The sequence below is a fragment of the Coenobita brevimanus genome, chromosome 68 (genome assembly GCF_032717465.1).
Source record: "Coenobita brevimanus isolate Jiangsu-jjx chromosome 68, ASM3271746v2, whole genome shotgun sequence".
NCBI lineage: Eukaryota > Metazoa > Arthropoda > Malacostraca > Decapoda > Coenobitidae > Coenobita > Coenobita brevimanus.
In genome coordinates, this window is record NC_137021.1 from 13,199,695 (window position 1) to 13,343,873 (window position 144,179).

Sequence of the window (144,179 nt, forward strand, 5' to 3'; positions counted from 1 at the left end):
TGTAGCATGGAAATATATGACAAATTTGTTGATACGGCGATGATGATGATGATAAGATTAGTTAAATATTATAGGCATGCATATACATATCGGGAATGGATAAACATACTGCATTGATACTGAAATTTAGGATGCTGACGATGATGATTTACTGGTATAAGACATGCATAAACATAGGCTATCATTAATTAAAAAAAAATAGAGAGAGAGAGAGAGAGAGAGAGAGAGAGAGAGAGAGAGAGAGAGAGAGAGGGCAAACCGAAGAAGAAAGACGACGACCATGATGACTGAACAAGATACTGTAAACAGATTTGTTGATTTATACAAGCATGCATAAACATAGCTGATGATACTAACGATGATTTGGTGATAAACTAGACATGCATTAATACAGATGATGAATATGATGATAATGTTTGCAGATTTATACAAGCACACATAAACATGAATGATGATAAGGACGATGATTTGCTGATATATGAAACACGCATTAACTGATGATGATGATGATGATGATGATACCTGTGCATATGCCTACACAAGTCATAGTGCATCGATATACTGCACATTACCTAAGAATAAATTATGCTTTCAGTACTTGATAAACGATAGTAATTTTACGATGGAAATGACGATGAACAACTAATACTTAACATGAAGATGATTTATGGATTTTGTACACACACACACACACACACACACACACACACACACACACACACACATTAAAAAATAATTGACAAACACTATTATAATTAAAATGTATGATGTACTTGGAGAGGAAGCCATGGTTAGTGATGATGATGACTGTGACTGAATTTTTTTTTATTCATTAGGCGTGCATAAAAACACATGATTGAGATAATGATGATTTAGTAATTTATTAGCCGTGCAGAAAAATTTGTGAAGATAATGATGTTGATGATTTGCAGATTTATTAGACGCGAAAACGTTTATAACGATGGTGGGAAAAAAATAATGATTTACAGATACATCAGGCGTGTATGAAGAATCGACTATGGAATGCGGTATTCAAGCATATGATAATGATGATTATGATGATGATGATGAACACTACTGATGATTCCACAGATACAATATTAAACTAAACACCATATATATATATATATATATATATATATATATATATATATATATATATATATATATATATATATATATATATATAAAACATAGTGGTACTATGTTAACAAATCTGACGCTGATGTTATATTGATTGACTATAATTTATGACATTTATGAACACATAACTACCGAACAACTAAGTGCTAAAAATGTTACGACGAAATAAATTAGAATTAATTTTAGGAGTGCTTTATCAGACTCAGATTATCAAGACAAAAACAAACTATAGTGATAATGGTGTTAGTAATGGTGGTGAAAACGATTATGTACATGACGATGATGATAATGGTGATGGTGATGAGGCAATGTAGGATTGGATGATGGATGGATGTAGTGATGATGATGGTGATGATGATGATGATGATGATGACGACGATGATGATGGAGGTAATACTAATCATAATCATTATAATTTTGGTCCAAAAGGATTCCATCCAAGCGAATAATTCCTAATACCAACAGAACGAAAAACAATACATTTTGCCATACCACCGAAGCACATGATTCCCATTACAGAAGGGTGAAAAAAATAAAGAGCATCGCCACACACTGTAAATAATGTACTGTACACAACGTTTGGCCATTATACACAAAGACGCCAATTATGAGTATTATACACTCGACATAATCTCCCTAATGAGTTTTCCATCCCATTAAAAAACAAAGCGTGGGACTGCGTAATGGCTGTAGGAAGCTGCACTCATTACCGAACATATCCTGCACCCCAGCCTAACCAACCCTAACCTAGTCTAGCCTAAACAATCCAATTAAACCCAACCCCATCCTACCCTACCCTAACCAAACTTAACCTAAACCTAACTAACCCAACCCAACTCAACCCATCCTCATCCTAACCTAACAACCTAGACCAAACCTTATCCAACCCAACTCAACTCAATCCAACATATGATAACTCAGACTAACCTAACCCCACTCAACTCAACCCAGTCCAACTTAACCTCTAAAACAAACCTAATCCATCTCAAGCCAAGCCAACCAACATAACCTATTCTAAAATAACGTGATCTTTCCTTGCATCTCAGTCATCCTAATACAACCCAAAATTACCCAACCGAACCCAGCAGAACCCAGATCAGCTCAACCAAATCAGAGTCAACGAACCTGACAACCGATTCTAATAATAAAAAACAGTTACCTAACCTTACCTGACCTAAGCTAACCAATTCCAGAGAGGATGAACAAGACATGCGAAAGTGAGACACGCCCTGACCCTGACAAAACAGGGTCGGAGGTTATAAGGGGAAAATTAAGTCATTAGAGAGAGAGAGAGAGAGAGAGAGAGAGAGATTTATGTTTTAACCATAGGGTAAGTAGGTGTTATACATGCGTCATCAAACTGCACATGGCTCCCAATGTAAGATAATGTTAATAATAAATGTAATGGTAAAGCTATAACGAACAGGTAAAAAGTAACATCATCACAAAATGTAACACCATTTGGAGAGGCAAAACAAAATGTCATATCCAAATGGCTGAAATGAAGAACGCGGCACAACCTACACGAATTCCTTGAAAAATAAAAGCTGCATTTACCATTAAGTTCAGTGCATGTGAATTTTTATACTAAAGCAAGTCATTCGCCACTGAACATTAACATCGCTTATGAGAACGTTACTGAAAGGCGGTGCAGACAGTGGTTATTTTTAAGTAAAATGGAGAAACCAGACCCTAAAAATGCTCAAGAGGCTTTTCCCGTCCAGATGTCCGGCCACAATCCGCCTGAAAGACTGGACGTTCAAAACAGAGAGAGAGAGAGAGAAAAAAAAAAAAGCAGAAAACAATTGTAAAGTGGATCTGGTGTGTACATAATGGTCAAGATCAGGAAAACTATGAAGAAGCCAAATGCCAAAATATGCTCGCAAACACCCAACCTTCCCATGCATACTACTGCCCTCGCGCGCATAAGCGCTCGCGCAGAGTATTGTAATAAAAAATAAACAAACAGAAAAGCAGACTGATGTGCGTGTGCGTGTATTTAAACAAGAACATATTAGAGAGAAGTGCAATTTAATCCATCCATCATCCAATCCTGTTGCCCCATGAGGTGCGGAGGAGCCCGGGGATAGGCAAGTCGGTCCTGACATTTAAGATGACAGTGTCCAGCCTCACTCATCCCTGAGTGGCATTACGCGAGCAATAAACTCCAACCATCCCTTGGATATAAACCTACACAGGCTCAATCCGATTGCAGCGCCTTAATTACCCACTAAACCTCCAGGTGCCAAAATTTGGTTACATGGTTACCACCCAGCATAGTAAATGGTTTCCTGGTGTACATGAAACCATTCTGGCTTGTCACTCAGTGTAGAGTCACCCATACGCAGAAGGAAGTGGAAAGAATGAAGGAAAGATAGACAGAAAAGGAAGGAAGGATGATAGGAAAGGGCAGACACCCAAAGCAGCACTACATCGAGTGAGTGGATGGTAAGCGCCCCCACCAACCTCATTTATATTGTAGAGAAAGCAAGAAGTTAGCAAAAATACAATGATGAAATTAAATACCAATATACTAACAAAACATCTCCCCCCTTCTCTCTCTCTCTCTCTCTCTCTCTCTCTCTCTCTCTCTCTCTCTCTCTCTCTCTCTCTCTCTCTCACACACACACACACACACACACACACATTCCAGTCGTGTTTATGTAGCGAACCCCGTCATGTGCAGGTGAACAAAGCCAGCACTGCGGTGTGTGTGTGTGTGTGTGTGTGTGTGTGTGTGTGTGTGTGTGTGTGTGTGTGTGTGTGTGTGTGTGTGTGTGTGTGTGTGTGTGTGTGTGTGTGTGTGTGTGTGTGTGTGTGTGTGTGTGTGTGTGTGTGTGTGTGTGTGTGTGTGTGTGTGTGTGTGTGTGTGTGTGTGTGTGTGTGTGTGTGTGTGTGTGTGTGTGTGTGTGTGTGTGTGTGTGTGTGTGTGTGTGTGTGTGTGTGTGTGTGTGTGTGTGTGTGTGTGTGTGTGCGCGCGCGCGCGTTCCTCCACATATTCACTTAGCGAAGAGAAGTGCTTGTGTAGCGGCCTCACCCACTAGCCATTGTACAGCAGCTCACTCCAAAGGCTCATACTTTAGTCCTTAGTATTTTCTCTCCTCCATCTCTCATGTCCTCCTGGTCATCGTTATTACTTGATTTAGCGTATATACCATCGCCTCTGCATCAATGTAGGATATGGAGTTCGTGCATCATCATCTGTTTTCATACCAGTGAGTCAGTACCCCCCCCCCTCTCTCTCTCTCTCTCTCTCTCTCCTCTGATTTTGTACCAAGTTATCGCTCCCTTTCTGGTCACTATCCCTCTTTAACTCCTGCCTCCAGGCCATCTCCTTTGAAGTGATTATGCAGTACCTTTTCTCCAAACTCTTTTCGTTCTTTCTCTGTCTGGTTTTCTCAGGTAAAAGTTAACTGGCATTCTAAGTTTTTCAAGTACGCTGTCTGTAAGCTTTAAAGCACTCTCCCCATGTCCTTAGGCCTTTCATCTGCATTGTGTTCAGGCGTCTTGAAGTAACGGGTCTTGGCTTCTGCTCTGTTTTCCTCTAGGGAAGAGAGAAATTTTGAAGACTTTGGAAATTTCATTCTACTTCACAACTTCATGAACCTCAGTGCCACCGAAGTTTTCATGCATTTATATACTTCATACTCAGCATCTTCATCTATATTCTTTGCCTCTGCATCCTCTCTGTTCATACTTATAGCTCTTCCTCTTCGAATTCTCCTCTCCCATGTCACCCTGTACCCTCTTGCATTTCACATCCACTTCTCTTGCCCTTCTCGTCCCTCTCTCATACCTCTTCTCATGAATTTCTCACCTACTTCGCAATTTTTCTTCACCTTTTTTTTTCTACATAGCCTTCGCATTCGTCCCCTTCCTCCTTCAGTATTCCCCTCTCTCCCCTGGCTCCCCTCTAGTTCCTTGCATTCTCCGTTTCACATATTTTCCTCTCTCTCTCTCTCTCTAACACACACACACACACACACACACACACACACACACACACACACATACACTTTCCCCTTGCCCTGTCCCTCCTCCAGCTCTCCCCTCTCAAAACTTCCCCTCTACCTCCGCTCTCATTCTCCTATCACCGTCCACTCTCTTTTTTCCTCTCCTTCCAGTTCATTTTCACCTTCTTCTCTACCTCCTATTGCCTTCCTCTCACTCTCATCTTTCTTTCTCCTTCTCTTCCCCTTCCGTTAAATTTCATCATAGCCTCACCTCACTCACCTTCCCCCTCTCCATCCTCCTCCTCCTCCTCTTCCTCCTCCCCCTCCCCCTCCTTCTCCTCCGCCCCTCACACCTGCCACAACCAAAGTGCACGAACAAGTGGGCAACAAGTGAACACAAACAGAAACAACTGAGGCGGAGTGACACCAAACCCACCACTCTGGAAATAAAAATGAACACAGCGGGTCGGCTGGCTCGAACATGGGCGTATTTTGGCGACCATGGTTATCAGGAATTGGTTGGAGGGTCGTCAGTGGGGGTTTTGGTTTTAAAATGGCTGCCCCAGTGTTTGTTCCGGTTTACTGTACGTGTAGTGGTATTTTGGGCGACCATGTTGTGAGGAAATGGTTGGGTGGTATTGGGTTTTGGTTGCACAGCGCCTTCATGTATGTTTACCTTAATTTCCGTTACCGTATATTCACTGGTATTTTTAGCGATCAAGTTATTAGGAACTGGTTGGATGGTTGGTGGTTTTGAGGCTTGGTTTTAAAGTGGCTCAGTGAATGATTGTTGCTGTGGCTGCGTATGGGGTTGTTTTCTGGTAATTTTGTGCATGTTATTCTGTTTGCCGGATAGCCTATCAGGATTTGGTTGGGAGATGATTGGAGTTTTGTGTTTTAAAGTGACTTCCCGAAAGGCTGCCTTGGTTTCCCTTATGTTTATTGGTATTGTTTTCGTTATCAGGATTTGGTTGGTTGATGATTTTTTTTTTCTTGCTACGTTCTTAATATTTACAGAGTTTTATTTAGTCGAGCTAGAATGGTTTCATACAGTCTTCATTAACTCCTTCAGTACGAAACGCAATTCTAGAGTCGAATATAATCGTACACAGGTAACATTAATATAAGAGACGTTATCGGAGTAGACTGATTAACATGGTTTCGCAAATGCTTGACTTAGTTGCTGATGCTGTTTATATGCACCGACGTTGGAGAGGGACGCCTTCATGCGGTGGCACCGATGTACCCGGGTGGCTCAACTGCTCTGTTATAGAAACGTCCCTCAACTTCCTCCCGATTCCCCGAAAAGAGGAGGTGGACTGCAGAAGGGCTACTTTAGCCTGCAGTCCACCGGGTTCACGCCTAGATGCGCCCAGGGCCACAACGACAACATCTGCACCGATATGTTAAAACTTTTCCATTACAACGACCCCTTATTATTTTATCCTTGTTATTTCCGGGTGATTTTATTCAGCTCAAGATGGAACGGATGAGTATGATGCAGCTTTCATTAGCCCCTTCACTACTACGGTGCTCTCCTAAAATGAACTATATAGTCTGGTGGTGGCATGAATAAAAGGGGAAAGGCGTCCTCTGGCGGAAAGGATAGGTGTAATGCTGACGACGAGATTATAAGGAATCGTTTGCTTGGTAGAATGGGGTTTGGTTCTCTCCCCTTGTATCTGGGTGACATCCACGTTTTAGTATACTCCTGCTACCAGACGATTTTATTCAGCTTTGAGAGGATTTTCGCACTGAGAGTATAATCAGGCTATATCTAACCCTTCAGTGCAGAAAGCCTGAGTTGAGTAAAACTGTCAGGAGATGGCAAGAGCAAAATAAGAAAAGATTCAATGGGTTCCAGTAGTGTCGTGTTTGTCTTGGTGTTTATTGGTGAAATGGCTGATAATATTGATTTCTATATCGATACTGGTTATGGATATGTTTATCTGGATTATTTTATGTTTTCTTGTATCTATAACTAAAATTTGGCTATCGCAACATGCTTACTTGTGATGTCCCTGTTTGATGAAGGGTAGTATGATTTTTATTTTTATTTTTTCTTTTTTTTTTTGGCATCAAATATCTCACACTCACACACGCACAAACTCTCTCTCTCTCTCTCTCTCTCTCTCTCTCTCTCTCTCTCTCACAATCACACGTACCCAGTAGACGATCTGGTGTCGGCTCTACTGGGTGGGCACTCTTCCCGGTAAGCTATTAAGGGGCAATGGAGGAGCCATACGATCCCCATGGTGCCACTCTGCCTCTCTCACACTGCCAAACCTGCAAGTGCCACGAGAGAGAGAGAGAGAGAGAGAGAGAGAGAGAGAGAGAGAGAGAGAGAGAGAGAGAGAGAATTTCATCCAACCGTACTGACTTACAATGTATACACAACATACACACAAAACATACATTACCTAAGACTTCTAATTTTTTGGCGTATCTTACTGAAATAATTATATTCAAAATAAAATAATCTCACGGTGGTCAGAATAAATAAAATAGGTATACCAGAAAGAGATCCAAAACTCCACATATCGCGCAGGAGGGAGGCGATGATGTGTTAAGTGATCAATATAGCTGATGATATCGAGAAGAGATTAATCTGTTACCATCTAAGTACTTATGATAAAAATATTGGCTGGGAAACGTAACAAACACGCCATGCAATATCTCCTCATGAAGCAGGTTTTATCAGTGTGGGGTGGAATCCTTGGTAGTTTTGCTGAAGGTATCGCCTTTGATGTCAGAATGTTTCAAGCGATGTGTGCACCGATTATGGAACGAATATAATTACCACGTCTGAGTGGGACAATGACGCTCATATGACAGCCTCTAAATGTTAAGCAAAATATCCAAACTTTGTAAATCATGATGACGAAACGAATAAAAAGCGTCTCTGGAAACTGAAAATTAAGGCGTAAATAAGACAGCAGCAAATCAGAGCGAGTTGCTAAATATTAATATGCTGTAAAGCAGAGAACTGGAATTAAGTGCCCTTTAAATTGGAGTACCAAATAAATGACCTGTATTTAATGGCTACACATAAAAGACGTTTAAAACAGGGGGAGAAAACGTTATATATATATATAATGTGTGTGTGTGTGTGTGTGTGTGTGTGTGTGTGTGTGTGTGTGTGTGTGTGTGTGTGTGTGTGTGTGTGTGTGTGTGTGTGTGTGTGTGTGTGTGTGTGTGTGTGTGTGTGTGTGTGTGTGTGTGTGTGTGTGTATAAAAGTATTCGTCGCTAACAGTGGCAAGAGATGTCTTAAAGTAACAGGGGAAAAATGTATCGATAAAAAATGTAAAAATAAACACAACGTCTTTGCACATTTCCCTTGGTCTTCCGCAGCTGTTCTTTCTTTACGCTCCTGTATTGTTGTATCACCGTAAGAGAGAGAGAGAGAGAGAGAGAGAGAGAGAGAGAGAGAGGATGTGTACGTATGTGTGTATCCAAGCTTTAACTGCGTATGTGAACAATGTGTGACGTGTGCGTGTCCGCGTTTTTGTACTGTATGTGCGAATATGGTACGCGATTTTAGCTTATATTTGCATGTATATATATTGTGTGTGTGTGTGTGTGTGTGTGTGTGTGTGTGTGTGTGTGTGTGTACGATTATGTGTTTGCATGGAATATTTGTATCATGTGGCTGTGTACACTTGTGTGCCGATTTCCATGTGCGTATATTTTCGCAATGTGTGTGTGTGTGTGTGTGTGTGTGTGTGTGTGTGTGTGTGTGTGTGTGTGTGTGTGTGTGTGTGTGTGTGTGTGTGTGTTCATGAGAGTCCGACCATTCTCCCACAGGGCGATATATGTGCTTCGGAATTCCTTCACCTCTCTCCCTTCCTCACTCCATCTTCCTTCTTCTCCTTCTCTTTGACTCCTTCGCTCTCTCTCTCTCTCTCTCTCTCTCTCTCTCTCTCTCTCTCTCTCTCTCTCTCTCTCTCTCTCCTATTACTTTGTCCACGGTATGTCTCCTTATCTCTCTCATTCCATCTTTCTTTCCCTCCCTAATTCTCTCCCCCTCTTTTTCTTTCATTTCCACTACCCTTTTCTTATTTTTCATTCCCTTAAATGCTACCTCCTTGCTCATACCTTCTCCCCCTTCCATCTCTCCACCTCCTTCCTTCTCCCTACCCCTCCCCTGTTACACCTCCTTCTCTCGTATCAACCCACTTCCTCCCCCTCCCCTTCCTCCACCTCCTTCTCCCCTTCTCTCAGATTTCCTCCCACTACCCCATTCCTTCCTTCTTTCTTTCCTTCTCACTCCCTCTCTCCATCACCTCTCCTCTTTCGTTTCCTAGTCTTCCTCTCCGCCTCTTTTCCACTTCCCTCCCATTCATTACCTCCGATCACTCTTCTCTCCTACACTCTCCATCAACTTTCTCCCCTCCCCTTTTTCTTACCATTCCCACCCTCCATCTTCCCCCAGTCCTCGCACTCCCTCTCTCCACCTCCTTCCCCCATTCCCTCCATCCCAGTAGTTCCCTCTCTTCCTTTTTTTCTTCTTTCCCCTTCTTTCATTTACGTTTTCCTCTACCTCCCGCCTGTCCTCCTCCTCTTCCCTCCTCTATTCTTCCCTCCTTGTCTCCACCCCCCCCTCCCTTAAATCATCCCTTGCTGCTTCCTGTACTCGACCCAACCAACCAAACTTCTCCCTTAAGATGTCTCCCTCTCCTCCTCTTCCTCCTCTTCCTGCTCCTTCTCAGTTCTTATTTATCCTTCCTTCTCTTCATATTCTTTTTATTTTTTCTACCTCTCCTCTTCCTCATCCTCCTCCTCCTCCTACTTCTTCTCTTCCTCTTTCTGCCCCGTCTCCTACTTCTCACCTTCCTCCTCCTCCTGCTCTTTCCCATTGTCCTGCTTCTGCTCTTCCCCTTGTTTATCTTCCTCTCTCTACTTTTGCTCTCACTTCTCCCCTTCCCCCTTCTGTGCCTTCTCGTCCTCCTTTCCCTCTTCCTCCACTTTCTCCTCCTCTTCCTCCTCTTCTTCCTCTTTCTTCTCTTCCTCTTCTTCCTCCTTCTCTTCCTCCTCCTCCTTTGTTCTTTCTACCTTCTTTCCCCGCGTTCATCATTTTGCTTCATTTTTATTCAGATTCTTTTTCACACACTCCTATTTACAGTGACTCTATTGTTTGATGATTCTCGCATCTTGCCTTACTGTACTTTTAATTCTTTCCTCATTCTGACATCTATGCCTGTGTGTGTGTGTGTGTGTGTGTGTGTGTGTGTGTGTGTGTGTGTGTGTGTTTTAGCCTCACGCTCCTGATAATAATGACGAAAGCGCTGCTATATAATGGGTACGAATGTATTTCTGTTGCATTACTTTCCATATATTGCACCAATGCTTTTGTTCTTTCTGGTCCTGTTGGCTCAGTACGTTTCAATGTACTCGTAATTTCCCTCTCGCTCCTTCTTAATATGTTTATCATCATCATCATCATCATCATCATCATCACCACTACCACCACCACCACCATCACCACCATCATAATCATCATCATCATCACCATCATCATCATCATCATCATCAACTTCGTCTTTGCTAAGTTCACACTGGGTGACGGGGGTGCAGGGAAGATTTTAGGGACCAGTACTTAAATATTTCGGGATATGAAGCAGAGGAGCAAGGAATTCCCACCCGCAAATCACCCTCTTTTGGGCTGTAAGAGGTACCGTACAAGGCTGCTTACAATACAATGTCTGGATATCAGGTTGGTGGATCCCTACGTCTATGTAGGAAATTTCAAGCCCTAACCCCCGCTCTTTTCACGCTATGGAGGAGAAACACTAATAATACAATTTTTCACTTGCCCTTAAAAAGAAATCATGAATGTTTAGGTACATGGGGAAAGTATGCATATTTTCATGGAGCCTGTCACATATACCCTAACAGCGAAAAATTGGAAAAAGAACTACTATCATGACGGTCCTCTGGTTCACAGTAGTAGGTCACTCTGTAGTCCCTCACTCAATCGTCATTATGTCGCAGGAAACAGGAGATGCGGGAAAAATGCTATTCTCTTTTGCCTTGTGCCTCGACAGAGAGTTAAAAAAGACAGTCGACATATCAGATAATGCCTGTGTGCTACGTTCAGGATTAACAGTTCCTTTGTATCATCCAAACTCCACAGGTCCCAAACGAAACACTGCAGCCGACCATCAAGGGCACGGAGGGTCGGGGTCTCGTTTCAAGGGTTCGAAGTCTCATTCGCTCCGGAACTATTCGTTTTTGTTGTACGGGGTGTTTAAAAAAGTCTCTGTGCAACTGGGGAGAGGGGTGGGAAGTATGTGTTGGGTGTGGCTGTGTGAGGTGTTTAAGAGTGAGTGTGTGTGTGTGTGTGTGTGTGTGTGTGTGTGTGTGTGTGTGTGTGTGTGTGTGTGTGTGTGTGTGTGTGTGTGTGTGTGTGTGTGTGTGTGTGTGTGTGTGTGTGTGTGTGTGTGTGTGTGTTGCTAGGTGAGATGTATGGTGGTGTGACGTGTATAAGATGTGGCTGTGTGACTAACGTAAGGTGAGGCAGTATGTACAAGCGTAACACTGAGAAGTGACAACCTGAAGTGTATGAAGTGTATGAGAGGTGTGACTGACAAAGCGAGATGTTTGGCAGTGTGAGCCGTGGCAGTGAGAAATAGGAGTGAGTGTGTATAGGGGAGGGGGGAGGGGTTCGTGGCTCCTACTGCCTAGTTATCCCCTAAGACCTACACAGTATCATTAATAGCTTCGTTTTCTAGAAATCAATGAAGCGAAGACTCACTGCTAGAAAAAGACAAACAACACTTCCAACATAACAAGAAACTAGCTGAGGCGATACCAGTTAGAATTTATAACAGCCAGGATGAATATTTCGTCTCAAATCCATGTACAACAGCTGTGGGGTATATATCAGTGTGGTATTTTCCATTTCCCACCCTTTTGCCATCCCTCCTAATTATTTCACACTTTTTTTTTTTTTTTATGCAGAAGGTCACGTGAGAAATTTCAGCTCTTGCAGGTCATGAGAGAATCAACTTATTTGCTGTGCTGTCCAATGTGTAATCTTGTGTATCTTTTCCCTGGCTTTAAAATTGTATGGTCTCTCTCTCTCTCTCTCTCCTTCTCTCTCTCTCCCGCATTTTTGTTTTCTCTCCCCTACCATCTTCTTTTGTTTTCATTCATTCCTTCACGCAGCGCCATAAATCTCTCTCTCTCTCTCTCTCTCTCTCTCTCTCTCTCTCTCTCTCTCTCTCTCTCTCGGCGCCAGAGACTCGTTGGGGTTTAAAATTGCATTCTCCCTTTTTTCCTGCCTCTCCTGCACCGAGTAAATGTTTTCCTCCCGACTCATGTTCTCTGTCCCTCTCTTTGCCCACCTCTGTTCTTTGTCTCGATTTTTTACTGTACACGCCTGCCTCTCTCTCTCTCTCTCTCTCTCTCTCTCTCTCTCTGGGGGGCGCGGTAGCACAGTGGTAGCGCGCTGGACTTGTGATCGGGGGATTGCAAGTTCGAGCCTCGCCCGGGCTGCCGTGCCGGGAGGGGTAGCTCCCTCCTGTAACCCTAGCGGGGCTATATAGTCCAATACAGGGCTTAGCTCGGGGGAACTCCATTTCTCTCTCTCTCTCTCTCTCCAGCCTGTATTTCATTCTATTTCTCCGACTGTGTTCTCTCTAAACCTCACCTCACCCCTCCCTCCTTTATTCATCTGTTTGTCTATTCCATCTTATTCACTGTCTACTCCTTCTCTCTCATTCTTTCTCTCTGACAATCTTATTCATTCGGATTTTTTTTTTTTTTAATTTTAAGTAGTTTCTCCCTCACTACATTCCTCTCTCTCTCTCTCTCTCTCTCTCTCTCTCTCTCCTTTCCACCTTCACCTCTTGCCTCTCTCCTACCCTCGCTCCCTCACCCTCTCCACCTCTCTCCTAGTTTCTTACAGTCCTCTTCTTTTCCCAGTAGTGTTATTGTTTCTCGCCACAGCGGTTGATGCAGCTGGTGTGGTGAGTAGGATGGTGATGATGATGATGATGGTGATCGTGATAATATTGTCAGCAGTGGTGAGGATGAAAAGGTAATACTGATGATGAGTTTGGTGGTGATGATAACTGATGATTGTGATGAGGTTTGTGAAGGTGATAACAGACGATGGAGATGATGTCTGGTGAAGAGGATGAGAATGGGTGAGAAAGATGATGAGACTGGTGAAGATGATCAGAACGAATGAAAATGATGATGGGTCTGGCGAATATGATGTGAGTTAGAAGACAATATTGATAACTTTGACACAAATGGTCAGTGAATGCTACAATTTGAGTGGCAAGGCATAACCGTATTAAGTCAAACATATACGAGTAATGATGGTAATTCGTGCCAGAAAGAAAATTGAACGTATCTGAGAGAGGAATAAACTAATTTACCATGTCCAATTCTGACTAGGTGTATCAAGGGCACTTTAAATGGTAGGCGAAGGGAACGCTAACACTCTACAACAGACGTTCCCAAATAGAAGGGGGGGGAGGGAAATTTTGGACACAGTACGGGGGACATAAACAGATAAGGCCAAAATGGTCTAAGTGGCCTTTCTGATGTGTTGCTGCTTATTGATTTGATACATTATATGATCACGTGCTTTCTGCATTTTACTTATGAGTGTAAGGTCAAAATTTTGGTCATCTGATATACAACATGCTTCAATGAATTACAGAATCTCAAATATGCACAAAACTTAGTACAATCTCCATAACAGCTAGATTTCGTGCCGTTACACGAAAAAGTACCGTTAAATGGAGACGAATATAAAATCTATAATTACTTAAACTCTCAATGGTGTGTGTGTGTGTGGGGGGGGGGGACAGTTCACCCCTTGGGAGTTAGGGGGCCGGGATCATTAAAGATTTTCTGGCGATAGTTGGGAATGACAAGAAAAAGTTGGGAATCTCTGCTCTAAAAAAATATAAACATAAGTACAGTTTAAGACTAGAGTGATGCGTGGCCACTTTCTAGGAAGACTCTCTAAGAATCCTCCTCTTTTTTTCTCTCTCTCTTGCTAGGTTCTGGACGCTATCTGCCCAACTGTCATTTAAAACTGGGATAAGATGACGATGGATTTCAGTCTCTTAAATAAATATATCTAACACATACGGTCCATCCTGTTATAATATGAGTAAGGTGATAAATGTGTATTATTTATTGTGGTGGGACAAATGTGTGAACCTGGCTTTGATCGACGGGTGAGTGAAAGCTTGCGTATAAGTGTGTGTGTGTGTGTGTGTGTGTGTGTGTGTGTGTGTGTGTGTGTGTGTGTGTGTGTGTGTGTGTGTGTGTGTGTGTGTGTGTGTGTGTGTGTGTGTGTGTGTGTGTGTGTGTGTGTGTGTGTGTGTGTGTGTGTGTGTGTGTGTGTGTGTGTGTAAACAGTTCTGTGTTCTTTGTGTGCATGTGAATACGGCTGAGCTTGTCTCGGTGCCCAAGACAGTGCACTGCTGAGTGTGGGATCAGCTGATGCATGGCTGGTGGGTACACACTAGCATACGTATTTTTTTTTTTTTATGCGAGGAAGAAGGAACCAAAGGCCATGAGCCTGCAGTAACAGTTCCCTCCAAGAGAAAAACAAAATACAATAGAGAGCCAAATTCAAGATCTGATCATTTTGAGATGCCTGGACACACTGCGTTTGAAAGACTGGAGATCATAGGCAGCAGGAAATACAGACAGAGGGAGACAGTTCCACAGTTGACCTGTTGCATAAATGAAAGACTGGGAGTAACGGTTAACTCTTGCATTAGAGAGTTGGACAGAAAAGGGATGAGAGTTTGCTGCCAGACGGGTGCTACGCGCCCGTCGTAGAGGTGGAGGAATGTAAGCAGACAGTTCAGAGGAGCAGTGACCATTAAAGTAGCGATAGAAAAGAGATAGAGATGCAACAGTGCGGCGAAGAGACAGAGGTTGAAGGGAGTCAGTAAGAGGAGGAGAGTTAATGAGACGAAAAGCCTTTGACTCCACCCAATTGAGAAGAGCTGTATGTGGGGAGCCTCCCCACACATGAGAGTTGTACTCCACACAGGGGCGGATAAAACCCCTGTATAGAGTCAACAATTGTGCAGGGGTAAAGAAAGTGCGGAGTCGGCTTAGCACACCCAATCGCTTGGAAGCAGATTTTACAAGAGATGTAATATGATCTTTGTGCGTGATTCTTAAGCTCTTTTGTGTCATTGGTTGTCTGAGAGTTGTATACCATATGTGACGACGACGACGATGATGATGATGATGATGATGATAAAAGACTGGAATGGGAAAGCGAATACAGGGAGGGGAAAGAAGATAAAGAAAATGCTGGGTGTAGACTGAGTAATGACGGTGGTGAGGAGGTGAGTAATGAGGTGAGAGGGTTAGCATGACCCAGCCGCTACTCTCCCAGGTGTGTGTGTGAGAGAGGGAGAGTACTCACGCACCTCACAAGCACACACACACACGCACACATAACGCACCATCTTACACTAAGCTGCAAACACGCAAGTACACATAAAGCGGAATGATTCTCTCTCTCTCTCTCTCTCTCTCTCTTCCGTCTCCGCTCGTTCCCGTCTCAGTTCATTCCTGAAGGGGGACCACAATTATTTTACCTTCTCAGTGAACAACACCCCCAAGAGTGAATATAATGAAAATAGAAAAGGTGTACTGACAGTGTTTATATGTACGTCTGACACGGTTGCTGGTTTCGAATTCCAAACTCAAGACACATACAGATCGGGCGATGAAAACACTGCCACTGACCCGCCATGGCTCCAGTCGAAAGCTACGTTACCATAAATATCTCATACTTGGCTCTTTGTCCTGTGAAAAATGGCCGTGACACAATGACCTTCAGGTATTCCAGCCTTACTCAATAACGACCCTTTGTACAGTCAAGGCCAAATTCGCCTCCTATTCCACTGAGTCTACAGTACTTCACACTAAGGACATTTTCGTCACTTTCCTACCTGACGCTTCACGTTACAGATAATCACCTGTATATATGCAGAGAAACATATACCAAACACCTTTCAGCTTAGGAATACCAGTCAGCAGAAGAAACTTGAGGTAGAGAAGATGACTTACTGAGCCAAGTTTTGTTCTATACTGCAGTACCACACACCACTCAGCCTCGTCTCGGCAATTAGTTCCTTGTCTTTCTTTTCCTTTTGTTCCAGCTTTCGTGTTTATTCCAGTCAGTGTGAGAAAATATCATTACTTTTATCGACTTTGCTACGTATGTTTTTGTTTCATTTCTGGGTTGTCGTATGTGATGTAGCTCTCTTCCTTGTTTTGTTCTATTTGCTGTTTTACGAAGTTACTCGTATTATACTTAAACTTTAGTTTTGTTAGTATCACAGCAACACACATAGTTAACTGTTTGTGTTACGACTGTTATTGATGTTACTGTTATTACTACACCGAGTCAACACCCTAACTGAAAAAAAAAGTCAAGACGAAAAAAGAAAAGAATGGAATAAAAATCAAAGTTAATTTTAGACAGTTCGAAAAGCAGAAACATAGACTGTCATGGAAAAAGGATTTAACTCGGGATTTATCAGTAACAGAGTCGTAGTAACCTAAGTAGTGATTATTCCTCACAATATTTTAAGTGCTTTGATAGATATCGGTACTTCAATTATGTGCCTTTTTTAGTGTATAATTTTTTAGCCAATCTGTCGCTGTATCTTTAGTCATCTACTACTTCCATCGATCTATCAGCCTGTCTGTCTTCTATCCAGGAATTATCTGTTTACCAATCTCTATCTATCTACCTGCCCGTTTCAACTTACCTAAATATCTATCTAACCATGTTTGTTTACGTTTCATCTATCTACCTACGGTATATAATCAATTATCTACCTGTTTATCTCTCTATCTATCTCTTCATCCATTAGTCCGTCTCTCGATAATATACCAACACTACCTCTCTCCCTTCCTTTAACTCCTCCCCCTCACTTCCTTACCTCCCAAGACCGTGTACAGAGAGATTGATCGTTCTTGCCCATTCTTCTTCCCAGCCGATCCATCTCTATCCACCTGCCCATCATCCCTGTCGACGCACGGTTCGCTAATCAATCAAAGGCTGCTTACATCCAACCTTCCTCAACTTCCACTTATCTCCAGCATCCACCTATCTCCAGCATCCACCTGTCTCCAGCATCCACCTGTCTCCAGCATCCACCTAACTACAGCATCCATCTATCTCCAGCACCCACCTATCTCCAGCATCCACCTGTCTTCAGCATCCACCCATCTCCAGCATCCATCTGTCTCCAGCATCCACCTGTCTCCAGCACCCACCTGTTTCCAGCATTCACCTGTTTCCAGCATCCACTTGTCTCCAGCATCCACCTACCTTCTCCCACCCACTGTTTCAACATCCACCCATCTACATCCAGTCGTTTTAAACATCAGAATATTTGGACATCTACTTATCTCTCACTTCCACTCATTTTCAACATCCACACATCATTTAACTCCACGTCTACATTCACCTTTTTTTTTTTTTTTTTCCCCCCCCAGTAAAGGAGCATCATTATCAGCAGCTCGGCGAGTCAGTAAAATCCTGATCATTTTCACATATTGTCCGATACGTATCCAGGAATTTTTAACTTTTTTTGCGTTCACCCTTTTTTCATGTCCACTCCTTTTCAATATCCATCCACCGTCCACATTCATCTATTATCAACATCCACTCACCATTAACATCGACACATTTTCTATATTTACTCCTTTTCAGCATCCACCCATTTTCATCATCGATATATTTTCCACTTCATTCTATATTCCTTAACCACACACCTTCTACATCCACTTATTTACAACATCCATCCCTCTTCATCAGCCACATACAGTATTATCCACTTTAATCTATATTCCACATCCACTCACTTATTTACATCATCCATCAATCTTCACAAACCATATATTTCCACTTCAATGTATAGTCCACATCCACATTATTTTTTACATTCTCTCATTTTCATTATACACCCAGCCTGTCTAAGTGAATTTCCGTAGAGCAGTTCATTTTATTACGGCATGAGTAGAAGACGCTATTGATAATTTTTGCAGACACCATTAAAAGGGACGGGGTTAGGAACAGACTACCTTAACCTCTCCATGGCCGAATTTCTCTCCCTAATCTGTATAAAATCGTCTGAAGGTAGCAAGATTAAAACATGTTCTTACTTCAACGACACGATTTTATTCAGCTTAAGGAGGGCATCTCGCAGTGATGAGGTTAATTTATCAACAACTTCCCCTGATTTAATAAACTCAATACTAACTTTCCCAAAATGCAATCCAGCCCGAGCTAACTTTTCCCATCATTTCCCTGAGGACAGAATAACTAAATCTAATGCTAACTAACACAATTCAGTCTCCACATAACTTCCTAAATTCTGTTTACGTCTATTAATCTCCTTTTCAGTCTCGTCTCGTCCCTCCGTTATCACATTTGTTTTGTTTCTTAGGACAGGGCTCTTGCTAACTGCCGATGGTTGCGAGCCATTTGGCTCCTAAGGTTTCAGATTTACGAGCCAAATAAATTTTTAGTAGCCAACCTAACTATGAACCGAAATATTTTACGAGCAATAAATATATTTATTTATTTATTTATTTACACATTCTGTTTTTAAACATTCACAGTGGCGACAAGGAAAGACATAATAATCGATCGTTTGTTCATTTAAGTGAGATTTACTTATTTTGTAGTTTACTGGGTTTTGAAGTGGATGTATTTTCTCCTCGCCAAAAGGCGACTTGCATGTAAAATTTATTCGCCGGAAGGAAAAAATACTCGCATTTGCGAGCTGTGGCTCGCCAAACAAGAGCCATGTAGGATTATATAAAAATTTTTTCCATTATTCAGTTTTGACTTCTTTCATGACTAAATTGCTGATTCTGTGTGTGTGTGTGTGTGTGTGTGTGTGTGTGTGTGTGTGTGTGTGTGTGTGTGTGTGTGTGTGTGTGTGTGTGTGTGTAGTTTAGCAAATATTACCCCATTACTTAAATATGAAAAAAGGATGAAGCAGAAAATCACAAACCAATTAGTTTTGCAAGAGCTACTGAGGAAACTTGATTCATTTATATGGGATAAAATGATAGTACATTTAAGCTGTTCGAAAAATATCACTGACACACAAAAAGGATTATGGGACTTTTTTTTACTAAGTTTTTAGGGTCGAGTAGCAATAATTTCTATACATTTGATAGTAAGGCAGTCGAAACTTAAATCTTCAAAAGTGCCTCAGAGAGAGAGAAAGAGAGAGAGAGAGAGAGAGCAACCCGCGTATCACGGCATGAATGTATACCTGGAGCCACTGCCAGATAAGTGACAGGAGGCAGCGAGTCGTAGTTGTCATATCATCACAGGGGATCACAGTCATTAGTGGGGTATCTCAGGGATCAGTGTTGGCATCGGTTGTTTCTGTGATTTATTCTACTGACATAAACGGAGAAGTAAATAAACTTCACATGCAAAGTAATTTCATATCCATTATCGCAGATTATCAAAATATGTGAATCGATATCACACTAAATGACTGGGTAACTTTATACACCAGGATGTAGACAAAAGGCTACTGATGGTCAAGTAAATGCCTTGTACGTGAAGAATTTCTTTAAAACATTATTCGAATACGCTGTAATGATGCAAAAAATTGTTTATTTTATATTGCAGTCAGAAAAACTGAAGATGATTCAGAGAAGCGCAATTAAATTGTTCTCATTTTCTCCCACCAATACATTAAGAAAAAAAGATAAGTTTAGCTTAAACTAAAATAAATAAGGAGACAACAGTCTTCAACTTATCTAATGCAGAAAAAAAAAAAAACTCGAACTCATGTTGCCCCAAAAGTGCATGGACATAAATTAAGGACTGGCTTTTAAAAATAGAAAAAGAAACGAACTAGAGGATGGAAGCCTTCGTAAGTAGCCCCTTCCAAGGAACGTTGAACAAAACATTCGTTCAGTTTAAGGTGCCTCGACATAAACATATTTGCTTTCATAATACTGGGATTTGTAGGCTGAGCCAAAGTCAGACCGCAAACAATGTTTCAGTATTAACCAACTGTGTACACGAATAATTCAGCCAACAAAGAGTATTTTTAGACCAGAGCTCTCGAAGCCACAGCGGGCGTCATGTTTTGCCCGACATGTGTGTGTGTGTGTGTGTGTGTGTGTGTGTGTGTGTGTGTGTGTGTGTGTGTGTGTGTGTGAGAGAGAGAGAGAGAGAGAGAGAGAGAGAGAGAGAGAGAGAGAGAGAGAGAGAGAGAGAGAGAGAGAGAGAGAACCATTAACTCACCGTTAACCGATTTTAACAAAATTACGTGGAAGGAAAAAGGGAGAGCCACGGGGTTGCCTTATAGTTTTCAAGAACAAATGGTCAAACGTCAAGGTCATAGGACATGGTAAAATTTCGATCAAAGCGTTCGTATGTGAACAAAATAATTAAAACAGATTTAATCTTATTTGGACTAAATTGGGCGGAAATGTTGCGAGGCTGGGATTCAATTTGGTGGATAATCAATCAAAGGTCAAGGTCAAAGGTCAAGGCTACAGGAAAAGGTCACAGGACTAGGTCATCTAATACAGTTCTGATCTTATTTGAACCTTACTTGGTAGAAGGGTTGAGGGTCAGACAAAAATGGAGAATTTCGATTTTGAGGGGAATAGGTTCAAGGGCAAGGTCCAAGGGAATGGTTTAATGTTTGGCTCATAGACCACCTGGTGGGTGAGGGTACTGCACTCCTGACTGCTCCTTCTTGCAGTAAATATGTTATAGCAAAGCAGTGGAACAGGACCTCGCATGGTGTCACAAGCAGTACAGTAACAGATAAAATTAGGAAATAAGCTAATTCGTTATCTGTCCATCACGGGCATATTGCATTAATTTACCTTTTCAGTATAAGGACAGTCATGCGAGTGGCAGGAACCATTACATGTGCTTCTGACTGTAACTTATCCTTACATTAGTTTCTGAAAATAACAGTGCTTCTTTTGATCACCTCACGTTATCAGGTTGGCGGGCAGCGTATCCTTTTCTTCCGGCACACTTAGTCATTCAGTCATATTGGAAGTGTCAGAGCGAGTTCAGCGAGAAATGACTCTGCAGTTCAGCTAATCAAGCCATAAAATCATCAGAAAAGCAGTGTTTTGATATTAAGCCAACCTATAACCTAAAGTTAATACTTTATCGTGCTTTGGGGGGTATGAAGAAGATGCAATGCTGCATTCTTTTCTCGAGACACTGGATCCGACGTTGCCAACATAACTGGACGACCAAGTGTACCAAGAATAAAATTTTTGCCGAGGGCCATAGTCGTAGTAATGACTCCCAGAGGTAAGAATATATACTTTTACTGCACATACATACATGAGCAGCAGATTCACATTATTTTTATACAGTACGTAACACAGAATTTCACTCCCGGCACTACTTTCTTCTACTACTATTAAATTTCCCTCTGGCATTTTTGGTTTGCAAAATCACGTTTCTCACTGTCATTTTGCTTACTAGTGAATTAGTCCGTCTTAAACCTCTATGATCTGGGAAGGTTTTTTTTTTTTTTTTTTTCCGATATTAACGTTTTCTGAAAGTTACTGGCAGTGCTACATGCATCTGGTATTTTCTCATTTAATTTCTCTGTCTGTCTGTCTGTCTCTCTCTCTCAGTAAAAGTAGTGAAATCCAATATCATCATTCTCTCTCTCTCTCTCTCTCTCTCTCTCTCTCTCTCTCTCTCTCTCTCCCTCTCAGTAAAAGTAGTGAAATCCATCATACTGTCAGCCCAGCATTCTCACACACTACTGCTCAATTTATACAGAGTAGGCCTGGGAATTTCAAACTTGGGATCAGTGCACATGTAAGGAGTGACGTGTTGATGGATTGAGCAGCAGGGGTAGAGAGAGGGAGATGCTGAGAGAGAAAATAGAGTGGGGAGAAATGGTAAGGTCACACTGAGTTAAATTTTGATCTCATTCGTATTCTTCATCATTATTTTTATCGTCATTGATAAGGCCGTCATCGTCATAATCATACTCTGCAACAAATTATCATCATCATTATATTCTCCATCATCATCATCATCATCAGTATATTCTCCATCATCCTCATCATCATATTCTCCATCATCATCATCATCCATCATCCTCATCATCATATCCTCCATCATTATCATCATTTTAAGTGTGTGATGAAAGCCCTTTAAAAATCGACTATATTTACGGCACCTCTTTAAAAAGTCTCCCAGTGCTGAAAGAAATCGTCTGGCAGTAGCAAGATCGCAGTAATAGACGCATTATCGAGTACATTGTAAGGTTAGTGCTGACTGTTTCAAATACGCTCACTAAGAGATTTCCCCCGACCTAAATATATTAATCAGAAGGTAAAATATTAATAATAATAATAATAATAATAAAAATAATAATAATAATAATCGTGCTAAAGGTGTTGTAAATACCGAAATAAACTATAAAAGGACGGGCATGTACCTACCAAAATCTGACTCATAACCACCAGACAACAACAAAACCATTTCATTATACGCGCTTACGGTAGGGAATGTGTTGGATTCGAACTGACCCTCTAGTCTGTTCGTTGTGTGGTTATCAGTTGCAGAGAGTTACAAAACCAAAAAATAATAAATACATAAATCAATAAAAATAAATGTAATTACATACAAGATGTAAACTTAAGTATATGTCACGCATTTCCTGGCAAGTTTTGTTTCTCTTGTTACACCCTCACTCGCTATGTGAAAGAGGGGTATCGTTTTGGTCGGCGTGTATCTGTCCTTGTGTGTGTGTGTGTGTGTGTGTGTGTGTGTGTGTGTGTGTGTGTGTGTGTGTGTGTGTGTGTGTGTGTGAACAAAATTACTCAATCAGTTCTGATCCTACTTTAACTAACTTGGTGGAAGGACTGAAGGTCAGCCTAGATGAGTTACTGTTTTTTATGTTAACATATGAAAGGTCATGGTCACAAGTCTAGGTCAAATTATGGCCCTGGGAAGTCAACTTAAAGTTTCAACAAATTCGAACCAAACTTTGTGCAAGGGTCGAGGGTAAGGCAATAATGGAGTCAATTTTGTGTACAATCAGCCACAACTCAAGATAAAAGGGCAAGGTCAAAGTTCGACCCTTGTGTCTGTGTGTGAACAAAATAACTGAAACAATTTTGATCTGATTTGGACCAGACGTGGTGAAAGCGTTAAAGGTCGGCCACAGATTTAAACCGTAATTTTTGAAAACAACTGTTCAAAAGTCAAGGTAACATGACAAGGTCAGCATTTTTTTTTTTTTCGATTTAGATTAAACTACGCGAAGCGATTCAGGAAGAGTGGGAATAAAGAAATTCCATTTCAAAAACTTTGTGGGCAGGTTCAAGTTAAAGCACAGATGAAGGGGAGACGGATTACGAAAAAATTCTCCAATAGTCAAGAGCACAGGACAGGGTAATAATTTCAATCGATTTGGATCAAACCTGAAGGAAGGGCTGCAAGTCAGCTAATTATGAATATAACTGATTTTGAGAACAATAGGTCAAATATCGACGTCACAGGACGAACTCAAATTAAATATACTTGATCCAAACCAAAGATGGTGGAAATGTTAAAGGCCAGACAGTATTTTGAGGGCAACTGGTCAAAGGTCAAGGTAACAGGGAAGAGTCAAATGTTCAACTTCTAGACCAACTGGTGGCGCGGACACTGTACTCTCGAAGTGCTCCTTCTTTTTGTATTTCTTGTTACTACCAGACGATTTAATTAAGCTTAGGGGTAATCTGTAGTTCAGTTCTAAAAGTATCTCCTCGGCTGATTAAAATCGTCTTAGGACAGCACGAATAAAACAAATGTTACCATGTTGAGGCGATTTACTGCTGGGTTTCTTTCAGCAGGGTGTTTATGGCTGGCGTTGGTTGGAATGCAATGCAGATAAGTTTCTCATTCTCGGCCACAAGGCTCATCGAGACTTGTGTCAGTCGTACTGCTGTCGTGGGTTAACATTAGAAGTTCAGTCGTCTAACGTCAAAGGAAATACGACACGGAGTCTACATTCAAAGTCAAAGGGTTGTGTTTGTGTTGTTATAACCCCGGGCTCATCTGCACGTGACCCCAGTGGACTGCAGGCTTTAATTGCCCTTCTCATGCAGTCCACCTTCCTCCGTTAAGGGATAGAGAGGGAGCTGAGGGACGTTTGTATGACCGGTCAGTGAAGTCATTCGTTGTGTGCTATTCTGATGCCACCACGTGAAGGCGTCCCTCTGCAGCACCTACCTTACGAGTAATACCTTCAGTGCGATAACTTTCTTTTTTATTTTATTCCTGTTACCTGAAGATTAATTTATGTATCTTTTGAAAGACATTTGAAACTGATGGACCAATATAACCTTCATAACTTTCACTTGTGGCCACTCTTCAAAAAAATCTTCTGGAAATAGCAAGAATACAGTATAAAAGACGTCCCAGGGTTGAGGGGAATAATGAAGGCTACAACTAACCACTCCATGTCTAAAAATCTCTCCAAATCTGAATAAAGTAAGCTATCGACAGCAAGAATAAAATATAAAAGCTGTCCTCGAAGTCAAAGGAATAAGGAAGGAAAGATGGTAGAGAGTGAGGCTGTACGAAGGAAGAGTTTCTCTCAATATGAGTAAAAATAGGTGGGAAGCAAGATTAGAATGCAAAGACGTCCTGGTAATGAATGGTTATATTAAGGAGGGAGTGATGGAAGGTGAGGTGGTGGGAGAATTTGGTGGAACTGTGGTGTCTTCTCACCCTATACTTGTCTTGAGTAGTATTAGTTGTGGCAGTAGATTCATGAGGAAGGTGAACCCAGTGGACTACAGATCGAGGCTGCCCCTCTCTTGCAGTCCACCATCCTTCTTTCGGGGGGCAAGGGAGGGGCAAGGAGGGAGCTTTGGGGCGTACAGTATATATAAATAGGCAGCAAAACTCCCCAACTATATCAGTGCCACCACATGAAGGCATTCCACTCCAGCACCCTCCCCTCCTCCCAGTACAAGATAATAATGCAAATGTCCTGCATACCCTAATCTCTATCTCACTCCAACCACGCCGCTCCTGTCAAACGTAAACAAACACGACGCCAACTTTGTTGACGACACAGTACAAACCCACAAGGAGTTTTATCGCTGTTTTGGAAAGCTACTTGGGTACGAATGTATGTGTGTGTGTGTGTGTGTGTGTGTGTGTGTGTGTGTGTGTGTGTGTGTGTGTGTGTGTTAGCAATTTTACTCAAAAAGTTATGAACAGATTTTGATGAAATTTTGTGGATGGGTGGGCCATCGGCCAAGGAAGAAATGATTAAACTTTGGGGCGGATCCAGATCCGGAGTATCCCGCGCAATATATCAAAAAGCTCTCAATGAATTTCAATGAAATTTTGTGGAAAGGTGGGCCATGGAACAAGAAAGAATTAAATTTGGGGGCGGATCAAGATCCGGACTCTATATCCACGGATTCGGATCCGGATCTTTCTTAATGGCAATGGCATTGGCGGTGGTATGCGCTCTCTGATGCTTTCTAGTTGTTATTATTACTACTATTATTATTATTATTATTATTATTATTATTATATTATTCTCCCAATTCAATACTGATTATTTTAACAATTCCTACAGTTTCAAGGCCATAGTACAGGAACCACTAACCGCGCCTGTACTTCCATTATCACAAAGGTTATATATAAAAATACTAAGTCAAAATGTATTATCAGAGTATTTCTTGGTCGGCATACAAAGCAGTCCAATAAAATATACTTGCGAGATCGTAAAAAAATGCGAGCACCATAAAATACGTGATGGAGTATGCATGCCTGCCTGCCTGCCTGCCTGCCTCTGTGTGTGTGTGTGTGTGTGTGTGTGTGTGTGTGTGTGTGTGTGTGTTATTGTCTGTTTAAGTGCATGTACGCGTAGGAAAGTTTATTCAGGGGTGATATTCTGGTCCTGTGTGTGTGTGTGTGTGTGTGTGTGTGTGTGTGTGTGTGTGTGTGTGTGTTATTGTCTGTTTAAGTGCATGTACGCGTAGGAAAGTTTATTCAGGGGTGATATTCTGGTCCTGTGTTTGGCAGTGTGTGTGTGTGTGTGTGTGTGTGTGTGTGTGTGTGTGTGTGTGTGTGTGTGTGTGTGTGTGTGTGTGTGTGTGCGCAAGCGCTGGTAATGACTAAGTGAGGGGAAGGGATAAGGAAAGGGACTATTCTCTCTCTCTCTCTCTCTCTCTCTGTTTTTATATATATATATATATATATATATATATATATATATATATATATATATCCCATTGGAACCCAGTGTCCAGAGTACTGGACAGAACTGAGATTTTTCAGGTCTTCACAAAGTAGGGAACCCCCGGGTAGGGACCTATGAGCTTCGCGACTGAGCCGATAGGCAGAGGGCGGTACGCTTAGTGCCCTCCCAGTGCAATGCCTCGCCCAGCAACCCTGGGATCGAATGGGATATATATATATATATATATATATATATATATATATATATATATATATATATATATATATATATAAAATATGGCGGTAGCCCTAGATTTTTGTGAAAGTAAACCTGGTGGACTGCAAGTTGAAGGTGACCTTCATTTGCAGTCCACCATCACCTTTTCGAGGTGCCTTTTCTGCCCCTCGACAGTTGTTGACCTTAGACACAGGCTTTATTCATCCCTATGTAGTGAAAAACTCTCACATGTGGGGAGGTTCCCCACATACAGCCCTTCTTAACAAGATGGAGTCAAGGGCTTTTCGTTTCATTAACTCTCCTCCTCTTACTGGCTCCCTTCAACTTCTGTCTTTTCGCCGCACTGTTGCATCTTTATCTCTTTTCTATCGCTACTTCAATGGTCACTGCTCGTCTGAACTGTCTGCCTGCATCTCTCCACCACTACGGCGGACGCGTAGCACCCGTCTTGCAACAAACTCTCATCCTTTTACTGTCCACTCTCTAATGCAAAGTTAACCTTTACTCCCAGTCCTTCATGTATGCAACAGGTAAATTCTGGAATTGTCTCCCTCTGTCTGTATTTCTTAATGCCTATGATCTCCAGTCTTTCAAAAGCTGTGTGCCCAGGAATCTCGAAATAAACGGATCTTGAATTTGTCTTTGTAATCTTGTTTTTGTTTTCTCTTGGAGGAATCAATTTTGCGGGCTCGTGGCCTCTGGTTCCTTCTTTCTTGCATTAATATATCTATTTATCTATCTATCTATCTATCTATATCTATTTATCTACCTAATCTATCTATTTATCTATCTATTTATCTATCTATCTATCTATCTATCTATATATATATATATATATATATACAACAGCATGAAGAAGACTAGAGTTACCTAACGATTCAAGCTGACGTTCTTATGGAAAATAATTTTAGTACTAGATGCATATCACAGGTGATTAACAATTAATTTTCGAACAAAAAAGGGGTTGAATGTAACATACAATTTAGAAATACTTTCCGATATCAAAGAAAGTCGCCTCAACGGCCCGGACAGCGTGTCTACCGCCGATCCCGCCGACTGGACACGACGTCAGTACATCAAACTCAAATGTACACTATTTTAAAACCATAAATAGCAATGAAGACTTAACTAGAAAGACGGTAAAATCTACCTTGGGTCTTTGCCCCCTAAACCACTCAATGATTATAACGTACCACACAGCGTGCAAACTGAAATGTGCAAAAAGGAAAACTTGCGCTAAAACAATATTGTGTGTTAGGAGCGTTCGGTAATCATCACATGACCATGGAATGATGAGGGTAGATGCGATCATAAAGCAAATCTTTTAATATATCAGACAGGAGATATCCACTACAATAAGATACAGATTAGCAAAACAACGCTCAGCTATTAAAACACTTCATACTCCAGAAAAAAATGAGATAAATAGTACGAAGTACAACAATGGAACCCTCTATGTACGGAAACTTTTTAAAAACAAACATCCGAAATAAGCTCATTATATAACTACATAGGCTAATCTATTATAAGTAACAGAGGATCCCGTCAACACTCCATTCCTGTAGGAACTCTGGAAATACCGCGTGACTGTCGTTTTATCTATCTATCTATCTATCTATCTAACGAGAGAGAGTTTTTTCAAATTATTTTTATTAATAAAAACCTTTCGTTGACAGTCCCTATTCTACACTTCTCTCAGCGATAGTTTTCCGTCATTAGTACTTGTGTCATCTCTCTTCAGTTCCCACTCAGGCTATTCATGTTCATCGTCCTTGCCCAAGCTATTCCTTCCTTCCCATATTGCGAGAAAATGCTTAATGATGCAGAAATTACCGTCCACAACTCCACACCTGGGAACTACGGTGAATCTGGCAGACACCGTAAACCGCCTACCTTCCACAAACACTCCATCATGCATCACGGAGCTGTGGTGTGGGGGGACAAGATTATATGCTCGTGGGGTGGGGAGGTTTTCTAAAGCTTCTTACGAATTTAATACTACATATTGTAAGTAAACTATCTGTTTTAGATTACACGTGTTCATACTAACAATGTCCATGTTACAAAAGCAGAAATAGAAATAATAAGACAGGACATGAACATGAAATATGTGGAATATATTAGTAAGGAAGTGGCGACAGGAAGTTTACCTTACTAGGATACAGCCCCAACTTACACACACACACACACACACACACACACACACACACACACACACACACACACACACACACATACACACACACAAAAGTTGGCGCTTAAACATAATGCACAATGAACTGCTAATGGCTGCTGCATTCATACTCTGAAGAGGGAACTGGCCCACTAACTAGACGAAGGAAAGTTCGTCTGCACCAATACCAGATAACATAAAAAAACAGGCCAGAATTATACCCGCACACAGTAACACTGTTTATCGAGTTAACCGAGAAGAAACTGGGCCAAAACTGATGTATATTTTCTTTACATTATAACTCCTTACAAGGATAAAACTAGTTGATTCAGTAAGAGAGTGAAGGCGTTGATGAGTCGACGAATTCTGATGATACCAGAAGTATGTAATCATGAGAGAACTTGTACCATTCTGTATCAGTGCTGACCTCACTTTTTAATGTGGGATGCAGGCTGCTTACATCTAAAAATTACTCATACTGGTGTTAAATAAATGATCATCAAAAATTAGGGATTTGCCTCCACTCTTGCGCTTCCAGCTTTAATAAATCGGCAACAACACATACAACTAACATAACCCAGCACCTTGCCCCGTGTCAAAAAGGTGTCATTACCATTTCTCAGTCCAGCCGTGCGGATCAGTGTTAACTAGGTCTAGGTGGAGCGGACTGCACAGAAACTGAGTTATACCTAAGCAAGCAAACTGCCTTCACTGCGCCTCGTCCTGTGGGTGTCAACAAACAACGACCACGCTGTTCCTACAAGTTGAGGCGCTGAGGTGGGTCGGGGTGGGGAGAGGGGGAGCTGTGTGCGAGGGAGGGACCGTACGTTGACTCCTTTCTAACTTTATCTTCAGCACACTGACCCTTTCCTCGGAGTGACTCGATGGCTGGGTCGGTTTGGCACTGGCTTTACGTTCAAGAATGGGTTCGAGCGCCAATGTCTGCCACGAGTGACGGAGGTATACGTTTACAAGGTAACACCCGTCTGTAACAATGAAGAAACTAAACCTACAACCTACCACAATCTATTACCACTACCTTCTGTTTCACCGTCTATGTTTTCAGTAACTAACCTACATCCTACCAGTCTACTACCATTACCTTCTGTTTCACCGTCTGTGCCTTTTATCTGTCCTACCCTATTCATTCCTCCTCAGTGACTCCCTCTTTTCCCTCGCCTCTGCTTACAACACACACATGCTAAAGCAGGCAGGGTCGAGGCTTGCTGAGATTAATTCATTGCAACCTGGTGAATATTTGATGATATGCTTACTATTCATAACCTTAATTAACCAAGTGGGTAAAGCGAGCTGTGTGGGATTTAATCAGTCTTTCCCGAGAAGCGAGAGGCTGGTGAAGAGTGATCACAGAAATATCACAAAAAATTAACACCACGCGAGTTTTCATCATAAACAGGCGGTAACAGTTTTTATTTGAACTCCTGAGTAGGTCTTTGGGATATCGTGTAAACCGGCAGAAGGGCTGAAGAAAATGAATGAATACATAATTTACCCTTGACCTTGGGGAGTTAATATTAATGTTTAGGTTTAAATACTCTATCGCACACCAGGGAAATATGAGAATATCAATCGCTGATTGGCACTCACGGTAATATGACTCTTAGCTGAATAACATCATCAACCACTGGGTGAAATAAAAAAACCAGAGTTATCACGACACTGAGAGGATTAATGGTGAAAGTACTGACAATTCTGGGTACCTTATAACTCGTACTTGGCTGAATAAAATTGTCTGACGACAGTTGAAACAAGAAGGTTGATTTCCAATTCCGTAAACACGGTGGAGAGTGGGAAGCATCACCGACCTCACAGGTGGAACTCACCGCCTGAAAGCTGTGCTCCTAAACACAATAATGTCCTCGTCAGACTGAGATCAAGCGGGCATATTCATATATGGCACGGCAAAGTAAAAGAATAACAACACCCAATTTCACTGCGTCATATTCCCGTTTTAGCATTTTTCACTGTCACCTGTATCATGTCGGGAACTGAAAAACTGACTATCCAGTACGTGTCGTAGTGAAACGGAGTGATCTTTTCCCAACTTTTACTCCGACCCACACGATCAGACAGTTTGCTTCAGAACACATCCGATATCTGCCTCGGTGTGACAAGGCTCTAAGGCGGTAACAGTGCGTCATTGGCCATATCGCCTTTACTGACCACTTACTGTGAAAATGAGAACATGGAGAGGGAGTAATGAGGATACATGACCAGCCGTACAGGAACGCGAGGGAACAGGGAAGGGTAAAGTGAGGAAATACCCTAATACAGAATGAAGTTTACCATGATATGAAGTTGGCTCATTCTACCATTCTTATTCACAATTTACCAGTATATGCAAGTAAAATGACATCTGATATTCTCAAGTCCCACCTCAGATTTCTTGCGTACAATCTATTCCTGTAATAATAGGTAAAACATATCGGTACACGCAAATTCTTGGTCAATTTTATTGCATTTTAGGACACTGCAAGGGAACGCAAGGATGAGAGGTGTAGAAAAATTAAAGGAGCGGATGCAAATAAACAGCAGAATGAAGATATTTATGAACGGAAAAAAAATAAGACGCAGAAGAGCCAGGAAGGGTGGGAGAAAGAAAGGGAAAGAGCGTGTTAGAAGGAAAGAGGCAAAGAGATCCATTGGACAGTTAAGGGTGCGGACGAAAATGAACAGAACGAAGATATTTACGAAAGGAATTAAGAAATAAGAAACACAAGAGCCAGGAAAGGGAGAAGAATAAAAGGGAAAGAGCATGTAAGAAGGGAGGATTTGGCGGTGAATGCTCAGACCCTCAGTGTAAGTAGCAGTTGGTCTCTTCCTAATCTCCATCCTCACATTTTATTCCCACCTGATCCTCCTCTTGACATCGACACTACCTGACCTCGCTGACTCCTCCTATCCCTCCCTCACCACCTCATCCTCTCCTCCCTTTCCTCTCCACCTCATCCTCTCTTCTTCCTTCCTCTCCATCTCCTTCCATTCCTTTTCTCCCTTGCCTCTTTTGTGTTTTACTTTTGACATTTATCTTTTCTTCATGGTTACTGTATTTGTTTTATGAATTAGCCGAAAAGATAAACTTGCAGGCTACAGGTATGTACTGTATGATGCCACATCGATCTACCTTAAAGCATAACCACTGCCTACCTTCCTCTCTTCCTACCCCTCATCTCCTTCTCAACTCCCTCTCCTTCCCTCTTTCTCCTCCCATTTCTCTCTTCCCCTATCTCTTCCCTCTTCCTTCTCCTCCCCTTCCTTTCTGCCCATTCCTCTCCACCGTCCCGTCTCTTCCTCGTCCTTTCCTGCCCTTCCTCTTTTTCCCTTCTCCTCCCCTTGTTTACTTACCTTGTCCTCGTATTCTTTCACTCTCGTAGTTGTTCCCTTTCTAGTCCTCAGTCTCTCTCTGGCCTTCATTCGCCTGCCCCCCCCCCCTCTCTCTCTCTCTCTCCTGTACATTGCTACTTTATTTTTTGGCAATTTATTTCAACTGTCTTGTTTTTTCCATCGCTTTTTCTCCGTTCGTTCTCTTATATTGCTTTTTTCTCATATTCTCTCACTTACTTTGTACCAAGTTCCACCTTCCTCCTTCCTTACCTGCCTTGTACCCCCTTATTTTTCCATCCCTTTATTTACGCACTTCTCCCTATCCCCTCTTCGTTTCTTCCCTCTCTCTTCTCTCCTCCATTATTTGTCTTCTACCCATTCTTTCTTCCTTCCTTCCTTCCTTCCCCTTTACTCTCTCTCCCCTTTCCTCCCCCCTCCCTTTGCTCGCTCCTCCATTCCCTCGCTTCCTTCTAGTCAGTCGCCCTTCCCTTCTATTTTCAGTGCACTTCTCTTCCCTCGTTCACCTTTACTCATTTCTACGTCCCTCCAAATTCCTCCGCTCCCTCATTTCTCCCTCCCTCCAAATTCCTCCCCTCCCTCATTTCTCCCTCCCTCCAAATTCCTCCCCTCCCTCCCTCTCCTGTATTTACTTTCCCATCCCTCCCTCCTTTCTATTCATTCAGCAGTCTGTCTATCCCCTCATCCTTTCTCTCCTGTCATCTCTACTCACATTCCCATCGCCCTCCGGCGCCGTTATCCCTCCTCCTCCTCAACAACCCTTACACGTCTGTTCCCCTTGGCCTCCCCTCCTCACCTTTCCACCTGATTTACCTCTTTGTTGTCCCCTCTCATAACCTTCATCTTCACCTTGATTCTCTTCACTTCCCGGTTCACCCTAACTTGCTCTAACCTAAAGGATCCTAAACAGTCCAAGCTAATTTATACCTAACCTAAATTGACTCAACCAAACCTAACCAAGCCTAGCCTCGCCTAATCTAACCTAACTTAACATAGTCCTTCTTAGCACTTCTAACAGTGTACCCCTAACTTAACATCGTCCTTCTTAGCAATTCTAACAGTGTACCTCTGCCTTACCTATTTTCCTTCTCCAATGATTCTGTCCTTGCTCTCCATCCCAAAATTTCCTGCACCCTATCGGATGACCCCACAGGGACAGTTGCATACCTGTGATAGGCGGGTCTACTGAGCTTGGCAGTTAGGAAGCTTACTAATACCTCTTCCTTACCGGTTTATTTTTTTTATTCTGCTCTGTTACTATACTCGTATTCTTGGGTGTTATTCATGCAATCTTTGTCGGGATTAAAATGATGGAGGAAGCAAAAAAGGAGGCTAGTAGTAGGTAGTTATAAATCGTTTAGGAATATGTGCTAGAAAACCTCTTTACCGGACGAAAATACGGCGCAAAGGCTAAGCAACAACCTTACGTCACCTTACCTGATCTGTACCCACCCACCTCCAAGATCTAGTTTCAAAGACATATCTGACATCAACTACCTTAGCTCCATTTTGCATTCTTTTCTAACCTAATCTACAGTACTTTTTAGAACTTTCCTCCCTCGCCAAATGTAACCTAATCTATTCTATCCTGTCAATAACTTCAGTGCTCTTAATCTGATCCCTTGTCGTTCCCATTCCCAACCCAACTTTACTAATCTAACCCAAGTTATAATCGGTTTTTGTTTTTTCTCAGACACAACGTAATCCTATTTCGAATATATTAAAAGTTGGTAAATTGCTTCTTTCTTTATGTAACTCACATCACTTTCTACAGCGTAATTTCGTTTCCTGACACAACTTCTATGATTTAGTGGACCCTTATAATCGACCAGAGTACTATCTCCTTTATTCCTATCCTGTCACAACCATCGTATTTCCTTACATAATGCCATCGCTCTCTTTATACTGCAACTACATGAAAAAGTTCAGTCCTCAATTTTTGTCATTATCACTCACTCCTTCCAAAATCAATTTCTAAAACCAGACTTATACATAAACATGTTTTTCGGTAACCTACCCTGATCTCATACCCTCACAGGCTTTACCATAATTCACCACACCATCATCACCGCCATCATCATCATCATTACCATCACCACCACCACCACCACCACCATCAAACACTCCCCTCCATTCACCCATCCCTTCTTAAAGTATCTCCCCAAACCTTTCTAAGACACCTTTTCTGTCCCTCTCAGTTTTTGTTTTGACGATACATATATATTTTGCTGCAGGACAGGTTGTTCTCCCCTGAGTGAGAGTACAAATCGGGAAGAGGTGTTTTTATTATTTATCTGTTTTCTTATTCATCAGACTCCGGGGAAAGGCACGCCATCCAGTCCTCTATCAAACGAAAAATCTCATGCAGCACGGGACATTACAATCAGTATGGAATTTTTTTAATGGCATATATAGGTATACTTATACGAGAGAACTGAAAGTACTATTATCATCACGCATAAACTTAAAATAATATCTTCCACGGATACAACGGCATTCGAATCTGCGCTTTTAGAGTGACCTAATCAGTGCTATGACCGCTTGACTACGTTACGGAATTGCTGTTTCCGTTTGTTACAGTCTGTATATGCCAATGATACGAACATACAAGGTGTTGAAATAAGCTAAAACACAGAAAGGACACACCACCAGCACCCACTTCAATATCCTCACGTCTGACATCGAATCAGGGTTATGGGCATCGCAGAACAGGTAGCGAACACGATACCCGTCAATCACCACAACTCTCCTCCACAAAATCCGTCCCCAAACTCTAGCCCCTTCCAGATCATAAACCCCACCTCATCCTTGAACCCATCCCCAAACCCTTCATCTCTTCCCCAGACCCTAAGTCCTCCCCAAACCCTAACCTCTCTTCTAACTGGAATTTCTCCCCAAACTGGAATTCCTTCCCAAACTCTAAACTTCTCAAATCCTAACTCCTTACACCCGAGCCTCTCCACATACCTTAAACCACCCTTACCTCTCCCAAAACCCTGACCTCTCCGCGAACTCCTTACATACTTGCCCCCACCTCCTCCATCCCTGCCAAAGTTAATACCACGCCCCTTATCCCTGAACGAGAGGTGGAGGCGCCGGGCTTAGTGACACCTCAAGTTTACTGCTCGTTAACAGCGCTGTAACACCCGCAGATTCGCTCACCAGAAAGGATTGGTCGGGGAAAAGAAGATTGGCAAAAAGCACAGAAGAAATAAATGCACACCACGACTCGCATGCAGTAAATCCTGTAATAAGGGGCATAAATACTTCTTGAGAGGACCGGGTTCGATTCCACAGTCGACCGCGGGACCTTTGACAGCGTTTCCTTTGCCCCGGTCTACTCGTACCTGGAAGTATTATAGGGATCTGGATGTACACTCGACAGTTGTGCCTCGTGGTCCGGTGGAATGTTTGGGTGCGTTCGTTCTCAGTCACATAAATAATCAAGTTCTTGTGGTTGTCCCTTACCCACAAAGTACTACTCGCGCCTGCTGAATTATGCCCCGATACTTGTTCCTTCCTCACCACCAATTTCTTCCTCTGTCCCCCTTCTTCCTTCCGATGTGGTAATAAAGTCCAATAGCATTTTGGTACTTTTCTTATCAGCCATACTTGTTAAAAGAACGACCCCTTCCCTCTCCGTCGGCTCAACCTTTTCGCTGCAATGTATGATCTTTGTATTTATTCTATCACCATACGATTCTATTCAGCTCAGGAAGACAAACATCATCGAGAAAGATAACGCCTACAATCCATTGTGTGTGTGTGTGTGTGTGTGTGTGTGTGTGTGTGTGTGTGTGTGTGTGTGTATTTTAACTGACACTAGCACCATAAGATACCAATAAACTTAGGAAGGATATTCAGTAACGTAAGGGTTATCGAGGACTATATTTGATCTCTCCAGTTCGAAAATCCTCTTCTTGGGTGAAAAAAAATAATGATCAGACGAGAGCAAGAATAATATTAAAAAAAAAAAACACGTCATCATATTCAAGCAGTTAATCATGACACCAGCAAACGTTTCTCTTCTGCTTTAGGGTTGTATCGATTAGTGAAAACAGTCTTCCCGTATATTATCACGGTCTCTCTCTCTCTCTCTCTCTCTCTCTCTCTCTCTCTCTCTCTCTCTCTCTCTCTCATTCCAGCTAACACCAGGCCACTTTATTTCGCTAAGAGTCACTCACAGGGAATTTAACACTGTCACTGTAAACCCTCTCATGATCGGGTAAATTCTGGTATAATATTCCATATAACTCCAGACGATTTTTATCAGTGGAGAGTGAGACAAAGTACCTCGATATCTGTTAAGTTTACATCTAACTTCTCCAGTTCGACAAGTCTCTCCTATGCTGAGTGAAATCGTCTGATGATAAAAGAAAACGAAATGCAGAGGATGGCACTGCAATGTACTGAATGAGTTATATGATCCCTTAAACTCGATTATCTTGTATTTTTCACTTTATTCTTGCTTGCCAGTTAAAATTCTTCAGCTTAAGGGAGGTTTTCCGTAGTGATGGGGTTATGAAAGCTATAACAAACACATCCAGATAAAAAGACTTATTATAATGTGAATAAAATCGTCTGGGGATAGCATGAACAACATACAAAAGACGCCACTGGACTGACAAGGTTAAAGACTGTCCACCTAAACACTCGGATGGCAAATTATAAAGTTGTCATTTAGCTTTACGAAAGACTTTATTCAGCTCAAGAGAACTCGCCTCAGTTGATGGGTTAACGAAAGACCAACAAGGAACTGAGGTGGAGCATCAGCGAAAGAGGGAAGTGCAGAATTTCAACTATCATAAGCACTTCAGTTCGATTACATAATTTTATTCTTGCAACTTCCGGCCGATTGTAAGAGCTCTCGTGCTGAATGGATTAATGACCTAGATCTACCCCCCCCCTCTCCCCTTTCCAAACTTCTCTCCTAAGCTTAATAAGATCGCCTGGTGGTACCACGAGTAACAGTACGTCATCGGAATGAAGGTGTTAACTCCAGTACGATTTTTTTCCTGTTGCCGCCAGACGATTTTGCATTATTTTTAGTGCTGACGAATAATTATAAGGGAGTTGGAAATTACCTCCATTATCCTCTCACTGCAAGAGGTCCTCCTAAGCTGAATAAAATCTAATGGCAGCAAGCTAAAATAAGACGTCATCTCAGTACTACTACTACTAATAATAATAACAATAATAACAATAATAATAATAATAATAATAATAATAATATGGGAATGACGTATTGCCATGTAATACAAAGTCCCCTACCGGATGATAACCATGCATATTATGTAGTGTGTACACAATGTGGCTCTAATGCCAATACGTATGTACTGTGTATACAACATGGGTATGTAGAGACCGGGAGTAGATGGCTGGTTGTTGTGCGCGACACACCGTCATGGTATGGGGAACAACTGTGTGAAGTTATATCAAAATACGTCCATGCACGAGGAAGTTACTGAGCGGACACGAAATTGTGGACGGACATACTGACGGAACCGCGCAAACCAATAGTCCCCGACCGGTTTAACCGGCAAGGGACTAATTATAATACGTAGTAATAACAACAATAATAATGAGAGGAAGAACAAGAAAAAGAAGAACAGTCCAGCAGCGACATCCAGTATATCAGAAAATATGTGAATCGGAGTGGAAAAAAAAAAGGGAAAAAACAAAGAAACATATTGAATAACGTAGCGGTGCAGCTTTACTGACGCGGAATCAAATCAAACGTGCGTACCCAAACCAGCGAAAAATGATGCATATGTGAGAGAGGGTAAGAGTGCGGGTAAAAGTCGGAAAAGGAGAGTGTGTGTGAGTGAGTGAGTAGTGAGTGAGTGAGTGAAAGAATGTATGTGACTGAGTGACTAACCCTTGAACCCTCGAAAGAAAAAGAAAGAAAGGAGAAACGAAAGCTCATTAAGTGAATGACGTTAAAAAGCTTCTCCTACAACATGCTAAAATTCATGGCAAGCTCAGTATGCAAAAATCCCTCTAATCCCCATAATCATAAGTAACACACAATCAAAACAAAATATTCACAGAAGTCTCGGTGTTCCAGTTTACGGACTACGATAATGCTGGCTCGAGTTTCTAAAGATTTAATTTCCTGGTATTTTTCTCTGCGTAACCCTTTATACTAAAAATTTCATCTCATCCCTTTAGGCTATCGATGTTTTAGCTTTAGTATGTCAACTTTATCCTGTGTATCTGTTGCTTGACACCCAATCCCCGAGTTGATCCCGGATGGCCGTCACAATATTGCCTCCAAGCTCTTCTACCTCCACTTCTTTCCCCTACCTCCTGGCACTCCAAGCCGCCTGCTCTCATATACTCTTCTATCTTATCCTTTCAAATTTAGTACTGGCCTCCCTCTCTCTCTCTCTCTCTCTCTCTCTCTCTCTCTCTCGCTTAGATCAATTTAATGAATGGTCGATAAAATGGTAAATGTTTTTCAGTGTTCACCCTTTCACTATAGTAAGTATTTTATACTTTATTCTTGCTATCTCCAGATGATTTTCTTTAGTTTAAAAAACAGGAGAAAAAAACAGTGGTATGAGGAAGAGGTTAATGTGGAGGAAATGGAAAGAGGAAGAAAATGTGGAAAGCATGCAAAGAGGACAGGACGATTAATGGAAAGATTAGTGGTGGGAGTAAGAAATATACACAATGGTAAGGGGACGACACTCATGAGGAGAAGAAAGTGGGAAGAGGGAGAAAATGGTAAGAAAAGAGTATGCTAATTGGAAGAAAATGGAAAGAGGAAGATAGACAAAGAGGAGATAAAAAAAAAAAAAGAGAGAAAGAAAAGATGAAAATATAAAGAGTATGGGACTGGTAATAAAATTAATATAAAAAATATATACATAAAAAAAAAGAAAATCTGAAACATACAATGAGGAGAGGGAAAGACAATATCAAGACGGGGAAGCAAGAAAATTGAGAGGAAGAAAAGATAATAGAAGAGAAGAGGAAGTTAAGGAGAAGGAGGTGGAAGAAAATGGCAAGAAGCGGGGTCTATCAAGGAAGAAAAATGGAAAGAGGAAGGAAAAGTAAAACGGGGATATGAGGAGAAAAATATGCGAGAAGAATAAAATGCAAAGAAGGGAAACCACGGGGAATATCGAGGAATAAAGTGGAAAGTCGAAAAAAAAAAAAAAAATGGAGGAAAGGAGGAAACTAATACCGACAAAACCAAAGAGGATGAAAATGTAGAGAAGGAAAATAGGAGATTCTCGTAACAGACTAAATGGGAAAATGAGAAAAACAAGAGGGAAAGAACATGAAAATAGAAGGGAAAGAGTACGAAAGTAAAATAGAAAGAGCAAAAAATATATAAGGGAAAGAGTAAGACAATAAAAGGGAGAATAAGAAATAAATGGGAAGGAGTAGGAAAACAAAGGGGAAAGAATAAGAAAATATTAGGAAAAGAGCAAGAAAATGTAAAGAGAACGAGAAGAGGAGGAGGAGACTACCAGGGGAGGCTTCACTGTAATTAAATGAAGCCCCATGACCCTCACCCTGAGACTTTAAACACCTTAATACATAATGATGACGAGCTCTCTCTCTCTCTCTCTCTCTCTCACACACACACACACACACACACACACACACACACAGCTAATACAATGAAGCCCCTGGACCCTAAACATAAGACTTATAAACAGCTTAATAATAATGACGAGGTAAAGCCACTTCACACACACACACACACACACACACACACACACACACACACACACACACACACATTCAAGAACAAAGAATAAGCACACACATTTGCATGCATATACACTAGGGAATGCTAACGTAAACACACACATACGGAAATGTATAAGAAGGAATACAAGGGAAACTCTCCACGCCCCCATCCATATATACACATACATACAGGAAACTTCTCACACACACACGAGAGAGAGAGAGAGAGAGAGAGAGAGAGAAATGAATTCCCCGAGCTAGGCATCAAAGGCCATATAGCCCCGCTAGGGAACAGGAGGGAGCTACCCCTTCCGGCAACGGTAGCCTCGGGCGAGGCTCGAACTTGCGACCCCTCTGCCACGAGCTCGATGCTCTACCACTGAGCTACCGCGCCCCCAGAGAGAGAGAGAGAGAGAGAGAGAGAGAGAGAGAGAGAGAATACACATATACACATTCCGAGACATACATACTGTACATAAGAAGGATGTCATACAAATACATAAATAAACAGCTGACACCTACACCTACACAGGCTCTATCTCTGCTTTGTTTTCCTCTTCTAAAATGCAGATGACAGATATTACCTTCCTTTCTTTTGCTCTTACAGCTGATCTCGAAAGGACTAACAATGTACCGCTTTTTACTTCACATTTTACTCTTGTGTAGGTATATTTATGTAAGTCAACACATGCAGTTACCCAGTCTTACACACACACACACACACACACACACACACACACACACACACACACGCACGCACGCACGCACGCACACACACACACACACACACACACACACACACACACACACACACACACACACAAACACACACGGAACATACACATACGCGTATAAAGGTGGAGACATACACGAACATTACTAAATACCAGTAGGACACATGAATATACAAATAATAAACACATACATACTTATTCAAGGCACACACATTCCAACAAGCATACAAACTTATACACAAGCATACTCCGGTGCAAACAAACATACATGCACATAAGTAGATTTACACACAAATATCCATACATTCACACTCACACCCCTCATCCACACACGTGTCTCCGCGCACCAGCACATCGTTCCGCACGCACACACACACACACACACACACCGTCATTACAGTAGAGAGCAAGAGCATCAAAGCAGCGAGGACCATTGATCTGTACTGCAAAAAAGCCTAATTCTTGTGCTCATCACAAGGTTTTAGACTGGGGATGATATTTTGGGCGCAAGTTCGATACACATGGAATGAAGTTGTCCCTCTCTCTTTTTTTTCTCCTATTTTGATTCGGCTGTTTTATCCCCACCGTAAAATCCACTTCTACACAAACGCAAAACTACAAAAAGCATGAACGTAAATACACATACAAACACACAACACAAACACGCAAGCACGCTGGCACATACAGCCACAAACATGGACTACGAGATGTACTCAAAATCGCACCTGAAACTTTACACACACACACACACACACACACACACTCACAGCTGGATAAACCTGGATGTGAAGTTACGAGTAGTGGTATAGGCTGCAGGTAAAAATTGCAAAATTGGTATGGTGTGTGTGTGTGTGTGTGTGTGTGTGTGTGTGTGTGTGTGTGTGTGTGTGTGTGTGTGTGTGTGTGTGTGTGTAGAGTGTCTTCCAGTGTTGTGGAGTTTTTACTGGCAAACGAAAAAAAAACCAGGATGAAAATTTATTCACGCTATCTCCTGAAGTTTTACATACTTCGGAAAGACCACACTCACTAAAGAGGTTAATGTAAGCCATATCTAACTCCTCCGGTAGATAAAGATATATAGTACCTAATTGACTAAAATCGCCAGGATATATAAAAAAACGAAATTAAAATGACGTCACTGGAAGAGAGTTAAGGCAAGCAACAAATTTTCACGTGGATCCAATCTTCCCCTGGCACACGACCCTCAACACCTGTCTATCACAACCAGAGGCAACGACGATAACAAACTGAGCTCAACAGTCTGACCAGCCCTAGAACGGCTAAGGAGGCTTTCCAGTACCTCTTACCGAAGGATTGATTAAATCTGCACTTCTATTACATTTTAACCCTCTTATATTCTGAACAACTCTAGTATTCTGTTCCATGTAACGCCAGACGATTTTAATCTGATGAGACTGAATATAAAAGCCTGAAAGTGTTAATATTGTAACCCCCTTTCTTCTTCTTGTTTTCTTCTTTTATTATTATTATTATTTTTCTTTTTAAGGAGACAACTCTGGTATTTAATTTTCGGTAATGCCAGATGATTTTTGTAACTCAAGGGTGTCATAGGGATCCGAGAGAGCTAATATCGACACATTACTTTAGTGCGATACATGGGAATATTGCCGTTGAGAGAGCTAATATCAATACAAATTACATAAGTACAAGAGAATATTACTGTATCATATGTTGAATTAATGTGCTTAAGGACGAGGAACTTGAGAAGCTCCTAAACTCCTTGAATAAGATGTTTTTCTTAACTTCTAGATGGTTTTGTTCAATTTAGGATACATTTCTCACATGGAAGACGTTAATGAAGGTTGTAACTCGAACGTCTCTTCTAAGTTGAAAGCAGTCTACAAACCGCAAAAATGGAATAAACAGACTCCATTGTAATGAAGTGCTTAATATGGCTAACACTGGCTAACTACGGAGCTCTCGTTGTGAAGATATTAATTATGGCTTTATCTACCTTCTCCAGTTCGAAAATCTTTCTAAACATTTAAACAGGCAGTAACAATTATACGAAATGCTTATCAGAAGGTTAATATCCTCCCAGAATCAAAATCAGGGAAGACGTATCGAAATTCCTGCTGTCTCGGACAATAATATCAGTCCTGTATTTAGCTGAATCATTATGAAGCTCGTGTATAATATTCTGAATAAGTTCCTGAACTCTGTTTCAAAAATGAAAGCTCACTGTCCTACTATTTGTGGGTCTGGTAGTTTCGGCCATAAAGTATTTAGCCAGTAACATAACCTAACCTAACTTCAGCAATGACATCTTGGTGAAGGTTGGTTATGTACGCTGTTTAGGCCGTTTGGCGATTCGGCCGTTTGCTAGTTTGGACGTTACGGCCTAAATAACTTAGGGCCGAACGACCAAGACTGTTATTTATCGTGAAAAAGTGTACTGATATTAATGTCAGAACTGTGTATTATGTTGAATTATGCCACGTAACACTGGAAAAAATTTAGCATCAACCTCACTTCTGAAAGTCGTATTACAAGTGGCTTTTCAAGACTTTTGTAACACTTCTTTCTCAGCGATTTATTCAGTACATTTCACCTCAATATACTCTTGTATGTAAGTAATGCCATCCAGGTCAATAATAAAACGAAATAAATAATATGAAGAAGAATGCTGAGTTGACATGAGGATAATGAATCGCTAGAAAAAAATTACAAAGCCCACAATGCGACTTGTAATAAGACATTTAGTTACACAAATCAAAATAACATTACTCAAACACAAGGAGAAAAAAATATCGTCCACGTTCAATGTAACCGAATGCAAGAGTTTTTAGAGCTACTTCTTTTGTCGACTGAGCGAGGAATGTGAAAAAAGAAAATGCTAACGTTGTACAGGGGATGAATGGTGGCAGATTTAGGGCGACACAAGGAGAAATATAAGACAGTACGGATAGGATCAACAGGAGAAGAGAACTGAGTGAGATAGTTTGGGTAGGGGAGGATGGCATTTAGGATGATCTAGGACACTTGAGATGAAAGGATGGTGGAAGATGATGATGATGAAGAGGAAGAGAACTTACAAGCGTAGAGGAAAATGGTTTAGGAAAGGATTGATGGAAGCCAAGTCAAGGTAGATCAATCACATTTTCCTGATGACTGACAGAGAAGGATTGGGTAAGGAAGAAGTAGGCGTCAGAGGAAGGACCAGAAACGTTGAAAATGATGACAGAGTCTATTAACTCGAGTGTGAAAATAACGTCAGAGAGGGGACTATAGTATTACTGAAAATGAAAGTAATATTAAATCGAGTGTGGAAGAAAATAGTCGTCAGAGAGAGGATAACAAAAATTTAAAATGAAGAATAGTATCATTCTCAAGTAAAAAAAAAAAAATAACGGTAGAATAAAGATAAATTGAGATCTTTTTACTAGGATACGATAACAGGGGAATGGGAGGGTAAGGAGGGCTGACGAAAACCAGGGCAAGGTAGTTCAGGTTTATTTTCTACAGACTTGCTGACAACGATCAAGCATGGAAATAATGGATGTATGGGAGAGGAGAAAAAATACTGAATATAGAGAAAACAACAAATAACTCCAGTAAAGAAAGGTATATACACCAGTGGGAAATAAGATCACTTCACTTTTAGTCGCTCGGTTATGTAACCCTTACACAACATTCAGCAAAGTTTATTGGGCTTCTTAGATCGCATAACCTGGTGTCAAAAGTCATCGTTCACTTTGTTATATATCGCAATGTAGTGTATCAATCTGCATGTCCTCACCCGTATATTTCGATAAGATACAGTGAAGTCCTTTGGGTTGGGAAGGATGCTATCGGGTGCTTGGGAGGGTCTAGGATACTGGGAATAGCAAGGTAAGAGAGACTGATGTAAGCCAAGCAAAGGAAGTTCATACTCAAAGGTTAAATAATTCCAGACTTCCAATCCACGGGCGCAGAATAAAAGAGTAGCAATTTAAATATAGATAATGATGAAGCAGAGATGAGGTGATTCACAGATATGGTTAAAGTACTGATCTAAGGAAACAGTCTCTAAAAACGCCTTGTATACCAAAGCCATGCACAAACTCCCACCAGTATAAATATGTGCACCGAAATATGCAAATCAACGACCATATCTAAACTTTTCTTTATATATACCATTCAGTAACATGTAACTGATAAACTGACTTTTTCCCTTCATCTTTACTTGCTCCGACCACTCTAAAAGAATGACATCAGGTTTAACTGAGAGAACAATGGCTATTAAACAGTTTCCAATCCCGTCACAACATATAAACCTAATCTTCACTTATGTACAAAAATGTTACCGAAAAACCTGCCTCTAAAATTACGCTGTCATGCAGGTGACAGTGAGTAAATAAGGCATTTCCAGCTTCCCGTGATATACGCGTTACTGCCAGAGTGCTTTGAATTTTGTATTTTTTAAGCACACTTTTGATGTAATATATTTACTGCCTCCCAACAAGAGCTAAAGGATACATTATATCGTTCACCGATTTCTCGCTTTCGTAACATTTTAATGTATAACTGGGTTCATAGAAGATTCAGATCCACATAGGGGAAATCTTGTTTATTCAGACGGCAAACAGTTTTTTCCAACTTGGATCCTCTTCAAGTGACTGATTATTATACTTCATGAGGGACCAAGTCGATCTGAAACTGTCAAGCATTACAAATAAACAACTTATTTTTGTATGTGCATCCAGTTTTTCCATTAAAACAGTTTTCCGCACTGCGATATCCAGACAATAGTGTTAATACTGTAACACTGGACTTAGTTTTTCTTGGCGTGATAACAAAACACAACCCTGTCACTTCTACTGCTGCAATGTTTATGTGTATCATGTCTGGAGGCGCGGCGGGCGGGTGGTGTTCCCCGGTGTTCACTTATCGCGTCCGTCCTCCTCCCCCTCCTCCTCGAACAGTCGGGGGCAAAAGTTCGCTTACTGTTTACCTTTCCAACTTATCACATCATTTTGCAAGCTAATGTTCCTAGGCTGAGAGAACCTTATTAATTTTCTCTGTTCGTGGTTTATTTTCTTTGCTCTGATTTGTCAGCAAAGAAAGTGACGGACATGCCCTTAGTGTGAAATTGACAGTGCAACAATAGTCGAAATTTTGTCCTTAATCGTGCACTCTCCACCTTCCCCCTTCTCACTCCCCCACCTCTAACTCTACCACCTTTAACCTTTCTACTTTTCACCCCACTACTTTTAACTCCCCTACCTCTAACTCCCCTACATCTATCTCCCCACCTCTAACTCCCCGATCTTTAACCCCCTAATCTCTACCTCTACATCCTACCTCTGATTCCCCTGCTTTTGACTCTACCACCGGTAACTTTTCCACCTGTAACTCTCCCACCTCTCACTCCTCCACATCCAACTCCCCCACCTCTACTCCCTTACTTTAACTCATCCATGTCTAACTTCCTCTCCTGCCACTCACTCCTCACTCTAACTTCCCTGCGTCTCACTCCCCCGCCCCTAACTCACCGGGACTGCTGATCACAACCGGTATATCAGCATGTGTACAAATTTGCCTAATCCACCCCTCGAAGTTGTGCCGTATCGCGATAAGCCCCAATGTCAGGGTGATTGTTTGTGCTTAGATATTCTGACCGGTGACGCGCATAAATATAATCTTCCCTAGGGGTGTACCTCTCTGTGTGTGTGTGTGATGCTATCGGCCACAATCCTTCAAATGAATTATAAAGAAGAGGGCATTTATCCGTCGAGGCGGAGAGAAACACACACATACAAGCATACACACACATATACACACACACACACACACACACAATCGCTTTACAGTCCCAGGGGTAAGCAGGCAATATTCGTCCCAATATCCCCGCGGCTTAGAATCGACAAGTGCGTGTGTGGGTTCTGGGCGTCTATATTGGCAGTGCTGTGGCCGTTCTCAGCAAAGATCTCAACCAAATTTTCACGCTAAACAAATCTCTGTAGCAATAAATTTCGCCTAAAGCAATACAGTTTGGGTTTATTAAAATCGCTCTAAAATTCCACCCACTTTAGTCGTGAAGAGTTTGGCAGCTATAAGAGCAAAAGAAAAATATAAACAAGGACTCGACAGATAAATTCAAGAGGGTCTACAAATACTGGCGCTGGGAAGGTGAATCTGATAGTCTTCTGGGCTTGACGCGACTCCGAGAAAAGAATCAGATTAGGTTGGTGTGATGAACAATACGGGGCTACCAGAGGGGGCGGGACCCGGGAGTCTTCATACAGTTGTTTATTCATATTGTTGTGGTAATTTGTGGCCGGGGATGTGCTTGTCTAGGTCTGGTATAGGCAGCTGGCCGGAGGAGGAGGAGGAAAAGATAAGGCGGAGGGAGAAGAGGAGAAGAAGGGAGGGAACATGAAGAGGATGGGAGTACAAGAGAAGGAGGGCGAGGAAGAGGAGGGGAACTGGTGGTGGATGGAAGAGGGAGAGGACTGATGAGAAGGGAGGAGTAGATACGGCCGAGGAGGAGGAGGAGGGGGAGGAGGAGGAGGATTACACAGGATTACACAGGAAAGCAAACAGCAACAGACCTTATGGTCCTTTCGAGGCTGCTTGTTAGAGAAAACTATGACTACAAGATCTAACTCTACATGTTGAAGGATAAGGATAGGAAAGCAAGAAGGCTCCCCCCACCACCAAACCCTCCAGGAAAAAGTGAGAAAAACCACCATGCAGCATGGAAAAACTGACATGGAAATTTTATAGGAAACATTGGAAAGGAAAAGTCACATTCTATAATACTTTATCTATAAGCTACCCGATTGAGTAACCTGAAAGAGAAAGTAAACAAATAAAATAATAGTTACGGCATGACATTATAAACCAGTTACATTGAGTTAATGGGAAGTCTGTGGACATAACGTGGAAGCTACACACTGCACAGTGTGGATGTTTAGGGGTGGTGCAGCAGCCTTGCCTGGCGCTTTTAAGGTAGGCAGCAGGAGGAGGAGGAGGAGGAGGAGGAGGAGGAGGAGGAGGAGGGGGGAGAAGAGGAGGAGGGAGAAGAAGAGGAGGGGAAGGAGGAGGAGGAGAGAAAGAGAGAGAGAGAGAGAGAGAGAGAGCAAACACGAGGAAGTGAATATATAAGGGAGATGTTGGAGGTGGTCTTGTGAGAGGAAGAAGGGGGGGTGGGGATTAAACAGGTAAGGAAGGACAGAAAGTGAGGGAGGAAGGAGTAGAAAGAAGAGAAAAGGAGGAGAAGGAGGAGGAGGAGGAAATGCGATGGCAGGAAGGTGAACATTTATGGAAAAAAGATGTGCTAGAAAGGAGTTGAAGAGAAACATGAAAAACACACACACACACACACACATAGAGAGAGAGAGAGAGAGAGAGAGTCTGCATACCACAAGTATACCTGGATGAAGTTTTCCTATATTGTTTTTATTTTTTTACTGACTCTCCCTTTAGGCTTCTCTTTGTTAGTTCTACTGTTCTGTATTCATTTCCATTGTGTTTAATCCTTTGTACCCCCTTACTATTTGTGGGATGATGATAATTTTGATGTTCATTGTGATGATGGTAATTATAAACTCTATGTGAAGTAATTTTGACTGTTGTTTGAAATTACTAAAATATATATAATACTTCAAGATATTTAGTTACATAAGATAGGACTAAAGTGGTAAAGGAGGGGCTCCAAGACAAGAAAGGTCACCAAGCTAATCATACGCCCACCACAAAACCTAATGAACGTAGTGACAGGAGGTAACTTAAGACTGATATTGAAGTCCACCTTACCTCCTTGGCCGTGTGCTCTGTGCCTCAAACTAACAGCCTTATTAAACTAAGAATCATATGCACAAACTTTCTTAACAATAAATTTTCTACAAGAAGGCATCTTTATATTTCTATCTTTACAGGCTGTTCTTTGCTGTTGCTGAATCTTGGTCTGTCTGGCCACGCACACCGTCGACCACAGGCAAGCAACTGCTTTCGTGGCGTTGTTTTACTGGTACAGTAGACAATTTGTCGTGGTAAACAGCGCCTCACCTGGGTCGGATCAAAGTCCTTCCCACAGCGAGGTGCAGGGAAATATGAGGAGGTTTGGCACCTGTGTGCACACCACAGCTGCTCCGCCCCACGGTGCACAGAGCCACCACGTACAGGCTTTTGTCTTTACAGGTATAGCTGCCAAACGCATCACAACTAACGCAGAATGAACTACAGTGTGAAAAATCAGAAAAACAAAAATGATTTATGAGAATACTTAGCCTTTATGGCGACTTCATTGTCGTAAAAATGGGTTGCGATCCTTTACTTACACTTCCCACGATTTACGCCCCACATCAGATACACGGAGAAAGAGGCTCCATATTTCCCAACTATGACTGGAATCTCAACTTTTTATATCTTGCTATGGTCAGTCTAATTTATTCAGCTTAGGAGTGAGTGACCATTCGTAGACCAAGGCATAAAAATGAGGAGAGCAGGACCCCCAAACAGACAGAGTAAAACAAAACAAGAACAACTGGACCCAATCACAACAGGGCAACACAAAAGCAGGGGAAACTAGCAACAAGGTATATACTAAATATGGGCCGTACATCTCTCCACTCATTATTCAAGTTTTCAGATGTCTCATCTCCTCCAAACTGGGAAGTAGTACAAAGAAAATCCTCCTATACAATGGTCAAAGAGAGCAGAGCGGTGTCATGGGCATACAAATACTGAATATACACCGTTAGTTTTAATTAATAATTTTTCATTCTTTAGCCAATATGAAGTTTATTTACTCCGAACACGTTTACTGACTCACGAGCACCAAATTAAATAAGTGTGTGTGTGTGTGTGTGTGTGTGTGTGTGTGTGTGTGTGTGTGTGTGTGTGTGTGTGTGTGTGTGTGTGTGTGTGTGTGTGTGTGTGTGTGTGTGTGTGTGTGTGTGTGTGTGTGTGTGTGTGTGTGTGTGTGTGTGTGTGTGTGTGTGTGTGTGTGTGTGTGTGTGTGTGTGTGTGTGTGTGTGTGTGTGTGTGTGTGTGTGTGTGTGTGTGTGTGTGTGTGTGTGTGTGTGTGTGTGTGTGTGTGTGTGTGTGTGTGTGTGTGTGTGTGTGTGTGTGTGTGTGTGTGTGTGTGTGTGTGTGTGTGTGTGTGTGTGTGTGTGTGTGTGTGTGTGTGTGTGTGTGTGTGTGTGTGTGTGTGTGTGTGTGTGTGTGTGTGTGTGTGTGTGTGTTTCCCGTAAAAAAGGTGATTGGTCAAATTGTAGTTAAGTTACTAATCAGAAGTGTAATGATTTCCTTCTTTCATTAAGGCTATATACAGTAGATGCACTGATCAACCCTTTAATACTTCGCTTGTTTTGTGGACCATAATTGTTTGCTGATATCTGATGTGCTGTTTATCATGTTAAGGTTTATTGTTGCTTGAAATCCTGTACGTGTAACTGGATATTGTGGTCAATAAATACTTACTTACTTACTTAGTGTGTGTGTGTGTGTGTGTGTGTGTGTGTGTGTGTGTGTGTAAACTGTCACATCCAAACAACGTAAATGACACTCTAACTAATGACTTGACTTCCTGGTGAATAAAGGACACAGCTCAAGGAAAGAGTCTGATTTTCTGGTACGCAAAGACTTATCGGTATTTCTTTTGGCAACTTAAGGCGCTTCTGTGCATGCGAATATACAGCACATAGCCTAATAATTTATCACCCACAACAAATTTGATGAACAGTAGCCTCAAAGCTGACACATAACTGAGGTTAGATTTTAATTAGCTTTGGACTTGTGAATGGGCATCTGCTCATGCGAGGAATAATCCACCCTTACAGGACAAACTGTCCTACCAAAGTTCAAGCATCAATCAAGTTTGACGCCCTAGTGAACACAGGTTATTTGCTTTCGGGTTGCTGGTTGCAAATATGATGATAGCTGTGGTTGTTCGTGATGGCACAATAATGTTAATCGTAGTGGTGATAATTATGATGATGGCGTCATTGACAGTGATGACGGTGACTGTGGTGATACGAGTATGATGTTAAATTCTGTAAACCTGTTATAATTGCCAAGTCACGCTGGGTACGTTTCCTGGTTTATTTATCAAAAATATACATAGGTACACAAATACTGTACATGTAATATAGATTTCATGCTAAAAATAAAGGCAAGTGTGTGTGTGTGTGTGTGTGTGTGTGAGTGCACGTTTGTAATTCATTGCGGGGAAAGCCCTCGCTTAAAGATACATTTAATCCAAATAGCAGGACCATCATACTTCAAGATATGATCGGCTCTCTTAAAAAAGAAGAGCATATTGGGGAATTAGAGAGATTCCCTGACGTTAAGAGGGGCGTGAGAAGTGATGAAGAGAGAAGGGTTGAGAGAGAGAAAGAAAGAGAGGTCAAGAGAATGGGGCAGTGGGCGGGGTGGTGGACAGGCATGCAGCGTGGTCGTGGGGATCAGGAGGAACATGTGACGTGAGAGATGGAGGCAAAGAGGAGGAGAGAAACACGAAAAAGAAAATGAATCAAGGACGAAAGGTGAAGCGAAAGAATGTAAGAATATAACACAAGAAAGCGAGAGAAAGAGTAGAGAAAGAAAATGAAAATGAAGCAAAGCCGACAGATGAAATGAATGATGAAAGATGTTACAGGAAAACGATATCAAAACTACGGCTCCTCTCTTCCATATAATTTTGTGTCCTCTCCCTTTACTTTTCTTACTTTCTCACTCAGTTATCCTTGTCCGCTTTTCACACAGCAATTAGTTTCTTCACTTTGCATTTATGTTTCTCTGTTTCCTTATTTATTAGCCGTAATATACTTCACATATTCAACAGGTCACCTTTATGTGGACAGAGCATAGAGAAGACTGCCCACGTATTCTCTGCTTCTCGTAAATGTCGACCAAAATGGGCAGGTAAGGGGGGAACTAGAATCCCCCTCTTTGTACTGGTATAGATACATAGCGATCCCACCGTACAGCGCTTAGGTTGCAAGCAGTCTCGTGCCTCATACGGTACAAGAGAAGGAGAGATGGGAGAGATTGTAGTTGGGTTCTTTTATCCTCTGAACTGTATCCCAAGTGAGATCAAAGAACCTGCTTTAGGTCTCCTCAGCCCATGCGCTCGGATGATGATGATGATGATGATGATGATGGTTATTTGAAAATCTAACATCATCATTTCGTCCGTTTTTTCCAATAAATAAAAATCCATTCTTTCATTCTCTTCTGTTCAAGCGTTCTAGTGGTTTATTTCCATTACCTTTCTACATCTCTCACGCGACATTTCCTTCCTCCTTAATTTCTCTGCACACATTCTCATACCACCCAATCTCATTACAACACAGCACTGCATTCCCCGTTCTCATCTCCACACTATACATCCCTGTTCCTTACTTTTCACCTATATAATAAATCCAAATTTTTACAAACGCATCTCCACCAGTACCACAATTTCCACATCTACTCTCAGCACACTAAACCGTCACCCCACTCCTCTTCATCACCCCTTCCTCTAAATCTCCCTGTTCCCTACTTCCCACCCTTCCAATATACTTAATTAAACATACATACCCCCACCAGCAATCACCACTTCCATACCTCCTTACACCATCACTTCACACCATCACACTTCTTTTTCTCACCACCCATAGTCCCTTGCCTCCCGCCCCTACTCATCCTTGCTCTTTCTCTCTCCCCCCTACAAACACCGCTCAATCAGTATCACCATTCCATACTCCCGACTCGCCACATCACCACGTTCTTCTTTTTCTTACCGCCCATCCACCTACGGTATCTCCCTGTTTACAATTTCTAACTTCTAAATCATGACAAATTCTACACACACATCCACATCACACGTACACACCATCTCCACTTCCACACCACCTGATCTCATTACATCATGGCACATCACCGCCCTCTTTTTTTTCTCTCCCCTGCATTATTCCTCGCTGTTCTCTACTTTCCTCCACATTACAGTATATCTAGTTCCCTCCCCACAATAACCAAGGCTATACCGATCTCTTCTAGCATCATCTATTTTATACCTTTATCACCTCACACTACCACATTCCTCTTTTTACCCTCATAATTTCTCTCTCTCTCTTTTCTATTTCTCCTCCCTTGCAACATACATTCTGCGCACATCCACATCACCAGCACCATCTCCTCTATACCTCCATATTTTCTCTATTTTCTAGTTCGCCTCCCTTGCATCATACATTCTGCACATATTTCCTCACCATCAGCACTATCTTTTCCATACCTCCACATCTCATCACACCACACCATCTCTTTCTCACTCCCACACACCGGCGAGAGGCAGCGCTCACCTCTTGTCACCCCGATACAATAACTGCAAGACGTACGGGTTCCACGCAAAGAGGCCCAGAATGAAATACCGTCTGGAAGGAATACTTAAAGGCACGTCTGACGCTAATTGTGGCCCAGGATAGAGCGAGAGGGAGAGAAAGAGGGGGAGGGAGAGTGGGTGGGGATGGGGAAGAGATGGAGAGGGGAAGGGAAGGGGTGGATGTGGAAGGGAGTGGGTGGGTGTATCAGGGCGGCAGATTGTGGAGATAGTGAGGACACGACCCGAGCCCCCTGCCTTTGTTTCACGAAGGTCGGGGTGGGGGATGTGTGAGCAGGTAGGGATTTTAGGAGCTGGGGGGAACAAGGGGATGGGGACGGTACTTGGCTGGGTCGAAGAAGGGGATGGGGGGACAGGCAGGGTACGGGGGGTCTCAGATATTTTATGAAAGAAAGTATAGGTTGGGATGCGTCTTGTTTCACTGTGGAGTGAATAATTCAAATGATTAAATCATACACACATGCTAGAAATGCGTTCACTGTGAACATAGGTTACATCGCGTTCTGTGCGACTTGGACGCTCTTCATATATGAACAGAAATAGATACCGTATTGTGCTGTTCGTGAATGAAGACGATCCGGGTCTGATCAGAACTGCTGGACACACTAAACAAAATTTCCAAATTAGAGTATACTTTCATTCACATCATGGAGCACTAAAGGGTAGAAAGAATAAGGGTAAGTAAGGTGAGGTAGGTAAAAAGCAGTGCAGAGATGAATATGGAGTTCGCATTATGGAAAAACTCGGCAAATCTGAGGAAAGAAATCCCAGATATCCTTGGACACGAGTAAATAAACTTCCAGTATTAAATGAGAAATGTCTCTTCGGCTAATATTATTCGAGGGGCCAACTTCACCGTAAAATTATGAAGAATCTGATAAATATGTGGGTTAATATTTCCATTATCAGAAGGTATGTGAAACTACTGAGATAACCAACGAACCTTTGAATGAAGCAACAAAGAAAGAATTGGATAATAATTGTACTTACATACGCAGACCAGGTACTGCACTACTGCTTACCTGAAACAAAGAAAGCAATATTATACTACACTGCACTCATATTCTCTCTCTCTCTTTCTCTCTCTCTCTCTCTCTCTCTCTCTCTTAGGAAGGGAACACTCGGTTTCAAGAACAGTCACTCTGTGATCTTTCTTCTTAGTGACTGTGCATAGCCAGAGTCTATGCCGATTTTTGCACATTGTTACATAACTCAACAAATTTCAAATGTCATTTTTCCAAAGAGTTTCCAACAACTACCGGGATGTAATTAGCTGGTTTTGGCTCTTGGTTTAGCTTTCATTTCATAAAAGAACATCATCTGTATCTTGGCCAACCCCAATACGGAATTCTTTAACTGGAAACATGGCTTCATTTTTATATAATTACTAGTAGCCCATAGCCTATTCAATGTTATTATAAATATCTGTTTACTTTTTATACTGTGATTTTCATACGCTGTATCGCTACTCCAGTGAGATGTAATCATTATTTGTTAAAATATTAATGACCATCAATACACAGTCATAACTGGGGTGATATTCATGGACTGTGGTGGATCACCTATATGGTGCAGGCCCAGCACTATCTGATGGCCACATAAAATGTACACCTCGCAGGGAATCACGAGAATATAAGAATTTAGCAATAGATATCATGCCAACTCAGTCACTGAAAACTGTGCTGTAAAATAAAGTGGTCAGGTTGGGCAAGATATGAGCACAGCGTAAACGAGTGTGTTTCAAGTGACCAATCCCGGTTAATGCACAGCGAATTCGGCTTCACTCGCAGACAGTTTTAAAATCAAATTATTTATGTCCTTTAACCCGACAGTCTTCAGCACACTGTATAAATTTAAACATTAATGGTTTTGAGTAAGAGGGAGACCGGAATGCTAAAGAAGAGAGTGTGGAATAGTTCAGGTAAGATAAGGTGACAGACAGGAGAGCATATGTGGTGATGGGATTGTTAGGGATATGACTAAGAGAGCAAGGTATGTGGATGATAAAGGGTAGTGTCTTTGGTAAAATGGTCTCTGTGAACAGCCTAAGGGCAGAAGAAAGGATTTTTCTGTAAATGGTGAGGGTAGGGAGGAATAGGGATGGATGGCACAGGATTGTGATTTTGTGGGACAGCTGTTTATATTGAATATATTTGATTATTTTATTTATTTCAGGATGACGATTCTGTAGGAAAGCTGTTTATATTACATTAATTTATTTACTTATTGGTTTATTTATTTATTCGTTCATTTATTTATCCATTTCATCGATTTCTTTATTATCTGATGACCACTCGGGAAAAAGCTGAAGGGGCAAGGCATTCACTTGGAATAAGAATATGAAGACGATGTGGAAAGAAAAGTATGGTGAGATGATCGTTAAAATGGGCAGTAAGGCTAAGAGAACAAGGTGGTAGAAATGAAGACTGAGATGTACGGGAAAGGGCTGGAAATATTAACTCTTTTAGTATCATGTGGTATTATTTAAGTTTATTCTTGTTATCTCTAAGCAATTAAACTCACCTTAGAAATGACCTAAGGAACTGAAGCAGCAAATAAAGACTATATTTAACATCTCCAGACAGTAAAAAAATAAATAAATAAATAAAAGGTGTCATTTAAGTGAAGGAAATAATTAGCTAAATAAAATCAAGTAATGGCCAAAATAAAAGCGTTATGGGTAGAGAGGCAGGAACTGAAGACGGAGGACAGGAGGAGGAGGAAGAGGAGATTGAGAAGATGGAGGGTGAGGAAGGTCAAGGATAAACGAGAGGGTGATGATGATGGGGATGGAGAGGGCAAGAGGACAGCAGGAGGACAAGGCGTGATTGCGTAGGATGAGGTGGGTAACCGGTAGGGTGTAAGGATGATGGAGGGTGAGTCGGGTGTTGATTAGCGAGGATAGGGAACGGGTAGGGAATAGGGTGTGTGAGCAAGACTGAGTAGAGTGGTTACTGAACTCAGGATGAAGAGGCGAAAGACTGAGTGTGAATGGATGTGGACAAGGTGAGAAAAGCGTGTGAGGGGGATCAAGGACGAGTGGGGTCGTAACAGTAAAGAGGAAGAGGTTGGGGGAATAGGTGTAAACAGATGTCATGGGTGAGAAAAAATGACAACAGCACAAGTAAAAGGATGGCAGGATGGAGTGTACCAGCCGTGATTAGAGGAGGTGTACGAGGATAGTGAGTTGAGAATGAGACTGTAAAGGATTGTGATAAATTACATAAAGATTAGATGAGAAACGATAAGAAGAAAACAGGAATGAGTGTGAGGAAGATGGAGGAGGGTGAGTGCGGTGGTGGCCCTGCTGAGGATGGAGAGGCAAGAGGATTGGAGGATACGTGTAAGTAGCTGAGGTCAGGGGTTAGAAAAGGCGATACTGGTACCAAGAAATGGCATGGGAAAGAAAAGGTGTGTGCCAGCCGCGGATGGAAGAGGTGTACGAGGATAGAAAGCTGAGAAGAGAGATGTGAAGGACTGTGACAATACTGACGGAGTAGGTAAGAAAATGAGAGAGGATGAGGAGCGGTAACAGAATGAGGTGTGAGGAAGATCGTTGGTGAGTGTGGTGGTGACTTGAAGGATGGATAGGCAACAGGACAAGATATGACCACGTCAGGCCGAGGGTCAGACAAGGGGATAATTGTACAGTAAGTCCACGCTATACTGTCAGTGGCCAATAGGTTCCTTTTTGTTATTAAGGAAACGATACTTGATTTTTAAAAGTGTCTACTAAACTTTCATTGCTGCTTATGAAATTAGTGTGTCAGTTAACATCAATTTATAGAACCAGTTATATGGACAATGACGAAATATTTGGGAAGACATTCAAAGTTTATTACGAGGACACGCTATACAATGAATACGGATGGGACAAGAAGAAAAATGTGGACGGGACAGGAGGAAAAATGAGGATGGGATAGGAGGAATATTAGTGATAGGATAGAAGGAAGAATGGGGGGGGGGATAAGAGGAAGAATGGGGATGGGACGGGAGGAAGACCGGGGATAGGGTAGAAGATAGAACAAGGATGAAATAGGAGGAGTGCCTGTGATACCAGTTGCTCGAAAAAGTCCAAGATAAATGATGTTGCACTCTTCTTGACTGGGGGATTTCTTCAACACCTTTTCCTTAGTGAAACTTCTTTGCTGATTACACTTTTATTTTCTCTTGCATGTTACCGATGAGGACCATGGGGGATTAAAAAAATTCTCATCATTAGCATACAAGAGAATATGAAAGTGCGGAATGCATAATAAATCGTCAAGGAAATGGTGTTACGAAGTCTCCTACGGCAACGAGAATGAAGCTGAGTCGAGAATGGGGATGCGAAGAACTGTGATACTACCAAGGAAGCATATAAATAAAAATAAAACAATGAGAGAATGAGTAAGGCAATAGATGAACATAAGAGAAAGGATGATGAGAGACGGGAGGAGACAATGAAGGTGATAATAGTGCTTGAATTCTATGTTAAGTGGAAGATAATTTCAAGTTTGAGTGAGGATGTGGTGAAACGAAAATACGAAGGAGGGGGGATAGACCATAATCCTTTCACCTTAACCAGGTATAGATTTTTATTCTTTTCCAACTTATTTTATGTTGCACATTTTCGTGACTAGCATCGTATGCTTGTGTTAATATCTTGTTACAACTCAACACTTAAGATGGAGAGATGGCAATTTTACGCCGTTAGTGTAAAATCAGTATGTGTATATATATATATATATATATATATATATTGTTACGGAACAGAGAAAGATAATGTACACTTTAAGTGAGAATGCTAAAAATCACTACTGTCCCGTAAAGTTCCAGGTTCAAAACAAAAGAGTTAGGTAAAATTACAAGTTAAAGTTTAATGCTCAAACTAACAACAAAACATTCAGGACTCATAAGGATAATGTAATGGCAAATAAACAGGTTAAATGTATGGTTAACTGCAATAGCCTCTATCAACACGAAATTAGCAAGAGTAAATTTATCTAAGTCAGCCCTGATAAAATGAGATACCAGATAATACTCAGTGAATGCCAGATAAATTATTACAGATACAAACTATTATCAAAAATGACTGACAAAGAACCCTACATAAATTACAAACTTCACTAGGCCTACAAATTAAACTTATGCTATACAGTACAAGAACAAAATGCAACAACGGTTATACTCAAATTCCACACAGCTGCTAGATGTTTGGAGATTTCTTGAGCACTCACAATAATAATATCTGTACAGGGGAGGACAGAGATGTGAACAAAATGAGGAGCAGATCTAAGTGGCAATGATGTAGAGACTGAGCTCATTATATAGGGGCCAGCAGAGCATGATACAACTTGTAAGAAGGACGCGCAAATGAAGCCATGGGGACAAAGAGCTGAAAATCCCGCTCTGGATAACAGAGAGAACGACTTACTCTACTATACGGTAGAAGGGGGGAACTGAGGCAGAACACGCTCGTGATCAAACATGCAGCAACTGTGCGTTAAAATTACACAAAGGATGATGAAATCATAGGCTATGTAACACCTCCCCACAAAGAAAAAAGAAATTTACAAAGGAAATTTCTTATTACTCTAAAACAATCTGTATATGGCATTACAGACCATGCAAAGGTCTTCCCTAATGTTACAAAAAATGAGATCTCCCTAGCACGTTCAGTCATAGGTACTTGCCAGTATCCCTTTAACAAATCAGACTTACTTATGTACCTAGCCTTTCCGATCTTGTCTATGCAATCTTCCACACGAGGGAGAGGGTAAGTGTCTGTTTTGGTTATCTGATTAACACGTCTGTAGTCGATGCAAAGCCGCTGTGACCCACGTGGCTTAGGGACCAGAGTGACAGGAGAACTCCACTCTCTCTGACAGGGCTCAATCATCTTGTGGTCCAACAGGTAGCCAAGCTCCTTCTGGATGAGAGGAACTTTCACTGGGTTCACACGGTAAGGAGGCAATTTAATTGGCTTTGCGTCTCCAACCTCGACATCATGCATCAACACAGTAGTTCTTCCTGGAGTGGCACGGAACACTTGCGGGTACTCCTGCAGTAATGCCGAAAACTCCTGCCTTTCCTTGGGAGGTAGATGAGAAAGCTTAGTCTGGAGATCATTCATGATATCAGGATTCTTCCCCAAACTATCACTCAGGCTCATGCTGCATGGGAGAACTTCACTTGTAGACTCGGGTGGAACAGCTACAGTGCAGACTGGATTATTTTCGTCCCGCCTGTGATATAACTTTAGCATGTTGATGTGACATAGTTGCTTGCTCTTTCTACGATCTGGTGTGGCGATGACATAGTTGACATCACTGAGTTTCTTCTCCACGAAATAAGGACCACTAAACTTGGCTTGAAGAGGTTGCCCATGAACTGGTAGCAGAATCAAAACCTGATCTCCTGGCTGAAAGTGGCGTAACCTGGACTTCTTATCATACCAAGTCTTCATCTTCTCCTGAGCAGCTCCTAAATTCTCTCTCGCCAGCTGTAAAGCAGTGGACAGCCGTTCTTTGAACTTCATCACATACTCCAGCAGGTTGACGTCATCTTCCTCCGACAGCCAGCATTCCTTGAGTAACTTAAGGGGTCCTCTTACTTCATGGCCAAAAAGTAGTTCAAAAGGTGAGAAGCCCAGTGATTCATTTGGAGATTCTCTTGCAGCAAACACAACGAATGGAAGACCTTTATCCCAGTCTTTCTGATGTTCCAAACAGTATTTCTTGAGCATCGATTTGAGTGTTTGATGATATCTCTCCAACGCTCCTTGGGTCTGGGGATGGTAAGCTGAAGACGTGATCTGGGTGATGCCCAACTCTTTCAGAGACTGCTTGAAAACGTTTGACATGAAAATAAATTACTTCCCGGTCTGACTGTACCTCCTTGGGCAGACCAAACTTTGTGAAGAACCCTAGCATTTCCTTAACCACGTTCTTTGCTGAGATGTTTCTAAGTGGAATGGCTTCAGGATAACGAGTAGCCATATCAATCATGGTCAACACATAAGAAAATCCTGAAGAAGTCTTAGGAAGAGGGCCCACAATATCCACCAACACACGGGTGAAAGGGCCTCAAAAGGAGGAATGGGAACTAGAGGTGCAACCTTTTCGGTCTGATTACACTTCCCCACAACTTGACAGGTGTGACAAGACTTACAATACCAGGAAACATCCCTGAAGATACCTGGCCAGTAGAAGTGTTTCAAAATGCGTGCCACAGTCTTCCTCACTCCAAGGTGTCCTGCCAAACTGGAATCATGAGCCACTCTAATGATATCCTGCCTACAAACACGAGGGATGACAACTTGATGTACAACCTCCCATTCACAGTCGGCTGATGCTGTTGGGGGTCTCCACTTCCTCATAAGTACTCCTGACTTTACATAATAACAAGTAGAAGCACCTGCTGACTCTTCTTCACTGTAAGCAGAGTTAGCTAGACTTTTCAACTCAGGGTCAGCAACCTGCAACTCAACCAACTCTTGACGAGACAAATTATCAACACTACGGGGTACTGCCTCATCTGGTGAGTGGTCCAAATTAGTAAGAAAAGTGTCAGCTAGGATAACATCATCATCATCATTATCCTCTAAATCACCAGTAACTTTAGACTTAGCCCTAGTGACAGCACATGCAGGGAACACATCAGGGACATCACAATCCTGGGCCGCAGCCACTGGCTCACTAGACAACTGAGGAGCTGGACACACTTGACTTCCACCAATATCATTTCCAAGTAAGAAAGTTACACCTGACATTGGGAGTGTCTCAACCAACCCAACCATAACGGAACCATTAACAAAACCAGACTCTAAATTCACTCTGCACAGAGGGACAGAGAAGTAATTATTCCCTACACCTTGTAAGATTACAGTTTCATCAGAGGAATTAACATTAGAGCCTAGAACACTGGTCAGCATAAGGGATTGGCAAGCACCTGTATCACGATATATTTTAACTGATTTCCTGTCATTATTGTCCAGAGGACTGACAAAACCATCAGACAGGAAATTAGCACATGAACTCTTGAGAGTGTCACCCACGTTACTGCTCAAAAGAGGAGCTCCATCATGAGAATTTAAGTTACCCCTCAAAGCAGGTTCAATTAACTCAGTTAAAGAATTCTGGGAACTCTCAAGAGTGGACACTAGACCAATTGACTGAATATTTAAAGACTCCTTTTTGTTCACATCACGCTGTCTCCTGAAACATCTCTCCGTAGTATGACCAAGCTTACTACAATAAGTACATTTACTTTTCTGAAATCTAGAGGTGAAGCTGGTATTTACTTCCTGAGAAACATCATCCTTATTCTCTTTCCTGTTACCTGTACTCTGAGTAGAGGCAACGTACTTACTCTCAGCTTTCCCTTTTTCTTTAGAATATCTCTTGTGAGTGAGAACATATTCATCAGCTAAAACTGCAGCATCAGACAAATTATCTATTCTTTTCTCATCGAGATATAGGCTTACATCTTTATAAATACACCTCTTGAAGTCCTCCAGCAATATCATCTGCTTAAATTTGTCAAAATCAGAATCCACATTCTTAGAATTTAACCACTGCTCTAACAGATCTTCTTTGATTTTTGCATACTCAACATGGGATTGCTTATCTTGCTTGTAAGTTGTCCTAAATTTTACTCTATAGGCTTCAGGAACAAACTCATAGGCCTTAAGAATCAAGCTCTTAACTACATCATAATTATCAGATTGATCCTGAGGCAAAGATGCATAAGTTACTTGAGCTTTACCGGTGAGAACAGTTTGAAGGAGTACTGGCCAATACTTTTTAGGCCAATTAAAACCTGTAGCTACCCTCTCAAACAACTGAAAATAATTTGTTAAATCAGATTCAATAAAAGGAGGGACAAGTTTAACATTTTTAGCCACATCAAAATCATCAGAGCTAGATGATCCAGTTCCACCTTGTTTCATGCGATACTCATGGTCTGCCTGAATCCTGGCAAGTTCAACTTGTGCCTGAGCCTGTATCTGTGCCTCCTGAATCCGAACCTGAGATTCCGCCTCCTTAGCCTGAGACTCAGCCTCCTTAGCACGTGCTTGAAATTCAGCCTCCTTAACACGAGACTCTGCCTCCTTAGCACGAGCCTCCTGCAGGGCTAGCTGTAACTTAGCCATTTCAATCTGCGTTTGCTCATTTGGAGGAGTTACATTAAACAAGCTCTTATTAATCATGCCAACAATTTGATCTTTAGAATGATGAGAGTGAACTGCAATTCCCAATTGTTGAGCAACAAGCTTAAGTTCATTCTTTGTTCTGTTTTCTACATCACACACTGTTTGCACATTTGACAAAAAATCTTTGGCTTCATCAAGTGTAGTAATAGTAGACATCATGAATAAGTAACAGTCACAAAATATTAAGCAATATCCTTATGATAATATCCTGAATATCCTGATAAGAGGTCGCCAAATTTATGTTACGGAACAGAGAAAGATAATGTACACTTTAAGTGAGAATGCTAAAAATCACTACTGTCCCGTAAAGTTCCAGGTTCAAAACAAAAGAGTTAGGTAAAATTACAAGTTAAAGTTTAATGCTCAAACTAACAACAAAACATTCAGGACTCATAAGGATAATGTAATGGCAAATAAACAGGTTAAATGTATGGTTAACTGCAATAGCCTCTATTAACACGAAATTAGCAAGAGTAAATTTATCTAAGTCAGCCCTGATAAAATGAGATACCAGATAATACTCAGTGAATGCCAGATAAATTATTACAGATACAAACTATTATCAAAAATGACTGACAAAGAACCCTACATAAATTACAAACTTCACTAGGCCTACAAATTAAACTTATGCTATACAGTACAAGAACAAAATGCAACAACGGTTATACTCAAATTCCACACAGCTGCTAGATGTTTGGAGATTTCTTGAGCACTCACAATAATAATATCTGTACAGGGGAGGACAGAGATGTGAACAAAATGAGGAGCAGATCTAAGTGGCAATGATGTAGAGACTGAGCTCATTATATAGGGGCCAGCAGAGCATGATACAACTTGTAAGAAGGACGCGCAAATGAAGCCATGGGGACAAAGAGCTGAAAATCCCGCTCTGGATAACAGAGAGAACGACTTACTCTACTATACGGTAGAAGGGGGGAACTGAGGCAGAACACGCTCGTGATCAAACATGCAGCAACTGTGCGTTAAAATTACACAAAGGATGATGAAATCATAGGCTATGTAACAATATATATATATATATATATATATATATATATATATATATATATATATATATATATATATATATATATATATATATATATATGTTTTTTACTTCAGGAGATACCAGTGATACCGTTCACAAAGCCAAGCGATACGGTAGTATGTAAAGCAGAAGTGGAAGAAGAGGTAATACAGTGAATTTGGATATTAGAATAAAAAGAGGAAAAGAGATGAGCAGGAGAAGAGAAGCGGACGAATAAGAGAGGGCCTAGTGTGGAGGTACTGTGGATGACTGAATATCAGAATAAAGAGGAAAAGAGAAGAGACGGAGAAAAGGAGCGGACGAATAAGAGAGGGCCTATTGAGGAGGTACTGTGGATGATAAGAAAATAACCACTTGTAGTCCTGCTACCGTCATATCATCTTATTCAGTTTAGGAAGGACTTCATAGACTGAAAGCAGTAAAAGTTCACTCCATTAACCTATTCAGTACAGTGATGACTTTATAATTCATTCATTCGTATTAACACCTGCGAATTCATGCAGCTTAGAAAGGATCTCCCGAACTGAAAGGATTAAGAAAGCAGTGAGAGAAGTGAGATTACATTAAAGATGGGACAGAAAAGGATATGCAATAAGTCGAAAATGTAATAAGCCGAAATTGAGAAAATACGCGAAAAAGAGAAGATAAAGCTGAAAAAGAGTGAGGAGAAGACACGAGAAAAAGAAACAAATCTAAGTGAAACTGGCCTTAAACTATTAACTATTATCTGTAATCAGTAAATGAGAAGCAGGTAAACAACAGGAAATAATAGGGGTTGGCAAGAGGGGAAATGAAAAATTGGAGAAAATGAAGAAAATGAGGAAGCAATAGTGGAGAAGGAATGACAGGGAGAAAGGTGAGGGAAAGGTGAAGCAAGGACAAGAGAAAGAAGAAAAAGAGAGTTCAGGGGAGAGGGGAGCTGAGAAAGAGATACATGCAAAAGAAAAAATAAAGTGAGGTGGAGAGAGATGTCAGCTAAGACAACGGATAACAGGGAGAAGAGTAAATGGCGGAGGAGAAATTGAAGGGGGGAACTAGAAAAAAAAAAGAGATACTGAAGAAGAGGGGGAGTAGATGACAGAGACGGAGACAGAACTGACTGAAGAGAACGCTGAAGTAGGCCCAAAGGTAGAAGGGAGAAGAGAGAGGTTAAGAGGAAGGGGAAGGGGAAGGGTTTAGAGAGGTAAGAGAGATAGTAAAGAATAGTAGTAGTGAGGCAGGGACAATGGTAGAAGAGAGAACTGAGAGGTAAGAGGAAGGGGAGAGTGGATGAGAAAAAGTATGAGAGAGAGTCTGTGGAGAAAGGGTGGTGAGGAGAGAATGAGGTAGGTAGAATAAGAGAAGATAAAAGCATTCTGATATCACAGTAGCGGGAATTGTGCTAAACACACACACACACACACACACACACACACACACACACACACACATATGGAAAGGTTGTTAATAAAAACAGATACAACAATTTCAGCCAGACCTGGACCTGAAGAGAGTTCAAGTCGGGCCGAAACAGTTTTATCTCCCCAATAACAACTTTTCCAAATGTGGGTATCATCCTTCCAGAAGAAGTAACAAGGATGGGAAAGTTGAAGGGACATGGGAGGTAAGAAAGTTACTAATAAAAAAGAATGGTGGAAGAGGAAAAGGGGAGACTTGCAGCGAGAGGCTCAGTGGATTCGTCAGTCTGGTATAGGCTTCACATTTAAGGGACGTTTCGGGGTGGTGAGTTCGATCGCTACTGATTGCCACTAAGTTTGTGGGGTAGACGTTCACAAGTTATCGCCTGACCGTAGCAATCAAATAACCATACCCGCACCATATCACTGTCTACTAACACCATCATCCGTTCACCGACTGTTCCTCGTATGTCCTTTGTTTCCCCCCTCCTCATGGTTGGGATAACCCCCCTTATTCTATTCCTGCCAGCGCTAGACGATTTTGTTTGGTTGAGTACGATTCATAAGGTCTGAAATTGTTAAATGTGTCATTAAAAGGAGATGAGACTTGGTCAAGAAGGTACAGTGATTGAAACAGGAAAAAAAAAAAAGTGATACAGTTGTATGGCGTACTGGCGTAGGCAACATGATGTCGTGGGCTATATATATATATATATATATATATATATATATATATATATATATATATATAGTTGTTGTTTTTTTTTACTGTAGCACCTCTTTCTTAGCGATTTATATTGCTTATTATACCCTTATTTTATAATGTACGTTATTTATGTTGTCTCAGTATCGAAAAAGTTTGTATCAATAACACACAGGGGAATATTGAAGTGAAACATGCAAATCGCTGAAGAAGCCACTCCAAAGCCACTCTGAATAGGGCCATGAATCCATTTTGTTCCGCCCTACCCCTACAGTAGGGTGAAGATAAGTGGAGTTGAGGCGTGGTAGTTGGTCGAGGAGGAGGTCGAAAGGAGAGGAGAAGACGGTGAAAGTAGGTGGGGGAGAGGCAAGAGAAGGAAAGGAGGGAGGGAGATGGGAGGGAACTGAGGAGGGAGCAGCCTTTGGTTCCTTCTTCCTCGCATTAAAAAAAAAAAAATGTGGAAAGAGAGGATAAGGTAATGGAGAAAGGAAGGGGGGTGAGGGTGGAATGAGGGAGAGCATAAGAGAGAGGAGGAGAGGAAGGGAGAAAAGAGGTAGGAGAGTGGAAAGAGGTGGGAGGGAGAGAGGGAGGGTAGAGGAGAGGGTCGAGAGAAAGGAGGATGGGGGGGGGAAGGGTCGAGAGAGAAGGATAATCATTATGTCTGATACCGACAGAGCTGAGCAGAATGAGAAAGCAATTGCAGGAAGACGGCGAAAAGCCAGTGATGTCGATAGATCACTAAAAGAGGATTATGATGCAGAATGCTGACATTATGGCAAGCAATAATGTGGAGATTATAACGAGAAAGAATTAAATTATAAAAAATAGCAAGCACACTGAGCGAAATGAGAAGACGGGATGATGAAGTCAAGTGAACTGATAGGATGAAAGATAATGGAGAGAACAGAGAATGGAATAGAGGAAAGGTCAAAGGAGAGTGGGAGGGATTGAAGAGTGGGAGAGAGGGAGGCAGGGGGAGTGGGAGGGATGGGGGAGTGCGGGTGGGATGAGGAACGGGAGAGAGTGGGAGGGATGAGGGTGCACGGGAGAGATGGGGAATTGTAGGAGAGATGGTTAATGTGGTGGGATAGGAGTGTATGGGCGGGACAGGTGTGAGTGGGAATTGGGTAATATGGGTGGGATAAGGGTGTGTGGGCGGAATGGGGGAGTGTGGGGAGGGATAAGGGAGTGTGAGAGGACAGGGAAGTGTGGGTGGGGGAGTGTTGGAGGTGGAGGGACAGGGGAGAGCTAAAGGGATGGCAGCGTGTGGGTGGTGGGGATGGGATGGGAGGTGGGGGCTTTGAGGCACGAAGATGAAAGCATGTAAGGTATTTATATTGATGGACGAAGGGGGAGGGACGAAATGACGAGAATTAAGAGAGAGAATGGGAGAAATGAGAATTCGAGGGCGAGAAAATGAGAGACGAGAGATGATCAGGGAACAGAAGGCTCATGACGGAAGCTGGTGGATATCATCTCAGGTGATTAATCTCCAAGTATAATGACACAGCGCTGGAGTGTGACGCCTTGCACGATGTGGCGCCGATGCACTTGGACGGAGGACTTACCCGAGAGCACAAACGTCCCTCAACTTCCCCCCACCCCCCAACTCCCAAATGGAGGACGGCTGACTACAGCATTAGTTCCCTTTGGTCCGCTGGGTTCACGTCCACAGCACAGGGATACAACTAACACTACTAGATCCATGACACGTTTTGGTACCGCCAGACAATTTTATTAATCTACGGGACGACTTCTCGTAGTGCAAGGGTTAATCTACACAAGCATGCAGTAAGGCGATCAGAGGTCAAGTACAAAAGGATGCATGCAAAGTGATGCCCTGATTCTTGAAAGGTAAAGTATCTGGTAACTATTTTAGCATATACTCCTCCTCCTCCTCCTCCTCATCATCATCATAAGCAGTACGGCAGTAGCACCACAACCATCACCATCACCATCACCATCATCCTCATTTTCATTTTTTTTCTTCACATAAAGTGAAGAAAAAAAAATAAACGGTAAAACAGTAAAAAGGGAATAATTGAAGGGAAAAAACAGCACAGCGAGAATAACTTAATGAAAAAAGGGAGATGGTAGGAAAAGATAATCCAGAAACTTTGCATGAGAAACAAAAGTGTCGGGGTGAAGGGAGCAAAAAGCAGCATGACTCTTGGACAGTACTGCTGCCGAGTGTTTTGAAAGGAAAGACTCAAGAGGCTTATATTTCTTTATCTGTTGATCAAAGTGCTAACTATGATTGTTTAAAAGATGCCATTCTCAAAGCATATGAACTCGTGCCAGAGGCATATAGGCTTAAATTTAGATCCATCTTTAAACTGAAAGATTTGTACTATGAATGGGATGCGAAAATTGGGAAAAACTACTACGTTATCAAAAAGATTACAGAAATGGACGACATTTCTGTTCTCTCAATATTCAAGCCTTGGCAATACTGTAACACACAAAGACACTGCCATAAACATGAAATAAGCGGTATCACTGAAATAATTATGACAGACAACTGAAATATGCCAAACAAGAAGACACACTAAAACACATTCTGGCACTCGTGGGCACACAGAACATACACAGAGTCACACCTAAAACACACACACACACACACACACACACACACACACACACAGCTATCCCCCAACCCCCATCCCCTACACACACGCGGACGCACACACAAACATGGGCAAAACCCCCTCACACATACACACCAAACCCTCCACACTAACTCACGTACAACCCAGCATATATCCCCAGGAAGATATTAGTCTCATCTGGCACCTCCATTTACTGCTCCAACCTTATCTCTCCCTCTCCCCCGCTCCCTATCTTTGCCGCTGAACTATGTATGTCCTGGCAAGAGATTGGCACAGGAGTCATACCCTTGCAGATACGCTGATATAAAGAGTCTTCTTGAAAAATCTTAGGAGGAAGTGAGGTCATTAGCCCCTTCCTGGTCTCTATGGCGGTTCTGCTTCCGAAATCTTCCCGATGTGTCTCCCTCAAGTGCTAGTAATGTACGCGGCATAAGAGGCTTTGCAACATCTCTTTCTTACCGATTTATTTTCCACACTACACCTCAGTATATTCTTGTGCGGTGCTGGAGAGGGACGCCTTCATGTGGTAGCATCTATTTAACCAGGCGGCTCAAATGCCTGGTTATACTAACGTGTCTCAATCACCTTCCTATCAACCAAAAGGAGGAGAATGGACTGCACAAGGGCATCTTAAGTCTGCAGTTCACTGGGTTCAAGTTTCAGATGAGCTTGGGGCCACAAAATAACAATAATCTTCTTGTATGTTACTGAATCAAACTACGCCAACATTAACAAACAGCACACAAGAGAATGGACACTGCAAATTAAATAACTAAGGAAGTGGTGTCACGAAGCCTCCTATGCTATTTAGAATAAAGAAAAATGACCGAAAAGAGCCACAACGCATTCTAGCTACCCACAAAATGAAATTATTTTTATGTTATACATATTCTGTTATGTTGCGTAAGGTTACCTTTGGAATTTACGCTTCGAGGTTATTCACTGAAAACATTCGCAGCGATCTGTGATATTATTCTGTCTCTGAAAACACCATATGCATCATGAAACGAACAGAAATCTGACTTCTTAATACTCCTCATGTCGGTACTGTATAATGAATTCATTTACAGATTATCGAATATTATAAACCCGTAATGCTACAACACCGTGCTAGGGCCCCAACAAGACAACGGGAGCAGAGTTGTGAGGGCAGTTGATGGTGGTGGCGGAGGGTGCATTATGTAACACAGCTGCAGTACAACGGCTCCAGGCCAACGCTCCCTCCACTCCAGTACAGTACTTTGTGTAGTATATGGAAGCAGGGGAGGCTGAAGGGCGATACGGACCTTGACGTGTATTCAAGTTAGTTACAGAGGCTTTCCAGTACCTCTGCAGTACCAGTTTATTTCTGCAAACACAACGTCAATATAATCTTCCGTGGTACGTACGCATTCTATCCACGTAATGTAAAAACACGAGAAAAACACAGAACGGAATCGCTGAGGAAAGGGTGCGAGAAAGCCTGCTAAGCTAGCGAGAATACGGTGGCTTGTTGATGTGGAATGGTGCAGCGGGTGGCGGGGATCGTGCCTGCCTTCACCGCCGCCAAGAGCCTGATGTTGGAATGACTGAAGAAAATGGGTCGTTTGGTACTGCTGCTGCCGCCCTCCACACCACACATCCTGTACACCGACCCTGTAGCCTGGCAATAGTGGGCTGCTTGTTTCGCTGGCAGTAATTCCTCAGTATTATGTTGACGATGTATTCCAAAATCACATTTTTTTTTTTTCAGTGTAACTGGAAATTTAAATATGGGGAAAAATGGAAACTCAGCTTTATGGATAGCAATGGAACTTCAACAGGCCACTGTCTGTAATTTACTGTGGACTTATAGAAAAACAAATCAATAAATACAGGTATAAAAATACAGAAAAAACAAAAATACAACCTAAAAATAAATGAATAAAAACATGTAAAAAAACGTGACATACTCGTACAAAGAGTACTTTCTGTGCCTGGGTGGTAATGCGCATTTTACACTGTACTAAGAACCCTTCGTCGATGGTGTACTGGTTGGCACGCATAGCCCGCAACTGGAAGAGCCCAAGTTCGATTCCCGGGTCAGTCAGACTTGGACAGCGATTTTGTCCCGTGTCCCTTTTCACGCAGCGGTACAATTTAGGGACCTGGATATAACATCGACTATTGCGGGTCATGTACTATGGGAAGACTGGGATGGCAAAAATTGACTGTCTGCTTAATAAACCTCGTGCAGCCTATAGGCATTATATAATTCTTAGTTTTCTTCTCAACTCTAAACGCAGATATCCTCACAACAGCCCGCAGAATCGCAGATATATTATTACACAGACCGCGAAATTTGTCAACAGAAATGGAGAATCTGTTCACAACGATTTTTTTTTCTTTTCCTTTTTCTGAGCACTCATTACCTGATGTTTCTGGAATAACTCATAAGTGCGGGGGACAACGGTCAGAAGGGAAAAACATCAGTGGAGGCAGAATGAATGAACAGTCTGATGCGAATATTCACATGATTAAACTATATACTCCGTTTGAACTCGGTTACAGTTTATTTTTTATTCCTTCCGTTTCTATATAAGTTGTAGGTATGCTGTAGGTAAACTTCCTCTTACAAATGGTATTAATCTCTTGAAACCGGTGACGTTATATTTAGCGTTTTCTTGACATCACTAGACGGTTTTATTCAGCCTAAGAAAGACCCCTAACAGTGAAGGGGGCAAATCAAGGCTATATCCAGCATTTCCAGTTTGAAAAGTCTCTCCGAAGCTGTATAAAAACGTCTGTATAACAAGGAAATTATAATGACGTCACCGTACTGATAAGGTTAACGATACATTCCTGCTTATATTCATCCGTCTCCATGGACAATCCACAGACTCCTGAATTTTCGGAAGATGGAATTCTGAAGACCCACATTCATAACAAGCTAATTTTAGACTCACAGAAATTTAGGGCCGTGCGACAGGGGCTCAATGCGTGATGATTGACAGCTGTGACTACTTTATATGCAGCAACAAGACAGCCAAAATCAAAACCAGAAATGTTGGATAAATGTACTGGAAAGGACACCAAAAGGAGGACACTAGTTTGATACAGAGGAGTCTACCCCTTGAGACCGATGGCGCATTTTTAGTTATATTCCTGATACTAACAAGCGGTTTTCCTCATCAGCCTAGAATTTTTTCGGACTAAAGAGGCCAGATGCAGTCTTCATTAACCTCATTACAATAAAGAAAGTTGTCTGTAGGTATGTTAGATGAAATTTAAAATGATGTCCTCGGGTTACAGGTGTTAATGTATTGTCAAGAGGTTGTAGAGTCCAGAAGTAACACACATCAGTAACAAAGACACCAAACTGGCTCTAGCTCCTTAAATTACGAGGGATCTCATCTAAGCTGAATAAAACTGTCTTGCTGTGGTAAAGAATAGACATCATTATACGAAAATGGGTAATAAGCCAGAACTGCATGGTGTCTAATCACATTTAAAGTTGTAAACAAATTCCCACAGACAGACAGACAGCCATCCCCCACATACAAAAATTCACCCAGACCTACACCAGTACGCAAGCACGAAAAAGTACACCCGTGCACGTAAATACACAAGCTCACACCAACACATTTGCACACACACACACACACACACACACACACACACACACACACACATTAAATCCTCCTCGCACACACGCACTCCTGCACCCTCCGCCCCCACCGCACACACGCACTCCCGCACCCTCCGTCCCCACCGCACACACGCACTCCCGCACCCTCCCCCCTCCCCACACAGACACAAATCTGACCACATTAAGCACAGAGGGAAAAATTTGCATGGCCAAAGTCGGCCCATAAAACCGCATTTGATAGATAATGGAGCGGAGAGTGAAGGCATTAAATTACTAACAGCTTCATCCAAAAGATTAATAGCCTTTTAGTGGCCTGACGCGTAACTTTTTGCATATACTGACTTTTACCACAGGCGATAAATACTGAGGCAGGCTGTTTGAGGGTGGAGACAACATGGAGGGCTTGACGATAAAAGAGTTTGATAATTCTGATAACTGAGTGACATAACCCTGGAGAAAACTTTGTCGAACGATTAAGTGTTTACGACATTACAACACTAGGATTATTCAGGGAGATTTCATGGATTTAAAAGTGTGACAGTCAGTGATTTTCCAAAAGGGAGTGAGGATGATAAGAATAGAGACTGGCTGTACGTAAAGAGACTGCGGGGAAAAAGATTATAAGAAAAGAGATTGCATGTAAGGAGACTGTAAAGACTAAGCAGATTAAGAGACTATAAAGAGACTGCGTGTACGGGGATTGTAAGTAATGAAATTGTAAGAGACTAAGAGACTGTCAATAAAGAGACTGTATATAAAGACAAAGTAAAGAAACAGTACGGTATGTAAAGATACTACATTAAGAGAGAGTACGTTAGGAAACTGAGTGGGGGTATTACAGCGGCTACGGGTGCACTTCGCCAACAATTAAGTATTTATAACCCCATATCACTCGATTTAATAGGGAAGATTACATGCGATTTGCAAGTATAATGGACGAAGCGAATTTCCAAAACGAGGTGAATTGATAGAAGAGACAGACTACATGAGCGACTGAGTGGGGGATATGTGTGGACCCCATCAAAATTAAAATATCATCAAACCAATCAAATTATTAGGTGAAGATTTGATGCGATTTGGATGTGTAATATATGAGGTAAATTTTGAAAAGGGCCGAATGTGACAGGACTGCATGTAAAGAGCCGGAGTGAGGGATATTACAGCATATAAGGGTACACTATCACGCATTTAACTTATTTACAACATCAAATCACTTAAATTACTCGAGAAGATTTGATGCGTTTTGAATGCGTAATGGACAAAGTGAATTTGCAAAAGGGTGCGTGTGTGACAGGAGGAGGGACTGACTGAGTGACTGCATGTTCTGATAATGGACTAGGCTTTGACACATTGAAATTTATGTGGTATGAAATTGCAATCAGAGGCATCATGAGAGACGGTGCGCTTTGCTTCCTTGTGTGTTGTAGTATACTGTTGTGCTGTGTTGAGCTGTCTTGTCTTGGCTTGTGATTTATTGTACCTGTGAGGTGATTTGTGTGTGTGTGTGTGTGTGTGTGTGTGTGTGTGTGTGTGTGTGTGTGTGTGTGTGTGTGTGTGTGTGTGTGTGTGTGTGTGTGTGTGTGTGTGTGTGTGTGTGTGTGTGTGTGTGTGTAAGTCCTATACAATTGCTTATTATTTAAGGAGTCCTGATACAGTGATGACGACGATGATGATGACAGTGATGGTGGTGGTATGATGATGATGATTACAATATACAGTACGATAAATTGATGATGATAATGATGATGATGATGATGATAGTGGCGGTAAAGACAGATTTCCAAAATAATACAGCAAGTCCCACATAAATATACACGTCCATCCATCACAGCATCCCTCACCACCTTCATATTCCTTGCTGTTATATCAACTTCTCCTGGTAATTGTTATTCTTGGTTACTTTTTATATTGTCTCTTGTTGCTGTGTTATATCTAGTTCTTACCACCAGTAGTTATTCTTCCTTTCTTTTCACTTGAAGTTATCGCTTATTTAGACATTTTTACTGTTGGTCTAGTGGGTTCAGGCGCTTTAACCAATGGAACCTGTGAAAATTTCCATCTGAGGGGTGATTGGGCCTTACATAAAGCCACTAATGGAGGACTCAGGCTGGTCACCCTCGCTTTAAGTGTCCGGACTGAGTAGCCTAACCCCGGGTCCCTTCGTTCCTGTTTATATGGATGAATGAGGGATGACGAACGGAAGAATTATTGTCGCCAAATGATAGAGGACAGGGCGACAATGAGACGTGTTGTCGCCACCCCTTACGAGATTAAGGCGTCTGACTAGATAGATAGACAAATTGATACGTAGATGGGTAAACAGATAGACTGACTGATAGACTGTAGATACAACGATATTATTTTGATTTTATCAGTGACAGTTATTGTCTAAGATAGATTATTGTTATTTTGATCTAATTTGTGGTGGTTATTGCCTATTCTGATCGTTTCCATTGCAGCTGTAGTTTAATTCATCGATTCTTTGCTTGTTATTACTTTATTGCTTATCTTGATCTTTTCACTGGTCGTTCTTGTGTATTTCGATCTTTAGTGAATTTCCAAAATGTGTACGCCATAAACAGTTACTGCTCATCGTTTTTGTTATTTCCCCCAATCCTTTCGTTGCCTGTAGTCTGGTCTTCTTCTATTTCGTCCTTTATTCTTGCTAATTTCTATCCTCCAACTCATTAATCTTTCCTAACTAAAGTAACCTGTTTACTCCACTTCCCGCCTCTGTCACATGATGTCCTTTCACATATATTTCTCTTGTTCATATTGCTCGTCACACGCTTTCCATCTCTGTCCATTTTCTGGCTGCCATCTTTCTCGTTCACCTCCTATCATTCCTTCTTTTGAACACCCACACCCTCCATTACACTTTTCTACTCGTTGCTCTTTGGTTCTCTTTCGTCTGTCTCTGTCTTTGTCCTCTTTCTCCCTTGTCTATTCCCTCTCTCCCTTCAATACTATTCCTTTTTTTTGCCTCTCATCTCATTCTTTCCTTTCTCTCTTTTTAATTTTCTTTTCCCTCTACCTTACCGTTGCTTCCTTATCTAACCTTTAGCCCTTCTTCCTTTCTCACCTGTATCTCTCTCTCTCTCTCTCTCTCATATTCCTCTCTGCTCTTATTTCTCCTCTCCCTCCAACCCAAACGGCTCTCTCTCTCTCTCTCTCTCTCTCTCTCTCACTCACCTCCCCCTACCCCCCAAAACGGAGCTAGCAGGAGGCAGTTCGACAGCTCTATTAAAACTTGCGAGTCTGGGAAGAAACAATGTCCAACGTTATTACGCTTTTTACTTCACGTGTCAAGTATAGGTTAGAGAGAGAGAGAGAGAGAGAGAGAGAGAGAGAGAGAGAGAGGAAAATAGTGGCAGTGAGGATGGTGGTTAGGGGAGAAGAGAGAACCGGAAAGAGGAATGAAGGAAAAGATAAAGGAAGAAGAGAAAGATGAACTGCGCGAAGGGGGAATGGAAGTGGGAGATGACGATGAAGAATTGTCAGAAAGAGAAAGAAAAAAAACATGCAATGGAAGAAAAGAGGGAGAAGGAAGAAAGAGGTTAAGTTTCAGAGGTGAGGGCCAAGAAAGGAATGGGAGAGGCAGGGAGGCCGTAGACAGGCAGCAATATAAGGGGGAGCAGGAGACAGCAGAGGATAGGGAAAGGAGAGTTCAGAGGGATGGTAACAACTAGCGAGGGGAAAGTAGAAAAGAACAAGAAAGGAACACAAAAGGATGGGAGCAGAAAGAAAAAAGGTAAAATAAAGGCTCAAAGACTAAAGTAATGGTACAGGTGATGAATGTGGCGGGAGGAGATGGCGTATTGTGAGAAAGCACGAAAGGCCCAAAGAAGACAGACGCAAAAGAGTGAAAAAATGAGAATGTTCTTGTGATGGAGGGGAGTACTCCGTTGGCTTGAGGCAGGTTTCCTTTCACTTCACAGATACTTTCCTATTTAAACCTGATCTTGTTACATCAACAGCCACCAACATAATACAAGATGAGGTTTCTCAGTCAAGACTTTTAAAGTTAGAACCCGAACAGACCTGACTCGCATAAACAGATGCATACAAAGACATTACTTACTAACTATGGGAGCGGTTCATAATATGGATAGAGAGGAAAGAGAAATGATAGTCGAACAGCACAGGATGGACAGAACGGTGAAGAAGAGAGAAAAGGAAGAGAATGACAGGCAGGGAGTACAAAGGAAGGATAACAGCAAAAAAAAAACTATTGGTCCTTTCATGGCTGTTTGGTAAGGGGGTTATAACTATCAAAACTAATCTATCAGCTAAAGACAATGATAAAAGGAAAGACAAATGAAATATGACAAATGAAAAGATAAAACACTGGTAATTGTAGAGGGGGCGAAAGAGGTAGTATTTTCTTAAGATGTAGAAAACGTACCAAAAATTATGAAAGCTAATGACAAGAGACATCTGAAAAAGAAATGAAAAATTTACACATTGATGACTGTAAACGAGAAATAAAAAGTAATTAAAAAAGGGATGAAGCCCAATGAACAGGCGACCGTAAAAAGGAGAAAACTGTGAGAAAGAGAACTGGAAAAACCTGCAAGAGCGAGATAAACAAGACAGGCGGAGAGAAGTGAGAAAATAAAACAGAGCGAGAAAGAAAAATGAGAATGAGAGGGGCATGAAGAAAAATTAGGTGTAGGAAAAATAGGGGGACACAAAATTGGTAGGTCATTACAGAGTGAGGCAATGTTCCCTGAAAGGCTAAATGGTATTCCCGTGCCAGATGAATAAAGCAAGTGGGTATTTATGAGATAGCTGAGGCGATTAGGGGAAGGCGGAGGGTAATGAAGGGAGATGGGAGGGAGGAGGAGAGATGGGAGGAGGAAGGGAGGGGAGATGGGAGGAGGAAGGGAGGGGAGATGGAGAGAGAAAGGGGGAGAGAGAGGACTGACATGGAGGGAGAGAGGATGGAGGGAATATTGAGAGAAGGAAGGTGGTAAGGAGGGAATACGGGAGAGGTAAGGGAGAAGGGAGACAGAAAGAAAAAGGGGACGGGAGAGATTGACAAGGAGAGAGAGAGGAGGGGGAAGGAACGAAGATGGGGAGAAAGAAGGAGAGTGGCTATGAGGGAATATTGGGAGAAGGGAGATAGGGAGGATAATTAAAGGATAGGGATAATGAGGGGATACAGGCTGGGATGGAAGATGATTGGGAATGGGTGAGAGGAAGAACATAGTAGGGAGGAGGAGGGATGACGGGAGGGAAGAGGGAAGATGAGGAAGAGGAGGCGGAGAGGGAAAGGTGGATATGTAAGGCAAGGATGGACGATAGACAGAAGAGTTGTTGGGACAGAGGAGGGGAGGATAGATGGAATAAGTAGGGGAAGCGTAATAATGGTTGGTGGGGAGGGAAGGAAGCTGGGGAATAAAGTGATTATGAGTAGGAGGTGGGAAGGTGGGGATGAGGGGCTAAAGCAGAGATGTGAGAAGATGACATGGAGAGAGGAGAGGGAAGGCTGGAGGGGAGAGCAGTGTGGAGAGCTGAAAGGAAGATGGGAAGGTGAAGAGAAGGCGAGGGGGAGGAAGGAAAAGGGAAAACTGAAAGGAAGATGCGTTACAGAGATGAGGAGAAAAGGGACAAGGGGAGAAACAGGGAACGCTGAAGGGAAGAACAAATGAAGCTGATGGGGAGGATGAGGAAAGGATGGAAGGTAGAGCAAAACGGGGAGGGGGGATGAGGAAGTGAGGCGAGGGGAGAAGAGGAAGTGGGGGGCCTGGGGGAAGTGAGCTTGAGCTGGAGGATATATGAACCGAAGACAAGAGATACAATTTGCTGATTTCGCTTACCAACCACAATAATTCTTCTCCGTGCATGAACAAGAAAAAAAAAAAGATAAACTACGTCAATGCATTAACGGAGTAGATTTAGCCATTCCGTACAGACGATGCATTTGTTCATTAGCGATAATCATGGTGGGAATAAGTGATGACGATGTTTGTGATGGTAATGGCGGTATTTCCCCCAAATGATAAATCGTATAGGAGATTCGGGTCATCAGTGGGGCAAAAAAAACTGGTGTAATTACGAGAAAAAATGATATGCGAGAGAGAGAGAGAGAGAGAGAGAGAGAGAGAGAGAGAGAGAGCATCAAAAACAACAACCCCCTCCATATCTGCGAGGCATGGAAAGCACGATGGATGAGAAACAGATAAAAGAGTGAGAAAGTAAGCCCTGCCCAGCAATCACAGCCTCGATTTCAGTTTTCTCAAGGTATAATTCACCAAAAGTTTCAGGAGTTCGTTTCTGAAGAGAGAGAGAGAGAGAGAGAGAGAGAGAAAAAAAAGAGCGAGATTCCGACCTCGTCAATCATAATTAGAGAAGGACCTAGCCAGAAGGGGTCGGGAGGGGGGAGGAAGGGAAGGGAGGGGGAAAGGGGTGGAGAGGAGAGGGAGGGGGAAGGAAAGGGAGGGGGAATGGTGTGCAGAGGAGAGGGAGGGGAAAAGGAAGGAAGGGGAATGGGATGGAGAGGAGAGGAAGGGGAATGGGAGAGGGAGGGGCATGGGAGGGGAAGGGGAATGAGATGGAGAAAAAGCGGAGGAAATGAGGTGAAGAGAGAGGGAATGGGTTGGACGGGGAGGGAATGGGGTACACGGAGGGGAAATGGGGTGGAGGGGGAAGGAATGAGGTGGATGGTCAGAGAGAGGGAATGGGGTGGAGGAAGAAGGGAGGGGAAATGGGGTGGGGGAGAAGGGAGGGGAAATGAGGTGGGGGGAGAAGGGAGGGGAAGTGGGGTGGGGGGAGAAGGGAGGGGAAATGTGGGGGTAGGGAAGGGGGAATAAGGTGGAGGGGGAAGGGTGCGGGAATGAGATGGAGGGGGAAGGGAGGGGAAATGAGGTGGGGGGGAAAGGAGGATAGGGGGGAAAGGAGGATAGGGAGGGATGGGGGATTGGTGTCAAGAATCCACCTTGGTCGTCTACTTTTTATTTATGTTTTAAGAGGAAACTTGAGTGGAGTGAAGAGTAGAGTGCCGCAGGGTGGAGGGAGGATGAGAGGGACGGGAGTGGATGAAGGACGGTGGAAGAGGAAAGGATGATGATGTGAGAGAGACGGATAGAAGTGGGGAGAGAGAGGGGTACAGAATTGGGGGCGGAGGAACAGATAGAGGGGGAGATGTGTCAGGGAGGGGCTTGAGTGGGAGGAGGCTGTGGATGTGGAAGAAAGTGGAGGTATGGATCATGTGGTAGGGGAAATGGTGAGGGATAGGGGCTGAGGGAGAGGGACGAGGAGTGAGTGGATGGTATACATGGTGAAGGGAAAGGAATGGGAGGGATGGGATGGGAGAGATGGCGATGGCGTGAGGGGAGGAGTCGACGGTATTACAAGGGAATGGAAATAATGTGGTATGGTGTAAAGACCGTGGAGGAATGGAGTGCCATGGGTGGGGGAACAGGAGTGGAAGGGCGTTAAGAAATTGTGAGGTGGAGGAAAATGGAACAGTGAAGTGTGAAAAGAAACCTGGGGGGAATGGGATGATGTGAGAGAGAGAAAGGTAACAGAAAGAATGTGGTATAGAAATTAACTGAGGGGAGGGGGATATGAGAGGGGAAAAGGAGGGGCTGGGGATGGTGCGAGAAGGAAGAATCTGAAGGATGGGATGTGGACTTGAGGAGATGTGGTGTGCCGTGGGATGGGTGGACAAGTGTAAGACTTGGAAGTGGATGGCTTGAGTGGGATGGACGTAGTGTGGAGGTGATGGTGTGAAAAGAAGGAATGGAGGAATAGGAAGAGTGAAAGGACGGGGATGGGGTAGTTAGGGGATGAAACGAAGGACCAGTGATTAATATGGCATCAATAGAAAAGCACATGAGAGAATGGCTAGTGTGAGGAGGGAGAAGAGGAAGGTCTGGGGTGTGAAGTGAAGGAGGAGGGTATGCAGTGCCCTGGGGTGGTAAGGTAGGAGTCGGGGAGATGGCATTCTCGATGTAAGAGGAGGGAACAAGAAAGGATGAGCTGTAAAGTGGATAGTATGGTCGGGGGAGATGGAGAATGGATGGGGTGCAATGCGGAATCGGGAAGGAGTGGGTAGTGTGAAAGGAAGGGAATGATGGGAGAGACATGTAGTGACCTGCGAAGGAAGGGCTAGAGGTCGGAGAGAAAGAGGATGGTGTGAGGGGGAGATGAGGGGGTTTTAAGAATATGGGATGGATTCACTCTCATCTTGTATATCATGACCAACTTGCATAGCCCTGGGTTCCTACGCTCCTCATTGGGCGACACAGAATTGGATGATGGATGGATGGATGGATGAAATGTGGAGTGCAGAAAAAGGTGGAGCGGTGGAAAAAGGACGGAAGCAGAGTGGGGGAGTAATGGGAAGGAAGTGTTTAGTAGTTTGGTGGGAATGAGAGTATCAGGGAAGGAAAAGGCTGGGTAGAATGTGGAGTTGATGAGAATGAGAAATGGTAACAGATGAGCGGACGCGTTACGGGAAGCGGTTGGGAAGTGTAATTCGAAAAGAGATGTGGTAATACAGTCGTACAGTAATGAAAAGGGGGAGATATAAAGAGGGAAAAACAAGGTTAAGAGCGACAGATATAGAAGGATACTGATAAAAAGGGCAAGTGGAACGAAAAGGAATAGAGGAAGAGGGTAAATGATACATAAATGACGACAGGTAAGCGTGAAAGGAAAAATGAACAGAGACAAGGCCACGCTAGAAACAATATTAGGAACAAAGAGAGGATTAAATTTTTAAAAATGAAAATTCTCTTTTAGAACACAATTCATTATCAGAGCTAACTATTTTTACACACTCCTCCCCTACCTCATTCACCATTCCCTGCTCCGCACAATCTAACAAGACTCTCACCATATTTATATCCTCTTTATCACACACCCTCTCCCTGCAACGCACATCTCTGCACCACCATCATCATCATCATCATCATACATCCTACCACCAACGCATTTACCACACTACCTCTGCTGTACCACACATCTTTCATAACAGCTCTCTTTCCTCACAAGGCTTGTCGTTCGTCCCCCGTCGTTTTTCTTGGCACCATAACAATCATGCTCTCCATTCCTACGACCATCAGACTAACCACATTATTTTCAGTCACTCATCCTTATCTTAAAACTACCACCACCACTCCTCACACATCCTTAATATTTTTTCCATCCGCACATTTTTGAACAATTATACTCTCTCCACTAAATATCCTGTCAGTATTGTGTTCACTACACTTTTCTACATTATTTTCCGCTTCAGATGTCGCTACACACCCATCATTCCTCCTCTCTCTCTTCACATCATTTTGTCACAGCTACTCGTACTACTGAACTCAACATACTTCTTCTCTACCACAAAAACTCCTACCACAGTTACCACTCGCTTTATATATTTTTTATTCCTTCTTCGTTACAATTTTATACATTAACTACCACTCCTTACCACACATCCTCACACCGCAACTGTCACTTCTTTGTAACTATACAGCCTAGATTCCACGATACATCCTCCCACCACAACTACCACTGCCCCCACACATCACATTTTCCTTATCCTTTCCCTCACCTCCGCACCAGGCTACCAAAATACACTACAAATCCTTCCATCACAACTACCACCCTCTTGTCACAAAACTACCTATTTCCTACCACAACTGCCACCAAGACCTCCCTTCTCGCACAAACACATAGCCTTCATTCTTCCTTTCTTTCACATCTTGCTACCAAAACTACCACACTGCACCACACACTCTTAAACTACCGGTACCACACTCATCACCACACTACCGGTACCTATTTCCTGCCACACATCCTCTTACCACAACACCACCACTACCTCCTCCCCACACACATCCTTCATTCCTCCTCCCTCCCACGTCAATATCCACTTAATTATTTTCAGCATCTCTCTTTTTTTCCTTCCGGCCCTCGACTCCCCCTCGACCCTCCACTTGTCGCTTAGGATCAGGTTACCTCCTGCTGCCGCTCGGTACACAAGCCAGGCGGAGTGGACCCCATTGAGGCTTCCTCCCACCCTCAAGCACACTCGGTTTCTCGGTGCTTGGAGGAGGCGTGCAAGCAACTATGCAAGGAAATATATACCCAACTACACACAACTTGACCCTAACTTGGCCCAGATTATTGTCCTTTTTTTGCGAGGTTACTTTTCGTAGCTCGATAGCAGAATAAGACTTACAACCCAAAATTCAAGACGTAGAGATGCCATTTTAGACCAGGTTAGAGTAACAGGGGTATAGTGAAGGACAGAGAATATCGAGGGAACGCCAACTTGCGGGAGAAAGGTATGGCATGAATTAGATACCAGAAAATGCTTATTAAAAAAATGACCCCCCACCAGATCAGTTTTCCCCAAGGTCCCCCCAACTCAAGGGTGAGGGAAAATGCAAGTTCATGATGAAACCGGATCTTGGGACGCTTACTTCGTCCGATGGCTATCCAAAAAAGCTTGTGGTCTAGACTTAAATACCAAATAAAGACGACGAAGCCATACGTATTTACGAAAAAGGATTCTCTCGATAAACACAGAGGCAATTTCATCAGCGTAAAAAGCCAATATTGGGTAGCCTGCAGTCGGAGCTTATCTTTATGAAACTGGAGTCTATGCACACTCACTTCCAATACACGGCAAAAATCTGCTGGAACACCTTTAGTACACAGACACCTGTGGCCTGAAGGGAATGTGTATTGTGCTGCGTTGCGTTGCGTTGCGTTGCGTTGTGTGTGTGTGTGTGTGTGTGTGTGTGTGTGTGTGTGTGTGTGTGTGTGTGTGTGTGTGTGTGTGTGTGTGTGTGTGTGTCTGTGTGTGTGTGTGTGTGTGTGTCTGTGTCTGTGTCTGTGTGTGCGCGCGCGCGCTTGACTGTGTGGGTTGGGGTAGCTGTCGCAAGAACAAGCAACAAGCAAGAGGCAGGACCAGGAGGCCCGCGCACGCACACATGCACGCAAGCAGGTACGTACACACACACACACACACACACACACACACACACACACACACACACACACACAAAGATACCGGGAAAACGCAGAGGACGAACTAACTTTTAGTCTGAGGTAAGAGACAGGGATTGGGAACTTAGGAAGCTGACGGGAAGATGGAGGGAGGGAGAGTGGTGAGGGTATAGGAGAATTTCAGTCCATGTCATCGTGTGAGGTTAAAAAATAAAGCAACTACTTGTCTCAAATCGACGTTAAAAATAAAAAGGTCTAGCTATTTTACCCTTACCTCTGTATAGCATGAGGAGTAGGTGTTAACAATGAGATGCATTGCTGTACGCTTTACTGTAACCAGACCTAAAACTGACATCTCTCCATCTTAAGTACTGAGTTGTAGCGACAGACTAACACTAGAATATGATCACGAAAGAAGTGACATGGTAAAGATATAGAGCCTTAGCACTGTTATTTCCGCCACTGGGCTATGTGATATACACGTAAGCTATAAAAGGACGAAAACCTGGGCAAAGTTAGGCTGACTGAAATGAATTCATATTTTAACCTCATTAATTAAGGTCTTTCTTCAGCTGAATGTAAACGCCTGATGGGAACAAGAAAGAAGCAGATAATTCGCCATCGCTGCGACTGGGTCAATCCCTTCTATCTGTCGACGTATTTATTTCCACTGTATTCTTACCACCAGATGGTTACATAATTTTCATTCAATTTGGGAAAAATTTCTCGCAATGAACAAGGAAGGCTGTATCAAATCCCTCGAATATGAAACGTATCTCCTAAGTTGAGTATAATCGCCTGGGGGGATTTCAAGAACGAATTATTAAATACGTCACCAGACTGAATGGGTTAATGGAGGTAGTTCTTAATTCATCAGTCCACGAGTCCCTTCATAAGCCGAATATAAACACCTGGTGGCAGCACGAATCGACTAGAAAGGTAGTCAGTGCAGCGAAGGAATTAATTAATCAACTTCATTTCTTATAGATCAAAACCACCATCACCACCACTACCACTACCACCACCACCACCACCACCACCAACAACAACAACAACAACAACAACAACATGACAACCAAAATACAAGTAAAAAATACATGACCTTACTATCACTACCACCACCATCAAAAGACTAAAAAGAAAAAAGAAAAAAGAAATACACCATCCCCAGCAACATACAGAGCTTCCCTGTATATCCTCCTCGGCGGCGCTTATGAAGTATTAATATATATACATATTTTTGCCGGCGGTACTGTTACATCACGGCATAAAAACAGGTACGAGGGAGTAATCAGCGGAGAGGTCCATCATCTCCCCAGCAACTTCATCCAACCTCACCCTCCCCATCCCGGTCGCGACATCATTACCACGGCTGCCCTAATGCCCCTCATAACAACATAAACACCCGCCGCCACAACACCGCCCGTCGCACCATCAATCACACTCACCACCCCGACTTCATCTGCCACCGCCACATCAGCACCTCCATCCATCACCACTACAACGATAAAATTACCATTACATCGTCCCGTTCTCTCAACGTGCGCTACTCTCTGCAATTCCCCGCCATGCCCACCGCCAGGGTTAATTACGTCTACCGCTACGATAACGACGATACCTGCGTCACCTGGAACATAATTTGCACTGCACACTTGTAGCGTCCACCTGCACAGAGGGAGAAATTACACATTGCAATGTCTCAGGTACTCAACATTTCATGATCTGTTATAGTCTATCTATCTATCTATTGCCAGATGCCTTAATCCCGTAAGGGGTGGCCACAAACAAATCGCCTCCGTGTCACCCTGTTCCCCGCCATCTCATTGCCCTGCTCCCAGCTCACACACCCCTCTCTCATATACCTCTCCATCCCTCAATCTCATCCTTGGCCTACCCCTCCCTCTCCCCCCCTCCAACTCACTCACACACACATACACTCTCCTCGTCAGTCTCTTCTGTTGTAGACGACAGCATATCACATCCTACCTTAATGCCACATTACCGTTACCAGTATGAAATAATAACTTCATCAGTCAAGCATCACATTACATATCTAAGATTTTAATGCACCAATACTCACAAACAGTCATCTCATTAAGAATATTATTTCACCACAACCTACACCACTACGCTAGAACCACATAACACACAGCAGCACATCACACCTTACACAAATACCACACTGACCACAAAACAAAAACTATCCTATCACAACCCACACACCACCACCATATTTCAACACAACACCACACTACTATCACAACCACACTGCAACTCATACTACCACATATCACCCACCAATGTACCACACTTAACCTCTCCAACACCTAACCCACACTATACTCACATCCTTGCCACGACTACAGCTCTTCACACTACAGCATATCACAAGTCATCAAGTACAACACATCATCAAAAACACCACAATTCACACCACTACATATAAACCAGAAAATTACCCCGGCCAAGAGAGGAACTAAATTTACATAGACACCAAAATACCACAGTTCAGAGAGCTCCCTTCCCCCATAGAAAAAAAAACAAAAACAAATCCCTACCCTCGTTACATGTACTACCTCCCTCGTCTGGTCCCCGGTAGTTCTTTTTTCTGTCCTCACTTCAGAATCTCACTAATTACGGAGCTGGGTACCCAAGGCTTGCTATCCTACACACACACACACACACACACACACACACAACCTCATCTGGGTACTATTACTGCTTCCTCATCCCCTCCTCTCCTCCATCATCCTCACTCTACCGAACCTTCCACTCAGGTTATTTTTCCTCATTTCCCCCCCCCCCTTACAATATCTCACCCCCTCTTACATACATCTCACTTTTTACCTCCTCCTCTCTACCTCACATTCCCTTTTCTTCACCTTCATTCCATATCTCATCTTCGCAGTAACTCAACCATCTTTTATATCCTACTTTTTCTTCACTCTCGTCTCGCCTCTTCTTTCTACCTTCCTTTCCCATTACCTCACTCTTTTTCTACAGGACCCCCTCATTCTCTATCACCTCCTTCTCCCTCACTCTGCATCGCCCTCACATCACTGCTTCACCCTACCTCTACCCTACACCCCTTCTCTTCATCTTCCTTCTCTTACCTCCCTACTTCTTACCTTTCTACTCCTCTCCCATCCTCCCTTAAACTATCTCGTCATTTATATTCTCTTACCTCACACTCCTTACCTTTCTCTCTACTCCTGCCCCTTCCTCTAACTTTCTCTCTTCCTCTTTAATACCCCGCTATGCCTTAATCTCACACCGTCTCTTAACCCCTCCCCACCCTCCTATCTCATCCTTTTGGCTTAGTTATCCTTATCTTCGCATCACAGAATTAGATATTGTAGTCATAGTTTTCTCTGTAAAAATGAGCATCGAAAGGAACATTTGGCCAACTGCTTTACCTTTCCTTTGAGCTCTTACTCTTCCTCTATCTCCCCCACTCTATAAAGTACCCACCTCCTTCTATTACCTCACTCATCCACTCTCCCTCTGTTTCTCTTCTATCTCGCCCTTAGTGTACTCTTTATCATACCCTCTTCTAACTCGCTCTCTATTTCACACACACTTCTCACTCTACCTCTACCTCATCACGACACTATTTCTTCCTCTCTCTATCACATCCTTCCTTTACTTGTACAGTTGCTTCCACCCCACCCTTACTACATCTCTTTCAACCTGTACCTCACACTCCCGATACATCAACTTCCCTCTACCTCAACTCTTTTATCTTCCCTCTCTGCCTAATCCTCCCTCCACCTCTTGTCTTCCTCTACCTCACCTCTACCTGTACCTCACTATCTACCCTCACTCCTCGTCCACCTCCCCCTCAGTTTACCCCTCCACTGCCTGTACCTTACCCTCTACCTGCCTCACACTCTGTCTACCTAACCCTCCATCTAAATACTCCTAACTCCCGTTCAGTAACTTAACCCCTTTCACTTCTTAAAATTTTACTGCTCCCTCTCCACCTCTCATTCTGTTTCACCTTCACCTTGCCTCATCCTCTCTCTTCTTCATCTCTCCTCCTCACCTCTCACTTTCCCTCTGCGTTCCACTTCTACTTCGCCCCGGGCACACAATATCCCAGTGATCACCCGTAATATCCCAGAGGAGAGGATCTTTACCTGGCTCCTCTAGGACAATCTCTTACCTGACTCTTGATCGATGTTCAGAATTACCTGCGATGAACGTTGGTGAAGGATGGTATGGGGGAATATGTGATAGGGGTGAGTGGAAATGAGAGGAGGGACGGGGAGGATGGTACGAGGAGATAAATGATGGGGGAGAAAGGGAGAATGAGACAGGATGCGGAGTAAGTGGGAGATGATGGGGAGACGCAATATATGATTGGGTGAGAAGTAGGTGGGAATGAGATGGGATGAGAAGATGGAGTAACAAGGACAGATGTGAAAGCAGCTGTAAGAGGTGGTTGAATAAAGAGAAAGAGTGAACTGAGAGAGTGAGAGACAGGTTGGGGAGACGATGGGATATGGAGACAGATACAATTTTTCTTTTTTTATGTGTCCGACTCTGCGCAAAGGCTTCAGGGCCTATATCTCGGGGGCAGTAGCCCATCCCAAGGCCCAGTAGTCCTCCTACACCTCCACATGTCACCACTTCGGCGCTAACACCCACTGTCCATATTGAAAACATGCTAGGGTTGTCTCATACAGGATTGGTGTATTGGTATTAGCGGGGGTATTTTTACGACATGTCGGCGGGTCATCTGGTAGATCAGCAAAGTCTGCTTTTTATGAAACTCAAAACCTTAAACTGTTCCCTGCCCCAGCCGGGATTCGAACCTGGGTCCATCAGGACTGCAGGCCGCCTCTCTACCGATTCAGCCACCGCCTCCCCAAAATGGATGGATATTGGGGAGGAGAGACTGGAATGGAGGAGTAGCGGAGAAAGAAGCAGAAGGAAAATTAACAAGAGGAAAAGAGAATAGAATGAAGGAATGAGAAGCAAGGTAATACAACGAGAATGAAGAGATGAGGTAGAGAATGAGGCGGAGAGATGGAAATGGATGAGGAAGTAGGACGAAGGACAGACTCAAGAAAGTAAGGGAGTTAACAGGATGAGGTGATGAAGAAGATATGAGTAGATCAGGGAAGAATGAAGGGAAGGATACGATAAGAAAAAACAGCCTTAAATTGGATGGAAAAGATGAATGATGGGCGATGAAAACAGAGTCGAAATAAGGGGGAGAGTGTGAGATACAGGTCATGGTAATGGGAACTGGATAGCGATGGTTGGGAGGTGGAAAATGATGAAATACACTCTTCTAGTACACGTTATCTGTCCACTCATATACATTTTTTTGCTGCATTATACACAACCTTACATTCCTATATCTGCTTGGTATACTTGATTAATGTTTATCAAGCATATCACATGGGATTAAGTATGCATGAATATAGTGGAAGGAAAAAAAATATATATATCATCATCATCATCATCATCATCATTATCAGCCGTTGAGTGTCCACTGCATGACCGGCCTATCCCTACCGAGGCAGGGACGATACAGCCAATGTATCTCTGCCCAGTGGCTTTGGCTGTCTCGTAGAGACTGTCTGTAGGGTGGGAAGTGCTTGTGAGTGTGATTATGAACAACAACGCGTAATACAGAGAGTGAGAGTGGGCTGGGTAATGTGGGGGATTTTGGATAGCAACACTGGAACATGAAGGGGGTTAAATAAGTGAGCGAAAAGTAGGCAACTATACGCACCGAATTAGAATGAAACAACATCGGAAGAAATAAAGAAAAGGAAAAGGAATGGACGAAGTGAGGAAATTGACGAAATGAGGGAAAATGACGATGAAGAATGACGATGACGACAACGTGATGATGATGATGACGATGTGCATGGTAAGCAAAATTCGCACTATTATTCTCGCTGTACTTAGTATCATGAAGCATGCTGGAATAAAAAATTTGAAAAACTATACTGCGTATCCTATTCCAGTAACCACAAGCCATTTTCTATTCTGTCGTTTATTCAAGTAATACAGCGGCGCATTAGACTCAACATTAATTTTCGTATGGTCAGGAAAACTCAAACTCTCCCCTCCAAATATCATTATAGTTTCTATCCTTCAGCTGAAAGTCAAAAGAGGCTGGGAAATTTATTATGTCATGAATAACCGTTTCGTGGCCAAGTCAAGTCTAGTAGTCATATTTTTGTGTGTTAAGCTGCTCAAAATTACCAGACACCAAAACATATGGGAAACGCCGCCCAGGTACAGAGACACAAGTACCTTCCCAAAGTTTGACGAATTTATAGTGGAATTATCGAAGCATCTGAAACACGCACCAGTAGAGACCAGACTTCGCCAGATGCAAATTTTCTTCAGACTGAACTGGGAAGATTATTGCTTCTTTGACTGTAGAACTTTATCAAATTTATGGAGAATGGTACTTGTTTCAATGACGGTGCTTCACTCCTCTCCCTCCACCTCTTTCATCTGTCGAATGTATTGTAGCTGAAGTGCAGTATGCCCTGTCCACATTGACATGACAAACTACAATCTCTTCATTTTGAAAACACAGCTGCAACAAGAGGGTAACACCAAACCATAGAGGTAGTCACGAAGAAATATGGAAAAGATTGTAGAGCTGAAGTATTGTCGTATTCTGCCAACTGAACCACGGAAAAAAAAAAAAAATACAGTAAATCATAAACATCTCATTTCCGCCGAGTTAAGGTGGACGAACTGTAACTGGATAAGTATTGAGGGGAGATGTTTTAGAGGACTGGAGGAAGCAAGAATATAATAATGAATAAAAGTAAAAAAAAAAAAAAAAATCGCGTAGCAAAAACAGAAATACAGGAAACAACACGGAGTGGTCTTTAGTGTGCGATAAAATATTAAACGCAAGAATAGACGAGTAGGACCCAAATATAAAACACTAAAAACGACAGAAAAATAAAAACAGAAAAATCAACCACTGCAAGAGATATAAATAGCAGACAATATAACGAATTCAGAGGGGCTCAAAAAAAGAAAAAAATATATATAATCCAGGTGAAAAATACTGGGGTTATTTTTGGAAACTTGGAGGAAAGGGGGAGCCGAAAACAATTCTGAAAATGAGTTAAGCTTTGGCATAAGTTTCATGAACGATATACGTATTTTTCAATGGCCTACATACAAAGTTTAATGTATTCATGATTTTCTCGTGCATTTCCTATGAGGCTCAACCTTCTGGGATCTGGGTGCTTCTCTCAGCTAAATAATAAATTGACATAATGTAAATAAGTAAATAAACAGATAAGTAAATAAAAAAAAAAATTATAAGAATGTTAGTAATCAGAAAGAAAATGTAAAATATTTAATGTTTCCTCAAGGGGATGACTGATTTATTTTTTTTAAGAGGCGAAAATTCATGTTTCTTTTAAAACCTGGTGAGCTTATATCATCATCAGCGTAATGGAAATACGAAAACAAAAGACCAGTGCTTACATGAACGAAAGAGAGAGAGAGAGAGAGAGAGAGAGAGAGTGTGTGTGTGTGTGTGTGTGTGTGTGTGTGTGTGTGTGTGTGTGTGTGTGTGTGTAATAACAGGAATGAACAAGGAATGAGAGATGAGAGTAAGAGATGGAGATGAAAGGGGCAGATGAAGGCACACTGAAGAGAAAGAGAGGAAAGAGGTTTGTTTAAGTGAGGAACACATTGTCAGATACAGAAAAGACTTGAAGGCAAAGAGAGAAGAGAATGATAGGAAAGAGTTATGGATGAGGAAGGCATGCATGGTATGATGTGAAAAAGTATGAAATGAAATTATATAGAATGTAAAATACGAGAATGGAAAAAAGTATGGATGATAGATACAGACACAGACACAGAATAATATGAAATGAAAGACGAGAGAGAGAGAGAAGAGAAAGAGTAGAAAGCTATACATGATGGACAAATATGTGGAATGTGGGCAAAAAATGAAGTAAATAAGAAAGAAAATAAGGAAAAATATACAAAAATATAAAATGATGAAAAAAAAAAAAAGAGGAAAGACGTATGGATTAGAGAGGCAGATACAGTGATGATGGAAGAAAAGAGAAAGCAGACAGAAAGGAAAGAGGAAAAAAAAGAGATGAACTAGTAAGGCCAGAACGGTAAGAAATGGAAGAAAGTAAGACTAAAGCAGCAGCGAGGAGAGAAAAGAGATTGAATAATATAATAAGGATGAGAGAAGGAGACGTAATGAAATACAGAGGGATGACGGAACAATGAAAGAAGAAAGAAGATAAAGATATGGAAGAAAGAGGAAACATGGTGAAATACAGAGATGATGAGTGAAAGTTCAAGAAAAGAGAGAGCACAAAGACAAGAAAGATTTGTGGATGAGAAAGGAAGACATGGTAAAGGACAAGATTATTACAGCCGGAGAGAAGAAAAGAGGGGAAGAAAAGAGGGGAAGAAAAGTCTAGACAAGAGAGGAAGACATGATATCCAAAAAGATATAAAATGAGAGCACAAGACGACAAAGATTAGACAGACAGACAAGAGATGAATGGATGACAGACAGACATGGTAGGACAGGGAGAGATAAGAGATCAATAGAGAGGAGAAAGAAAGGGGAGGGGAAGAGAGGGATGAAAGACAGACAGACGTGGTAAGAAATAGAAAAAAAAAAAAAATCAAGGGAAAAGAGGGGAACAAAGGGGAAAGAAGAGAGAGGTATGAGCCATGGGAAAGGAGAGAGAGCCATGGGAAAGGAGAGAGAGCCAGGGGTAGACAAGGAGAGGAGGGCAGTTGTGAAAAGATGAGCGCGCCATTATTTATTTACTAATTTATTCTTACATTAATCTGGATTTAGAGAAATTTATATGTGAGAGGAAAGGCCAAGTGTGTGTGTGTGTGTGTGTGTGTGTGTGTGTGTGTGTGTGTGTGTGTGTGTGTGTGTGTGTGTGTGTGTGTGTGTGTGTGTGTGTGTGTGTGTGTGTGTGTGTGTGTGTGTGTGTGTGTGTGTGTGTGTGTGTGTGTGTGTGTGTGTGTGTGTGTGTGTGTGTGTGTGTGTGTGTGTGTGTGTGTGTGTGTGTGTGTGTGTGTGTGTGTGTGTGTGTGTGTGTGTGTGTGTGTGTGTGTGTGTGTGTGTGTGTGTGTGTGTGTGTGTGTGTGTGTGTGTGTGTGTGTGTGTGTGTGTGTGTGTGTGTACATAGTTCGGCGATAATGGCGTAGCAATGAAAAGGAAAGTTAAATACTGTATAGTACTGAGAAAAATGCTGGCGAAAAGAAGAAGGAAGAGCATGAGATAAAGCGGAGTAAGTATGAAAGACGGTGTGATAGTAAAAGAGAAATACAAGACTGGGAACTAAGTTTTTCTTTTATTTAAAACTTCGATTGCGGAAGGAATGCCAAATCCCAAATTCCTAATGGACATTTAACACTCATGACTTTTAGGTGTAATCAGCCTGCATCCAACAATAAAAAAGGCAGTCAGCAATGATGTAGAGAGGTCAGACACATTCTAGCATCATCGCGTTCTTTATGAATTATCGTAAAAAATTGGGAATTTTTGCCTGTGGTGGATCTCTTAGTTGGAATAAATGCGTCTAACGTTAAATGGAATAAAATGCGGAGTTACTTATTTTCTGAAATTACGTCAATCAAGGCAGATTTCAAGATTCTTTCTAAGGTGTGTTTGATGTGTTTTTCTGGCCCAACCAAAACTGCCATGCTTTATCCCGAAGGAAATTGTTTCCTACTTCACAGTCAAAGAGTCATAGAAGTGTTGGGCAGAAGAGGAATGGCTCTTGCAGAGAAGTAGGAGGAAAATGAAATTAGCCAAGAAATTATGGGAGAGATGAAGAAAGGGGAAAATGAATAAAAACAGAATATATGAGGAAGGGAGGGGCAAGTACACGGTATCTACAAGAGAAATGATCGACAGACACTTAGACAAAACGATTAGAAGAAGCAAGTTATATTTACTAAGAGTCAGAAGAAGAAACATTACATACACGCGCGCAAAAAAAGAGGGGGGGAGGGGGATAAAAACGCACATTTAAACAAGGAAAGACATACTAGCAATCAAAACTAAAAAAACTGAGAAACATAAAAATACTAATCTAAGGCAAAGAAAAACTGAATAAAGATGGAAGGAAAGGAGGAGGAGAGGCGGCCAAGGACACAAGGGAGGTGATAAAGTGGTGAGGCGCCCGAGGATGTGATGATTAAGAGGGGAATTACTTTACTTCCTTCATCACCACCACCATCATCATCATCTACCCTCCCTAATTCCTACTCCTTCAATTAATCTCTTACCCCCTTCCCTCCTCTTCCCTTTCCATTTGCCATCCGTTTCTTGATTCGTGTGTCTTTCTCTGTCTCCACACACACACACACACACACACACACACACACACACACACACACACACACACACACACACACTCACTCTCTCTCTCTCTCTCTCTCCCCCCCCCCACCTTCAGCAAGCCACCAGGCCAACAGATCCCCTTAATAACTTACATCAATATACCCTGCTCCACTACCGCCTCTAAATTAATCCTCACCTCAATATCTCTCTAACCTCTTCCGTCCACTGTCTCTTTTTCTCTCCCTTTCTCTTACTCGCTCTACACGGCCTTCCTTATTCTATTTCTCTGTCTCTCATGCTTCCTTTCCTTCGCTCCTTCCACTATTATCTCCCCTCTTCCTTGTCTTTTATCATGTCTATCTCCTCCTGCTTCTCGTTGTTCTCTCTTTCTTGCCACTTCATCCTTATTCTTTTTCTATGTTTCCCACCTGTTTCTTCCCCCCCTCTCGCTCTCCAGTCTTTTTTCTCCTGCTTCTCTTTTTTTTTTTTTTAAACTTTTCCCATATTTGTCGAAGCACACTCCTCTTCCTCCTTTCTCACCTGATCCTCAACATTTTCTTCCTTTTACTATTACTTTGTTTCTCACTTCTTCCACTTCTCACTTCCCATTTTTTTCTACCCCTCTTTATTTTCCTTTCTTTCTATAGTTTTCACTTTTTCTTTCTGTTCTTTATCGCATCTTCTTGTTGCTGTTTCATCTTCAACTTCTTCCCTCTCCCTTTTTCTTCGCCTTCACTTTCTCCCTTACTGCCCCATTCCGATACCTTCGCTGCAATGTTCCGTCCATAGTGATTATGATGTATGTAGAGCTTACGGTTAAGTTGCAAGTTGTTAGTGGGGCGGGGTGGGGTTGAGGGAAGGAGGGTGGAGGTGGGGAGAAGATGGCAGTATAAGGTGTGAAGTGGGGGAAGGCTGGGATTGTGGAGAGGAGGAGAGATAAGGAAGGAGATATGGGAATGGGAAGGGCTTAAGGAGGGGGTGTGGGAAGGGGGAGGGGTACGGGAGGGGTGAGAGTTGAAGGTGTGGAGTGGGTTAAGGGAGAGGGTGCGGGTTACAAGGTACAGCTGAGGTATATACAAATACATAGGGAGATGGGATTTCAGGAGCTCTGCTGGTTTATTGGAAGTGTATTTTCCGCAGTAATAATAGAGCAAGTAAGGATCTAACCAACGTGGGTAAGAAGAGGATAAAGAAAGATAAAGAAGAAGGCTCTCTACACCTCCTACTTTTGGTACCACCAGAAGATTTTATTCAGCTTTTGAGTGCCCAATAGTACCATAATGATTCAAGATGGCTATATTTCACCCCAATGGTTTGAAATTTCTCTCCTACACTAGATTAAATCGTCTGGCAGAAGTATGAATAAAAAGAAAAAATAATAAAAACGAGATCATGGTAGTGAAAGGGTTAGCAGGCAGATACAATGATATAACTTAGTAAACAGGATCATAACACCATTTCAGAGGCTTGAGTTAATAAGGTGAAACTCCAATCCAATTCATTACTGGTGATTAATTTACTGTGTCGGGATCTCTCTAAGCTCTGACGGGGTTCCCTGACGGTGTAAAGGAACCGTTGAACTAAGCTGTGCAAAGACATAGGTAAGGTGTGATGTAGCACGTTTCCAGATATACGAGAGAGAGAGAGAGAGAGAGAGAGAGAGAGAGAGAGAGAGAGAGAGAGAGAGAGAGAGAGAAAATACTATCAAGCGCTTATTAAATTACGAGTGACAGGGTACGGCTACGAACACAACAGAAAAAAAAATTATATATATATATATATATATATGAGGGCAGAAATCAGGACTGGCATCAAACAGAAATCTCCATTAGTAGGACTGTCTTGAAGTTTAGAATGACATGAATCACAATATTTTTCCAGTCCTGTATCTGGAGTTCATGGATTACATTTTAAGGTAATCTATGTATCTATCTACGTATCTTCCTGTATCTAATGCATTCAGATTTATATTCGTAAAGCTGAAACATTACAAAATATAAATAAAAGTTGATCTGATTTTGTAGGTGAGGATATAAAGCCGTTCCATGTTCATATACCTGTGAATAATACACGCAGGTAAAATGCTCCATCGCGGAAAAAACGTGTCATTTATAATTCTCAGTTAAAAATCGTGCGCTGATAATACTTCATGCATTTTTATATTTAATGCTGATAAATGGAATGTTCTTCATACCGTAACTTGCAGGACATTTTCCAACTGATGCTGTTATTCCTTCTGTGGCCTTGATACAACTTTTGTCCGTCTGTGAGAGCTGGACGTTGCAGTGTGTGTGTGTGTGTGTGTGTGTGTGTGTGTGTGTGTGTGTGTGTGTGTGTGTGTGTGTGTGTGTGTGTCTCTCTCTCTCTCTCTCTCTCTCTCTCTCTCCACACTTCGGAGGTGGTGATGTCCAGATGGTTGGTGGCGGTGCAGTTACTGAACATGAGGGGAGCTGAATTAGTGAGGAGGTGAGCCTGCAGATACGAGCAGGTGGCGTGAGGCGTGTGACAGTGTCTTCATTAATTCTCCATGCCTTGCTCTCATACCACGTCACCCATCCACTCACCTGCTGGCAGTTTAGTAGTGAAAAATGTCACATGGTCACAGTGTCCGACAACTGAAACTCGGGTACAGAATTTCTCTATATAGTAAAACCCGATAGCACCAAGAGATTGTCGTCTGAAGAATGTAATATGAGGTGTGCCTGGTAACCTTAAATCTGAAAGGCATATATCAACGCCACCTATCATACTTTTCCGACACAGAGGTGTGTGGAGGAGCTTCATTTAGCTGAATAATTATGTACAAACTGTACCTATGTACAAGGATAGTCCTCTGTGCGTATATTACATCGGGTTCAAAAACAAAGTGGTGATATATATGAAAAAACTGAGCACAGTGAAGGATTCCATGTACCGTATCTTGTTATGCTTTAATACAAAATTCAACTACAAATGCTATCTTGTTATCAAAAAAAAAAAAAAAAAAAAATGCAAAGGATGATAATTGATAAAAATTAAAAACAAGACTTTTCGACTAAATCATCCTTGGAAATAGTGGATCCTGATGGTGTACAACAGCGGCACACCAAAAACGAAGGTGGCAGCCGGAAACCATGCTTGGATTTTATGATCGGCCGTCCACTATTCTGCCACTTGATCACCTCCTATCCTCACTTTCCTTGCTCTTCCCGGCTGTGGAACTTGCTTTATCTGCACCTAATGCTCGGCCACTCAACTCGGCTCCGTTCTAAATCTTCCTGTCAGTCTCACTCGCACGTCAAGTCCCCCTTACACTTCATCCATCCACCACCTATCTGTCTTTTTGGTTCATCCATTCCCCAGCTATTCTTCTTAATTCATCCACCTCTTATCACCTCTTTAATTCATCCATCCTCAAGGTCATATACTCCCTCCTTGTTCATCCATTCCCATCCTGTCTGACCTATTCGTCTTCTTAGCTTACCCAGCCACCTCTTACCCTCTGTGCAATCCATCCATCCTAAAGCCCGTCACTCACTTGGATCATCCACCCTCCTTCATCCATTCCCTCCCTATCCATCGTCCAATCCATTCTCAACCTATCCACCTTAATAATATACCGATCTTCCTCCTATCCACCTTTCTAATTCATCCACCCACTTCGATTGTCCATCCATTTCTATCAGCGTTTATAGTAGCTTACACCCATTCTTCTACCAACCCTCCAAACACGTCGACCCTTCCTATCCACTCCCCTAGTCCATCAGTTCCCATCCTATCCAGTCTTAGGCCTCTATTCCTGTCGGTTGATGAAGCTCCCTGACACCTTTTCCTAAGCTACTTATTTATTATAGCTTGTTGTCCCATTCTGTGTTACATAGATCCTTCCAATTTCACCATTCTCTGCATAAGTAGCGTACAAAAGGATATTAACCACCCATATCCAAAAATAAATCGCTAAGGAAAGGGTATTAGGGAGCCTCCTTAACCGACGGGAATAAGACCCTTAGATAATCCACCCCTTGCCCTCGTCTTCACAGTTACCGACCTCCCCCTGATCCAGCATCCCTCGGAAAACTGAAGTGTTGTTAGTTCTGTCAGCGTCCCACCTCGCCTACAGCTGCGGCCAATACAGGTGTGGGATATTCTCGAATGTATTTAAGAATGATTCTCTGTCGAAGCCCTGATTAGTTTTGTATGAAGGACAAGGAAAGGAGAGTGCCCGGTCTTCCCATGTCTCCTGTTCCTCCTACAAAAAAAACAAGTCATAGTTACGAGAGGAAAATTATCTAAGGTTATAACTGTTTTTTATAGGAAGATCTAGGGGAGCTGAGTGCAGAATCTCCCCGTGTCTCTACAGTTCTTCCTGCAAAAATGAATCTAAGTTACGACAGGGAATAGATCATACATGTTTTGAGATTCCCATCCCTGTTACTTCTATTTACACCGTTCCAGTCTCCAAACTGTGTGAGAACGTAATGAGATCTTAATAAACAAACCAAGTTATTATTTGGATTCATGGGTTCGCAATTCCCCGTTTTGGATAAGGCTTACTGACCGCAGCTCTACATATGCCTGTGCCTCTACCAATGTCCCTTACCTCTTACAGCGCTTGATATCAGTGAGTAGGTGTAAAATATTCCCAACATTAAAAAACACACATCCTTTCTATCACTCCACTCCACTGGCATTTCTAAATGGATGGAGTTGCGTTACAACTTTTTCAGGTTCCTAGGACTTACTACCAACTGAATAAAATCCTTTCAAGTTTGCTAGAATATAATAGTACGGTTATCCCGACCAAAACAGGGTTAAAGAGTATGTAACTTTTACAATAAAATCCGCTCGAGTATCTTGATGTGTCTTTGCTCCTCAATGTTATTTCACCTTAAACTGGACTGTAACCGCAGCCACTGATTACTCACGTGATTTTCTCATTTCTGTATTGGAATTCAATTTCGTTTCCCACCCAAGCTCAAAGTTTATTGTCGAGTAGTATGTGAAAACTTTCCATTTCCTCGATATTCTCCCGTCCAAGCGACATTTCCATTCTGAATAACTGCAGTTTTAAACAACTTTCTAAGTTGGTAAGGTACAAATTACCAATGTTAAGTTTCCTCCTGTTAACCTTGCCAGTGTTAAACCTCAGTCTTTCCTCTATTCTTGCTATTACCAAATGATCTTATTTTGATAAAGTGAGCATCCCCAAGTACAGCAGGGGTAATAGCGGCAATATCCGATTCCAACGGCTCGAAAATTTCCTCCTGAATGACATCGTATGGAAATAGCAAGAATCAATCTATCTATTGCCAGACACCATAATCCCGTAAGGGGTGCCCGTTAATCTTTGAGTTAGTTGTTTTACGGAAAGGGGCACTAACCCTCAGCCAACCCACTTGCTGACACGTAGGGAACACGTATGGGTTCCTTATATGGTTACCACCCAGCGTTGTAAATTATTTCCTGGCTTACAGGAAGCCATTAGGCTTGTCACTCAATGTAAAGCCACCTGAAATAGCAAGAATAAATGATAAAGTGACCGTCATTAAACTGTGATCATAAACCTATGCCTCACTCTCCTCTCTCCCTTTCATGCATCCACCTCCTACTTCAGTCAGCTCACAGTGATTCATTACATGCTCACACAAGTTGTAGCACGTTCCTAGTAGTGTGTGTGTGTGTGTGTGTGTGTGTGTGTGTGTGTGTGTGTGTGTGTGTGTGTGTGTGTGTGTGTGTGTGTGTGTGTGTGTGTGTGTGTGTGTGTGTGTGTGTGTGTGTGTGTGTGTGTGTGTGTGTGTGTGTGTGTGTGTGTGTGTGTGTGTGTGTGTGTGTGTGTGTGTGTGTGTGTGTGTGTGTGTGTGTGTGTGTGTGTGTGTGTGTGTGTGTGTGTGTGTGTGTGTGTGTGTGTGTGTGTGTGTGTGTGTGTGTGTGTGTGTGTGTGTGTGTGTGTGTGTGTGTGTGTGTGTGTGTGTGTGTGTGTGTGTGTGTGTGTGTGTGTGTGTGTGTGTGTGTGTGCGTGCGTGCGTGCGTGCGTGCGTGCGTGCGTGCGTGTGTGTGTGTGTGTGTGTGTGTGTGTGTGTGTGTGTGTGTGTGTGTGTGTTTTGCGCACATGGGGTGATGGTGTGTGTGTTTTGCGCACGTGCAGTGATGAGGTGTGTGTTCTGAGTCACAAACATCGGCTCTATCACCACAATGGCTAGGGTACGTCTCCAAGGTTCACACCCAAGTGCAAATCAAAGCAAGAGAACATTTTATACCGCACAGACCCATACCAACACGTGGACAAGTTGTTTATGAAGAAGAGACAACATTTTATGCCTGACCTATTGTGCCCTGAAAATAACCAACTTTTTCATGTGTGTAAATTATTTTTCCCTTTAAACATCCATGGCACTGAAAAATTAAGGTAAGATAAATGTTTACTATTGCATTACTCCTTCATCCAAACTTCAGCTAAACTTTGAACTTCGAGTTTATCATATATACGTTTTTTACGAATCTCTCTCTCTCTCTCTCTCTCTAGGTTCTCATACCACCAAATTTCCGTACCAATGACCCATCCTTGTCCACCTCCATATTCCTCCATCATTATATTTCCCATCCCATCCCATGCCCTCCCTCACCATCACTCGTGGCCCAAATTACGACTACGAGGGGATGACAACGGCCACCCTCTTCCTCCTAAAGCTTCACTGACGGCCATTGGAATTCATTCAGGAGGTGGCCAGTCCTAGAGGCGGTGACCATAGCAGTTTGGAGGGCTGGTGCAGGATACCGGGTGGAAGGGGGCAGTTATGGGGAGAGGTACGAGAGGGTAGCATCGAGAGGGAGACAATGGAAAGTAGAAAGAGTGAGAGAGGGAAAAGTAGAAAGAGTGAGAGAGGGAAAAGTAGAATGAAGGAGAGAAGGGAAATAGAAATGCTGAAAGAGATAGGAAACTAGGAGTGAAATCCCCCAAAAGGAAAGGTAGAAATGGCAGTCCTACATGGTGACTGCAGTTTTCAAGTTGGTGCAAGACAGTAGGGTGAAAGGTTGTCATGGAGAGAGAAGACAGTAGTAACAAGAGAAGAGAGAGTAAAGTACAGAGGGAGAGAGGGGAAAGTAGAAAAGAAGGGGGAAACTATAATAGGCAAGAGGAGGAAATTAAGAAAGAGAGTGAGAGAGGAAAGTAGGAGAAAGATCCGCACAGGTAAAGCAAAAAATGGCAGTACTAGAGGCAGTAACTATAGCATTTTGCCAGGGTCTTGCAGGATATTCAGTAGATGGGTTGTTGTGGTGGGAAGAGAAGGAGAGAGAGGAAAGTGGAAAGAGGGATAGAGAGAGAAAGAGGACGGCAGAATGGAGGGAGGGTGGGAATATAATGGGGGTGTGAAGAACGTAGAAACAAGGAGCGAAGAGTACAAAGAAAACATTTAGGATGGTGGCAAATATACAGACGATGACCACAACAGTCTGCCAAGCTGATACAAGACGGTGGGTCGAGGACGTTGTTATGGTGGGAAGATAGTGAGGGTAGTAATGAGAGGCGGCGAGATGAAAGGAAAGTAAGAGAGAGAGAGAGAGAGAGAGAGAGAATCACCAAAAGAAGAGGTAAAAATGTAGGTCCCACATGGTGTCCATAGCAGTTTGCCAGGATGGTGCTGAATAGTAGGTAGTGGGGTTGTTATGTGGCACGACACAGACAGACAGACAGGGAGAGAGAGAGAGAGAGAGAGAGAGAGAGAGAGAGGAACGTAGCACTGACAAACCAACGCAGTGTTTTGGGGGAACGTATGTCAAAGATACAAGGGAACCAGCTTTAGAACACAGATGTGAAAAAAAGAAAAAAAAAGTGAAGGGGATACTGAGAAATAAAGTAGAGCGTTGTTTGACAGTTAACTTGTGCTCTTGGTGAGGGGGCTGAAGGACAGGGAATGTTTTATATATATATATATATATATATATATATATATATATATATATATATATAAGAAACACTATAATCAGCAAACACTGCACAATATGATGCAAAATTATTAGTGCGGATTACTTCCGGTCCCTTCGTTGAAGCTCCCGTTAGTAAGGTAGGATATCCTATGTGAAAGAAAGAAAATGGGACCTGGGGGCAGAAGCAGTTAAGGCCGGACAAACTGAATAGGAGTGTATTGGAAGGGCTGGTTGGATGGAGGTGGATGGTAGGGTAGAACGCTGGGAGCACCAGACACATGCTGAAGATCAATGAAGTGGTTCGGGCTGTACGGAAGGTTTATATCAAAATTTTCTCCTTGAACGCCGAACATAACAACTAGGAAGTAAGCAAGGCCCGTGCAGTAACAAGATGATGGGGGCAGCGCAGAGAAGTGAGTGATAACGGGGAGACCTATGATGGGGAAAGGGTTGAGGAAAACGAGTAGCAGGGAAGAAAATGGGAGAACATGGTGGAGGGATAAGGAGACAGGGAACGAGGGTATATGGAGGTTATACTCGGCCTTTTATCTTATTATTCCATCCCCTCTATTTCCGGATTTTTCTTGCCAGACTTGTGCTTCCACTAACCACAGTAGTTCCCTCTTTTCATTCTCTGTCGCAGCGGTTATTATTTTTCTGTTCTCGCTCTCTTTCTCCTCTCCCCTCCAGGCTTTCTCCTCCTCTACCTGTATGCTTGTTGTGTGTGTGTGTGTGTGTGTGTGTGTGTGTGTGTGTGTGTGTGTGTGTGTGTGTGTGTGTGTGTGTGTGTGTGTGTGTGTGTGTGTGTGTGTGTGTGTGTGTGTGTGTGTGTGTGTGTGTGTGTGTGTGTGTGTGTGTGTGTGTGTGTGTGTGTGTGTGTGTGTGTGTGTGTGTGTGTGTGTGTGTGTGTGTGTGTGTGTGTGTGTGTGTGTCTTATTCTTTCAGGCATGTCTGAGTCCGCCCGTCCTCCAGTCTGTCTGCTTTCCCCTTCATCTGTCTTTCTCCTCTCTCTCTCTCTCTCTCTCTCTAGCCCAACTGTGATATTTTCCCTTTATTCCTTACTGCTCTTCACTGTTCCTTGCCCGTTACAGTAAACCTCCTCCACCTCCTCCTCTTTATTGCGTCCCTGCATAGCAACTCTCCTCTCTGCCTCCTCTCGTGTCCTTTGCATCTTCTCTCGCTATTCTCTCTTTTCTTTATTATCTCCTTTTATGCCCTCTCATATTTATCCCTCCTTGCAGGTCTTTTTCTATTCCCCTTTTAGCTTCATACGCACTTCCTCTCTCTCTCTCTCTCTCTCTCTCTCTCTCTCTTTTACACACACACACACACACACACACACACACACACACACACACACACACAATAGCCGTTTCTGCAACTTCCTCTCTTACCTCCCTACCCCATCCCTTATTGCAAGAGAGACGATTGGAGAAGAAGGAGGAGGAGGAGGAGGAGGAGGAGGTAAATGTTTCGAGATAATAATATACAGAAAACGATAAGAAAACGAGAGAGGGGTGAAAAGAATAATGAAAGAGGCAAAATACGGGAGACATGGAGAGAGAAAGAGTAGGAAGGAAGGTACGGACAGAGAACTAAGGAAGATAATATTGATGAGGGAAAATACAGAAGAGGTAACCCAAAAAGACAGAGGAGGGGATAGTGCAAAAGACAGAGGTGGGAGACAAGAAAGAAGAATATAGTGGGAAGAAAGAAACAAACATAGCAGTGTAATGGAGAGAGAGAGAGAGAGAGAGAGAGAGAGAGAGAGAGAAGAGGGGGGGCAGGAGGGTATCGTTGGTGGGCTGGAAGGAGCAATCAGGAAGGACAGATGCAAGTAGGGGGAAGGGAGAAAGGGAGAAATGGAACGAGGGAGGAGAGGAGAGGGAGAGGGAGGACTCAAACCAAGGTGGGACGAAGGATGAAAGACGGAAAGAGAAACATAAAGGACGGTAAGAGAAAGAAAAGAAGTAGGGAAGACTTAAAAAGATGGAGGAAGAAATGAGAGAGATGGGGAGGATCTGAACGAGGAAGACTAGTATGAAAGGAAAAAATAAGTGAAGGGAGGAATGGTGGGAGGGGGTTGAAAGAAGGAGAGATGAAAGGAGGGAGAAAGGAATAGAGGAAAAGGTAGGGAGAGAGGGAGAAACTGAGGGAGTGAGAGACGAAAGGAGCAAGGAAGGAAGGGAGGCAGGGAGAAACGAGAAAAGGAAAGAAAATCAGACAACAAGAGAGGAAGAATAATAGAAAGATGGAAGGTAAGAGAGAGAAACAAGACATGAAAACAGGTGGGGTAGTAATGAAGAATAGGAAGAAAGGAAATGAGAGAGAGAGAGAGGAAGAGAGGGAGGCAGACATCCGTGGAGAGCAATAATGGCAGCTGTATCAGGAGCAGTCAAGCAGGGAGAGAGGGAGAGAAAGGTGGAGAAGAGGAAGGGAGGAGGGATAAAGAGGAAGGGAGGAAAGGATGAAAAATGAAAGGATGGAGGGCGAAGGAGGAAGAATGGTAGCGATGGAGTTGGATAAAGGGAGAAAGAGGAAGAGGATAGGGACGGACAGGAGGAAAGGATGGGGTAAGAGAGAGGTAGAACTAGAAACACAATAGGATGGAAGGGATATAGGAACAGAGGGGTGAAGAGACGGAGGGAGAAAGAGAAAGAGAGCTCGACATGAGAAATGATGATGAAGGGAGAAAGAAGGGAGGTAACGATGGAATACAGTAAGGATGGAGGGAAGAAGATGTACAGAAGGACAGAATAAGGACAAGAGAAAGTAGGAGGAGGAGGAAGACAGGGAGAAGAAGGGCCCTAAATAGTCTTAATGGTAGCTTTAACTGAGGCGTTTAGAGAAGTAGGAAGTAAAGGAGGGAGAGAGGGATGAAAAGAGGAAAAGATGGAGGGTTGCTGGGATGAAGATGGAGAGAAGAACAGACAGAGGGAAGGCGGGATGGAAAGGGAGACAGACAGTCGAGGACAGCAGAAGAGGAGGAAGAAAAAGAGGAAGATGAAGAGAAGGAAAGATTAAGGGCGAGAAAGATGGAGAGGAGGAGATAGTGGTAGGGAGGTAGAGAGCGGCGTGATGGTGGGTGTATCAAGGTATATGTGTCCCCCTCTGCCATTTGCAAGAAGCAGAGCCATGTCGAGCGGCTGTTAACTCCAGCTCATGTTTCAGACTTCCACCACCGACTTTCATACTCCTCCAACATCCTTCTCTCCTACTTCTATCGCCATCTATTTCCTCCATCCTTCTCTCCCACTCCTTCGCCATCCTCTCCCTCCGTCCTTCCCTCCTACTCCTTCGCCATCCTTTTCCCCCATCCTTCTCTCTTACCCCTTCGCTATCCTTTTCCTTCATTCTTCTCTCCCACCCCTCCGCCATCCCTTTCCTTCATCCTCCTCTCATACCCCTTTTGTTACCCTTTTCTTTAATCCTTCTCTCCTCCTCCTTTGCCATCCTCTTCCTCCATCCTTCATTACTACTCCTTTCGTCATATTTTTCCTCCGTCCTTTTCCTTTCCTTCTTCGCCATCATTCTCAGCTTCTCTCTCGTCACCCTTCTCATCTCCTCCTCTTTCTCCTCCATCATTCTCTCCCAGTCCTTTGCTCTTCTTCGTCATCCTCTTATTCTATTACTCTCCTACTCCTTAACCATTCTTTTCTTCTCTTTCTCCTCCTTATCCTTCTCCCCTACTCTTTTGTCATTCTTCTCTTCCTGGCATCTTTCCATCCCAGCATCATTTTCACTTTCCAGTCTCCATTCTTCCCTCGTCATCCTCCACCACCTTTCTCACCTTCTCCTCCTTCGCACTTTCCTCGTCTTCCTCTTCCCTACGTCTCCTCACAGTTTCACTCCTCCTCTTCCCTCCTTTTCTTCTTAATATCCACCTCCTCCTCCGTCATTTATCTTTCCTTACCTTCCTTCTCATTTCCTGCTTCCCTCACTACTTTCTATTATATTTTTGTCTGTTTTCCTCATTTTTCATATTTTTTTCACCCCTCTTTTTCTTACTTTTTTTTCCATTCTCTCTCTCTTTCACTTTCTACCTTGTCTTATATTCTTACCACCTCCTTCCTCTCATTTTGATGGCTTCCAATTTTCGTCAGCTACTTTTTCCTTCTCATTATGCTTTCCTCTTCCCTTCCCCTCTCTCCTCTCATCTATTTTCTTCTAAATTTTTGGTCTTCTACTTATTCTTCATCTTTCTTTAGCTGGCTTCCACTCTTCTTCCATTCATTTCTTCCTCTCTCCATCAAATCATTCCTATCCAGTCCACGTTTTCCTATTTCTCCTTTATTGCTCTCTTCTTCCGATCTCAGTACTTATCATTTACCTCCTTCCTCTCCCTAGGTCAATTCTTTCTCACCTATGCAATTACAGTTTTCCTTACCTATTTTTTTAACCTTTCTTCCTTATCAACTCCGTTCCATTTTTATTACCAACTTATATTTTTATTTTATATCCTTCCAACCTCAATTTTTCACCCATCTCCTCCTTTTCTTCTTTCTTCACATCTTTCTTCTTCACATCTCGCTTTTCCATCATCATCTTCCGAGCTCCGTATTTCATCTTTCTTTCCTTTCTTCTTTCCTCATTCATTTCTTCTTAACATCCTCTTCATTTTGTATCTCCTTACATTTCTTATACATTTTTTTTTTTTGTCCTTACCAGCTTCTTTCCTACTTACATACTGACATTCCATATTTCCTTCATCTTCTTACTCTTCACTCCTTAATTCTTTACCTGTCAGTCCTTCGCTGCCTTGACATTTCCTCCATGTCATCTTCCTCAGTCCTACACTTCCTTCATTCAGTCTGTGTGTGTGTGTGTGTGTGTGTGTGTGTGTGTGTGTGTGTGTGTGTGTGTGTGTGTGTGTGTGTGTGTGTGTGTGTGTGTGTGTGTGTGTGTGTGTGTGTGTGTGTGTGTGTGTGTGAGCACGCGCGCGCGCATCTACGATTCTCTCTCTTCCTGCCTGCCTCCTTGTGTGTCTACTTCCCTCTTTCTTCACCTCCTTGATTGTGTATCAATTTTTCCCATTCCACTCGCCCCTCTTTTAGTGTGTCTTCCCCTCTTCATTTTATTTTATTTTTTCCAAGTCTGGCTCTTTGAACTTCCTCGTATTTCTCCTCCTTTTCCACTGTCCTTTCTCAGTGCCGACAACCTTGACTCTTTCCATTCCTTTTTCTTTCTTCTTGATTTCTTCTTTCTTCTCCACACCAACTTGTAACTCATTTTTGCTCTCTCCTTTTGTCCCTAGACTTTTACCTTTTCTTTGTTGGTCCATTATTTCTTTCTTAACACCTGTAAAACGGCGACTGCTTTTTACCAGCCGCGATAGCAGAGCTGGTATTGTTTTCAGTTTGTCTGTCTGTGTGTCTGTCCGTGTATGCGTCTGTTAGCACGATAACTTCGCAACCGCTCAAGATATCATCATAAAATTTTACAGGTGTGTAGTACGGTAGTGGTAATGATAACGAAGGACGGCTGATGATGGATAACTGTAATGATATTTACAATTATGACGATCGATATGACAGGAAGAAAAATACAGAGGACGGCTGATAGATGATGACTGCGACGACGACGATGATGATCTCTTACGCTCAGGAACTTAAAAATCATAGGATTGACTTTCGCCCACCCATCGAACGAACCTGAGCGCCTGATCCAATAAGCGAGCATTTTCCGGTATCGTTCGGCACCCAATGACGGGGTAATAGAAGTGTCACTCCCACGAGACGGCGACACTGTTGGCACTGCACAGAGTCACATTTGGCACGGGGAAAATGTTTATGCTCTGTCCATTTTCGTATGTCATGTCTGCATCTCTTTTTCTTGAATGATGAACTGTAAACACGAGGAAAATGTCTATGCTCTGTCCATTTTCGTTTGTCATAACATTTCCATCCCTTAATCTTGAATGCAGAACTGTAGACACAAGGAAAATATGTATGCCCCGTCCAGTCATAAATCTGCATCTCTCTATCTTGAATGCTGAGCTGTGGCACAACATTAACACTTGAATACAGTGCTATACCCACATCACTCCAACTTGGCCTAAAATTGTTCTCTCTCCTTCAATTTTAAGGTGTAGCAAAAGATTAACACTAGAATACGATGCTAGCAACAATGAAGTGCTATGAAAAAGCTGCAGGGTACAAGCAGTATTTCTTTTCTACGTGTAATTATCTGAAAAAGGACGAAAATCTTGGCCAGGTTAAGGTAAAAAAAAAAAAAAAAAAAAAAAAAGTATAGTACCGAGAGAAGCTGTGCGAAAGGCGTAGCAAGGAAAGATAAACACAAGCATTTGAATTTAACAACGAGGAAATGTTATGGGAAGGGTGCAAAACCGGAGTACTGTCTAATTACGCAAGGAAAATACAGTGATGCTTAAACCTCGGCAGACTCACACTATTTTTCTTCACTTCAAAACACCCAGAACTCATCCATCACCAGTTGGATTATGAATATTAAGTTATTCAAGCTGATACCACAATTAAACCTGAACGTCATTCCTTATCATTCCTACGGCAAGTAAAGACCTGTAATGAAAAAAAAAAAAAGAAGACAATTCAGCGTTTTTCTTTTCTTTTTTCTTTTATGCACTAGACAAAAATAACCTACACAGTGCTAGAATCGTAATGAACTCGAAATATTTTAAAGATCAGATTAATAATTTGACGATATTCTACAAATCTGAGCCTATTTCTCTCTGTTTCTGGAGTTTCGTGTATCTACCGACTTTCTAACGTCTTTTGAGATGACAGGTAACTTATGCAGGTTCTTAGTCTTGCAGGTTAAGGCGGCTCACTATCTTCCTTACCAGTTTATTTACGCCTGTGTCATATTAATTTTATATGTTATTGATGGAAACTGTATCGATATTAAAAATGATTCTGTGACATCCAAGAGAGCAATAAGATGTAGTAGGCAAAATAAATCACTAGGTAAGGGTGTAAGAAAACCTACTAAATCATATGGGTTAAATAATGTCTCTTATGCTATGTATGGAATCTACTGCTACTATTACTATTACTACTACAACAACTACTACTACAAATACACTAAAACAACAACAACAACTACTACTACTACTACTACTACTACTACTACTATACACAAGAGAGTAGTTCGGTGTATAATGTGCAAAATAAACCATAAGAAAGGGATGTTAAAATGACTCCTAAGCTCACGAGAATACGGCCCCGAAGCTTCCAGTAGGACGAATGTGTGTGCAGCGGATAACCATGTGTGAGAAATATTTGTACCACTCTATGGGACTAATTTATATCACTCAATGGATAAATATGTGCGGGGTGTCTTTCTCGTCCTTGGCTCGTAGTCTCGTCGGGTAAAGAGGTTCACTAACACCTCTTCCATCCCGATTTATTTTCCAAACTACCCATCGGCATCCACTTTTTGGCTTCTTATGTGTTTTTAGACACAGATTGCATGAATAACACACAAGAATATAGTACAGAAGCTGAATAAAAAATAAACCGGTAAGGAAGAGGTGTTACTAAGCTTCCTACCCACACGTGAATGTCGCCCCTTGACCTTCTCACAACGATCTTTTTCATGCTTATTTCTACTACCATCAGACGATTTTATTCAACTCAGGGGAAACTAATCGAACTGAAGAGGTTAAATATAGCCCTTCTTAACCCACTGACCCGTATTCCCGTCGCCTTAAGAAGCTATCTAACACCTCTACCGTACCGACTCATTCATGGACATGGCGCGATAGTATCCTCTTGTATGTTCTATATCCGAACTATGTCAATGTTAGAAGAAACAAATAACAAAAATGGCAATATCAATGTGTAGTATGGCAAAATAAATCGCCAGTGAAAAAGTGCTAGGTAGTCTCTATAACTAACGAGAATAAGGACCGCTGACTACAGGAGGTTTTCCCTAAGCTGAATAAAACAGTCCAGTTGTAGGAAGAATAAATTAGGACGTCATCAACTTGAAGGGCTTAACTAACAACACTACCCTACTTTGTGGCAAAATTATCTGTTATACCGTAATCTGACGAAAACACACACACACACACACACACACACACAACGTATGCGGCATAATAGTTGTTTTATACAGTCATGGATTTTATTACCATGCTCTTTTCTTCTCGCTTTCCATGCCACGGGTTTACGATGACTTAACACTGAGCAGAAAGAACATTTATAAGTATATCGTGTGTACGTGGCTGTAACTTCCACTGTATTATATGCTTTCGGTTAACTATTCCTACTTGGAGTTCCGACGACAAAACTGAACACTCGCATTTTCGGTAGCATTAATGTTAGATTCTGTACCATGGAACAAAGCGGAATTGGACTACAGGTTGCAGTATAAACTCTTCTTTCCCTGTTACAAAGTTCCTCTTACTCCATCCCCATAAGCGTCTTCCCTCTCGCCAATAACACTTCCTCCCTCCGTCTTCCTCCTCCTCAGAAGCGACAATTTCAAATCTTGTTTATACGAAGTTCTGTGTCATAAACAGTCTACGAACTGTCTGGCCGGGCTGTAGAGTGACACGGCAAAAATACGTAAATATCATCCATGTGTCACGGTGGAATACCTCGCTTCGGCAAGGCGTTAACTCCTTCACCAAAGATGGCACCTCCGAAGCTCAATAAACCGGTCTGGCCTATGCTAAAATAAACCACACAGCACGTCCTCAGAATGAAAGGCTGAATTTACGGTAGTACTAAGACCCGTACTCTATTGGGTTATGGAAGCTCTCTAACACCTCTTCCTAAGCGATATATTTTGCTGGTTCACCTTGCCCTCCTCTTCTATAGTTCTTAAATCATTCTAGTATCACCACACCATGTATAAATAACGTACAAAGCGATATTATCCAACCGTATAAATGAATAAATCGGTAGGGAGGTGGTGTTAGGGAGCTTCCTTAACCAATGAAAGGCCGGGCCGAACAGTCGCAACCTGGCCTCTGATAGGGACACGCAAATCTGTTGAAAACCCTGACAACCCAATCTCAAAATCAAGCATTATTTATAAACTCAATTCCTCTTATACATCCCAGCGTCAGCTTTCAAGAGGCAATTACTCCCTCTTCCATTAACCCGTCAGGGCTGTAAGAGTTTCAGAACTTGTACCAGTTCCTCTCAACCCCCCGGCCGGCCAGCTAATAGATTCCGATCTCTTGCCTGGCGACACGATGGGTACCAAAAATCAGACACTCCGCCAGTATGTTTCATGGCCTCATCAGGCAGAGTGAGGAGGGCAAAGGAGAGGTGGGCAAGACGGGAGGATGGATGCAAGGAAGGGATGACAGAAAGGAGGAAAGAAGAAAAGAGGGACGGAAGGAAGGGTGGAAAGGGAAGGGAAGGGAATGGAAGGGAAGGGAAAGGAAAGTAATGGAAAGGAAGGCAAGGCAAGGGAAAGAAAAGGAAAGGAATGGAAAGGAAGGAAAGGGAAGGGAAGGAAGGAAAGAAGGAAGGAAGGAAGGAAGGAAGGAAAGGAAAGGAAAAGGGGGAATGAATGAATGAGAGAAATAAATGAGGAAATGAGAGAACTCAGGCCCTGAGCTCTCAACGCAATGCGTCACTTGGTATGTCTCCTCCAAGCCTTGAACACGGATTCGCCATTCAGCCTCCATGACAGGGTTCGCTGTGGGTTGAAATGAGACTAAAGATAAACTAAGCCGACTCCGTATGACCTTGACCTTTGACCCCTTGACTCTGCTGACCTAACCAGCTCATCGCCCCTTCATACTGTAGGCTACCACTGACAAAAGTTTAGTCAAAATCCGTCGAAGGGTTCGGGAGATAATGCGCCCACACCCAAACGATCTTAACCTTTGACCTCTTGACCTTCCTGACCGAATCAGTTCACCGTCCCTTCATACTGTTTCACTGACAAAAGTTCGGTCGAAATCCGTCGAGGGGTTTGGGAGATATCGCACCCATGCCCATATGACCTTGACCATTGAATCCTCGACCTTGCTGACCTAATCAGTTCATTGTTCCTTCATACTGTATCACTGACAAAAGTTGGTCGAAATCCGTTTAGGGGTTCATGAGATACTGCGCTCACAAGGATAAACTAAGTCGACCCCATATGACGCTGACCTTTGACTCCTTGACTTAGCTGACCTAACATCTCCTCAACCTGAATCACTGACAAAAGTTTGGTGGAAATCCGTCGATTGGTTCAGGAGAGCTACGGACGCAAGGACGCACGCACGCACGCACGCAGACAGAGAGCAATCACTTAATGCCTCGATAGGTGGGCGAAGTCATTAAAAAAAAAAAAAAAAAGTACAAATGAGCATAAGAAAAAAGGTGATCAATATGCCGTTTGCTTATACTTGGCAACTAATATAAAAGAGTAGGACTTTCCTACGAATAAATGACAAGGACAGAGAAGAGAGAGGCTTCCGTTCACCAAATCCTTAAAAAAAAAAAAAAAAAGAAGGAAGAAGGAACATCCACCCAGTATAGGGAAGTGAAAAGATGGGGGACAGGAGAGAAGCTAAGAAAGGAAGCAGGAAGAGGAAGGTGAAGGACGGAGACAGAAGGGAAGAGAAGACTGGACGAAAGGAAGGCAGAAATGAAATGAGGAGACAGAAGGAAGGATAGAGAAACTTCATGAAAAGAGGGAAAAAAAAGGACAAGATGGAGAATGATAAATGCGTGAAAAAGAGAGGCTGACGTAAGGGAAGAATATGCAAAAAATATAAGATGCACCTCTAGAAAAATGGAACGGGAAAGTAATGTGTAATAATGGAACGACGATGGAAGAAAGAATTTAAGCAAGGAAACAAAGAATTACTGGGAAGACATGACACATACAACAGGCCATTTTCTCTTGGCGTAAGGCGATTCCCTTGAACATTTTCCTTACCAGTTTATTTCTGTATCCGGTATGCTATTATGCTTGTCTACGATATTTATGCAGTTGTGTGACTTAAAAGGAAATGGATAACACACACAAGCCAATGTTATGGCGTTAGAGAAAAATATATTGGATGTTCTTGTTGAGGCACTTGGCTCATCTGAACGTGAATCTGGTGACTGCACGCTGAGGCTGGCCTCATGCAGCAGTCCACCATCCTCTTTGCGGGGGACAGAAGTCGAGGGACATTTGTATAACAGAAGAGTGGGGTTGCTCGGTTATATCTGCCACCACGTGAAGGTTTCCCTCTCTTGCACCCAATAAATCGGTAAACAAGGAGTGCAAGACAACCTTCTACGTCTACGAGAATCTCTCGAACCCCTTTTCCTTAACAATTTACTTCTACATACATCACACCAATATTCTCGTCTGTGATATCCATGCCCCTCTGTTGATACTAAAATGAAATGAATAACACAAGACAATACTAAGGTGCAGGTTGTTAAATAAATATCTAAATTATACGTGGCAGAATGCCTATCTCCTCTAATAAACGACAATATGAATGCGATGACACTGATCTGTTGCAGGCAGCTCGTTTCCGGATTATCGATCCTGGGACTTTTTTTTTTTTCCTTAATAAATTAAAACAATAAAAGGCTGCAGAGAAAAAAAGCGATCGGAAGAAGGTGTAAAAAAGAAAGAGATAGAGGGGATGACGAAGAAAGAGGAAAGAGTTTGAAAAGAAAAGAGTTACAGGGGCGAATGAGATTAGAGAACAGTGAATAAAAACAAGATATTTAACTGCAAGAGTGTTAACACTTGCAATGGACGGTAAAACTTAGTCCTTTCATAACGCAGACAACCATTTTTAATTTATCTGTACTTTTCTTAAACGACTTTTATTGTTTATGATAGGCCTCTTGTACATAAGAACTTGGAAACAACGTCCATGAATATCTAAAGTACGATGGTGTCTTTTACGAGCCTTTTTGTTTTTGTTGCTGTGGTTTCAGGCTCATCTGAAGGTTAACCCAGTTGCCCCCATCCTGCAGTCCACCATCCTCCTTTCCGTGGACGGGGAGAAAGCCGAGGGGAGTTTGTATAACAGGGCCGCTCAATTATATCAGTGTCACCACGTGAGGGCTTCCATCACCTTGCTACCACCAGACGATATAACTGCGACACTAACTCATTTACTACTAGAAACCTCTCCTGAGATGATTGTAACAGAACGAAAACGCATCATGGTACTGTAAGTGTGAACTGGGATACAGAGGTGATACAAAAGCAAAATCGGCACCGATAACATGAAACCTAGGGAGTCTCTTCTTTCCTGCGTCGACCCTTCAACCTCTCACACTGCACCGTGGAGGTGGAGCTATGCAGATTGCCCCACTGATACGTTTTCTCTCTTACCCCCGACAAATTTCGTTACGATATGTATCACGGTGTGTGTGTGTGTGTGTGTGTGTGTGTGTGTGTGTGTGTGTGTGTGTGTGTGTGTGTGTGTGTGTGTGTGTGTGTGTGTGTGTGTGTGTGTGTGTGTGTGTGTGTGTGTGTGTGTGTGTGTGTGTGTGTGTGTGTGTGTGTGTGTGTGTGTGTGTGTGTGTGTGTGTGTGTGTGTGTGTGTGTGTGTGTGTGTGTGTGTGTGTGTGTGTGTGTGTGTGTGTGTGTGTGTGTGTGTGTGTGTGTGTGTGTGTGTGTGTGTGTGTGTGTGTGTGTGTGTGTGTGTGTGTGTGTGTGTGTGTGTGTGTGTGTGTGTGTGTGTGTGTGTGTGTGTGTGTGTGTGTGTGTGTGTGTGTGTGTGTGTGTGTGTGTGTGTGTGTGTGTGTGTGTGTGTGTGTGTGTGTGTGTGTGTGTGTGTGTGTGTGTGTGTGTGTGTGTGTGTGTGTGTGTGTGTGTGCGCGCGCGCGCGCCCTTTATCGCACTGCACAACTGTATATAGCAGAAAAAGCTTTGACGATAAAGTTCCTGATTCATCAATATATTCAACGCTTTCTTTTTGTGTGATCATAAACTCTTTTCAATAATATTCGAGACTTGAGATTCAGGAAACATAATCACATTTATTTTACTGGATTAAGAACTTTTTTATTGTTACGTTATTATACTCATATCTTGAAAAAAAAAAAAGTGACATTGTGCAGCGGGCGGGATTACTTATGGTGTTACGTACTGTGTAAAAACAATAATTGCCAAAGAATAAAGAGTTCCTTGATGGTAGTGAAGCGTAAGTACGGGTAGATGGATGATAGTGTGAGTAGTTTAGTGTCAGTGATGACGTGAGAGAAGACTTTATGATATTCCCGTGAATGATTGATTATATTTACCGGAAAGGGGTTAGGCAGGAAGTTAAAACAATTGGGAGAGTGGGAAGAAGAGGAATAGAATTTGAAGTAGGTGGATGATACTGTGCTGCCTGATAACAATGCCTGGACAATTTGTAGAATGGTTTTGGTTTGGCTACTGTTTGTGAGTGGTGATGTTTGAAAGGGAAAGCCTAAGATAAAGACTGCTGTGAGGATAGCTGACTGGCAGTGTTATATGATGAAGGACTGAGAAAGATGTGAATACTGAGAGATTATTACTTCCTTGTTTACGTGATAAAAAATGGTATGGAAGTATAGAAAATTAGTGGAAAATTCAGTCTGGTTAGTAGGTGCTTGGTGGAATGCACGTGAGGCTTGACAATATCACCAAAAACTACCCAGACACCTTGGCATGATGGATGTGAAAATGGGCAACTTGCATCTTGTCATCTCGGAATGGTTGATATTCCAGGATGTGGTGTGACGTACCTCAATGTCATTTACACTGGTGTAAGATGCAGCCATCACTGATAGAGGCACACACGAGAAAATTCTTCGGTCGTGTATTTCAAAATGCAAGATGCTTACATCATCAGATACTTTTTGGTGAAACTGTACCTGCAAGAGGTCTGCATGAAGATGTGTCAGTACTCACATTAGAAGGTTAGAAGGATACGCGATACTGGTGTGGAGGCATAAGAAAAGTCTAAAGTGAGAGCAGTGGAAATGAAACTGTTGGGAATTATGTGAGGAAGCCTGAACAGGGTGAGAACTGCAAAAGATGTGAAAGATGGGGAGTCAGGAAATCGGATGGCCAAAGGACTCATAATTATGTGCTTAAGTGAAATGGACAAGGATAAAACAGAAAAACCCAAGATGGTGAAAAGGCTACATGTTTGTGAGTCTGAAGGAAAAATGAGTAAACAGAAGCTAATGTGACTGTAAGGGAAAACAACTAAACATTACTCTAGCCATTTCAGTTTCCTATTTGAGATATAGATAGGAAGAGGCTGGGGTACAGAGACCTTTACCAAAGATGTAGTGGATGGCCGGGAACTGAACCAGGCACCATTTGCAGGACACGAACGCTTATGATTACGCCGTTGGTGCCATCAGAAGGCCAAGAAAAAGTTGGCGTGAAACGGTAGTAGTAGCAGTTGCAACCCCAAGCTCATCTGAATGTGAACTCAACAGACTGCAGGCTGAAGATTCCCTCCTGCAGTTCACTATCATCCTTTAGGCACAATAGGAATAGAATTTAGGGACGTTTGTATAACCAGGCAGCTCCATCGCCCAGCTTTATCAATGACACCACATGAAGGTGTTTCTCTCCAGCACTGCTTGATATGGTAAATGTTCTGTATGTGAGAGAAAGCGAGGTATGGACGACAGGGAATTTAAAAAAAAAATGACTAAGGATAGAACTGAATGCATCACGAAGTTATTGTACACCCTTAAATCTCTGCACTCTACTTAATGACTCTATCCCACAGGTGCTGCAATTGATATTTACTCACGGGAAGCACGGTTGTGTGGATAGACTGGCCTGAGGGGAGATTTGGGAATTGCGAAGGCTTGAATGATGCGTGAATGGTGTGGTCCATATTCTCTCGGACAATCCTACCATGTGGATTTCCCGGTTCCTGTCCCTTGATCCTATGGGAGAGGGATGCTTTCGTGCCGTGGCAACGATATGACCGGGTGCTAGAGCTGCCCAGTTATACAAATGTCCCGCAATCCCCTCCCATCTCCGGAAAAGAGGATGGTGACCTGCAGAAGGGCAACTTTGGCCTGTAGCTCGCCGGGTATACGTTCGAATTAACTAGGTGTTACTTCAACTATTGCTACTACTACTACTACCACCACCACCACTACCACTACTACACCTACTACTACTGACACCCCACCACACGGATGGTAGTAAAAATAGGGTACGATTAATAATACGAGTCATGCTGATGTTAGCAGAAACTCTGTGAACAAATTTAGGTCAGAGATTAATGTGGCGTTCAACAAACTCCATCAGGCAGAAGGGGAACGGGACCTGGCCCATGTTATTCCCAGGTCAAGCTTTACATTGGTAACATGAAATTTACCATCGCACTAGGTGCCCCAGATGACAGGAATATGCACACACACACACACACACACACACACACACACACACACACACACACACACACACACACACACACACACACCATCTTATCTTACCTCGGCAACCCTGACACACATGAGAGGGAAAAGAATAAAAAATGGTATTTGAGAATAGTGTACCGGACCTAAGAGGGAAAAGTAGATGAGGCAAAATATAGCATTTGCGAAAGAGGAAAGGTGAAACAAAATAATGATCTGTGAGGTGGGAAAAATAGTGTGTGTGTGTGTGTGTGTGTGTGTGTGTGTGTGTGTGTGTGTGTGTGTGTGTGCGCGTATATATATATATATATATATATATATATATATATATATATATATATATATATATATATATATATATAATTTTTTTTCACGTACGACGGGATAAAATAATATGTAAAGAAACTATCGCTTCAATGGAATTAGGAAAAGAACTTATAAGAGGGCTTGAGTGAAAAAGGGAAGAGCTTTTACTTACGCGAGAGAAGCTTAGATAAGAAACATTAATTCCGGCAATATAATATGAGGCAAACATGACATTAGAAGCTGGAGTGAAAAGAGATCATAATATGAGAAGTGGTAGAGAAGAGAGAGAAACTAAAGAAAAATGTTGAAGAGAACGATGTAAGAATGAGGAGAAAGGGGTTAATGAAAAGTGTGCGAGTGATGTGTGAACGAGAAGAAAGGACTGGAAAGGGGGTGGAGGCGAGTGAAGAACAAGAAGAGCGGTTAGGTGAAGATACATATAAAAGATAAAAACATTGGGTAAAAAAAACGTGAAACTACTAAGAAAAATTAAGAAATAAAAATAGAGTGAGTAAGCTGAGAAAGAGAGAAAAAGTACTAAAATGCAAAGGTGAATATAATGTTTATGGAAATAGGAAAAGTAAAAAATGATAGGAGGAAAAAGGTGGAAAAAGGTGAAAAAAAGCGAAAAAAAATCAAGGTGAGCAGTTAGGGATGGAAAAGAGAAAAAAAGAGATTGAAAGGCGAGAAAAAGAGCCAAGTGATAATAATGAATGATAAAAGAAGGGTGAAGGGATGATGAGAGATAAACTAATAAACTCAGAGATAAGAGGGATGCGTGAATGGACAAGAAGAGGTGAAAAAGAAAAACAAGGGAGCAATGAACTAGAAGGAAAGTCAAGTGTACATAAAGCAAAAAGATATTATGAAGACTGGATAACTGTGGAAAAAAAGAAGCACGAGAGAGCAGATGGAAGAAGGAGGGAGGATAGAAAAAGAAACGAGACCGAGAGACTACGAGACGGATCAATTGGAAATAAAGTTAAATGACAGAAATAAAATGAGTAAATGGGAAGCTGTTGAATGCCATGAAGGATAAGTATGAGGGGGCTAAGGCTGCAGTGCGTGTGGATAGTGAACTGAGTGAATTTTTCTATCTGAATGTTGGATTGAAACAGGGATGTGTCGTGTCTCCACGGTTGTTCAATCTGTATATGGACGGGGTTATAAAAGGGATACAAGGTAGGGCGGTGGATGTTGGAACGGCCCTAATGAGAGAGTGCAGCGTTTGGAAACTCATCGAACTGTTGTTTGCAGATGATACTGTATTGTTGAGTGAAGACGAAGGGGAGCTGCAAGGCTTGGCGAATGAGTCTGGAAGAGTGTGTATGAAATGGCACTGAAAGATGAATGTAGGGAAAGGTAAAGTTATGGTCTTCGACAGAAATGAAGTCACTGGATGTACAGTGAGGCTGGATGATGGGGAAATGGAAAATGTGGCTGCGTTTACGTACCTAGGTAGTGAGATGAGTAAGGATAGAAGTTTGGACGGTGAAGTGCCTGAAAGGGTAGAGCAAGGAAGAAAGGTTGCTGGTTCTTTGAAAGCAGTGATAAGAAGCATGGAAGTGAGCATGGAAAAAAAAAAAAAAAAAGTCGCAGCATGACAGTATTGTGATACCAACTCTAACGTATGGACGTGAAGCTTGGACCTTGTTGGAAGGAGACAAGTCAAGAGTGAAAGCAGTGGAAATGAGCTATTTGGGAGAAGCATGTGGAGTTACATGGAGAGAGAGAGAGAGAGAGAGAGAGAGAGACTGACAAATGAGGAAGCTAAGGAGCGTTGTGGTGTGGATGTGGATGTGATAGAAAGCACTGGGGTGGTTTGCACATGTGGAGAGGATGGAGAGCGAAAGACTAACGAGGAGTTTATGTGAGTGAGGTGGAGGGGGGGTAGAAGGAGGGGGAGGCCAAGGATGAGATGGAGGGATGGAGTGGAGAGATATATGAGAGGGGGGGGGGGGGATGAGCTGGGAGCAAGGGAGTGAAATGGTAGGGGACAGGGCGACATGGAGACGATCTGTTTGTGGCCATCCCTTACGGGGTTAAGGAGTCTGACAATATATAGATAGACAGATACAAAAGGACCGAAGGGATGATACAAGAAAAGTTAAAGAAAATATAGTAGAGAAGGCAGCATGACTGAGCATAATGACGAGGAGCTGGTATGAGAAACGGGAGACTGAAGAATGACAAGGACTAAGCGAAGGTAATGCATAAATAGGGACAAAGGAAGGTAGAAAAATGTGGAGAAAGTGATGTATTTGTAAGCATAAATAAGAGGTGATGGCAAAGAGACGTAAGACTTACAAGTGAGAAGAAGAACTGGAAAAGAGAGACGTGAGACTTAGCAGCGAGAAGAATAGGAAAAGAAAGACGAGAGAGAGAACCGAGGAGAACTAAGTGTTGATAATGCATAGCTAAAGATAAACAATGGAAGAAAAATGTTGGAGATGGCGATGTATGAGTAAGTAAAGGGCGGAGGTGGTGGTGGAAAGGAAAGGAGAGAGAAGCGTGAAAGAAAGGTCCAAATGACGATAATTAGCGAGGATAAAAGAAAGATGAAGAGACGATGAGAGGGACGTAATAAAGACAACCCGTGGATAATGAACCGTGTAGGATGGTGAAAATGAGAGAATTAAGGTGGTGCGTGGAAAGAGAAAGAAGAAGAGAGAAAAAACGGGAACGGAGGAGAGGTAAGGAAAAGACGAAGAGAAGGAAGAGCACGAGTGTAACAAGGGGGAAGGGAAGAAGAGAAGGAAAAGCAAGACAGGGGAACAAAAGAACTGGAGGGGAAAAAAGAGGGAAGAGACGATAATAGACTTCAACTTTGTGAAAGGTGGAAAGTCTGATAAAAGGGGGAAAAGAAGAAAATTAGGAAAGGGATGAAGAGGAGGGAGAGTACGACTAGAAAAAGGAATAGAAGGAGAAGAGAAGGGGAAGAAGGGGGAACAACAGGAACGGTAATGAAGAAAAAGAGGAAGAGACGAACACAGACACTTAAACTCAGTGTGAAAAGAGAAAAAGATGGGTCAGTATAATGTGGAAAAAGTAGTAGTGGGGAAGGGAAGAGAGGAAGAAGAACGAGGTTGAGAGGCAGGAATAATTGGTTAAGCGGAGGGGAAATAGGAACGAAGAAAAGAGAGGAATAAAAGACAGGAATGGGAAAAAGGAGGAAGAGACAAAAATGGTGACCTAAGGTTTTGCGTGAAAGGAGGGAGAAAAGGTGATTATTAAACTCAGAACGACAAAGGGTAGGAAAGGAAGGAAGATGAAAAATGACGATGAGAGGGAGCTACGGTAAGGAAGGGAAGGAAGGAAAAGGGAAGCAGAGTAAGGAAGGAAAAGAAGGAACAGGGATGAGGGGGAGAAAAATGTATAGAATGGAAGGAAAGCGAAAGGAAGAATAAGAGAGGTCAGAGAGAGAGAGAGAGAGAGAGAGATGGGGGGGAGTTAGGAAGGAGAGAAAATGGATGAGTGTGGAAAGAAAAGAGCGGGAAGGGAAGCAAGGCATGAACTAAGGGATGAAAGATGAATGAAGGACAAGAAATGGAAGAGCAGTGCATGAACGAAAATGAAGTCAGACGAAGGGATGAGGAACAGTACTGAACGAAAGAGAAGGAAAAGAGGAGAAGGGAAAAGAGGAGAAGGGAAAAGAGAAGAAGGGAAAGGATGAAAACTGGAAAGGTGTGGACAAAAGAGGAACGGAAGAGAAAGTAAGAATGAAATGGATGGAAGATTACGAAAGAAAGCATATGAATAGAAAAAGAATAAAGATGGGGAAAAAAGGACAAAGGGAAATAGACAAGAAATAACTGGGAAGGGTCATGGGAAAGATTTACGTAAGAAAGAAAGATTGCGTGAGAAGGAAGAAAGGAAAGAAAGGCGGAACGAAAGAGGAGGAGGAAGAGGACAAGGAAAGCTGTTTAGCATTCCTGCCATAATTAAGACTGGCGTGGCAAGAAGGAGAAAGTGTGTGTGTGTGTGTGTGTGTGTGTGTGTGTGTGTGTGTGTGTGTGTGTGTGTGTGTGTGTGTGTGTGTGTGTGTGTGTGTGTGTGTGTGTGTGTGTGTGGAGAGAGAGAGAGAGAGAGAGAGAGTAGAATACAGTGACAAAGACAGAGCAAGAAACATAAAACTCACTAGAATTGATAGAGACATATTAGAATAAATTAGACTAACTACCCCTATCAAACTGCAGGCCGTTTAAATATACAATATGCCATTCCCTGTATTTCTTTTTACCATCAATACTTATGCGTTACACCGACACTCCAACAAACCCAGCTCACCTTTATATTTCCCTATAAAATTATTCGGGTGCATCCAAATTACTGACGCATAAACTGAGCCCAGGATTGAATCAGGTTAATAATTCACAGTTTTATACAAGTCTGTCCCAAAAACGGACATGTATATTGAGCAGCGTTTCCCATTTTGCGCAAAGATATAACGCACAAAAAAACGGAGCCACAACGCTTGGCTAGATTTACGATTTCATATACAAACTACCATTAACTCTCCGGTGGTGCTGTGTGGAGAGTGCCCTTTGTTTCAGGCGTGTAATATGAGGCTGTATTATTTTTATCTGTATTGTTGGTAATATCGCATCCTTAACACTACATTTCTGAGCATTTCTTCGGGTTGTGTTCAAGTGGTCTGGTGTAATGTCAGGGTCATTACGAAAGGTCATTTACTATTCTATTTCGTCTATTTCACACTTGAGGTATGTCAGTCACTTTCTTTCCATAGCGCACTGTATCAAACTAAAATCGCCTACGAGCAGAGAGACATAGCAAGCCTGTCTCATGCTCAGGAATATTAGCGAGATGAGGAAACTGAGAAGCACAAGAGATGCTATATGTGTACTTTTGTACTTGACTTGCCTGCTTCTGAATTTTGTTTTATGCTCATGTCGTTATCGTCTTAAATCTTTCGGCTGTTGTAGCACTGACTTACAAGATACGAGATTTGTGCTTCCTTCTGGTAACAAATTTAATCACAATATGCAGGAGCCTTAGGTGGAAGGGACTGCAGTATGAGTATCTACGACTGCCTCTGATCTGCGTTCGATCCAGTTCTGCGTGCGCATTTTTTTTTTTTTTTACTGTGTTCTCATATGTTCTAACCTTGTTGAGGCTTCCTCGATGGCAGACCTCTTACTCATGAACACATCCACTCCAGCAATTAGTATTTCCATATACACTTCCCGCCGTACACTCCTAAAGCCCCTCCACACCTATCGTATACCCGTGAGTATACCCGACCTGTAAGGTTTAACTCTTTCAATACAATGACCTCTTATTTCCATTTTAATAAGGTTACCACCAGGCGACTGGATTCAACCTGGTGAATGCCTCTTGTCAGAGGTCTTCACTAACTTCGGGTGGTGGTATGTGGTGGCGACCACCATTCACCCACGTGATGTAGCGCTACTACCTCTTCTTTCACCTTTATCATTCTGTCCATCTGTCTCCCCTCCTCTCTTCCTATTTCTCCATTTCCTATTGACGCTTTTTCTTATTCTTCTTATCACCACAGGTGGCTCCGCACTGAGTCACAAGCCTAATAGTGTATGTGACCCGAGAAACCATTTACAACGCTGGGTGGTAACCATTTAACCAAAAATGGGGTGGTGTGGAGCCTGCTGTGATGACTGCTAACTGGGTAGAGCACCAAAAGTGAGGCGTTCGTCTAGCAATCAAACCTCCGAAATTTTCCCCGCGTCGCAAAGCGTTATCAGTCATAAGCGAACATCAGTTCAATGAACAGGACTGTCCTGCACGGGCGATTGTTTTCCTGAGGTTGATGGGTCTGCTCGGTCAGAAAAGAGACTTTGCTTGGTCAATAACAACCAAACAATAATGAGTTGTTAATGAATGCAATATTTAACCCTTCCTGTTCGAATCGTCTCACTTCAGCTGAATGAAATAGTCAAAGAGATAGCAAGAACGAAAAAAGACGTCATCGTTACGGAGTCAAAGGAATGGCACCTTCTAACTGTTCCCTGCCGCTTCATTCTTTTTACTGTCTCCTCAGGAGCAGAGGAGTCAGGGACCAGGATACTCCATTCAGACACTTCAACGTGGGACAGACCAGCCACTCTGTCCAGGATGGCACTGGATAAGCAATAAACCCCAATCACCCGTAAAGTTCAAATCCTTATCGGCCACATCCGGTTGCAGCACCTTAATGCACTAGACCACCAGGTGTCCATTAGTTGGCTATATCGTACCACTAAACAAATTAATCTTCTCTTTGTATCACTTTGTATCACTAAAGCAAAATGGCGAAGATATCCATATACCTTGGTGTTACTGACAGAGAGAGAGAGAGAGAGAGAGAGAGAGAGAGAGAGAATCTATGGCTACAAAAATCCTCCTTCTAAAGAAAGTTAAATAAAAGAGGGCAAAAATGACAATCCGGTCATGTTGAGAATGTTTCTGAAATACTGGAGGCAGTAAGCTCAGGGAACAAGTACAAAAGTTCTACATGTGGGAGCTTCAGGGCCCTTAGGTTAATGCCATTAATGTGGTGTGGTGTGGTGTAGGAGAGTGACTTTGTGTGGTGTGGGAGAGCGATTTCGTGTGGTCCTGGAGAGTGATTTTGTGTGGTATGGTGGTGAAGGGTGATTTATGTGTAGTATGGTAGGTGAGGGTTATTTTGTGTTATGTGGTGCGGGAGGATGGTATGGTGTGTGGTGTGATGTGGTGGGTCGTGTGGCGTGGCTTTGTTAAAGTTCTTTAAGTCTATGGAAGTTAAGTACATCTGGTCCCAAAACTGCTGGTGAGAGACAGACGGACAACGCTGCTCCTGGAGATGTGCACGCATTTTAAAACAAAAGATTACCAGGAAGAAAAAAAAGAAAGAAAGAAAAAGAGAGAATATCGTGGATTTTCTGCGACAGAGAGCTGTGCATAAAAAGGGATGAGTGTCTGGAAAGAACGGTGCTAGCTACGTGTCCTCAATAAAGAAGGCGAACAGGGAAAGATTTTTGAAGAATATAATCCCGAGTAACTGCAACAGTACTGAGGGAGATATAATCGTGCAGTGAAGAAAGAGAGGTTGGAATGCTGAGGAGCTAATGAAACGAGGCAACTGAACCCAAACATAAGAGCAGTGCTCCTCCATACACGAGATCATTAAAGCTTCTGCACAAAATAAACTACTGTGCAAGCATAAACAATGCATTTATTCCACAAGAGGATCAAACCTCTCTCCCCAAGAAAGTTTAAGAGATGCAGAAACCAATAACACTGAGAGACTGATGAAGAATTGAATGGTGCTAGTAGAGGGACAGACTTGTTGAATACTAGTGTAACCCGCAGAGTGATCAGCAGGGAATAGTTGTTAGTGTTTCAATTATGCTTTGGTGAAAACTGCTGATCATTATGTACGACAGGTTCGAGTCTGAATAAGTACAAACGAAACTGGCTTTTCTTACTTTTAGGCACCACCCCTCTGAAGCGGGCAACATAAAATATTAAATACATACACAATACGAACATAACAAAACACACAAGACACACGACACCAACACCACCCACGGTCTTTTCATCCATCCACCAGAGGAAGGGGAAAAAATAAGGTAAGGGAATAAGAAACATCGCAAACAGAGACGCAGTAAAAAGACAGACGAGAGGGCTTGATAGACAGAAAGAGGGACAGCCGTGTGTGAGCCTCGTCCCGTGAGCTCAGGGATTAATTCACAGTATTTACCGTGGGATTACAATCGCGGTGGAGGGGCTCTTTGCAGTTCCGCAGAGACCCCGTCGCACCATGGAAGGGAGGACATGTGAGATTCTTGATGTCAGAAGGGTGAATTAATCAAACGTGTATAGAGATCAATAAGCTGAACCCCATATCAACCAAATAGTGTCAGGATTATTGACCATGACCCCTTATCAACCCAAAGTGTGTCCAGATAATTGAGCTTATCTCTTTATTAATCAGATGTGTCAAGATGATTGAGTTATGCCCTCTATACCAACCAAGGGTCGAGATCACTGGCTTTAACACTTCATCAACCAAGATTGAATCCAGATAATTAAACTCGAACCTTTACCAACCAAATATGTATCGAAATTACTAGTTTTAACCCCTTATCAACCATACATGTATCGAATGCAAGTATAGATAATTGTGCAAACATTTATCAACCAAAACTTTGACGTGGTATTGACTATAACCTTTTCAATGATGTTGGTACAGACGCTTTTGTTTAGCTGGGTGAAATGCCTGTTATCATATGCTGGAGAAACCATCACCTGTCACCCTTTCTCTGGTATTGGCGCACGTGTGAAATATATCTAGCCTAACAATAGACAATTTTGCTGTGTCGAGAGAATTCAAGCAGCAATTAGGTTAAAGTTTGCTCTTCATTTTCTATTACTCTATCATTCTGACTTACTTGGCCTCAAAAGAAAGGAAATAGAGCATGTGCAAAAAAAATTATAGTGTAACGCCCAGTCAGCCACTTGAAACATGAAACTTAAAGGCTAGTCTTTGTTGATTCGTTTGCAGACTAGGAGGAATAGGAAGTGTGAGAAGGTTGTGTAACTTTAGATGGAGGACTTAGTAAAGGGAAGGTGCGAGATGGAAAAGTATGGCAGCGTGGAGTGTCAAAAGGTGTGTGAGGGACAAAAGAAAGGTTACGTGATACTTCCCAGGAGTGAAGCCCGGAACTGGCAGTGACAAGATGTACGGCATGTATATACGATACAGAACCAGAAAGAGAGAGAGAGAGAGAGAGAGAGAGAGAGAGAATCATGGCATTTATCAGAACCCATTTAATTCGGCATTATATTCTTGACATTTCGCTTAGAAAAGACCCTTCATAACGAATCTATAAAGGAGAGAAGATCCATTTCCCTACTGTCCAATGAATAAGTCAACCACTGGAAAGAACAGTATAAGACTAATAACAGGGGAAACAGGAAAAGAGTGAGGAAATGTGAAGAATATGCAAGAAAAATGAAGACGGTGAAGCAAATACAAGAAGGGATGAAGGCAGGAGAGGCGACAGCATGAATGATATTGAGGAAGAGGAGGAGGAGGAAGAGGAGGAGAGGGAAGAGGGAGACTAAGGAGAGGCAGAGAAGCGCAATGGCCAGTCGTCAAGCCGGAGTCAGATAGTATGAGAGAGTGGAGGAGGGGAGGGAGAGGAAATGAGAGGTGGGATATGGAGAGAGGGGAGAGATAGGGAGAGGGAAGGAGGAAATGAGAGGAGGTAGATGGTCGTTTGTCAAGGCTTGAGGCAGGTGGGTGCGAGGGAGAAGGGGGATGGGGTTGAGGAGGGAGGGAGAAGGAGGAGAAGGGAGGGGAAGAGGGGAGAAAGGAGGGGAAGAGGGAAGACAGGAGTGGAAGGGGAGGGAGATGAGAAAGGAAGAGCGGGGAAAATGGGAAAGAAAGAAGGGAGAGGTGGGAAGGGATGTGAGGGGAAGTGCGAAGGTAAGAGGGGATACTGTAGGTGAGAGAAGAAGAGGAAGGGGGGGGGGTCACAGGGGAGGAGGGGGATAATGGGATGGGAAGAGGGGGAGGTGGGATGGAAAGAGGAGAGGGAGGGGGAACTGGTAGGAGAAGGGAGGGGGAACTGGTAGGAGAAGGGAGGGGGAACTGGTAGGAGAAGGGAGAGCATGATGGGGGGACGCAAAGGACTGATGGTACGGTATATGAACTTGTAAGCAGGGTGCCTTCAGAGGGGGGTGGGTGGGCAGGAATGGTGATAGAGGAAAGGGGGCGAATTTACTGATTGTAGATGAAATGGTTAGGTGGTGAAGAGGTTAAGGATGGGAATATCGTGGCTTGAGACAAGCTATCATCTTTCCACTTGCCTTTTGCATATGGTCCCTTAATTTTCTCTTGTAATTTTTGATGCAATCGATTCCTACGTTAGAACAATATCTACACTGAATACAGCATACGCTGAAATGTTCTAAATAAATCGCTGACGCAGAGAGCTTAAAAGGCGCCCTATGCTGAGGAGAATAGGCTCGAAAGAATTTTTTTTTTTTTTAGGGTTTATATGGATGTAAATGGATGGTTACGGGAAATGTGGGACGGAATCGGGAAAGATGTGATAAGGGTGAAACCATGAGTGAGGAAAGAAGAATATCAGAGGTCGGATACGTAGACAAACGGGAAAAAATAGGTGAAGTGAGAAAGACAGAACTAAGATGGCATTTGTAAAGACGAATGGGAGAAAAATAAATGGGATGGAAGGGACAGGAATAAGGTTTGTCAGGGCTTAGAGGGAGGTACTGAGGGTGGATAAGGGAAATGTAAGGAGGAGAGAGGATGGGTTATGATGAGAGTGAGATAATGGAGGGGGAAAAGACGCGCAGTAGAGGTGACATATCTGAAGAGAGATGGTAGAAAAATCAATAGGATGGGAAAGACAGAACTGAGATAACATGTAAAGATCGATGAGACAAAAATGGAGTGGGAATGACAAGACAGAAGATGAGAGGCAAGTATGGGTATGGAAAGGGTGATGTGGAAAAGGGTGATGTGAAGAGGGTGAGATAATGAAGAAGATAGACAGGACATCAAAGCTGATATCTCCGAAGAGAGATGGAGGAAAAAATAAAAGGAGTGGGAAAGACAGAAGCGCAGAAAGAATGATGATTCAACGTCCTGGGCAGTAAGAGTAATCTGAGAGACTACTTGTAAGGGGAAAGGAAAAGTATACAAACTCATGATAAGGATCAAAAACATGCCATTATATGCTTAAAGTAGCGTAAATAAAATATAAATACATGAACAGTTCTTATAATATTCATAGGTTTTTGTACAATTAATAAGATATGAAACACAAGTCCAGACCTAAACGATCAGACATGTTGCGTCAGAATGTAAGCTTTTGTAAGTGGCACACAGACACCTTGTGTGTGTGTGTGTGTGTGTGTGTGTGTGTGTGTGTGTGTGTGTGTGTGTGTGTGTGTGTGTGTGTGTGTGTGTGTGTGTGTGTGTGTGTGTGTGTGTGTGTGTGTGTGTGTGTGTGTGTGTGTGTGTGTGTGTGTGTGTGTGTGTGTGTGTGTGTGTGTGTGTGTGTGTGCGTGCGCGCGCGCGCACACACACACACACACACACACACACACACACACACACACACACACACACACACACACCTGCCTGTCTCTCACACCTGGCTCCCTCGCGCACAGGGACACATGTTTTCTCACACACAAAAAAGCAGAATCGATCAGAGGTACAGGATTTACCTTTTATCCCTCTTTGTGTGGATCTCTCTCTCTCTCTCTATGGAGCTTATCAGGGAATATCTCGCTAAGTCTTAGTGATGATGTGATTACGGAAAATAGAGTATGTAAGTTGCTGCCTCTATTGTACACATCCATATTCTTTCATGTGTGTGGTAGGGGTCAATTTCTCTCTCTCTCTCTCTCTCTCTCTCTCAATACGGAATGTGCTCACTCCACTCAATAATCTCATTTTTTAGACTGGAATGGTACTAAAGGGGAACGCCTTCGAGGGGTGGCACCGACATAACCAGGCGGCTCCACTACCTAGTTATACAAACGTTCTCAATGACTACCTTATTCCCAGAAAAGAGGATGGTGGGCTGCAGAAGGGGTAATTTAAGCCTGCATTTCCTCGGGTTTACGTCGCAACAACAACAATAAAAACAGAATCACTCTCTTAACCTCTTCAGTATGAGTGTCAAAGGAGAGGAAAAATGTTTGGTTGCAGCAGGAAAATATTACAAAAGAAGAAAAGAATGGGTTAGTAGGAGGCTGTTTCAACTTCTTCAGTCTGAGGGATTTCTCTTCGATTCAGTCACATCTTTCGGCGACTGTAAGAAAAAAAAATATAAATGAAGTAACCGCAGTGCAGGTGTCAACGCAGAATTTCATATCTGCTCCGCTTTCACCTGTGATACATAATACACGGCCATCTGAAACACACTGAAACAACTTGCACAGAACGTCCATCAAGTTAGATTAAACAGCACACACACACACACACACACACACACACACACACACACGCAACTCCATCAAACAGGCTTGACACAGGGACACACATTCGGTGTAGTAAGACGATTGCAGCCACTTTGACGGCTACTCGACTCTTCTCTGATATGCTTCTGGTACTTCAAACGTGCTGGAGTGTGTAAGAGAAGTGAGAGAGGTGCTGGAGTGTGTAAGAGAAGTGCGAGAGGTGCTGGAGTGTGTGAGAGAACTGAGAGAGGAGCTGAAGTGTGTGAGAGAACTGAGAGTGGAGCTGGAGAGAGTAAGAGAAGTTTGTGAGGTGCTGGAGTGTGTGAGTGAGAGAGGTGCTGGAGTGTGTAAGAGAAGTGAGATAAGTGCTGCAGTGTGTAAGAGAAGTGAGAGAGGTGTTGGAGTGTTATAGAAGAGGAAGAGATGCTGCAGTGTGTAAGAGAAGTGAGAGAGGTGCTGGAGAGTGTAATAGAAGAGGGAGAGGTGTTGGAGTGTGTAAGAGAAATGAAAGAAGTGCTGGAGTGTGTAAGAGACGTTAGAGAGGTGCTGGAGTGTATAAGAGAAGTGGGAGAGGTGTTGGAGTGTGTAAGAGAAATGAGAAAGGTGCTGGAGTGTGCAGAAGTGAGAGAGGTGCTGCAGTGTGTAAAGTGAGAGAGGTGCTGGAGTGTTTGAGAGAAGTAAGAGGTGCTGAAGTGTGTACGGGAAGAGGGAGAGGTGACGGAGTGTTTACGAGAAGAGGGAGAGGTGTTAAAGTAGGAGAGGTGTTGGAGTGAATAAGAGGCGTTGGCGTAAGAGAGGTGATGGAGTGAGTGAGAGAGAGGTGATGGAATGAGTAAGAGAGGCGATGGAGTGAGAGAGAGAGAGAGAGAGAGAGAGAGAGAGAGAGAGAGAGGATGCAGTAAGAGAGGTGATGGAGTGCGTAAGAGAGGTGATGGAATGAGTAAGAGAGGTGCTGTAGTGACTGGCAGAGGTGCTGAGTGGGTAGGAAAGGTATTGGAGTGTGTAAGAGAAATGAGGGACGTGCCAGAGTAAGAAAAGTGCTGCAGTGAGTGAGAAAGTGCTGGAGTGAGTGAGATAAATGCAAAGGATGCTAAAATGGGTACAAAAAATGAAACGTGGTGGAGTAAGAGAATTGACAGCAGATCAGGTGGAGTAAGAGAACGGAGCGAGGTGTTGGAATGGAAGTGTCATGCGTAAGGATTTCTAAGCTAACACTAAAAGGGAGAATTGGATTAATATGTGTGGTTTAAGGGGCCAAAGTCGAGTGGATGAATGGGGGAAGGAAAGAAGACAGGCACCAAAACAGCCAGCAAGATGGAATGGAGAAGGAAACGGTAGGGAGATTCGATTATATGAAGGAAGGACAGGGTAAGTAGCGGTAGGATGGTGGGAGGAAGAGACGGGATATATGGATAAAGAAATGGGTAAGGGCTGAGGCAGAATGAGCGGGAGGAAAGACGGAGGGAGACGGCAGATTAAGGGAGGGGAAGCCGTATGACAGACGCAGGACGAAGAAAGAAACGAAGATAAAGCAGACGAAGAATGGAGGGAAAAAAGGAAATGATGGGAACAAAGACAGGATGGAGTGAGAAAGGAAGGGTGAGAACAGAAAAAGAATGGGACAAGGACAAGGTAGAGAGGGATGGAGGGAGGACGAGCCCTTGTTATAACAGCGAGAAACAGACCGAATAATAAGAATGTTTCAACGTCTTTAGGATGTAGCAAGAAAAGGAGGAAGGACTAAACACAGACGGCAGGATGGAGAGAGGACAGGAAGGATGAAATAAATGTGCCAAGAATTACGATGACAAGAAAGTCTAAGAGAGAGGGGCCTTACACGATAATACATAGTAAAACATTACCAAAGGCTGTTTTTAGAAAGGTGAAGTAACACCTAAATAAGTAACAAACAAGACGATAGGTTCCACGAACCTGGTTTATTAACCCTCTGTACTCCAGCTAACGCCAGATGAATTTATACAGCCACGAATGTGTCACAGCAGCTATGGGGCGTTAGTACTGCCACCATTTATCATCTCATGGTCATGCCAGCTATAGTATTTTATTTCATCTAACGCCAAACGATTGTATTCAGCTTAGAGCCAAAGGGAGCTGAGCCAAAATGGATACACGATGCCAACTCAGGCGGATTCTTTCGACCATTTTCTCCCTCTGGCAACGAAGTCAGACGAACGGGTAAGAAAACTGAGAACAACACCGTGTTGCAAATGATCGAGTGAACATTTTTTTTAAAACACGATATGTAATGGAAGACTGAAGTTTGAACGCTGGCCAAAGCTATTTCATATAAGCACGCTGGAGCAGGGAAAAGCATTGTCGAGAGAGAATGTGGCAAAATAAAGAAAATGATAGATGGTATAGATACAAGTGAGATAAAGGAATATGAAATGAGAGTACTGTACATATGCATGTTCGCTGGTACCCGACTTACCTGGGTGGCACCCAAAGCAGAAAAAAGCAATCTCACTCATCCACATGTTACCCACTCCGCTGTCATATACATTGGTGTTCACAACAACAAACAGGAGACTTCCAGTCAAGCCCCACTGCATACTCTGTAGTTTACCCCGGTAGCTTCCTCTTGCTTGTTATACAAGAAGTGCAGCAATTCCCAACTGTTCCGCGGAACCCCAGGTTTCGGTATAGTATCACTGAAAGTTTCGTCAGACGAACTGTCAGTCGGTGATTGATACCAAAAGGAGGGGAACAGGTGTGTGAATCCCAGTAGTCTAGCTGGCTAGCGTATAGGGAAGGTATAATCTTTGGGTGTGCTGTGATAATTCCATAAAAACTTAATTATGTGTAAGGAGGGATGATATAAACCCTTCCGTACGGTGAGGTGCCGTACTGAACGACCGCCTCCACACATTTTATCCAGCTTCTCGTTTCAAGGGTTAAGGATGAATATGTTAAATCCCTCCAGTTTGAGAATAATCATATGCTGAGTATAATCTTAAGATGGCAAGAATAAAGTACAAAACCACATCATGGGTGTCAACACTACGGTCTGTGTGCTCACCAAAGGTGGTATAACTGGCATACCTGGTAAGGCCACTGTAAGAAAAGATTGTTTTCTAGCGGCGGTGGTAATAACAGGTTCTAGGGATAGTTTTATGGAAAACAGAATGTCTTCATGCAAAGGCTAGGTATCTTGTATGCTTGACGAACATGGTACTTAATTGTATATATCACTGTCTCTGATTAAATGCTCCTTATGCACTGTTTTGTAAAGACTATAAATTATGCATGCAATAAATCATTACAGGCATGATGTCACTGAAGTATGACACATTGTAATGAGCAATAGGTTTCCGTTTGCTAAAACTGAAGTGAAGGGGGTTCCTGTGGTTGACAAACTTTGCTAAACAATAAAAATCCTACAAAATCTCACTTCCTTCACATTTTCCGTGTTCGATACGTGCCTCTTACCCTCTTGGAATACCAACCCCCTATGAGTCAAGCTCTTGTTCACAGCACTTTCCACCACCTCCTTGGCCTCCCCCTTCTCATTTCCACTACTTCGAATATCTAAATCCTCTTTTTTAGGAATTTACTATCCATTTCATCTATGAGACACAAGGTAAGACAATATGAAGGGGAAGGAGAAATAAAAGGAGAAGGATTAGTAAGATGAGAGCAGCAAGCAGCAGGAAATGACGGAAAACACGTGTATGAGTGAAAGGGAAGGGAAGCTAATAAGCGAGGGTCTGGATATCACAATGACGTGAAATATTCTAACGGTTTAAATAATACCCACTTGAGGACATTGTGCTGACTGTAAAACTGCGATTAATAAGACCTACCCTGAATTTCAGTTACTTCAGTCTGACGAACTCCCTTCAGTAAATTAGGACCGACTTCAATCTTCTTCAGAATGGGAACGGTTGAAATCAGAACGAAACTGTACCACCACAATAAACATTAATTTCAGTATTATCTCTACCATGAAGAGGGAGAGAGGAAAACGTAAACATAGCATGAAAGAGAGATGAAGACTAAAAAGAACGTGCGGGAGAGTGGAGGAGGAAATAATGTTATACGGCATAACCACAGACGGGTCGGAAGGTGAGATACATTCAGTCAATAGGAGGAAGGGGAAAGTGAAAAAAGGTTTAAGGGGGATCGGAAGAGAAATGAGTAGAAGGAAAGTGAGAGGAAAAAACAGATAAAAAATGGCAATCAAACGAAAGAGTTATGGGCAGTAAGAAAAGATAGGAAGATAGAGATGGGCAAGACCAAATATGAGGAGTAAGGAGGGGAATTGGGGTCGGAAGAGGGATAAAAAAAAAAAATGAAAGAGAGGAAGTAAGGGGGGCAGTGAAAGAAAGAGAGGGAGAAGAACTAAAGGAAAATTCAAGAAACACAATTACTACATACAGTACTTGATGAAGGATGGGAAGAAACAGGCAAGAGGGAAAGGGGAAAGGACTTGGAGATGAGAGAGCCTGGGATAGAAAGAGACACTAGAAAGGAAGCGAGGGAAACGAGGATGCGCGTTCGTACACCAGTGAACTACAAACAAAAAGAACGAAAGCAAGAGCACAGACAAATGGAGACGAAGAAGAGGAGGAGGTGGAGGACGAGGAGGAGGAGAACAAAAGTGGGGTCGAAAGGTAACAGAAGAAGGAAGGTGGATGGGCAGGAGAGAGGAGGAGAATTAAAAGGCTATAAAAATAAGAATTACGAGCAGGAAGAAGAGATAAGAGGATACAGGAGAGCTGGGAGGAAGGGAGAGGAGGGGGTGAGGGAAGTAGGCAGGGGATGAGGGAGGGGGTGAAGGAGGAAGAAAATAAAGAGGAAGAGAGGGAGAGGACAAGAGGGAGAGGGAGAGGACAGGAGGAAGAGGGAGAGGGAGAGGAAGAAGGAGAGGAAGTGAGGAAGGAAGAGTATGGGGTGAAGGAAAGGTCATAGGTGCGAGGGGTAAGGAGGCGAGTGAGGAGGGTGGAGAAAGGAAGGGATGGGAGTGGACAGAGGTGAGGAGCGGCAAACACAAAAGAGTACAAAGGAAAGCAAACACCAACAAACCTGTTGGTCATTTCGTGGCTGTTTGGTATAGAGAAGATTGTAACAAACAAAACTGTTCTATCAGTTGATGACAAGGATGGAAAAGCAGCAAGTTGAAAGGAGGAGACGAGATAAGAGGGGGACGGGCTACTGCTGAGGAGAGAATACGGGAAAGAAGTGAGGAAACGAGAGAGGACACGTAGAAGCGGCAGGAGATGAAAGGGGAGTAAAGGAGAGAGAACAGAGGGGAAAAGGAGAGAGAACAGAGGGGAAAAGGAGAGAGAACAGAGGGGAAAAGGAGAGAGAACAGAGGGGAAAAGGAGAGAGAACAGAGGGGAAAAGTAGGAAGGACAGGAGAAGGGGAAATGGCAGAATGCTGTCAAGTAAAGAAAAACGGGAGGAGAGAACAGGGGAGAGATAAGAGAGGAGAAGTGAGAGAAGAGGGGAAGGGGGCGGCTTGGGGAGGGGAGGTGGACTGGGGAGGAGAGGTTGGAACTCTTGTAATCCCTAGTGATCCCGGTCAGTGGGGGTTTAATTACTCCACCCACAACACAGCCTGACCCACTGCTGGTACTGAGGGGGGGGGGGTAGGGGGAGCAAAGGGGAGGGGAGGTGAAAGAAAGACTGGGGAGGGAAGTGAGTCCGTCGGGGGAGTGGGAAAGGAAGGAGGAACGAGGAAGAGTAAAGGATAATTTGGAAGAGGATAGAGGGAAGGGAAAAGTAAAAGGAGGAAGACAAGGTGAGGAAGAGGGAAGAAGAATGTTCAAGAGGAGGAGGGAAGAGGGAAAGGAGAAGGGGGGGTGGAGGATGGAGAAAAATAAGAAGAAAACGCTCTTGACTTCACTGTAGTGAGAACTGTTGCAATGGATGAATTAAATCTACATACTGAATTAAACCCACACACTTGAACAGGGTCCAGGTCAGACAGAAGTTGTTGTATCGTCCAAATGAATATAATTTCGCTGTGTGGATATAATTCTTCCAGGAATAATATAAGAGCTAAGGAGGGAGGGAGGCTTCAGTGGAGAAAGCAATGATCAGATTTTACGTGAGTTTGGAGACTTCGCAACACTTAATCCTCAGCGATTTACTTAGAACATTTCTTTAACCTCTTATATATTGGGTGATACTATGCCCATATTAAACAACGGAAATGTCAAACAAAAAACTATATAAGTGTAATATGGAAAATAAACTGCCAAGGAAGAGGTGGTACGAGCATGAGTTTTCGTGGGGGTAAATGAGGAAGGGAGAGGAGAGGGTTGATAGAGGGTTGATAAAGGAGAGAGGGGGGATGGTGGGAAGGGGAGAGGATTTGGAAGAAAAAAGCCGATGAGGGATGTATAGGTATGTGTGTGGAGTGTGGGAGGAAAAAGAAGAAAATGAAACGAAAGAAAAGAAAATGAGACAGGAGAAACTAACAAAAAAGGACAACGGAGCGATAGAGAGGATAGGAAGCTGGGTTGACGAATGGCTGGGAGGGATGGGAAGAAAGGATACGGAGGGAAAGAATGGGGGGAGAATAGATGAGGAAGAAGCGAGGAAGAGGGATGAATGAAAGTCGGGGAAAAAAAACGTGTGTAAAGGGGAGTAGGGGGAAGATTTAGTGAAGAACAATTGGACGCAAAAGTAGCAAAGAGAGGATGGAAAGGTAAAAAGGCAATGGGGAGGAACTGAATCTAATGACGTGGAAAAAAAAAATGAAAGGGAGAAGGGAAGAAAGCGAAATGGTAGGCTGATACGTCTAAGGTGTAACGAATGGTAAAAGAAACTGATAAAAAGAAATTGAAAAAAAGAATATAGGGGGATAAGCACGGGATGAGGACGGCAAGGGGACGACGGTGATGTAATGGAGGAAAAAAAGTAAAAGAAAAAAACGGAATTGGAGTAGATATTACCTTTATTAAGCCCTTCACTGCGAAGGATCTGGTCTCCAAAGCTAAATAATACAGTCTGGCGATTGCTACATCAAAATGAGGGGGAAGAAAAAGTCCTCGGGTGAAGGGGTTAAGGAATCCACTCAGATACAGGAAAAGTGCCAAGTTTAAGAAAAAAAAAAAAACTAGAAAGGCACTCAATGGAGCGCATCTCTCCGAGGAAGGAAACGTAATTTTTAAACCACTCTTCATAATGGGTCAGGGTTTCTCATCACTGATTAGGGTTTCGCAAAGTGTCCTCTGGATCCAGAATCTATAATACGATCTGGATCGGTTCCAAAAGTTAATCGACTGTTTCCTGGCACATGGGCTATCTACCCACCAAATTTGGGCCAAATCTCTCTTTTAGTTTTGAGTAATCCTGCTAACAAACAAACAAACAGACAAACAGGGATGAAAACATACTCTCCTTGTCGGAGAGAACGAGGGGACGAAGAAGAAAAAGGCACCTGTTGTTATTCAAAGAAGCACACATCATGAAAAAATTGTGTCTGTATGCAAAAAACTAGAATAGAATGCGGGATAGAGTACGTATGTAAATGCGAAGAGTCCACTGGAAAACACAGAGCGTCTGCAAGTTTGGGAGACGGAGGTAGGCTACAAGGGAAGAGAAAATGCTTGGGGACGAGGGCGAGACGAGACCATTCTACCTACCACGGGACCGTTTAATGCAGCTTAAGAGAGATCCATAGTAGTGATGGCGTAAGAGAAACCTGTAACTAATTCTCCCAGTTTGAAAGTCACTCAAAAGTTGGATAAAATCGTCTGGTGGTAGCAAGGATACGATATAAACGATGTCTTAGTACTGCTTGAATAAAAGTGAGAACAGGGAGGTAAGTCGAAAGGAGAGGAAGAGTGTGTGAAGACAAGCAGTGAGAGATGGAGAACGAGGAAGACTGTGAGGGAGAAGAGTAAGATGGACAACGAGTGGATAAGTGAATATGTATGACTGAGGAGAGGGAAAGATATGCAGCCTCTTCAATCCGACTCGGTATTCTGTTTTTCGACACTACTACCTCCAGACAATAACATTCAGTATAAGAGAGTATCCTGAACTGGAACTAAGATCCTAGAATCCTTCGCTATTAATGCCTCCTCTGATACGAACAACATAGCCTGAAGAGAGAGATAAAGAATATAATATCAGAATAAGTCACTTGATTGAAGGGGTCATGTATTACGTGGAAGACACAGGCGAGATTCAAGGTAACTGAGTCGTGGGATATAGCTTTAAAAAGTTTATTTCAAAAGTAAAGATAGTTATTGTAGACGTAAGAGCGAGCATAAAGATGAATAAAAATTGTAAAATGTTGGATGTCAGTGAAACTTAATAAAGTGGGCACTTGTTTATTTCAAATGTAAAATGAGTTAAGTGTACTGTAGATGAAAGAGGCGGTATAAGATGAAATTATCGAGAGAGAGAGAGAGAGAGAGAGAGAGAGAGAGAGAGAGAGAGAAAGAGAGAGAGAGAATCTGTAAATGCGTGAGAACTGATAGTATACTGAAATAATGAAGACGAATGTCGATATATATGACTGAGCTAGTGAGGTAAAGAGGGGTGAACCCAAACGCTATGTGGGCATAAAATGAGAGTGGAAAGGGGTGAATATATGTGCCGGTGTGAAAAGTGAATGATTTTAGCAGTGTAAATAATGGCGAGAGGGAAGTGAATAACGAAGGACTGAATCTAGACAAGTGGGTGTGTAAGAAAGGAGGAAAGAGTCGAGACAAAGGAAAGGTTATGTGAGTGTGACAAAGGTGAGAAGAAAATAAAGAGCTTTGCACATTGGGAAAGTGAGAGAGTGAGTGTGTGAGTGGATAGTGCTGTAGGGGACATTATGTGATTGGGGTGGGGAGCTGTAAGTGCGTGGAGAAAGTGGAGCTAGGGGGACGCCTCAAGGCAACATTTTTTTTTTTTTTTACATAACAAAACAGAGGAAGGAAAAACAAATGATTAAAAAAAAATAATCCATACACCAGACAACTGGTGTCCTCTGTTCATAAAATATCTATAACAGTTAGACCTGAACAGCTGTAGGTTAAATTTTGGAGGGAAACAACTCTGGGGATGCGAGTTCCAAAGAGATGCAGTACGGGGAATGAAAGAATTCTGATAGGCAGAAGTTCTGCAATATGCCTGAGTGACATTCCAGTCATGAGCGCTACCAGATGCCAATGCAGCACGAGAGAAGGCATGGAGAGGTGGCACCACGGACGCAACTTCGTCTGAGCATTTGCCATAAAAAATATCTGTAAAATAATGCCAGGGAGGCAACATTCCTTCTTACTTGTAAAGGAGGTAGTTTATTTGTAATGGCAGGGTTGTTAATGATTCTAACAGCCTTGTTCTGAATTTTGTCTAGTTGTTTTAATGCAACCTCTCCACATCCATTCCACAAGGGTGAGCAATATTCAAGCTGAGAGCGCACATGACTCTTATAAACTACAGCTAACTGCTCGTCAGTGAAGAAGTTACGGACTCTGTACATTAATCCAAGTTTCCTTGGGGCGGTTTTAGCAAGTGATCTAACATGAAAGGTCCAGCTGAAGAAATTGTTAAGTGAGACGCCGAGAATTTCAATACTTTTGGAGATAGGAAAAGAAAAAAAAAACGAGGAAAAAACTAGCATCAGCACATTGTATTAATAAAACACCACCACCACCACCACCAATCACTAGAAACAAAAACCACTACAACAACAACGACGATGATAATAATAATAATAATAATAATAATAATAATAATAATAATTCAGTTTTTCATCACATAATCGGGGTCACTACGATGAGAATACAGAAAAGAACACAAAGCAAGTCATCAGCCTTCATTACTCAAGTTTATGAAATTCGCAGGTTCTCATCCACTCTCTCTCTCTCTCTCTCTCTCTCTCTCTCTCTCTCTCTCAAAACCTATGTGGTAGATAATTCAGTCGACTGCCATGTTAAGGGAAGCATGCAAATAATTTCATGTCAATGTCCATCAACTTCATCAACCTAACTACTCTTGGTCAAATCATTTACTTTCTCAGCGTCCATTACGTAACACCCATATTTATTACAGTATCAAACTATCCTTTTCTTAGCCTTTCACACTTCCGCCTACCTTCAATGGGCCTTACCTCTTTAACAACTCTAACCATCTCCACTTCTCCAATGTCATCATATCCCTTTCAGATACACTCTTTTACAGTATTAACAACAAACACGCCCATTTCCCATCGCGGATCTCTACATTTCTTCTTCATTCTACTTATCTACTTATCCTGTATATATTTCCAGTACTTTCACTCCTGACCCTTTGTTACTCAAGCAGTATCAATGTATTAGACCAATGGGTTAATGAGAGTACTAATACACCTTAATATATTTATACTGCAGCCTTTTCTGTTTTGTATTAATTATTTCGTACTTTCCTTTCTTTTCCATCACTGCACCAAGGAAATGAAATGACTTTAAGAACCAAGTCTTGCAGATTTCTGAGCCAAACAAACTTTCAGGATTGAATGAAAAGTAAACTGATTGTATTATCCACACCTGCACGAGACCAGACTGCATGAAGTTGGTTTAAGCTAAATTTTAATGTCACTTCACGTTTTAAACTCGACATCATTTACGTTATAGCCCTGATACAAACTGATAATTAAATTCATATTTATATTCAGAAGGACTTTTCGAGCTGGAGGGGGTAAAACAAAGCCTTCATTGACCCTTCAGTAAGTGAAGCTTTTCCTAAGCTGACTAATATCATCTTAAAGTAACAAGAATAAACCCACAAAATGAACTATCCATTTCCAGGGGTAATGGATGTGTGAACTTAACCTTTTCTTTCTTTTTTCTATCTCTTTAGTTCACAAGTTCCTGTCAGATAACCTCTCCCACTCTACCTACAGATGCCTACTCTTAAAGTATATTCATTTCATTAACAACTTGAAAAATTATTGCTACGGTATGCGGTCCTCTTGCTTATCAGTTGGCTCTTGATATAATTTGTCGAAGTAGCCACTCATGCCAACATCTTTCTCCTAAAACCCTGAACCGTAAACCTTAACACATAATGAGAGTGAGTTGCATAAATAAAAATGAGGAAGACTTGGAGGAAGCGTTTTAGGTATCTGAGGATGGACGCAGGAGTAGATGGAATTCCGGGAACTGAATAACCCAATGGACCGAAGCAGCAAAAAGAATGGGGACACTAAAAGGTGAGCAGTAGAAAAAATCACTATCTGTTCAGGCGAATATGGGAATGTATGGGTATGTATGGAGGTATAATACAGTGACCCTATCTGTGCTGTGTGGATGCAAGTCATGGACACTGTTATGGACCGAAAAAGGATGGAAGTTATTGAAATGAAACGCCTATGGTCCGTATGTGAGGTGTGATGGTTTGGGAAGGTGACAAATGACACTGTAAGAGGTGTGGAAGCACAGTATGATGGTAATGATAAACCAGGATGCGTTTAAGCCGTATGGCTATTGGGGTGAAAGGATAACAAAAGACTGATAATGATCTTCAGAGTGAGGAGAGAGAGGTAAAGGAGAAGGTGGGAGGATGATGTGAAAGATATTTCAGTCAGAGACGTCTGAGTATTCAGGATGAAGAGAAGCATGTATGGAGCACAGCAAGTTAGAATGAAGTGACAAATGGGCAGTGGGATAATGTGCTGTCAGTAATCTATATGCGGCAAAAAGTGAAAAGACTGGGACAAATTGTGAATAAACTGGGTTTGACTGAGGGTAGCTTAAAATTATTGCATTAATAGTCAGGTACATATGACAGCTGACACTCTAAATGTGGGTGAATAAAATTACATTCTTCTTTTTACAGACACCACTCTACTTGATTAGGTAATGGCGAGCATGAATCAACTAAAAGTAAAATTTTCAGAGGAAAGTGAGGTGACGATTATATTTTTTAATAACAGAAGAAAATATCGCTGTTGTTGCAGAGAACTTCAAGGAATAATAGGCACATTTTAAATCTCAGTATGTGAAAAACTCCATGTACATGTAAAAATGGAGAAAAAGGAAAAAGAAACAGGAACAAAAATGTTAATTGCCAGTTTAAGCTGTTAGTGAGGCCGGAGACACAAATAAATTTAAAAATATGAGGAAAAGAAAAATACGACGAGATTTTCCTGCAACGATAAGATTTCAGAAAAAGAGAGAGAAAGATTCACCTTTTTACAAAGGAAGACCAAAACAACACTACACACAAATGGAAGGCTTGTCTAATCATGGCAGCGGCTACAAAGTGATTAACCTACGTTTTTGTTTGGGCCAAGAGGACGGGGATAATGTTGCTGAAAAAAAGGAATGAAATAGGAGAGAAGTAGAGGCGAAGTTTTATGGGTTTTTACAGTAAATTGGTGAGTGTCAGGCTAGAAGGGAAATGGAAGCTCGGAAAAAAAGTGAGAAAAATTCGATAAAGGATTTGGTGTGTGTGTGTGTGTGTGTGTGTGTGTGTGTGTGTGTGTGTGTGTGTGTGTGTGTGTGTGTGTGTGTGTGTGTGTGTGTGTGTGTGTGTGTGTGTGTGTGTGTGTGTGTGTGTGTGTGTGTGTGTGTGTGTGTGTGTGTGTGTGTGTGTGTGTGTGTGTGTGTGTGTGTGTGTGTGTGTGTGTGTGTGTGTGTGTGTGTGTGTGTGAGAGAGAGAGAGAGAGAGAGAGAGAGAGAGAGAGAGAGAGAGAGAGAGAGAGAGAGAGAGAGAGAGAGAGAGAGAATGTTATAAAAGAGGGTGGCGAAGGGAAAATTCTGAAGGCCACAAAAGTCAAAGTGGGGACACGCTCCTAAAACGACCTCTCACCATTTTTTCCTCAGCAGAGTTGTCAGTTTTTCCTACATGACTTTATTTTCGGACAGGAGGAGGGGAAAGGGAAGGAAATTCAGGATTTTTAACGTGCAGAGACCAAATCTGTGCCAGAAAAAATTCAGTAAATCAAAGAGGAGTGATGTGCAGTACCAAAGCCTTGAATGGCGGGGTGATGTCGAATGGTGAGGTAATGGTAAGGTGTGTATGGACAACAAGTGATTTATCGTCTGTATATACTTTCCATTTTTTTTCTTGGTATTAGTATCATGGAAATATTCATACAAAGATTATTTGCCAATGACCATTATTATCCTTGCAAAATTCAGCAGTAAGAGAAGCTCACCTTTTATTACGATAGTAATATGTAGCCTACAGTACTGGAGTATACTGTACCTAATTAATGACGCCCCTGTCCCATCACTGCAAGCACAGATACCGACTTCGTAACAGCAAAGCATGGATTTAAGGATGTATACATACACAATCAAAGAAATTATTATCCAAACACTTTACACCAAAGTACAGGAGACGCAATCATTAGGGCAACTGTGAAGTTAAAATACCTTCAACACTGTTATACGGTTGACGTAAATTTTATATGGGTGACTGTGAAGCAAAAAAGCAAAGAAATGCGATTAACTTTAGTATACCTTAGTAAGCGACATCTAACCTCCCTCACCAGGGCTGATGATGATTCAGAATGAGTAGATACAAACGAGACGAAAATATGCTTAAACAAGGGCGTAAACGATATCAGTTATTGTTTAATATCCTCCATCAGTCTGGGCTTGGATTTAGATTTTGGAAATGCACGTCAGTAAATGTATGAAGAGCAACATCCGCGATTCACTAACTATCCAGTCTCCATCAACACAGGCAAAGAACAGGATTTAATAAGACCAAGAGTGGAAAAAAGTAAGCTAAAATGGCTGCCTAATCGTTGAAATTGTACCGTTAACTTTCAATACGTAGGAACACATTTAGATTTTATGGAAGCATGTTTGGGTTTATATATGAATAGATAATCGAAAACTAATGCAGCTAGAGTAAATATCCTCGGAACTCTTCAGCAACGTCGGTGTAGGATTAGATTCTGCAAGGACAACTGTGGAGCAATAAATGTTGAGAAAAACGACTAACTGCAGTATATCAATAAAACCGTCAGTGATCATCGTCACCAAAGCAGCACAGAATTTGATCTAGTAAAGGCAAACGTGGATTAAAAGATTTATCAATGGGCGCTTTAAAGATTCATTTTAAGACCGTTAATACGAAGCCGAAGTTTTTCTTATATTCTTGTCAATACTAGATGATTTTATTAAGCTCAGCAGAGACTTCTTGGACAGGTGGGATTAGACGTATGGCCTTCATAAACCTATTTGCCACCACACCCAGCCACTAATAAATAAATTAATAAGTAAAACAAGAATGTCTGAAGGAGGAAAAAATTACCCTTTACACTAACATTGTACCTCATGGGGGTTAAAACCATCAACCTTTCACTAATGTAGGAACAGCTTTAGACTTCGCAAGGACTGTTAAGGAGCACATACAGATGCATAAGCGATTAAATCATTTCCCACCCTCTAGAAAATAACTGCTCCTCGTAAGCTGGAATTTAATACAAAGGTTTATATTCACGGAAAAAAACGCTAATCGTGAAAGTTTTAACATTTTGGTGCCTAAGGTTTCTCTTGGGGAAAAAAAAAAAAAAGTCTGAATTAGCCTAAAGTAGAACGCAAAGTAGGTATTAGGGGTTAATATATTCCAATTTCTGTATATAACACAGGCACAGGTTTAGGTTTTGAACGGACAAATAAGATGGCATTGATACACGATTTGCCTTTAATAACATGACTCTTATCTGTTCTCCTCCACTGGCTAGGCATTATTTTAGATTTGTAAGGGTACGTATGGGGCAAAATATACACAGATAAAATATACTGAAATTTTAATATCACCAGATTTCCTTCATTAACGTAGGCACAGATTTAAACTTTGTAATAGAGAGAGAGAGAGAGAGAGGACAGAAATTACGTAAACATTATCCAAACTTCCTAAAAAAAAAACATATATTAACACACACTTTTTCATTTTGCAGGAGGAAGCAAGGAAGTGTAAAATCATGGCCTGGTCCTGCACACAACAGCTGTTAAATATATCGGGCCTGCATCCCGCGTGAACTGATTAATTTTATTTGCATAGTGAGGGACGCGCTCTCACCCCTGACATTTCCTGGGGGACCCTCCTGACAGCCTCCTGGAGCAAGGGTGGAGGAAAGGATGAGAGATGGAGAGAACACGTAAAGCGAGAGAAGGGAAGAGGAGAGGAGGAGGCGGAGGAGGAGGAATACAAAGGAAAGCAAACAGCATAAGACCTAATGGAGGCGGAGGCTGAGAGATAAGAAGAAAAAAACAACTGGTGAAATATAAATGGAAAAGATAAAAGCAGAGAAATGGAGAGGTATGAGAAGTAAAGGTGAGGGAAGAGATATGATGAGAGGCTGAGAGAAAGCGTGAGAGAAGGGAAGGAAGGAGGAGGTGGGGGTAAAGATGAGAAGAGAGAAACGGTAGGGGAGAGAAAAGGAGATACGAAGGGAAAAAGTGAAGGAAGTGAAAGGGTGAGGGGAGAGATGATGAAAGGTAGTGTGAGAGGGAGAGGTAAGAGATAAATGAGAGGACGAAAGGAAAAGGTGAGAAGAGAGATAAACTGAGAGGAGAGACAAGTTGAGATGGGAGGAAAGACCAGAGAGGGTGAAACGGTGAAAAATGAAGCAAACGCGAGAGATAAGAAAAAAAATGATAGATGGAGAGAACACGTAACAAACTGAAACAATGTGTGATGGATGGAGAGAAACGGTTTGAGATTGAAGGAAACGGCGAGAGACAATGTGTGAACGAATAGAAGGGATAGTAAGAGAAGAAACAGTAAAAGAATGGAGTAAGGGCGGGAGGTGGAAAGAAAGGGCAAGAGACAAGAGAATGAGTGAGAGGAAAGAAAAGGTGGGAGGAACAACAACAAGGGCGAGGTAAAGGAACAGGAACGAGGAGGAGGAGACACGTGTGAGAAATGGAGAGAAAAGGGTAAAGCTGAAGGGTAAAAGGTAAACGAAATGTGTGAAAAGGGGATATAAGGCGTGACGTGGGGAGGACGAAGATGGGCAAGGAGAGAAAGGATGAGGGGTGGAGGACAAAGGGTGGGTAAGGGGGA